General features: G+C 39.1%; 1 protein-coding gene and 1 long non-coding RNA gene across 6 annotated transcripts; one reads left to right on the forward strand and one right to left on the reverse strand.

Annotated features, from left to right (window-relative positions):
- Nucleotides 1-7732: 7732 nt before the first annotated feature.
- On the reverse strand, nucleotides 7733-115009 carry NDST4 (N-deacetylase and N-sulfotransferase 4). 5 transcript variants are annotated; one of them, XM_084517928.1, is made up of 15 exons: nucleotides 114870-115009; nucleotides 96938-98181; nucleotides 68664-68751; nucleotides 63440-63594; nucleotides 53676-53861; nucleotides 51784-51912; nucleotides 27064-27246; nucleotides 25144-25240; nucleotides 23644-23767; nucleotides 21837-22011; nucleotides 20516-20686; nucleotides 18213-18322; nucleotides 13864-13966; nucleotides 13084-13594; nucleotides 7733-8223 (listed from the first exon to the last, which is right to left on the reverse strand). In XM_084517928.1, exons 2-14 carry the CDS (start codon nucleotides 97916-97918, stop codon nucleotides 13475-13477), a joined length of 2622 nt encoding a protein of 873 aa, XP_084374054.1. In that variant the 5' UTR covers nucleotides 97919-98181; nucleotides 114870-115009; the 3' UTR covers nucleotides 7733-8223; nucleotides 13084-13474. The 5 variants fall into 5 exon arrangements, with proteins under 5 accessions (XP_084374054.1, XP_084374056.1, XP_084374055.1 ...); XM_084517930.1 differs by having other exon boundaries at nucleotides 7733-8211; nucleotides 13069-13594; XM_084517929.1 differs by having other exon boundaries at nucleotides 96938-98111; nucleotides 114870-115005.
- On the forward strand, nucleotides 29132-61944 carry LOC311436113. Its single transcript, XR_014692605.1, has 3 exons — nucleotides 29132-29188; nucleotides 60118-60277; nucleotides 61273-61944. It is a non-coding gene; the product is annotated as an uncharacterized lncRNA (long non-coding RNA).
- Nucleotides 115010-144179: the final 29170 nt, after the last annotated feature.

Below are 144179 nucleotides of genomic sequence, written 5' to 3' on the forward strand. Positions count from 1 at the left end.
CATGGTGTTAAATGAAGATGAGGTTGGTAAAGATACCTCATTTGCATGTCTCATAAATGCACTGTTCACAGTGGTTTTGTCCACCTGATATTCAATGTGTGTGAACACATGAGAGAGAGCATGCAGATTTAAGAGAGGTTGTATGCATTTATATCACAAACCCATACTAAAATGTTTAGAATGCTATCTTGAGAAAAATGGCAGCTAATACAGCATAGTAAGTAGTTCAGGTCAAGTATTTTCAAGCAATTGTTGTCAGAGCTATATGCTATAGCATTCTAGGATGCTAATTTCACAATTAAAGTGTGGTTTGTGCATTGTGCACCAATGAGAAATGTTGCAAGGAAACAAAGCAAAGAAATGTACTTTTTGGCATTGTATATATCTTTGCATTTTGTGTTTGCAGCTGCATTAGGACACAATGCTCTCTGAGATCTGTGTTACTCATTTCTAACTTACTATCCAATAACTTTGAGCTCATGCTGTTGAGAAACTTGGTTTTCCAAGTACATGCAGTTATTTTCAGTTCTAATCACCTTATTTTCAGTTTTATTCTATTCAGCTCTATTCAGCTGAATGGATTTTTCTACATGGCCTGTGACTCAAGACCCGTGAGTCATTCCAGCTTCTTGGAATCAGCCAGCAGATTTTAGAGCATTACACTCCTTATTCCTGAACATGGTGAATTGGTATTTTGTGATTACCACAGCTTTTTCCTTTGATCCCTGTTTTCTTCTTCCATTCTCCAAATGCGGATCTGACCATGGTCCTCTTCCACCCCAGCTATACCCACAGCTGTATCCAGCAGGCTCCTCCAAGGCATTTCTAACCAGGTCTGACCACTGCATGACAGGGATCTGATCATTACACCAGCCATAATGTTTTTTCTGGCGGCTAAAGAGAGAGTTTAAGCTCTGCCACTCTAATAGGATTATGCTTTTATACCCAGAATGATTCCGGCTTCAGAGAAACATTTCTGAAATCAGGTTTGGATTCCCACAGGCTTTGCTTATTTTTGGAAGCTGGTGAGTGATGGTGCGATTCATTGAGCTAATTGCAGAGTGGCATACATAGTGCAGGTTTCACGCTAGAAAGGATGAAGCTTGCTGGAGAAAGCTTTGTCTTTCCCAGTGAATCTCCAAAATCAACTGCTGTGAGCTGTTAGTTGGGTCAACACCCCCAGGACTGTTCTGGCTGCTGTTCCCTCCTTGTGGGGCATTGTATGCTGGTGGTCCCCAGCAGCTCCCGCAGCAAGGGAGATCCTGGGTGAAATTGGGCACACCTGGTTTTGCTTCTAGCAGGCTGTCTTGTGTCTGAAATTAGTTCCCCTTTTAAGAACCGCTATTGAATAATAGCGAGTATTTAAAATGGCAATTGCTTCTCTGATCTAGTCCCTGCAAGAGTCCCTCTTAAGGTAGGACATCTAATTTGACTGCCACTAAATTCCCTTTAAAGGCTGGTGCTTCCCACTGTCACAAATTGTCTCCTGCTCTCACCTGCTGAAATAATATCTTGCCTCTGCTTTTGTTGAATGAGACACACTCTTAACCCTCTAATGAAGTTCACAAAGGATAGACTTGCTGTGAGGGTGGACTTGAATATGATTTTGATTTTTTTTTATTTATTAATTTAGGAAACACCATATATAACAGGTCTGTAAGTGGGCTTTTACATAGCAATTGTGGGGATTCACTTTAGTGAGAGATTTTTCTGGGACTCAAGACTTTTTTCTTTACCATAGACTAAATGTTCTCTACATAAGGGCTTTCTGTTCCAGGGTATGTTAGTCATTTCCTTCTCATTATGTTTTTCAAATAGTTCTTACTATCATTACAGTCTCTTTGTTAACACACCTTAAACTATGATGATTATCATTAGCAATGCGGCAGAGGAAGCGACTAGTTCAAACTGAATCCCCTAGCTTTCTTACTCGGGTGTGAGAAGGTGTTCTGCAGTGCTTGGCCTCTGCAGGTAGGACTGTCTGGTAGGAATTTGGCCACTGTGGGAGAGATTTCTGTAACCCAGACATGCTAAACAGTAGCATTTCCTTGTGCTGTTTATTACACAGAGACAGGATTGGCGTCTGCCCCCAAATTCAACTTGTCTTTTATTGGTAAAACAAGAAAGCTATAAAGGAATAATTAAGATAACAACAGGTGGCAAACGTAGGAGGCAGCCAAAATGAAATGGAATTATCCGGGGACAAATGAATAATTTTAATTTGGCTCTAAGTTTCGTAATCAAAAGTGCAAGAGTGCAAAACTGATCACTGGGAGAAAACCAGAAAATGGATGTACTCAGGGTTGAGCATTTATGAAAGTGGTTTTATTGCACACTACAGAATTTTATGTCTTCATTGTGTCACTGTTAAGTGTCCAGAATTATTCTTCTTTAATGAGTAAAATAAAAATGTGCATAATGTGCCAGTGTTATAGGTCGATTGGAAAGACAAGTCTGCAAAGGATATTTCTACTTTAGTACTCACTATTTGGTCAATGTCTTATGGAAGACATGGAAATACAGAGTAAAGAGTGGGCTTTGGCTAAATGCTTCATTCTCCTTAGAGCTTTATTCCAAAGCGTGGTATTTCTGAAGGGGACAAAAATCATTTTTTCATCTACAAAGGAAGAGTAATGACTGCATGGAAATGGCATGCACAGGTCCACATGCGAGGGGGTCTTTGTGGTGTCTAAGACAAATGAAGACCCTTGTGATATGACCATCCATGACTGGAGCTGATGTCCGTCTTAAATGGATTACAAATCCTGAGTGCGTTTAGGTGTATCGGCAATGTGACTGCAGAGAGAAGGGTGAGAAATTTCACAGCATGTAGTTTTCTGACAATTTCTAATTGCTATAGTTTTCAGACAAGTCAGAAGTGTAATGCCAGTGAGATGTTCGTACAGGTTTTATAAACATAGCCACAGATTCTGAGAGGACACACATTTCTCTTCCTTGAGGATTTCCCCTTAGAAAATGCTTTTTTTCTTTTTCACAAATAACCAAATATTTTTCAGATGATTTTTCTGATTTACACTTCTGTTCTAGACACACTTCTTGACTCAACGTTATTTCAACAGTGACATTGTAGTGGGAGACCAGCTGAAATAACTTTTGAACCTCTCTGTGTTGGGAGGTCCCAGGGGATCCCTGTTGCCATCTGAGCCAGTCTGAGGTCTAAAGCTGTTTGTTTTGGGGTTCACAGGGTGTAGCATGAGGGCGAACTCTGTCGCCATCCTCTTCTTCCTGTGGGATGGTGCTGGGCTGCTGCCTACACTTCTCCCATGGGCTCAGCCTGGATGCAGTGACTGAGGCTGCGGCCTTGCCTTCATGGTCAGGCAGAGGCAGTGGTGGCTGTGTTCCTTGTGCCGAGGGCAGCCCTGTGGTGAAATCTCCAAGGATAGAATGCTTCACAAAAGTAGGATTTTGCATCTGTTATTGGGGAGGTTCGTTCATTTTGGATGATTTCTCCTGTTGGACAAGTCACCTTGTTGCCTGATTAGTAGTTGGCTCCATTAAGTGGATGTGCAGAGACTTAAGAACAGTACTTGGGGTTTATGAAAAATATAGAGCCATGCTGGAAAAAAAATAAAATAAAAAAGTCTGCAGCACTACAGAAATGGTGATTTAGGATCTGTGCTAAAACCTACAGCTCCTAGCAGGCTCCCCTGGTCATAAAAATTCTCCGTTATACAGATGTTCTCCTTGCCAAAGCAAAAGCGCTGATGCAAGATGTCACCACAGTAAAACATGTCTGTCAGAATTTTCCATCTCAGCTTGTCCCATGTGTGCATGGGGAAAAAATGCTTCCTGCAAAATGGGCTTTAGAAAGACCACTACAACATGGTCTGTGGTATAGCACTTTCAGTATAGCTTCTGACAGCAGTCTAGGCAAGCCCTGAAATATCTCTTCTTCAGCCAGATCTTCTAACACCAAGGGAAAGAAAAGAGGTGGCTTTTGCCATGCACCTAACCTTTGGAAATATAAGTTTAAGTGTTATGCAAAGATGTTGTCCATTTTGTCCAGCTGCTTCGGATTGCCTCCTTGTACCTCCCTAAGCCAGCAATGTTTTTATCTTGAGGTGTTGGATCCTATCTTTTAAGAAGATTGAAGGGAATTAAATCTCTAGGCTCAACTCTTTCCTCCAAGCAGCTGACGAGTTTTAGTGTGTTCAGTGTGGCAGTTACTGGAAATAAGTGAAGTCTGCAGAGGATGAACATAAAAATGTTCTTCATGCTTAAGATGACAATTTAAAATTTAACTACATCTCCCAACTTAATGAGGGCAGATTTACACATGGTGCCATCCAACTCTGTCTTGCTTTATAACTAGGTGGCTTCCCTGAATTAGGGCTGGGCACCTGAGAAATAGCAAAAGTGTGGAAAGCCTCATCATGCTCCTGATGTGTGGTATTTTAGTTAACTAGGATATTTAAAAGTAATTAAAGTGTACATAGTTTATGAAATGAAAGAGGTTGCCTACTTGTGATCTTTTTCCTCTATGAAGGCCAAGAGCATTAATAATAAGACATTAATAAGACATTAGCACAGAAAGGCACTCAGTTGCTATTGGAATTTACTGGTCAAATAGTAGATACTGGTGGTGAGAGGCAGCCCTGCAGAGAGTGGGTAGAGAAGAAAACTGGAGTGGAAGCAGGCTGCAGTACAGCAGGGAAGGCGTACTTTTAGGAGGAGAGAGAACAGCAAATAGCTATGACAGAAAACTTTATCCTGAAATATGATATTCATGAGGCCTGTGTACCCACACAGTAAACAAATATAAGCAGATTCTTTCAACACAAATTTTTATTTTTCCGTATAAAAAGCCCTTGCTTCAGTTCATGCCAAGTTTTACTGCCAGGTGCAGTATAGAAATCTCTCATTTCTGTCGATATTGTAACTTTGGAGGCTTTCAACCTCCTTCTTAGTCCTGTGGAGCAGATCAGAGGTCCCAGTGCCTCTTGGGAGGAAATCCAGGTTCAGTCCATGGATTTAGATGAGTGGCAAGCAACTGCTCTGGTGACTTTTCATCTGGGTACTGTGAGGGGGATAACAGACATAGACTGCTGAATATATCCAGAGCAGTAACTGTAGGACCTCTAACCCCTGAGTCTGTGGTGTGTGGTTTGAGATATGCCTTCGGCAACTGGAAGGCGTGGGTGCCCTACCTAGCAATGAGCAGTAGTGAGTTTGGCTCTGGATCTCGAACTCAATTTCTCTCCGGCTATGTATTGCAGGGGGAATTTCATATCAATAAAAGCATGAGGTTGCTCCAGCCCTTAGTCAAGATGGGGTAACTGAAAGGTGATTTTTGCTTTTTATTTAAACAGGATTGCTTATGAAATTTTAAGCACTTCACGTTGCAGAACAATTTTTCTTTGCTTACTTGGTGTGATTACACAAAGCTCTGCAGGAAGATGTGCTATAGCTACGGTGTCATTAAACAACATTTTCTGTTGGTGGGTTTGTTCTCTCCTTCGTGAGAATATCAAGTTGTCATTGATGTTACTGGGAACTGTGCGTCTTTGGATGGCACGCAGATTAATACTGAGATGATTCCCTGGCCTAGGCAAACACAGTGAAACAAAAATATTAAAGAAAATATCTATAAATAAATATCTGTCTCACAGTAAGTTCTGTAAGAACTCATTTTCTCAGATATCTAGCTCTTGTAATTCAGATCATACTATGAAGGGAAGTTAAATTACCCAACAGGGTATGTGGCTTACAGATAAGTTCTGCAAGACAGCAGAGCGTATGTCAGAGTTAGAAAAGTAGTAAGTACAAAGTCAATTGAACGGCGTGCAATTATCTCCCAAAGTATAGGGTGTGTTTTTGAACCCCCATAGATTTTTTTATGGAATTGCAAGTTAGACGGATTAAAGAATCCCACTCCACCCACTGCTGACCTTCCTCTGGCTGAAAATAACCTCTGAATAAGCCCACAAGGATAATTCTAACTACCAGCTCATAAAGTTAGTTGACCTTCTGTGGTGAAAACAGATTTGTATATTAACATGTCACAGTCCTCTTACAGAAGAAATAGGAGTACTATAAAACTAGCCCATGTTTGATTAGACTTAGCTGTATCAGGAAAAATGGCTTTGTAAACGAAAAGTGGAAGTTACAGGTTTATTTAGATATTTTAAATGTGTTTCTTTTTTCTCCCCACTGAACAGCTGCAGCTGACTGAAATGCAAATATCAATCTGGTTTCTCTTAGAAATAGTTAATTCTTCATGAATGGGAACTTGAGTATAAATTACATGTATAATTCATTTCTGTATTCATTTCTGTAATTCTATAAATCATTTTCTAACTGGAATTTGGATATTTACATACATGAAAAAGTGGTCTTCCTCTCTTCTCACGACCTGCATACAGAAAGGGTCCCTTCTACAAATGGATGATATCAGAACTTTATTTAGTGCTTCCAGGCTTCTGTTTGTCTGGGAGGGAATAATCTGATTCCACAAGCTAGAAGAAAAATGCAAGGCATAATGAATGTAATAGAAATGGTAAATTCTTATGAAGAACTCCTCTATATAGTAATGTTTTTTTGTTTTTTTTTTGGTTGGTTGGTTGTTTTTCGGGGGGAGGCTGGGTATGGGGAGAACTCTACTATCCTTATACTAAATAAGGTTTCTCTTTTAGGTGAAAATTTAAGTGTTTGTTGGTGGGTTTCATTGGTTATTTCCAGATGGCTTCCTTTTCCAAGGTGGGAATACAGAGGAAAATTGAAACATGGTCAGGAAAGGACAGGGATTTATGAGTGACAGGAAAAACTGGCTACATTTGTTCAGTAATCTCTTCATTTAGATGTATAAAGGCATTTGGAATCTAAAGAAGCAGACAGGCAAAATGTCTGTGAGAGCTTTTAAAAGAGCCTACCTGTCTGACTCAATTGATAACAAATAATTATGATAGAAAGCCAATCACTTCTTGGTTTCTGAGGGCCTAAAAGTCATTTTTGAAAAGCAGACTTGAAGCCTGAAAATATTTTGAAAATTTTGTCTACCATGTCTCCCTTGTCTGAAAGCATCAAGCAGATCCGGAAAGAAGCCAAAACTGGTATTAAGATGTCTGTAATGTCATTTCTAATTTGCTTAACGGTAAAAGCTCTAGCGAGGCGTAATTTGCTATTCTGTAAGGTTTGCACTAAGAATTCTTGCCTGTGATATGATTTAACCTCATTCTGACATGGATCTGTAAAACAAATGAATATTTTATAATAAAAAGTAGAAGCATTATGATATTTTAGGGGAAAAAAACCTTCAGTATCTTGTAATTCTGAGTGCACAGTTGGAGACACCTTGGAGGCAATTTGCATCAGCTGAAATCAGGCCCTTTTAAGACTCCTCAAACAGAGCAGTAAAGAAGCTTGGTGTGATAATTAGAAGAAGAGCTTCCATGGGGTTGTTTTACCTACACAGCTGAATAACCACATCTCTCACGAAGGTCAGACCCATAGATGTGAGCTCTGCAGTGTAACAAACGTGTGCGCAGCTGGCTTGCTTGGATTAACGTTGCCTGCCTGGGAGCTGGGGGACAGGGATGGAGGCAAAGGATGGGGCTGATGGCACTGTATGTCCCAAAGGATCTGCCATGCAGAGGACTTGCTGAGGTAGGGGATGCTGAGTCAGTGTGCAATGTGAAATATGCTGCAGAGGTTACCAAAGAGCAGATTTTGGCGCAGAAAATGGGAGACAGGATGTAAGGAAAGAAACGCTCTCTTTGTAATACACCATCAGAAGTGTTTATTCTGCAGAGGTGAGAAGAACCAATAATAAGGTGTATGCACATCAATTATTTAAAACAATTCCAGCAAATACAGACTTTGACCTCCCTCACCACCCCCCAACTAAAAATACTTTGAGTAATCAAAATGTATTTTGATTTTTCTTCGACACCAAGAATTTGTTCAACTGGATTTGCTGTCGTCAGATAAGAGAGGGGAAAAAAAAAAGGAAAAAAAAAAACAGCTTGGGCAAGACAGTGAAGTTTTTCCTCAGCTCTATCAAGAAGATGTCTTTTGTGTTGAAATACTACAGAAGTGATACTAAATCTTACAAAAGTTATCCAGTCATTGGAACACTGAACACTTCAGAATCTGTGTCTTTTGCAAATCCTTGTTTATTTTTGGTAGTTTTTCTAGATAGGACAGTGATGGAGGAGTCAAATCCATAGACAGGTCCACACCTGTGCAGTCACACTAAAGGATGAACTGGAAGAAAAAAAAAGAGAAAACAAGGGCAATATAAGAAAAGGTTTTGTGCAGGAAAATTCCTATCTTTAAAACAAACAAACAAAAACCCTTCAAGCAACAGTTCCTGGCATAGTTATGGAGAGATGTACTAATATAATGGTGGACAGGCTAACTTTTAAAGCTAATTTTCTTGATCTGATACTGATGGGGACAAGTATAGCAAGGTGATGCTACAGGTATAGCATGAGATTTTAGCTCTTTCAGAAAGAAAATACTGGTGAGAAAGAGAGCTTCATCATTTTAGCTCTTGGATTATAGTTCTAAATTGCGTGTGCAAACAGACCTTCTCCTGACAACAGTGGTGAACTTAATCTTACTTAAATACAATAAAATTGGACACAATCTCTGCTGATTTATATACTCATGTTGTACCTGTTTTGCATGGCTGTCACATGCTTACACACCTATTATGAACGTAAATTTTAAACCCATTATAAACATAATTTGCTACTGATGGAAACTAAATGACTAGTTGGGAGTTGATGTGTAAGGTGGCCAAGCTCAGCACCCCTGAAAGGAGCACCCCATGCCCCATTTATTCTTGGCGGATGGTTTGGGAGATGAATGATATTCCACCACCTAACAGGATCTGCCTGTCACATACTTTTCAGATGCGCTGTGCTGGCTCAAAATTTAACATAAATGAGAAGAAAGAGGAGGAGGGGGAAGGAGGAAGGAAAATATTCAGCCTTTGCCTTTGTATTCAGGACATGTCCCTGTTGCCTTATTATCACATCAGAGAGCCTGGACCCATCAGTGCTTTCATTACACCACGTTTTCCTCCCCCAAGAATTTATAATGCCACCATCTTAATTTGTTTGGGGGACGCTTGGCAGTCTGATCCCATATCAGAAAGAAAATTTGTTTTATTAAAAAACATCTATAAGCAGTTAATCTGGCAACTTTCTTTCTTTTTTTCCTCTTGACCTTGAGAGGTCAGTACATAAAGAGAACCTCGATTACACAGGCTTGTTTTGTTTTGAGGGCCGAAGTCCTGTTTTAACCATCAAGCCTGCTGCTTTATGTAGACTCTGACACCTGTGTCAGCTTGTGCAATTTCCTATTTCTTGGGGCCAGAGATGCAGGAGACCAGGGCAGGTGGAGACCCCTGCAGTATGATGAGATTGAAGACAGTGCAGCCCCACGCAGTGCTGGAGGTGGGGGTGAAGCACAGCTGATGGCTGCCGACCGGCACATGTGGCAGTAGGCCCAAGAGCCCCAGCCACGGTGCAGCACCGACCGAGATGGCAAGGTGGGAAGAAATTGCCAATCAATAATAGAAATAAAGCTATTGATGGATTTCCAGCAGCGATAGCGCTAGGTGAAACTTGAACCACACGGACTGTGCTTTACAAGACCAGGCCACAGAGTCAGCAAGGGCCTGCTGGAGTTAACAGGAAGACTCCCCATGGTCTCACAGGGCAGGAGGAGTCTTCAGTGTTGCAGCACTACCTCAAATCTACACAGGAATCAGTATTTGCAGGGGAAGGGGAGGTAACTGCAGCTGTAGGCCTTTAGTAGGTAAAACCCCCTCTTGATTTACAGCCTGCACCACGTGGAAGTATTGTGGAGATGAATCCTGTAGCTTATGAATAGGAAAGAAGGCCCGTCATTATCTTTCACAGCTACAGCCCCCTTGCCGTGAATAAATGTTTCATTTTTATTGCATTTGTTTTGCTGGTCTTTAAGAATCCCAACAATTACGTGGTCAGCGATATCAAAAGCATAAAAGAAATCGAGATCATTTATAGCTAGCTCACAAAGGCTTTTCTATAATACGCTGATCTGGAGAAATTTTGTGTTGATGGGTCCTATTACGAGTGGAAGGAATGAAACTTTGAAATACTGTTATTTCATCTTTATGTGACACATAATGAAGTCACTTCAAATGTCAGTTTTCAATGGAACATGAGATCTCTGGGTAATGCGATGCCCATTCAAACTTGAAAAATAACAATGAGGTATAAAAATGTCCAGTGTGTTTTAAGGACATGATGCTATTACAGTGCTGAGTGTTGGGAAGACTTATTTTTTTTTTTTTCCAAATGAAAAGCTAAAAACAAGAAAGATTTTTTTTTTTCCAGATTTTATGGTATTTGCCTCATTTCCTTAAAAAAATCCTGAAACAGTTTTAGCTTTTAAAAAGTAGTTTTGAACTCATCATTTAATTAAGGAAAAGCCACTTTTAAAGCATTTTAACAGCTAAAATTTTATCAAAGAGTTGATTTAGTTATTTTTCTATAACTTATTCAAAGCTCTCATCAGACTAGTTGTCTTTGGCATTATCAGCGCTAAAAGTTAAAAGAGCATGAATTTGTATCAGAGTATGTAACTGACTTTATTAAAAAAAAAAAAAAAAAAAAAAGATACATGTAAGGTTCCTTTTATTTGGCATTTACATTACCCTAGCTCATTTTTAAGAGTTCTCCCTACAAAATATAACATACAAAAAATGTATTTTTTCTTAAAAAAAAAAAAAAAAAGCACAACACTTTAACAAGACAAAATCATATCCTTTTCTCAAACCTCCCAGTCTCTTGCTCTAACGTCCAGCAGCTGTAGCTGCGAGATAAAATGCCACCTCCTTTTCAGGTGGGCCCTACCTCAGAACAAGTTGTCTCCTGACCTTTATTAATCAGTAAAGAAGAACAGCCAATAATAATCTCATTCATTTAAGAAATCTAGTTTGAGATGAGATGAATTAGGTCCTAGAAGTGCTATTTCCCTCCATCACCTATAAAATAAAGTAGGTGACTCATTTATATGAGATAAATCTAATTTCAGTGTTTAAAAGAAAATATGAGATTGGGTAGCATTTGTCTTTCAGGCTTTCCTGTAGATTGATATGTGTCCCTGTGCACACAGGCACTGGACTGGTGGCACTGGATGTGTCATGCTCCTGCAGCAGCAGGAGATACCTGACACTGCACCATTCCCACCGCTGCTGTGAGTCCTGCTGCAGAAAGAGTGAGGGCAGGAGCAAAACGGGCTGTACCGGAACTCAGTGCTGGTTGCACCTCAGCCTCTTCTCTATGCAACACCATGGGCTGCGTGTGCGAGACCATGGATGGCAGTGCTAGCTGAGAAGAGGGCTGAAAAGGCATGGGAGGAAGAGGGAGCCAGGTGTGTACTGATGGACAGTGGTGGAGGAAAGTTGTGAACGCCAGGTGAGAAGAAACACTGTGGTGACATGTGGTGCCAGAGGACACTTGTGGGGAAGTGCCACCACTGTCCAGAGCAGGACGGGTCCAGGATAACTCTGGGAAGCATTGGAGTTGTCAATCCAAAATGAGCTAGTGTCATAACCTTGGTGGACAGTCTCATGACTTAGGAGTTTGACAGTGCTAAGAAGGACATCTACATATATTAACTGGTTTTAAGCCTAAATTTATTTAAATGCCCTTTAATACCATTGTCCATGATGTGCATTAATTTGTGCTGCCCCGAGGGGTAGCTCTGACTCTGAATTAATGGTGCAGCCTCGATGTCCTGTTCTGTTTCCAGAGCTAAGACATAAGTATCAAATTTGTGGAGAGAAACTCAAAGCCTCTGCAGCATCTGAAATGGCCTGCACCTAGGAACTGAGGCAGGGATGTCTGAAAACTGAAACTTACTCCATTTTGTGGTGCATAAATAACACGTAACACAGCTTTTGTTTTCTGGAGAAAAAGTGTTACAGAGCTAAAACGCCTAAATAATATTTGTTCACCCAGCTTAAATTTCATGGTGAATTTCTGCCCAGCCTTGTCAACCCTGCCAGTACGGATTTGAGAAGAAAATACAGTTCATAATATAATATTTTTGGTAACCAACCCTTTCATTTATCTATGGGCACAAAAACTGGATACTTAAAACTAAGTGTGTATTTGATCTCGATGCACAATGTGTAGATACACGGGCATAAAAACATATTCATAATATACACGTATAAGACACGCAGTGGATATGCTTGCTTGTGCATTCAACTCTCCGTTAAAGTCTATAGAAAGAGTCTGTTCTTCAGAAGGCTTTGTAGTTTTTTGTTTTTTTTTTTTTTTTTTTTTTTTTTTTTTTTTCCAAAGCGTTAATAAATAGCTTTGGTCATTAAAACTTTTTTTTTTTTTTTTTTTTTTTTTTTTTTCCTGTAATAGCTTTCAGACCCTAAATGACTAACCCATTCTCTTCTTTTGAAGGCTTCAGAGCAAAAACATTGCTTTTCAGTTAGAAACAAAATTGTCAACATTAGGTTATTGTCAGTATGCTGCTCTAATGGCCTGTTCAGCTTTTAAAAGGTTTTGATAGTATTTTAAGGAGTCCCATGGCGTTTTGAAAAGAAAATGTGTACTATGACTTCACATCTCAGAGCTGTCACAGCTGCTATAGGAGCTGAGCAGGTATGATGAAAAACGCAACTAGGTGGCAAAGTAGCCCTGCCAAGATGAAAGTGAATGGATTTCATTGAGATCTAGGAGTAGAGCCACCTCACCATGTTGCACCTCAACCACCCACACAACTTCAGTAAATTGGGATATATCTTGTTGTGAAGGGGAAAAAAAGCAACAAAAGAAAGACCATGGATGATTGGCAGTTATTACAGGAATCCCAGGGGAGTAGTTTAGGAAAGAACTTAGCCCACCTCATTCTGTGGTGAAAACAATGATAGTAGTTTGATAGTGCATATATTATAACCATTAGGGACCCTGACTGCAAAGTGCTGAATTTTCCTATAAAATGATAGGACACCTTACATGACTGGGGAAAACAAAACAAAACAAAACAGGAAAAACCAACACACACACAGAGAAATAAACAGGAGAAAAACACCAAGAGATGACCAACCTCACAGTCCAACGAGATGTTCCCATCCTTTGCTCGTGTCCTGACAGACTGCAATTTGTCATATACACTGAAGTCAATCTGTCCTACATACAGTTTCTGGTACTTTCTGGTGAACAGAGGAACTAGACTATGCACGAATCCGGGTCTGGATAAAGAGTAATGCCACGTAGCTCCGTATTATTTCCTGGAAGCTGACAAAAGGGGTCGATGCTAGTAACTGTCAGCGCGTGCATATAAACAGTTGTTGGGATTTTTTTATTCATTTGTTTTTGTTTTTAATAGAAAGAGCGTTATTCATGAGGTCCTCTACTGACGATCACAGGTGAGTCGGAGAAGCAAGGGGTTTCACGGTGAAGGAAATTGTCCTTGGCTGGTCCCCTGCCCTCGTGTGCTATCTGACTTTCTGCAGCTCCTGTCTTAGCCAGGAGGGCAGGGGTTGTCCCAGCCTGTGCAGCAGCTTGGACAGTTCCACGTTGTGGTCTCGGTAGTAGCTCGACAGGAAAGCCCGGGACTGGGAGGGGTGAAAACAACACAAACAGTCAAACAAGGAAGCCCATCCCACCCCACCCCAGGTTTTGCTGCCTGTCAGCTGTGCTCTGCTCCAAGGCAGAGGCTCTTCTAGGGGGCAGAGAGTCTCCTCTCATTCAAAGCGCATTAAAAGCTTCTGGTTTTTAAATATAGCAAGCCAGTGAAATAATAAAAAATATTTATATTTTAGGAGTCAAACACAGTGTGCATATTAAAAAAGAATCTTAACTGAAATCTCTGCAGAGCCTTTACCTCTTGGTCCATGGGTGGGTATTTTCGACCTTTGCTTTTTCCCAGGCACTTTGTTTTCCCTCCTTCCAATAACTGGCACCAAAAGCCCTTCTGAGGGTCAAACCTATAAAGGATTATATTGCGTGAAATATTTTACTACAGAGGAATCTCCCAGCTACAAAACCATCAGAGTTAGTCAACAACTATGGCTGGCCACATCTCTAGATGATGGAAATACTGAGAACAGGGTGGGAAGCTGCTTTCCTCTTTTGGGAAAGCTCTGGGAATTTAATATTGTCCACAAATTCATCTTAGGAGCAGCTCAAGGAAACAAGTTTTTCACACTGGACTATGCTATTTTTTATTCTACTAACCCACCATATAGGGTACATGTTTCAAGTGTTGCTCTATAGGACGCCAGTCACAGTCCTGAACCACAGCCTCAAGGACCTTACACAGTTCCTTTCCAGACTGTCACTCACATTTTGTCACCTGGTTTTGATTAGAGATTTTATCCATGTCAGACTGCTCTGTGTGTCTAAGCAAGATGCTTAGGTTTTGATCAATTGACACTTGAACAAAGAACCTTTTGTTGGAAAATTACTGGCCAGGCCTTTTCCTGGAAGTATGAGCGCTGTATTCTCATGAACATTATCACTGTGCTCAAGGAGAGCTCTCCACATGGCCAGCAGAAGCTGATTACATTATAGGTTAGTACTGTTAATGGGAAAGAGGTTAAAAGGGGCAATCTGATCTGTTTGCTGGCTGTGACAGACACAGACTCAATCTTTAAGTATATTTATATAGAAAATAGAGTGTGATTGTTGCGGGACTAAGACACGATGAGAAATATAATATTGAAATGCTTTATGTTGATTTCTGAGTGAAATAAGCAGCGCTTACGTCTTCTGAAAGAACTGCTGGTTGTTTATTGATAGCTTAACAGCACCTGAGAATCTGTTTGCGCCATATCATTAAATCTAGATATCATTTTCATTCTAAAGAAGACATTAAAACATAAACTCTGTCTTAGCAATCTTATCTGAAATATGCAATTTGATTTTGATGTCTAAAATTCAAAGATATAGGAATTTTAGATTAAGGCATTAAAACACATACTCACTAAGGAATGAACAACATGCAATGTTAAGTTTTGAATTTATTGCTGTGGGACTTGCAGCACGCATAAAACATTGAGAAGGTCTGTGTTTCTGCTACTCAGCAGATGTTTGAAAAGGATGAAGTATAATTGGCTGGAACATGCAGTTAATTAGTTACAGACTACCTTTCTGCCCTGGGTCTGTCTGTATGACATGGGTGCACCTGTGATGTGCTGCTCTACAGAATTGAACTGATTTCTGGAGAGGGGTAAACCTTCTTCACATTGCTTTTTTTTTTTTTTTTTTTTTTTTTTCCTTGCCCAGCCTATTATTGTAGGCCTGACCCTTGTTTCCTAAATTGTTTCAGGAGCTGTATCAATTAAAAATAAATAAATCATTGATTAAATGGATATATTGATGATAGTCTCACTTCTACGTTGGCCTTTTCCATCTGCTCATTGCATACTGAAGTAGTTTAGCTGGCTTCCACTGATTTCCCAAGAGGAGAAGTAATGTAGTGTGCCGTGTAAAAGGAAAACTGCTAAACTATGCCCCAAACAATATTTCTGCCTCGGAATGAGCATATTGAACATTATTAAAAGGTGCAAATTTGGAGAGCAGGAGAGAAGGCTTTTCAGGATAAAGGAAAAAACATCCCAGGCTGAATTCAACCCATTGTGTTCAGGTATTTCAAGGTCTCGGGACTCCTGTGAACATAATTGGGCAGAATAGAAGAACGTGAATGCTGCTTGCTTGTTTCCCTCTCCTAGCACTTTGTCTGGGTATCCCAGTGTATTCATATCGATGCTGTTATATGTAAAAGCCTTTCAATATCAGCTGATTTTCCTCCTTGTTTTTTATTATTCGAACAAGAAGTGCAGGTCCTGCTTAGCAGTGTGTGGAAGTCATCTAATTGCTCGTCTCTGCTGCCCCTCTTGCTAACCTGGCATGACGTGCACTTCCCACCTCTGCTCTTTCCATGGCTTGACAAGTGGCTGGTGCTCTGGTCAGCCCCTTCCTTGTGCCTGCATTAATGTTACTCTCCTGTAAGACATTCACCTAATTACTCGGGGTGATGAACTTGTTGCTCACTAGTGTTTGCAGGACTAGGTCCTTAGGCTGCTTTGTGATGACTTCAAAAATCTGTGGTATGCGGTTATTAGCCAGTAATGATGAAGAATGATCCTACGCAGTCCTTTTTATTTTGACAGTCCTAGGATAAGCCACTACATTGTTTAATGCATTTTTCTGTTCCATCCTAAATCCATACAGATATGGAGGCTTCCACAACACATTTGCATTCTCGATGTCTCTAAATGGTGATTGCATAATTTTATAGATCTGTTTACAATACATTTTTTTTCTGTCCAAACACATACAGGAAGCCAAGTTTTTCCTGTTATGTGGCTCCACTGACTTTAATTTAGTTAAAGAAAGGAAGATATATGGATGTGGGTGTGTATTTTTAAAAGCATAGCAGAAGGCACTGCAGATGTGCAGCAGCAGTTGTTCAAACACCAGTAGCTCAGCTGTGTATTCCTCCTGTATTTCCTCCACTTCAGAAACCAATGACTTAAAAAATAATACTCTGAAATCCAAAATTTCTCCTCTAGAAAAAGACTTTGGCACAGCAACATTCTTCAGACTCAGACAATAGCGAGCACTCAACTATCAGTTTATACCTGCTATGTGAGTTAGTATAACCCTCCCAGTGGAGGAGATATTGAAGATGTAGATGGAGAGGAGGCAATGTGGGGTAGGAGGAGGCTCAGTGGCCTCATTTTCCAGCAGTTTTCCAGACATCAGCCTGCAGGAAGGTGAGGCACAGCCTTTCCTATGCACCACCCCCTGCCACAGCCGTGGGGCTCTGCCGTGGGCTGGAGGCTGGGCTGGTGCTCTGTGCTTGTGCACCGGTTGGGAGCAGCCTCCACTGTGGCACGAGGCTCCTCATCCCACTGAGTCCCAGGGCCCCCCCAGCACAGCTCCTCACAGCTCTGCCCATGATGACAAGATGCTCCTTATACGAAGAGAGTCAGTGTAAAAGCTTCTTACAATTCTCTGCCGGACTAGGAGGGGAGAGATAAATTCAGCCCACTCCTGACTCGGCAGAGGCTCTGTCTTCCTGCAGGGAATTGAAATACGTCAAAAAGAGTGCCACACAGACCATTAATCCTCTTTCATGGGGAAAGCCTTATCCTCCTGGTGGCAAGGATGAGAAATATGATCCAGGCTCATCACAGCTGCCTTTGCTAGATCCGAAGCAGAGGCCATGGGAAGTCAATCAAAAGGCTTTCACTGTGTGCTGAGGACCTTGATTCGGGCTCCTGCAGAGCACTGCAGTCTCAGCACTGGCACCCCAGCCCATGAACAGTCAGGCTGCTTGCTTGGTCTGAGGGTTTCCAGCTTCACAGTTAGATCTGAGCTTCGCCCCATACCCCAGGAGCTTTGCTTGTGCCTGGCACTTCCAGGCACTTCCAGTGCTGGCTTGTAATTGCACCAAACCGTAAACATACAGACTGAACTTGTCCGTGCCACCTGCCCGGCTGCTACCAGGTAGGAGGGCAGCAAAACTGGCTCAACCACTTGTGAAAATAGGATTAGGGAATGGTACATTTGGTCTCCCTTAAGAGCAAACAAACAGAGAAACCTTGCAAGCAAATGAACCCTATCGTACTGAATACTTCTCTCTTAATCTCTGTCATTAGGCTTCTCCATAAATGTGATAAAAATGTTAAAACTAATCTTTTAACAGCTGACGCTAGGTGGTCTTCTGCTTCTGGAGACTGTCATAAGGTTCAACAGGGAGATTTGCAAATGCATGCTGAGCTCTTACATGCACAGTTCATGTTGGCTGAACCCACATTTAACCAGTGCAGCTAGGAGAGCAGAACAAGGTTCCCATAGAAAACATGTCTTGGGCATCTCTGGTTGAACACTCAAACTTAGCAGATATGATTTTACATGAACATGGGCCTTATTCTGTGTCTAATACAAAATATTGAGCAGTCATTTGCTATGTATGTTGTATGATGTGGAATTTGCATGTGGAAATGCATGCAGTCATGCAATTACGTTCTGTAGTGTATTATATGCATGCGAGTTAAGGGGAGACTGGATGTGTATTAAACACAACTGTAAACAAAACCTAGGCTTTGGAAAATTGTTCTTCTTTTGTCTTTTGTTTTGTTTGTAATTAATGATCAGCTGATCTTGGTAGGAGGGGATGTACACTGTGTTTCCATAGGGCAGATGTTAAAGGAACAGACTCACGTTAGAGCTTCAGAGTAATTGTAATGAGGAGAGACTCCAAGAAACTTCTGCACTTCATCCATCACAGTAGCTGGGTCACTTCTTAGCTGCTGTCCATCAATAATTAGCAACTGTAGGAAAAAATATGCAGGCTATTTAGAAACAGGACTAAGGTTAACTAAATAATGACGTTATTTCCCTTTTGTGACCTTACTTGTGACATTAACATGTGATTTCACACAGCATTAATAACAATCGTATGGGTGAACATTTTTAAAATTTGCTTTTGTACTTTATTCTGTTCAATGTGTATAGGTGGGCACCCTCTAACTCTGTGTGTGCTGTTGTTCAGATGAAAGAGTTAAATCTCACAAGCTGAACCTGATTCCCAGAGAATTCTGAGTAAAAGAGATAAGGAAGGAATGTAAAAACATTGCAAAGATTTACAGTGTGTCCATGGAAAATCTGGTATGGAATACAAAAATGATAAAAAGCCCATGTATGTCTTCGAATTAAATGCTCAGAAGCTATACAATTAAACATTCAAAAGTGATATTGTGGCAATTTAATTCAGAATTACCACCAGCCTATGAACTGTACAGACTTACAAAATTGTTGGCAAAAGGCTTTTTTTTTTTTTTTTTTAATTAAAGATTGATGTGATGTAAAGGTACATTGACCTCCACAAGCAAATGTTAAGAGTATGTATCAAAAGTCTCCTGGAGTACCAGGCGGCATTGCTAATAACTATTCTGGACGGATGTGTTTTATATTTATCGTGAAGGCTTATTATGAATTATTAAGTTTCTGAGTGCACAGGCCGAGTGAATGCACATTACTGAGTGCCCATTAGTAAGCACCGTGAGTGCACTCTCTGCGCACCTTATTAAGAATGAGTGCATTTTGTTGTGTATCTTGTAAAATTAATCACTACAACTATGAAACATGAGTGGTTACTGGTTTTACAAGAAATATGTCAATGTGCCCTTGCATGTTTAATAAGAGGAATGCATTTGCTCTTCGCTGCTGCAGCGGACTGAGAGAAATCTTTGTGAGAGGTTGCAGCAGCCCAGGATGAGGGTGGATAAGGAGCACAGGTAATGGGGCACAGGATGCTCGTCACCCTTTGCATGCTCTGAGTTTCCCAGGACAGCCTGTTCTCCTCGGAGCAATAAGCTGGGACGTAGAGAGGAGGTGGAGGAGATGTGCCCTGTTAACTCCTGGGGACAGCCTTGCTGCAAGCTCTGCTGCTTTGGGCAGTACTCCTTTCCCATTGAGGAAGGAGAAGAATGGCCAGCGATGAAAGAAGAAACTAAATGAGTGAGACTTTCTCCTTGTTACTGGAAATGGGATTGACCTGCTTCTCCTTTTTGTAGTACAGCTGAGACTGCATAAAAGGAAAATTGAGGATTACAAAAAGACAGAGCTTGTATTTTTTTTTTTTTCCTTTTTATTTATTTATTTATTTATTTATTTATTTATTTATTTATTTTTTTTCCTCAGTCCCTGAAAAAATAAGCAATGCTCAGTTTTACCTCCATACAGCAAAATCTTGTCCCACATAAAGCAAGCTTTGGGGATACCTGTGCATTAGGCTTATTCACTAAAAACCCTTTTACAATGTTTCTAACAATAGACAGACATATAATCAGTGGGCTATACACACAGGTAAAGAGTGTCCCTGCATATGTTTTGTAGTACTAAAGCATTTGTTTTAAGGTTTATATCTGGAAACTTTTTTTTTTTATTATTTTATTAGTAATAGCAATATTGTTTAGGCCTGTGTCTTTACTCAAAATTTTAATGGAAAACATTATAAAACACAATTTGATAAAAATCTGAAGGAAGATGGGGCAAGAGAAAGAATTCCTGCTCTAACACTGAGAAGGGCTAATCCCCTATCAGAATCAAACAAATGTGAAATTTTCTATGAAAGGGAGTGAGTGGGAGAGGGAATGAAATTTCTGTTTAGAAAAAGCCTTGGCATTTTCTAATGAATTTGTCAAACCTTCCCACATCATCTCATGCTGCATCTGTTTGTTTCTTGAGACCCAGAAGCCTTGAAAATCCTGGAAGGAAAGTCTCAAGCCCCCCAGCAAGCCCATGTGGCCACAGGTCATAGTCTTCCTGTTGCATTTTATCCGTCAGAAGACAGAAAAAATCAACACGTTTCTGGTAAATGTTCTGATCTTGACAAATCTGAACTTCCTGATGGCTAAGAGTTCCAGTGGGAAGTATCCTGTCACCTCTAATGATGAGGCCGTACTCATTTTGGGACTCTCTGAGGGCTGATGAGTTTGTTGAAATAACAGGATGGAAATTACCTGTGAAGCTGGGTAGTGAGTTAGCCACCGTTCGATGTGGACAGCATACCATCCAGGTGTCAGGCACCTCTTCTGGAGAGTCCTTATCTCTGAGGGTGCCCAGTGGCCTGACGTTATGACTTCATAAAAATTGAATTTCAGGGCAGCAGGGTCCTCGTGGGATCGCTGATGCTAATGGGAGATATTTAGGCACATGTCACAGTGACCCTGAAGATTAAGCCGTGATCAAAGAGAAAAAGAGGAACAAATCGCTCTGGTACTTCTAACTCACACGAAGATGGAAAACATGTCTCCTAATGGCCTCCTTTCCAATACACCCTGTAACTCTCCTCTCAAGTGGCCATGACCAGCCTGCCCTTAGCCCAGAATTTGCAATGTGCTGAGGGATGAAGGCTGTGGCTGCCCCACTCTGCACCTCTGTCTGCCTCATGCTGGAGCCCCGGGCACAAGGAGAGCTGGGGAGGCAAGCTCTGCCAAAGCAGACGCAATGTTTTACTACTCTGCATCTCGCTTTGGCATTCGTAAAGGTGCAAATGAGATATTTAAAAGGGAGCAAGTTGCAGCTCTAAGCCATGTTTTATTTCTTGTAGAACTCTTGATAACAGTATCAGAAACGGTGTACTTTATGCTTATGGTAAGATTATTCATTTGTGTCCTTTTAAACATGGCATTTAGTATTTCTGTCATTTGTATAACTACATGCTTAAGTGACTCTTTAAAAAACAGCATACAGACTTGCTTATGGAGAGGTGTGGACTCAGTAAAAGGCATGAAAGAGCCTCCTAGAGTTTCCTAGGAAAACTGACAGACTTTCTTTTGTTTCCAAGGAGAGAAAAACATAAACAAAAACAAAACAATAACAAACCCTACTCCACAGACACAGCTCATTTTAACTCCTTGGAAACTTTAGAAGGCATTGCATACATTTGTACACTACCGCATGTTGCTCGGCCTGGAAACTGGAGGGCTGGATGAGGTGCCAGATTCTCAGCATAAAAAGCTCTGATTTTCTAGCTAGGCCATGCTTATTTTCCCCAGTGCATCTCCCTGGGTAAGGAGCATCGCTTTTCCTCCATGCAGTGTCAACTGTAATTGAGATTAAACTGTTTGTTTACAGCTAGTGGCAGCTCTGTGCTGAGAAGTTTCATCATTTATGACACTGGTGTCACAGGTGCCAACTGCAAAAGATGGCATTCAGCATCCTTCCACTTCTACACAGTGCAAACACTTTGCAATAAATCCCATTCTTTCTCAAGGACACAAATTCCATCATCCCCTGCTGTTGATTTCACTGTCCGTTTCTTGAAGGCAAGGTCCATACCTGGTACCAGGAGTATGCCCGATCGGATGGGTCAATGAGGATGGTGATGATCTTGGCTTTGGGGATGAGGGAAGCAGCTCGTTTAGGCGCTTCCTCAGAATGGAAATAGTTGGCACTTTTCTCAAAGAGGAGGTTAGTCGTGATGTTGGAAGGAGTGGGGAAGAAATCCATGTACCTGGGAGGCAAAGAAACTAATTAGAACAAGCAGTGTCATAAATGATATGTCTGCATCCCATTTCATTGTAGGTGAAAAGGTGGATTTTCAGCCATAACTCACAACAAGCAAAATTAAATTTCTCAGCTCACTCCAGGAATGGAATAGGGGGAAGAGAACTTGGCTCTCAGTACTGGTAATAGCTAAAGCCTCCATGAAGTCAGGTAATTAGGTTTTTCCTTTGATGGATGGGATTTTTGCTAATAAGTTCAGTGTCAGAGGGAGATCTCACCAGTTTGGAGTGAGTTCAGTTTTAACTGCAGAAAAAAAATGGGCAAAGCTTCAAAATGTCAACTATTTAATTTTAACATTGTTGGAATATTTCATCTTGGAATTGACAAGTCTTTTCTCTTAGACATTTTCAGGAAGCAAGATTTTAATTTTGTCTTTGAATGGTCTTTTCCATTCAAAATTGATTGGAAGTAAAAATGTATAATATAGGAAGTTCAATCAAAAGTGTGAAGAATTCAGATGAAGCGAAAAGTAAAATTGTTTTGGAGGCATTTTTTGGTCCCTTTAGTTTGGCTGAGCACTCTGTGAGCTTCCAGTTTTGGTGTGGCTAGCTATTTTTGTGTACTTTCTGTGGAAGTAAAGTATGTGGGACCTCACCCTGTGCACACAACCCTACTAACCTCTGAGCCTACAGGCCAGTCTCAGTGAAATGTGGCAGAAGGGGTCTCGGCAAAGCCAGCCTCTTCCTCTATGTTGTGTGCACAGGGCTGCAGAGGAGAACCCCCATCACCACCATGGAAGAGAGAAGTACCTTGATGGAAGCTTGCACTCTCACAGCGTTTTTGTGGAAGAAAGGCTGGTTCATGAGGCTCCCTGCTGCCCCAGCCACTGCCACACTGGTGGGACAAGCCCTGCTCTCCCAGCCCTGCTCCTCCTGCGCCTTCTCCTCCTTGTGTAGTACACCATATACTCCATGGTTGCTATCTGCAAGCTCTTTCTTTACGCAGTATGAAAAATAAATGAGAAGCATTTCTTTCTCCTCCTTTTTCATGACACCTTGAAAAAGATTAATCTGTTTCTACATAGTGTGATGTTTGTCTTGTATTTCAGTTTTCATACAAAGATGAAGAGTGCCGTTCCCTGGGGAAACAAAAGCCCTACAAAATGTTTTTCTTAAGCAAAAATAGTTAAAGCAATGTTTAAAATTGTAATAGGAGTATCAGATGAAATTCTTTATGGAGGGCTTTTTTTTTTCTCATGAGAAGCCGACCCTTATTTCATGAAAAGCACCGTTTGAAGAAAAGGAGTGTAATTCAGCCCCTTCAAAATTGATACAGCTATGAAAAGACAGAGATGCTATTCATTATTAAGACAGACATTGTAACTGAGCTTGCTATTGTATTCATTTCTGGAAAAAAAAAAAAAAAAGAATTTGTGACTGTAATATCTAAACAAAATTAAGGACTTGATTAAATGTCCCATCATTACAAATTAGTTTCTTATTCTCTCTGATAATGCCAAGCATAACAAATTCATCAGTAATTATGTAGATGTCATACATGCTTCTGTAATTGTTTCATTGTGTTTTAAAGTGTATTAATAATGGACACTTTTTTTTTTTTTTTTTCTTATTCTTCTTACCAGTCAATACCCTTGTGATAGTTGTTTCCATTGAAGAACTGAACTTCTTCAAAAGTTTTTGGACTAGGGAGATTACTGATAATGGAAGGATGCATCAGAAGAAATAAATAAAGTGCTGTTGTTCCTACAACACAAAAAATAGCATTAAGGAACAGAAAAAAACATCATTGACTTTTTTTTTTTTTTTTTTTTTCATTTAAGAAAGTACTTCTAAATCAATTCACACTGAAATATACAGGAAAATTAGAAAGATTACCTTTTTATAAGAAAATTTCCTATTGATGGAAAGCACAAGGTGTTTTTAGAGGGAGTGAAGAGTATGTGCAGATTTCTTCTGTGCTCATTAAATTTTTCCCATTTCCAGACTCTGAATTCTACTCTCTGGGGCAAGCATGATACTGCTGGTGCTGACTTTGCTTGCATGCTTACCTATTTATTTATCCAGTGATAGAATTTGGGCTGGTTTGCTTTTAAATTATTTACATGCACAAATATTTCAAAAGTACTAATCGTGGAATTATATTTCTGTTGCTCCCAGAACCACACTTCTGTCCTCTGTGTATTTTTCCTGGGTTTCCTGGTGTTGTTGAGGAATAAAAACTTGTTCAAGTCTTCCAAGTGACATTGTGTATTTTGTCTATATTGTCTATCTGCCAACAAACCTGTATGTAATAAGTGTGCTTTAAAATTCCAGTAACAATAACTTTTTGTTGTTATTTGTTTGTTAAAAAATAACTGAAAATGTTATATGTTGTTAAATGAAATTTCAGGAAAATGTGTCTTTCAAACTGCTTTTCAATGATTTTATGCTACACAAGCTATCATTGGACTATGAATCAAGACCTGCTGTCTCTTTGTCACTGTCACAGAATTTCTATATAATCTTGGATTAGTCATTTATTTCCCTGCCTCAACATCCACTTTCTGCAATACGTCAACAACAGTGATAGCTACCTTGGGAGTGGGAATATGTGGCTTAATTTAAATAATGCCCTGAGACCCCCAGAGGCCTGAAAGGTGGTAAATGTGTTGACTGTCAATTAGGGTCTCAAACGGTGGGGACGTAATTTGTCAAATAACTTAATAACAAACTTAACTTAGGGCACCCTGACAGCATGTTTCTTTATGGTGGAAGTTCGCATTGCTTTCTCCTGTGTTGTCCTGCGGTGGGCTGAATCCAGAATAGCTGTATACAGCTATCACGTTTCCAGCTTTCACTCCCCACGGCTTGTGTCAGCTGGCTTTGAAAGTGCAAAAGTACTTTGAAGCCACCAACCACATGGTGCAATTCTGTGTGTTATTCTTATCTACGGCTGCCCTTCAGCAGTTGGCGTGCAAGGCAGGTGTATGCACAGGCTGCTCATTGCTGGGACAGGGCTGCCAGAATTGCTACGTCCTCAGGGGTTCCAGGATTTCAGCACCTTCACTGACAGCAAGAACCAGCCCTGGAAAGCATCGGAGCACCAAGCCAGCACAGTCTCAGCTTTCATTACTTCTTACCTGTTTTCTGGGGTCCAATCACAAGAAATTTGGGTAGGTGGTCACATGTTTTGTCCCTGGACCAAATATCCCTGTGTCGTTTATCATCACATGGATTCTGAAGGTGAAAAAAGACATCTGTGTACATCATGACGGGGATGTCCTAAATGTTTTGTATGCATGTGAGACTTTGTAGGATCTATACCTTATGCACTAACACCAGTGCATTACACAAAATAGTAAAATTCCATATTTCCACATAAGAGTTTATTCCTGCCAAATATTGAGGTCACTGGTAGAGATCCATAGAAGCCCTCCCATTGTGGCAGGTACTTGAGCATTCAGGTACACCAAGCCCCTTAATATCTTCCAGGACTGATCCTTACAGGGGTCCCAAAGAAGTCAGTAAAGCTAAACAGCTTTGCAAATACTGGAAGGGAAGGATCCATGTCAAAATCCACACCCGCTGTGACTACTGCATTTCCTTCTCTCTGTTAGTCCAGCCATTTTCATGAACTTGTAGTCTATAGGCATGTAGGTATGCAGGCATGTGGTCCCTTTGACTAAAATTGAATGTATATATAATGGTTTTGCATGACTGAGGATTAAGTTCAGTCATTAGTAGGGAAAAAAAAAAAAAAAAAAAAGATTAACACATTGATTTAATCAAGTTTTCATTTGACGTTAGAATGGAAACCTCTGTTTGAATACCTTAAAGGCATTACTTTCAAAAGTGACAAAATGGTTTCAGATACATAGTACTTTTAGTGCCAATTTTAATTTACATAAAAACCCAAAAGGAAGGACGAAATAGAAATGTGGGATATTACTGATCTCCTTATCTTTCTACTACCTGTGAATGCAAAATAAAAATGTGTGAACAAAAGACCCCACAGGAAAGGTTAGGAATGACAGTTCTTTAAAGCAGTTAGTGTATGGATCCTGCTTTTGTATGGTATTGGCTGGTAATAGAAGATACAGTTTGCTAGTGAATAAAGTTAGCAAAATATAATGGAGAAAATCATTAAATGATGTGAATTGCTGCAGCTCCACTAAACTCAATGGGAATATTATCGATTTATACTTCTTTTGCATCTGGGCCAACAATAATAGGGAAATTTTTTGCTCCTTTGTACCAGTGTAAGCCTGAAATAACTGCATGGATCTCCATGGTGTCACTCTGGATTCAAGCCTGCATAGCTAAAAGCACAGTGTGGCACATCATATTCTGAATAAGAGAAGAGCCAGACATGTACAACAATGATTAGGAAATTACAGTGCCGAGATTACAAGCAGCACTATCGTGCATTTACAGCAGAGATAGAAAATAGCCACTGGTGGGCTGTGCAGAAACCCTTCTCCTTTCTTAAAATAGCAGCTATTCTGCAGCGCTGACTGCTCTGCCATCCCTTCTCCTTGCTGCTTTAGTGAAGGGGGTCCGGGTGGTGTGAAATCCTTGCAGCTGCAGTGATGCAACACTGGTGACTCCCCATCAATGGACGCAAGAGTTCTGCGTTGTTTGCCCTGGGGTAGCACTTGCTACGGGCTGCCTGTGTTCATCTTGCTGGTAGCGTGCCATGATTAGTTAACACAGTGTGATGCATCAGAAAAGCTACAGAAGGAAGGGGAGTCAAGAAGAGAGGAGGGGAGGAAAGCTTTCTCTCAAGTGTAAGGCAGTTAGTTGCTTTTAAATGTGCCTGATTTGGAGCAAGAGTAAGCTAACCCATTTCTATTTGAAAGAAGTGGTCTTTCAAGAGAATTTAAATAACCTAAAAAGGCATACTGGAAGAAATAACACATTTTAATGTGAAGCAGGCTTCTTAATTTAAGTGTTGTTTTTTTTTTTTTTTTGGTTTGTTTGTTTGTTTGTTTGTTTTTTCCAGGAAGATCCTTATTCCAACAAACAGTGCAATCGGAGGTAGGAAGAGGCTATGACACTACCTGCCAAAGAGGGTCCGTCTGCTCAGGGAAGAGCTCAAAGTACTTGTGTGCCAGCTGGAGGGGGGGCAGTGTCTGCAGTTTCAGGTTTGTCGAGCTCTTCACAAAGCTGGCTAGGTTCGCAAAGGTGTATAGCCCCAGGCGGTCGTTCCCATAATTAGACAAATGGGTCATGAAGATGCTGATCTGGGAGAGAAGAGAAACCTTTCAGTCACAGGACATCAGGGGACAGCAGCATCTGCCTGGAAGGGCAGTCATGGGGCTCTCAGGATCTTGGCCATTCCCTATTTCCCCCACTCAAAAACAATAAAAGAAGAGGAGAGGGTTGAACTGGTCCTATTTGCTAATCTGTCTGCCAGCTTCAAGCCTAGACTTTGCCATATGTGCACCATGCCTTTAAATTCCCCCTTCTCATCTCAGGGGGTGGTATTCACTCATGGGCTCTCCACAGACGGGCATTCAGGAGATGCATTAGGAGATTCTTTATTCTTCTGGTTTTATTTCTTTTGACAAACCACACAGAAATAGTTTCTTGCATGGCCCTGTTTGCTTCCTTATCCCTGCACTATGGGGTATGAGTTTATGCCACATGCTCGGATTTGTGGGGGGCAGCACTGTGTTGCTTCCCAGAGCACCAGCCTTGCTCCTCAGATGGGCAGGCAAGGATTAATTCCAGAGCTGCTATTTACAGGATTAATACAAAAATCTGACTATTATGCTGTCTCCTCCAAATTCAGGGTTGACCAGTTTGTTTAAAATGGAAGATAAAAAAAATCTGAAATATAAAACTTTCAAGCCTTTATGGAGGATGATATCTCAGCTGAATATCAGTGTCATTGATTTCTCCTCAAAGGCAATAAAACTTCTGTCTTTTTACCAGTCTTATTATGGTTCTTCTTTACATGAAGAACTTTATGTCTGCTGCTTTGTAGATCTCATCATATCTTTCTGAGGGATAAAGAGAAGAATTTGTAAGAATAACGTGCAGAATATATTTCCCACTATTTTCTTTAGACGAGGTGATCAAACTCAGTTTCAGCATTGCAAAGGTCTGTTTTACCTGTAGGTTGTCAGTATTTAGCTTTCTGCAGATGCTGTAAAACAGGCTGTTGTTATTTGTCTGTTTTGCTCAGTGCATTGGCCTCAGATAGGATGCATAGTGAAAGTGGAATTTAGTTATACTGTTATGGAGATATCACATCACAGCGATAACTGAAGTATATATATATATGTACCTATATTTCCAGCAACAGCTCTGAAGCTGACAATCAATAATGTCCAGAAAGTAAGTACTAATTAATGTGACTACAGCAATTAAAAAAAGGCACGTCAGGCAGTGAGCTTCTTAACAACGCCATGCTTCAAGGAGTCTTTAATGTGAAGTAAAAAACTAGAATTTTAATGACAAGTACAGCAAGCTCCAGAATACAGTGGTGAGGCATTTAGGATTTTGCCATTGTACCTTAATGCAGGAATTTTGGGAAAAGTGAAATAAAGCCTTGTGCATTCAGTGATCACTCTTGGTAATGCATCCAGAGTCCGTAAGAGTTTTGCTTTTCCCATAGTGTTGTGCAGCTGCTGCAGCTGCGAATTTCATAGGGCAGATGAAGAATTTATACAAGCACAACGTCGTCACTGTCCTTACACGTGAAGTCCTCCTTCACATGAAGTTTAAACTATCTTCATATAGTTTATATATTTATGGATGACTTTTATGGAAATGCCCTTTCATAGAACTCCTGAAGCCTGAGAACAAAACGTGGCCTGAGCCAGGTATAACCTAGCATAACCTAGCATAACCTGCATAACCTAGCCAGGATGTAAGTCTGCAGACAGGGATGGGTGGTTGCATCTTTTGGAATTTTTTAGGTTCTGAAGCACCTGAATATGAAGAGGTTAGTCATCAGCAGTGCAGACTCCTGTTTCACAAGTAAAGTGCTTGCTTTACAGCTGGATATCTATGGCCAGGTGAGTCTCCTCTTGCATGATCAGGAAGGGGAACTGACAGCACAGCTGAGGGCTGTTGGCAGCGGGTGTGAGCTTATAAAGTGCAGGAGAGAAGGCTCCAGCCAGTTTCCAGGGTGGCAGTGGGGGGTTTTGGTTATCAGCAGACTCAGTGTGCGCTCAGGTCAGTGGACTTTTTGTCTCTGGAGTGAAGCTGGGAGTAGTTTGAGTAGTGTCTTGCACATGACTTAGGCAGGGTCAAGGGTTTTTAGGCTGTGTTTTTTCTTTTGAGGTCTGAAGCACAAACTAGGCATGCTGGAGATGCCAAAGTGTATGGGCTGTATTGGCACCCAGGTCTCTGAGTTTGTCCTGGATTTGTGTGTCTCAGCGGGGTGGTGGCTGGGCACCCCAGCAGCTGAACTGCTGGGAGGTGGTAGGCCTCAAAACTAGGGTTGTCCTGCTTAAACTGGCTGCTAAGTGCCCAGGTGCCTCTCAGGAGGGCTGTTACCAGTAATCCATTTGGATGGTCCACCTGATTGCTAAGAGCTTTCTGAAACAAACCACTGGTACCACCTGAAGATTAAGCTCACCCTTCAGTATGTGGCTGCTTGGCAGTTGTGGGCTTGAGTGCTGTGGACAAAAATACTGTGTCTGTAGTGCACCATGCTGTTCTGCTTTTCAGAATAACCACATAACAAAAAGCCACAAGCTTTCCACTCTCACCATCTTGTTCTGCCACCCTGGTGGTACTTTAAGTGTCAGCTCACAATGTTTAAAAACATGTCCATTAGTTTGTTAGATTATTTATGAGGCTTTTAGTACTTCTATAAGGTGAAAATGGATGGAGCTTAGGAGAAATTGTCCCTTATGGCCCATCTGCAGTGTGTTTGCACTGTGCCTATTTTATTCCACACAAGGTAATTTATTCTTCACTTTTATTCTGTTCTGAGCCTCCTTTGAGCAAAGATTGGCAACTATACAAGATTTTTTTTTTTATCTGACTTACTTGGTGGATTTCAATGCCTATGTATTTTATGAGTGAAAAAGTTTAACAAAAATTAATATTAAAATTGTTTTAGACTTTATGCATGTCCATATGTTGTACCCAAGAACCTTATAAATAAGGTAACTTTCTTATTTTCTTCGGGTTTCCAGTCTACTGGCCTTTTTTGAATATGTCTCCCCTCCAAGAATTCATGCAAACCCTTTCAGATTTAGAGTTCAGCTCCTAAAAATGTGTTAAGTGCTTCCTATGAACTATTTAGAAATGATGAGAAGGAAAACACTTGTAGGAAATCTTGATAGAGAAGATCATCTTGTCTCTAAGTGTTTTCCATTCTTTGTTAAGTATCAAAGCACCTGTCAATGACAACATTATCGTAGCAATTTAATATTATTGCAGCAAATAACATAGGCACATAAATCTACTTGCTCTTTTTGCTTATTTACACTTGAATTTGGACATGACTTTTTATGTAAAAATGTACTTACTGGGGATAGATATTAGATATTTCAAGAGTTTCATTAGGCTTCACTCCAGTCCAAAAGAGCCAGTTGATCGCTCTTTATAGACTCAAAGGATCTTAGCTCTCAAATTATTTGCTCCTTTGATCTTGTTTAAAGTGAAGAAAGCAAATGTGATGTTTTATACACCGATAAAACTGTCTAATTCTTTGCCATCTGCTTCCAAATCTTTTGAGAGAAAAGATTTGATGGGTTTTAACTGTTCATGTTTAGAGCATGGATGGAGACGAGTCTGTTTTCCTGCTGATGCTTCAATATATAGCCTAGAAATGTGCTGAGCAAGCATAATGTTGCTGCATGCCTTGGGGCTGGCACTATGATGCACAACACGGCTGCACTGCTTTGCTGTGCTGTTTTGATCAACACAGAAGGGAATCAGCCTCATGGGCAGGAATGAGGAAACCACTGAAAACCAATGAACGTCCCTTCCTGTAGTGCTGCAAGCAAAATTGGGGAATAAAGGAGAGAAGACCATGTTTCTATACTTCCTGAGACAAAATGCAAGATACAACACAGCCTGACAATAACTAGCAGCCAGCACTTTGTCAAGGTGGGGTAATGCTTTTAGGAGGTAGGCAGGATGCTGCTTGTGCAGCAGTACAGTACAAAGGCAATCAATGGCTTCAGATTCCTGAGGCTACAGAAAGGGCCCTGTGTGAACTGCATTTCTCTTAGGGTTAAGCTGGTATAAGCAATGTGTGTTAATAAATGTGCAGAGAGATGCTGAACACAATCCCCTACTATTAGTATACAGTCTATAGTCAAAGAGATATGCGAAACAGGGTTGGTTGTGAGTCACTTTGCTGGTGATTTTGCCTTGCCAAGGAGCTAGAACACAGACACTTTGTAGGAGAACAGTGTTCAGACAATGCTGCAGTTCATATGGATGCAGTATCTCATTAGCTTTGGCAATTCCCCTCTCCCTCTGTAACTGATCAGTAATATTTAGAGGGCTAAAAGGGAGAGAATGCTGAAGGTAGGCAGGAAAATTTTTGCTTTTTTCTTTCTGCCATTCACCCTCTGATCCTGATCTCACTTGCTGTTCTCTCTCATACTCCATAATACATTTTTTCTCAAAATCACTTTGCCTCCTCTTTAGTCAGGCGCTTTTGTTACAGAAACATTCATTTTATTTTTTTTTAATCCCCCGTTTTATTGTATGCAGATAAGAAACATCTACACCTTTTTAGCTGAAAGCTATGACTTTCAAAGACTTGTATAGAAATTGGGAATTTGGAGACTTACATTTTGGTGGTGACAAAACTGAGGCATGAAGGGATGGTATCATTTGCAGAGAATTAATCAGTATGCTAATGGAAGATTAGGAAAAGGAAACCAGATAACCTTTGATTCACCTCCATACCTGCTGGACAGAAAGACAAGCATTGTCGCTTCTGAAGAAGAGAATTGATGTTAAGTTCAATTTGAATGGGTAGATTTCTCTGTATAAAGGAATTTTACCCATCTAGTGACAAATACCTGGAGTCAGCGTTATAAAGTCAATGGGATTTCTCTTCTTAAGCCTGTTCCTCATTTAGGGAGATGAGTTAACATGAAGTCCTTTCCCTGTAGAGCAACAGATCTTTAAGGGCTGAAGTCATTGGCACGTACTGCCCTATGTATTTTTATGTAAATATGTTTATGCAAAATATTCAATCTTTAATCCTGCTTTTTGTTGCTCAGCACTGCAACTGTTCAAATCAGTGCAGGTGGCCCCATCAGAGTGGCTGGAGCTGGCACAGTATGTGTTGCCTCAGTGGCCATGGGATACTGCAGTGGGGCTGGTACCCTGTGTGGGGTGAGACATTCAGCACTTCCAGGAGTATCTTATTTATACCTATATTACATGGGAATGAAGGGAGAGATGTAGCCCACCACCTGGAAGTTCCAATTTTACTATTGTAACAGGCTTTTTTTTCCTCCTTGTTTCTTTTGCCTACTCTGTTAACATTTCAAATAGGTGCACAATTGTCTGTAACTTTTATCTTCTCTACAAGAAAGAGGTGAGAGGACAACAGCGGTCCTAAATTTCTCAGATCAGTTGTGCAGTTAATGTCATTCTGGTAGGTAAATCATATTTTTTTCCATTAGTTTGGATGGACAGAGGCGGAAGGATTTTTTACATCTCTATCTGACAGGATCCAACAGAAGTTACATCCTACATCTGTATATTTACCAGCCTCTCTGCTTGTAAGTCATAATATTTGGTTAGCGTGTTATTAACAAACCTGAACTGTTGTGACCCAAGACAGCTGAGTATGCAAACAGCTCCTCCGGAGCAGAGAAGCTGTCAGCAGCTCCCCAAGCAGCAGGGCTGGGGCGGCTGCTCCGGCAGGGAACAGGCAGCTCCTGCTGTATTTCAAAGCATGGTCAGATGATGACCCATTTTTCTTCCCTTTGAGAGCTTGCCAGGCTAATTAAAAAGACAACACCCCCCAAGCAGAGGGTAATTAATGCAGGGTGCAAACTTCTGGGGCTAGTGAGATGGAAGTGAAAGGGGGCTGGGGGCTTCATGTACAGCTGGATTTGGCAGGCGAGGCTTTCCATAGTGACTCATCCAACACTGGCCACTGGTGTGCGATGCCCAGCATCCTTCCCTGCAGCAGGCTTCTCTGGGCCTTCTCCTGCTGCACTAGGGCACTCTGGCAGGGTCAGGTCTAGAAATGTGTAGTGGATAATCCTGGGGCCCCTTGGTGTCTGGCTGATGGGAGGTGCTGGCATGGTATGTTAAAGAAATAAGGATAAGCAAGCAGCATGGGAAGGGGCTCCTGCTACCTGTAAAAATCTGGCTCTTCCTTATGTATCTATGTAAATGTAAAATAATATCTGGGTTTGCTAGTATGGTAAAAGGTTTGTTTCCAAAATTATTGGAATATCAACCTTTGCTTTAGCTACTTGTAGTAGAAACTGCATTCTCTGCTCGGTTAACTCCATTTCTCCAGAAGCACAGCCCCATGTACCTATTCAAGAATAATATGGATGTTTATTTCCTTCAGTAAGTGCAAAACTCAGCATAGCCTTAACTAAAAGGACTCACAACTATGTTATAACATACCTGATTAACATGCATAGACTGTTTTTTTGTTAATTTTAGCTGTTGCTTTGTTTAGTAATATGGAGAATGAGAATGAGAACAGTTGTCAAAGAACCCAATAGAAACATTTTGTAAGGCTAATGAAGTCTTACCAATATGCATGCTCACAGTAATATTGTGTTATGTATTCGAATTGCTGGGTAAAATCTTCCAGATTATACCACAGGGTATAATGATGATTAGATCTAGAAATTGTACCTTTTAGCTCTCCATTACAATGTGCCTTTGCTAAGCAATGTGTGGCTAAGCGCTGTCTCCTAAAACATCAGAGGAAGGTCTGTTTACTATAGTGTACTTGGACATGGGAATTGGTGTTTCTACAACTGTAGATATGACCTCAGGTATACTGGTAACTGTGCGGCTTTGACTACACAATTCTGCCACCTCAGCTTGTGTTCAGACTTGTCTCCAAGCTCCTTGGTTGTGACTCTGTGTTATTGCAATGCCAGAAAAAATTCAGTATCTCATCGGGGAAACTACTGCAGAGCTCACATCTTTGTCCTGCTTTCCTGCCAGCAGGTTTTTGGGCAAAGGTTGGCTGCCTATCTCTAGAGGGCACTAGTCTACTCTAAAACAGCAATATTTATTTCCTTTTTTGGGGGGGTAGGATCATTCCAGAGAACTGCAGACCACTGTAGAACCTGCGGCGTGGACATGGTTTTAAAGAGAAGTTGGCAAAAAACAAGCTGAACTCTAGTGGGATTTTTAGCCTGTCTGGGTGATCCAGATCATGCTACCAGCAGTCAGGTAGCTGTGAAAATCCCATTAGCTACATTTTCAGGGGCTTCAATTCCTTTGCATGTGACGTCAGGAACACAAATATACTGAATATTAGAGAGTGAACTGACTTCCTAAAACAGAGCCCTATTGCTTTTGAGTTCCATCCTCTGTGTGCTTGCATTTGTTTACTACAGGATTTTGTTCACATGCAACTTTGAGTGCAGGAATGTCTGGTGCTTCACTTCAAAGCTGTATCTTTAGTAGACTGAGGGTAAATCCCACCCTCAGCTAGTGTAAATCCAGCATGACTGAAATGTGCAGCTATGTTATTTGTATAGGAAATGATATTCAATAAAGTTGCTTCCTGTGTGTATCCCAGAAGCTTTGTGTTCCATAGCTGACAATGTCATTGCTATCTTAGCTAATTAAAAATTATGAAATTATCACAAAGCTTCTGGATTCTGCTTGCAAATAACATGCCCGCGTACAAGAACAGAAATTCCTGGGAAAAGAGCTGTTAGTGCTTCAGTGTCCAGCTGAAGTGTACCCCACCAACCTCCCTGGTATAGCATAGCGGGAATCAAATACTGGCTGATACCTTCACATTGATATTTTAAACTGTGCCTAGCTGACAATCTCCTGTTGGCAGGGAAAGTCGATGACAAAAGTTATTTATAAATAATGTGCTCTACCTCATCCTATCTCACCCAAAAAAAAAAAAAAAAAAAGCAGAAGCAATCTTACATGTAGTCCCTTCCTCCAGGTCATCCCCCTGCACTGCCCCTTTGCTAGCAAGCCCAGGCGCAGAGGCAGGTCTCACACAAGTATCCTCCCTCCTCTAAGAGGAAATTGTTTTGCTCTTAGTTTAACAGCCTTTTCTCTTGCTTCTGCACCTCTTAAATGAAATTTAGTGAGAAGGAAGGAGTGAATTCATGCAAAATAAGTGAGGGTTATAGTTCAGCGTTGCACATGTTGGGAAATGTATGGTGCAAGCATCCCATTATTGTAGAAAGTTGGTAGCATATTTACTGCTCTTCTGTTCCTCTTGCATGAATATTTCCCAGAAAAAAATGAATTTTGCTATTCTTTTTCCATTGCGCTTGGAAAATGCTATACAGTTGCTCTAAGAACAAACTCTCATAATTGGATCTAGATGGCAGCATGTTGTATTTCTGAATGTGTAAATGGCATGTCATGGCTGAGAAATGCAAAACTGTCAAGTGTCCATTTACTGATACCAAGTAGCTCTATGCTAGGCTGACCACAGAAATACCTCTTTCAATTTCAAGTGTTCAATGTATTTCACATCCTGACAGCCTCCTATTACAAATTGCAGACTTTTCTTGTACCTTATGAGCCAGAGCCCCATTCACTGATAATGAATCCCAGAATGCTTGGGCCCTTAATGCAGCTGTTTGTACAATAGCACAAAAAGGAAGCTAGAGCTGAGATTTTTATGTTGACAAAGCACTAATTTTAATAATGACAAATTGTTTCACTAGAATTCAGCACTATTCATATTCATGACCCTCCTGCTACTAAGTGAAGTCATCTATATGCCTGAAAATCGCCTTTTTTACTTTTACTCTTCCCACTCCGCACATCTTTTTATATTCTAGCATTTTTGACAGGATAATCAAATATTTTCCAAATATGATATCTCTGAAGAAAGCAGCAAAAGCAGTGTTTGGAAAAAAACATCTTTGACTTTGATTGAAGGGGAAACAAAAATGTTGAATGGCATTATTTCCTGTGTATAGATACTTTACAGTGGTTGTACTCCACCCAAAGTGCTCCCAGTGCTGGGAGGGGAAGCCATTGTTGTTCACCAGTGTTACAGAGCTTTGAGAGAATGATACCAATGCTGTAGCATCTCTTATTCTAATGTCCTTTACACAAAAAGCAAAATTGTCTTTTACCTGGGAAAGCTTTCTACTTTTCTATTATTTAGTGGGCATGATTATACATAAATTCTTTATTATTGACAGAAAACTCCTGTGTGTTGTTCCTTTCCCTGTGTGAATAAAGTTGCTATTATTCTTTCTTATTTTTTTTCTAGTATCTATCCAAGTGTCACTTCTTAAAGGTTAATCATGACCACATTTCAATATAGCAAGTTTCCCTTGTTATATACATCTTTGATATGCCTGATGCCTCTGGCCCTAGATGAAGAAAACTAGGTGGTTCCACTCCATTAATTAGATTATTATTTTTTTTTTTAAATCTTGTAATTATCTTTTTACTACTTTTAAGGGTGTACACTCAGCCTGGAGGAAAAAAAAAAAAGGCTGCTTTTGACTTTATGCTATCAGTGTAAAGCTGCATTAAGGTGGAAAACTTAAATGGATTTTTTATGTCTGTTCATTCAGCACACTTGGATAAGTGGTCAGTAGCACATCTAATTGTGGGCAAAGCTCAATGGATTCTGCACAAACACCATGCTGCAAGTTGCACCTGTGGGTCCTTTGAAGTCTTTGCAAAATCTAGAACAATTCAATCCTGTTATTAAAAAAAAAAAGAAAAAAAAAAAAAAGAAAAATAATTGTTATGTGAAAGTCATGATATAGGGATTTGTTTTGTTGGTATTTGTGTTCTCATTGAAAATATTTAAACTTTCCCTCAGAAGAAAAAGAAAATCTATTCAGTTTAGGCTCAAGAATGAACATAACTTCAAATGACAAAAACAGACCAGATGAAAAAGGATTTGTGTACTATTGTCTCAAGTCAGATCTGTACACAAACTTTCTGAAAGAAAATGAAAGTATCATTAAAGAAGTGGCTCTGAGAAGTCTCACATTGTTTTAGTCTTCAGATTTCAACGATGATCAAAGAGTTTGTATAAGGAGGTAGCTCTCAGTAACACATTTCCTTGACTGTGTACAGTGTGTGCTCTTTGTTAACTTGTATCAAGCAACTGCATAATGCTGGTTGAGGTTGTCAACCTTCTTAGCTATAATCCTCTGCATATCAAAATCAGTACAACCTCAATTATTTTGTGCCAATTAATTTGAATATTCTTTGGCATCAGTTTAGGCTGCCAAGCTATATTCTGCTCTGACTAGCTTTATCTACAGCAACTTGCGAAGTTCTCTCTATTACTGCACTGAAGTAATAATAGCTCTTCCTTACTGTTATTAAAGCTACATATACTGTCCTGATGTTACCACTATCCCAACAGAAGGTCTGGTTTGATTCAGCAGGTGAATGACCACACTGGGCTAGTCCAAGGTCCTCCGCAATACCTACGTAAGGCTTGTAAGAGCACTGTATTTATTGCAACATGGTTAAAAATGCAGAATAACTGTAATTAGTTATAAGGAAGGGGGAAGAGGCCATGGGTCAATACTGTTTTTTGTGAAGCAGAGTAGGCTGACATGGGCTGTGGATGGAGGAAAGCCCCACATGTGAGGGTTGACTCTTTTGGCTGATGAAACTGATTGCTCTCAACTGTTAGTACCTTGATTAACCTTCAGAAGCCTCAGCAAAGAGCTGGTTAGGCAGATGATGGGGGCAGCCCTACCTAACCCTGTGGAATTGGGAGGTAGGTCGAGCAGTTCCTCATCCTGAACTATGGTCTCCATGTGTACCTGAAGTCTGTGCTTTTGCTTCCTAACTTGCATAGCCTAGGTAAAAGGACTGCGCATAGCCTGATGTCATAAAATCTGCTCTGCAACATGGAGCAGAGCTATAGAGTACAAGGGACACCCAGGCAAGTTCTATTGAGAGTGATTAAAAGCCACATAAAGTGGTGAGTTTGATATGGATGCATATACTTGGATCAACTTTGAACACTTGTGTATAGTGTGACCCATATATATATGGATAATAGTGCAGTGCTCAGACTGAAGCCATGAGTATCACCTAGCCCCAGGACCAGCTGTTAGGCTTTTTCTTCTAACCTTACCATATTTCCCACTGCTTAGCCTTATTTCTAGAAAAGGGTCAGCTTTGCCCTCTTATTTGCATATGGTTGTTCTTAAATGTCTGATACCTAATTAAATAATGACATGTTTTAGTAGCTTGTGGATATTACAATCCAAGAGGGAACACATTTTAGTGCAGATTTAATATCTTTGCAACAAAACTAATTATTTTTCTAGAATTTCCAAAATATCCTAGGGGGGCTCTTACTTCTTCTGCAAGTGGAAAATAGAAAATTTATTCCTGTTTGACTTTTTAATGGAAATAAACGTCTCTTTCATTACTTCGAGGAAATCTAAATGCAACGCTTATGTTTTAAGCAATGTGAAACCTCAGTTATATAGATCCCAAAGGATATGGTATATAATTGAGCGTATTTGCTCTACCCATGCAACACCTGCGTGGTTATGATTCCTGGATAAAAAGAGGAGGCTCTGCCACTCAGGAATTTGTGTAAATAACTGGATGCCATTCAGCGAGGGAAGCCAGCAGTGTCCAGGCTGCCAAATAACTAATAACAGTGGTAATAAATATTTATGAACATTGCATTTGAGCCAAGCGGTGTGCACAGGCCAATGCACGTGTTTGACTCTGATCTCTCCACATATGCACTATGTGTCATCTGGGCGTGCTCCTTCAAATTTATCTCATCCGCAATGACCTGGGGTTAAATTTTGTCATCCTGTGCCCTGGAGATGTCCCCTGACTACTCTGACGGTTTCTACGGGTGGATGTTTCTAGGTAGTTTCTAGATGAAACTACTTTTTGAGTAACTGTGGATATTTTTAAGGTTAGCAGATGGACTGCCTTCAGGGGGAAAAAAAAAAAAAAAAAAAAAAGCATGTGCATGGGCACTGCAGGTGCGTAATGTTTGGCACATGGCAGTTTTAGCACCTGAGGAAGGAAGCTCACAGTTTCCCAGATCACAATTCAATACAGTGGCAAAGATGCATTTAGCCCTATTAGATACAGCAGGACTTCAGTAAGTTCAGTGGCTTGACCTAGTGACAGTACTTTTTTTTTTTTTTTTTTTTTTTAACTGGATTTTCAGATGTTTTTCACTGTTTACCTTTCCAACCAATGAGTTAAAACATAATCCTCTGAGCCACCTGAACTTTGGGAGGAATATGCTTGTGTATATGCTAATGGCAAATAACAGCCAAAGTGATCACTAGTTTGATTAAATGTCTATAACTATGACCGTTTCTCTGACAGTTCTTTTAGTAGATGTTTAAATAAGATTTTCTCCAAGTCGTGTTTTGAATGAAGGAATTACTCTCTTATCATTAATGAGGCACATCATAGTCTCCAGGTAGAGGAAAGCAAAAATCTCTGAGCAAAGAAAATTACTGCCCAGGACTCTGTGTAGTGCATGGTTGTGGAGCAACTATAAATCATCCCATTTAAACTGAGGCCTCTTATAAACACTGAGTAAGTGTTTTCACCAGGATACTTTCTTTCAAACAGCAAAGAGAGAAATGCCAGGTGAATTGATAAAGATTGGAGATGCAGGAAATTTATCATTTGTTTTTATAACTCTTCTGCTGTCATGTTGCTATTCTTGCAGTTTTATGAAGAGCTGACTTCTGTGTGTTACAGAGTATTCATAAATGATGATTAATTAATCCATTTTGGTGGCCTACCCTGAGCAAACAAACCTCAGAGTTAATTTAATTCTCCACTCTTAGTTTCAGAGGAAAAAAATACAGCATTTTCAGTTCACTAGAGGATATAATATTCTCAAGTCAGCCACTTTCCAATTAATTTTGAATGGCAAACACAGCAAGGAAATTTTGTTCTTGTCCATTTACTTCTATTAAGGATTCATTTTCAATAATCAGAGAATTCTGAGTCAGCTCATTCTTACCTTAAAGGTTTGCTCCTGACACTTTAATAAATTATCATACGGTGCGCACTTGAAGGCAACAGATTCTTTTTCTTTTTGCCCAATAACCCTCTTGTTGATGCACAGTCATTTATTACTATTTCTGCCATCACCTAGCTTGCTGGTAAGTAATTCTGATAAAGTACCAAAATGTATGATGTGGAGTATCAACTTCCATAGAGAAGGAAAATGTCATGAAATAAAGAAGAAAAAGAAAGATCATGTGTTATCCTAGAAACATTTTCTTCATGAATTTTAAGCTAATTAGTTTCTAAATATGCTGCCGAAGGCTTGAGTTTCCATGGGATAATATTTTCCTACACCAGCTCTTTGCAGCTGGTGTGGCAGTGTGGGATGAAGGAAGAAAGAAACACTTATAAAGGGGAAAAAAGATTTAAAAGCCTGAGCAAGATTGAAGTGGATGTAATCATACACCAGGAGCTGGATGATAAAAGTGGCTTAAACTTTTATGTTTGTTTATTATATTTCTATCATGTTATTAGTGCCTACTGGGCTACTAGTTAGAGAAGAAAATGCCTTTTGGAGAAGGGGTGACTGTAGGGTAGATACAGGCATTTTTCTAGCCCGCTCTCTTTCAATACAAATGTATGTTGGTTGTATCGAACCTCAATACAAGCTGTGGCAGGAGGAAAACAGGATGTGTTTATGATGCTGAATGGACATAGGAAACAAGCGTTTTTTTTGAATAAAGAAGAGATACTGACCACTTACTCAGGCAAAAGCTGCTGCCTGTACAGACAGCTCCAGCTGAGATGCCGAAAGGACAGGAACCTTGTGGTTCTCTGTACAAGGACAAGTGTCTGGTCACTCTTGTGCTTCGCTCTATCGACCACATACATGTGGTAAAATGGTTCCTTACATTGTCCAAGCAGGACAATGGGCCAAGACAAATAAGGACCTATTTAATCTGGTTTGATATAATTGTGACCATTAAAAGAAATTCTGGCATAGCTGGTTAATAGTAAAGCTCCCTTTTGCTCTGGTAGAATTCACATAACTCTTTTTATGTTGGAGAGGGACACACCTGTACCTATATGCAGTAGCCTGCTAATAATGACTCAGTAAGTATTGACCTTTCTGTGGTGGTGGGGATTTTCTTTCTCCTGTTCCTGAAACATGCTGAGGTCCTCTATTCACAGGCCCTTATTAGAACTGCATTATGAATTACTTTTGGATTGCAGCACATTTCCTACAAAGCCCAAGGTTATTTTATTTTACTCTTTCTGAAGCTATGCTCAAAGAAACAAAGCAAATAAAAATAAAAAAAAAATATTAACACTCAAGATTAAAAATATTACGAAACTCAAGATGTTTCATAATAACGTTCCCAGATCTCTTGTGGAAGGTATGAATGAACCCCTCTCTGCATTTACTTTTAATATTCTGAAACAATAACATGTGATTCTCATCTGTTTTGTGATGAGAGAAGGAAACGAGAACAATATGTTCTAAGTATGGCACATGTGGGACATGGAGAATCTAGATCTAACAGACTGGAAATGAACAATAACCCTTTAGTTATGATGAGTTTAAAAATGTAAATGCATTTAAGTGGCCTTCAAAATTAAAAGCCTCCCATGCCACTTACAAAGAATTTGAACAAAACAAGATCACACTGCAAAAAGGCAAAGTTAGAATAATAATATTCCTTATCTAGGGTGCGTCTGCAGCTTCTCCTGAGTTGAGTTTAAAGTTACCTTTCAATCACAGGTCTGATTTCACTCTTGACAACTAAATTTCCACAGAAGAAGCTAATCTTCTTGAATGACTACATTTCATCTCAGGATGAAGCTTCTTAGGGATTTTTGATTGAGATAGGAAGAGAATCTTAAGTGTTAAAACTTTCATGTTTTCCTTTTTCTACTACTTTTATTTTTTTAACCTTAAAGTGGCTTAGTCTGTCAGTTGCAGATATGTCTTATTTTGATTTTTTTTAGGACAAAAGCATTTTGTGCAGGGTATGCTTGTGTCTCTGGGTACTCTGTGGTGATAGATAAATCTAGAGTTAAGTGTGTGTGTACATACATATGTAAAATGTTTATACGTATATATAAATAAGGAATGCAGGAATGGCCTATGCAAATTTTTTTTGGTGGCACAATGGAAAGGAGATGATGAAAGACTGAATTAAAATACCTTGCAATAACAAGCAAAAAGAAGAGTTATTCCAGACAAGTTCACCTCTGTAATAGGGGAAAAAAAGTGAGGAAAATTAGAAAAAGAGAAATATCTTGTGGAGTAAGGCACCGGATATTCCTTGGTGCAGATTTAACTTTGATTTAACTACCTCTCTAAGGGATATCTGGCATTCCCAGTTCAGGCTACAGAAAATCTTATTTCATTGCATTCAGCCATGACTGGGCAAAGATAGGAAAGCCTTGAGATGGCGGGGTCCCATTTTATGTTTCATTTTCTGCAAGCTTTTCTGTTTCTTGAATGTAGCCATATGTGCAGACGTTGAGTCATACTTTTTGAGAAGCTTTGTCCTTGCATACAAGAAGATCTGCAACTATTTCTTCTGTTTCAGAGTTAACTTTGCAGTGCCTCTCAGAAGGAGATAGTGGCTTTGGACCTGAAATGGGGATATAACTAAGCAGAAATTAGGAAGGATGCTGCAGTAAAGGGAGTGGCAGTATTAGGGGTTATCAGTCTGCTTTTTGAGTTCAACAAATAATGAGAACCAGACTGGCAAGTAAATCCAATTAACTGACCACTCAATTGAGCAAGTGGGTCTTGCTGGGTCTTCTCAAAGCCTGACACACTTATTCTTGCTATGGTGTTTGACTGAGGTGCCTTTTGTGCTGCTTCTTGCTGGCTTAATAAAAAGCTCTCTGGTTTAAAGATACTTTTTAGGAGAAATGACTTGCTCTTGTTTGTAATGGTGATAATATTTAGGGCTGTATTTATTAGCTTATCTTGGCTGTTAAATGTTTATGACTGTTCTTTGTTGTCTGTGAAGCAGGGGAGTAAAGGAGATGAACTAGAAAACAGATACTGGAAGACCTTGTGGATACTGCAGTTGTGATATATAGAACAGTTTGTAAGAGCGTGCTTTAAATATGTCAGAGCATTTCTCAGGAGACTGAATGAAGGGCAATGGTCAGAGAACACAGACTGAACCCACTTAGTTTTGAGGCTGACATTTGGATGTGGAAAAACCTGCTTAAATTTAAACTCCAATGGAATTCCTTAAATTGTTTTGTGAGAAACCTGCTTTTTGGGGCTGAAAGTATTCTGGTTTGGAAAGTGGATGTTATGAAGTTTTTTAATTACATATTTTTGTGGTTTACATTTTGGAGCAGAGCAGGTTTGCGCTTTACATGTCATTTGCTTGTTGCATCTCACGCTCTGTGTTTGTTCGCGTTAGCAGATGATAGAAATGACTGTAAATGTGCCTTAGAAATGTATCGCTTCAACTAGCGCATCACAGCTTTCACAGTAAAGCTCTCTTTCCAAACAAGGTACCCTTATGCAGGTTGAATTTAACACCAGTTAACTTGTCTTCTCTCTGTACCAAGGATGTCAAAGAGAGAAGTGCACACACAGTTAACATTTGAAGGGGAGTGATTTAAAAAAAGACAGAAAAGCAGTGTGGTGCAGTGCTGGTAACAAAGGAGGGGGGGGGGGATTTTACGATTAAATACTGGGAAGGGAGAAACTTATTCTAAGGGGGAATTAAACAGTAAATAATGAGTAGAATAAAAAGAAATACTGGCTGAAAATGACTGAAATGTTGAACACTCAGAAATAAAATCTCCCTTACATTTTCATTTTCATTTATAATTACATAAAGCAATGAAGCATACATTTAAAAAAAAAAAAAACACTTTGAAAACACCTCAAAGCACCGCAAGATGGTTCTAAGGAACTGGCAAGATTTAGGAAGAGAGAAAAGGAAATGTCACAGTTTGTTCAAAATGGTTTTAAAAATGTCTCCCCCCCCCCCCCCCCCCCCCCCAAAAAAAAAAAATCACACAAAAAACAACCACTACCACCAAAAAATAAAAAATACACCACAGAACCAATTAACTTTTTTTTTTTTTTTTCTGTTGAAGTGGAATGCTGTACACCAGCAGTAAACTCATTTTTTTTTCACAAGGGATCAGGTTGCTTCAATGCTGCTCAGAACGTGAGACCAGATAATTTTCTGTCATATTTAAGTAGTTGGTTAGTGTTAGATTCAGATGTTAAAGCCATGGTATTCCTCTCATCTGGTGCTTTAAAGAAAACCCAGAATTAGTGGGCTGAAACAAACACTTCCTAATGGTTCCGATGCTCTTTGACTTGGGATGCTGTGCTTGCTTTTTGCCCTTTAATGCTGGATGCAAATCCTCTGTGTGTCATGCACCCTCCTGAGGCCTTTCGTTCTCACTGGAAAAGTTTGCAAGAGACAAGGGGGAAAGAGACCAGAAATGAGCTGCCAGAGCTTTCATTTCTGGGAAGAAAACTGCCAGTCTGTGCCGGAATGGGCTGGGGTGGGTAACACGTTTGTGACTGGCATTTAAAGATGTCCTGAGTAGTAGCAGTATACTTCTTTGTTTCATGATTTATCTGTATATAATACAGACATATGTGCTATCACAGCACAGTGACAAGTATTTTAATTCTTTAATTCTTAGAGATGATTTAATTTTGCTATCAAAATGAGATTAGGTACAAACGCAGTTTTGTAAAATTTGTTTTTGACCAATTGATGTTTTAATTGCCTCTTTCTTTTTCTTCTCATTGCTTATTTCTATTGATCGAGGTGGTTTTGCTGTTTTTTCACTACTGGCATGAAAATGCTTATGCTGCACTCCTGTCCTAATTAAAATTTTGTGAACAACTGATTTTTGATGTTGCTGTCAAACCACAAAGTAAGTAACATTGGAAATAATAATGCAACAGTGATTGAACTGCTAGTTTTGGCTGGCAAGGGAGAAAAAAATATTCTATTTGAATATTTCATTGCTTTTTTTGGATGAAATGGTAAAGGGAAACTCCAACAGCCACAGTAATGTCTCATTTTCCATCCCAAACTGTATGTACATTTCTTATTTGTAAATATATTTGAAGCTCCTTGTTATTGTTCTGAGCCTCCAAATGAACGAAACTGTTCAGAGAAGAGCAAGATGGAAACCTTTTGAAAGAGTAGCCCTATTTAGGTTTATTTCAAACCCAGTCTGTTCACTTAGACTTTTTCCACTAACTTTAATGAGCTTTGCTTTGAAGTGTTTATGCAAAGAATAAGTACCCCAAACTATAGACTCGAGCAGCCTTCCGCATTAGCTGGGTCCTGGAAAGGTCTGGCTGGGATTCGTGTAACCCTCATTAAAACTCAAAGGAAAGTTGGTTTGATTTCTGTCTGTGTTGGTAGAATTTATCCCTCCTCTGCATACCACTAAATCATCTCTGCCAGACGTGACTCATCTCTAGGATTCATAAATTAGAGAATGAAAATATATCTCTGAGCCACAGAGTGTTCAGTAGAAGCCATTTAAAAAAATCCATCAGAAGATCCCGTTGACAATCTCTCAACAAACTATCCTAATGCAATGTCACTTGGGCATTTTCTAATTTAACCATCTATGTAACATTTCTTTATAAAGTGCAAACATTTTCGGTATATGAGCTTAATATACATTTGTTATACATTTGCTGAAATTGCTAACTCCATCTGGAATAATGGATACGGTTTCTGTAATTCCCATGCTTGCCAAACTTCAGGAGTGAAATAAAGAGAATGTGCAGTAACCTTTGTTGGTGGTGCTTTAATGTTGGAAAAGGGAAGCAGATATAAAGTTCTTTCTTGCCCATTTCAAGATTTATCTGCGGGTTCTTTAGCTCATACAAAAACTTAATTATCTCCCACCATCCCTCTGCCAAAGCCACTTTGTGACATCTCCTATGAAATATATGGAACATACAGTCAAAGAAATCATGCTGCAATCTACATAGGCTATTGCTCACTATTATAATCAAAGGAGTAGCAATCTAACCCCAATTTAGTTATAAATAAAATCTTCCCATCTCATGCATCATTCCTATTTAGTTAATTTGCTGCCCTGCATTTAATTATTTTTGAAATGTGCTCCAGTGTTCAAAATAATTGAAAAAGTATTTAATCAAAACTTGATTATTTAAGTAGTGTTTTTACTTGCGCTTGTTAGGGGGAATAAGATTATAAGTGGATGCTATAATAGCCTAAGGAAAGAGATTTCCCTGTGTTATCCTGTCTGTATGGATGTCAATACAAAGAAGACTTTAGGCTAATGGTCCAGCAGCTGAAAAGCAGACAGTCCTGGCAGCTGGTGCTGATGTTGACTTGGTTCTGTTGTGCCTGGGCTACTATTCATGCTAAACTTCATTCATCCCCTTATCGTGCATCTGTCTCTCTTCAGAATGGCTTATACCACTACTTGTTCACACATGTTCAGGTTTCTGTTTCTTTGCCCCTGACGCGGTAAGCTAGGAGGCCAGAAATTGTTGACTTTGTTTGTTTTTAGACAGCTAAATAGCTGTAATCCACTGCAAAAGGTAGTGGTATGCTCATTTTAATCAAGGCATTGCAATTATTTCTGAAATTTGAAACAGTCTGAAAAAGACTATCTCAAAGCGAGTGGGGAAAACCTGTAATAATTCTGTTAACTGGAGAGCGAAGTATGGCTTTTCACTTCTGGTAGCCTTGCCTCAGAATGACTGTGGGCATGAAATGAAGTGTTTTCAGCTGTGCTCTTACTCTCAGGTAATATATGTGGTACTGCTTGGTGCAGAGGGGCAGCTGTTGGGTTAGTAAGATGGAGCAGGGAAGGTGATGAATTGGTGCTGTGAAGGGAAAGAGGGGTCAAACCATACTGCAGCCATTTGCTCTTATTTATTGGTGTTATTAGTCTGCTTACAAGCAACAGTTTAACCTGTTAGACAGCTCTGTCTAACGAGGCAAAATCAAAGAGGTTTCATGGCTCTCCAAAAGAGAAGCCAGGGGCAAGGAGGCCTCGTGCGACACCAGGACTCAAGAGCGAACTTGATAGCAAGGTTATCTGAAATCACTGAAGCAGTCATTAGGGTTCCAGGATTTTTAATCCTGTTGCCTCTTTGTTATAATTTGCTGTTAATCCGTACAGCCCTCCTCTATGCTTCAGTGCATGCTTGATACTTTATATTCAAAGATGGGTCATCCAAAAAGAAGCTAGGCCTTAAATAGGAGCTCTCAAAAATTCTGGAAAAAGTAGCAGATATCTGAGCTTTGACCATGAAGAGAAGTGTGCTCTGTCACTTCCGGCCCCTGCATATCTGCTTTGGGAAAATGTCATTGAACTGCACTGGTCAAGTTTAACTTTGTTTAAAAAGTATATCAGCAGTTTTTTATAAGCAGGATTTGTTTGTTTTTATGAGGAAAACTCCTGGAAATTTTGCCCAACTATTGTGTTAGGCTCATCTACAAGAAATAATAATGTAAAAACTGCTGAAGGGAACAAAAGCCAGACGAAAATGCAACAACCACAAGCAAACTTGCTAAGAAGCCCTTTCGTAACTTCTAGCCTACTTGATCAAGAAGACATCTCATAAAATAATAAAGGGATTGTCTGCTGAAACTGTAGAAAGGATTCTGTGAAACCAGATATTTTTTTTTTCCCCTCCTGTCCTTTTCAAACTGGGCCACAGAGGTGGACACCTCCACGTGGAACTGGGCAGATAACTAGCTGCATTAAGACTTTTTTAACCCAGGGCCATTCTTGGATTCAAATATGATTTTATGGTGATAACGCTTATAGCTGGTATGTAGCTTTAGTTGTCACGGTAGCCTGGCAATGCTATGAGAGTGCACATGCATACATTCACTTCAGAAAGCAGAAAAGGAGTTTTATCCCATCCTCATTCTGCTGAAAAGTGCATTCTTCATGAGGAGGGATTCCCCTCTCCCCTTTTTTGCCCATAATTCTCAACACTGCCAGTAGCAGTCATGCATACGCAGTCGAGACCAGGCCCCAGCAAGCAGGAGACTTGTGGAACCAAGAGGCAGTAGAATTACAGCAGTTACACCATTTCTGCAAATCTCTTCCACACCAGATCTGGGCTATTGTTTTAAGGGTAAAAGAAAATTGTAACCAACATCACTAGTGCAAAAATAAACAATGGTACAGACAATTCCTTTCCTTGCAAAACCTGAAGGGTAACTACAGCAACACGTAAAGCAGCTTACATGGTAGGCGGTAGTGTGTTCTGGTTAGAATTTTATTTTATGGAATGGTTTCTACTCATGACTAGATTAGGCACATCATTAAATAAAGAAAAAAAATAATTGATAAAGCCTTTGCATTTCAAACAGTTGTTTTTTCTATAACCCATTTGGATAGCACATGTTGGTTTACAACATACTGCTCTTGGTAAACCCCACAAATGCATAGTTTGATATCCAAATGTTAAGAAAGCTTATTAATGAGCATAGGCATATGAAAAGCTTCTAGGCTATACACTGGGAAGTCTCTCGCTGCTCCAATACATACATGTACTATCAGTGGTCTGGAGAACACATCATGTTCAAAGTGTATTTTTTATTCAATTGAGTTTGGAATAGACACTCTTGATCCTTTTCAGGAGGTACTATAGATTTTATGATACTGATCTGTATTCTTTCTCTCTTACTTTGAATAAAAGCCAGGCCTCCCTATTTGTTCATTTGTGTGCTGTCCAGATTTGGTATTTAAAAAAAGATGGATGCATGAACATAGGTGATTTTTTTTCCTACTCACGTGAGTAGCTTTCTGAGATGGGGCTAGATTATTTATTTATTTATTTATTTATTTATTTACTGTTGTCAACACATATTTCATAGGGTAGTGTACCAACCTGACTTGAATGATAGTGGGGTTCTGTGGTATATCTTACTTCAGCTCACACATGATTAAATTATATTTCTTCCTGTCTGAATAAGCATTATATTGGAGCAGATTCATGCTTACCTTAGAGTTGGGGAACTGCATGTCAGTATTTCACTTGTGTGGCTCAGCTCAGTAAAATATCAGTTTTGATGAGGTAAAGATAGAATATCATAAAAGTATAGGGGGGAAAAATCAAACATTAACAGTATAGATATAAAGCTGTTCTTTTCAAATGCCACCCAATAATATATATTGCACTCTCAAGTTATTGGAACATAGCTTGGTCAAAACAAGCTCATGTACTGAAGAAAATCGAAGAAAACCTTTTTCCCCACCTTTTCTTTAGAAGATAGTCTGTTTAAATCTGTTGTGAACATCACTGATGCATGATTAAATCTGAAATGCTTTGCCTGCCATTGCATACCGCCTTCCTAGAAAAAATCTCTTCTCTGCTGCATCACCTCTGAAACTTCACTACCTGTAATAGGCAGAGGGTAGAACTGCTTTTCTCAAGTTTTCTGTGTTTTATGTGCAGTGTAACAAGTGGGGAACTGTGTGTGCCCATGTATCTTGAGGAACCCCTCTAGGGATAGGTTTGGTCCTTTCTGGGTGAAGACCAGCTGGGGGAAACCTGACAGTATGAAGGAAATGCTCCAGCACCTGTCAGGTTGGTCCTGCTCTGGGAGACCCCAGAATAACAACTTGAGGAGAGCATGATAAAATGGTGGGACAGGCCTATCTGTTTCATCCAGTTCAATAATACTTCATGAAGGCTAAACTGTAGGAAAAATGAGGGGTAGGGTAAATATTTAGTAAAATTCTTAGACTAATTGAACAGCTACTCTTCTCCACAGCCTCAATCAGTTTCTTGAAAGAACATTTAGAAACAATTGCTTTGAAAGATCCAGTGGCTGAAATTTGTAATGAGCACCCGTGAGCTTGTAGCTCCTTGCTTATTTGTTGTCAGCAAAAAAGAAATACCTGAAATTAAGGAAGATGTGATTTTGTAGAAGTCAGGGTGGCCTGAGCGTACTCAAAAACTTGGATGTGGAATGGGCGATTGACTGAAGAAATGGGGATACTCTGAGCATCCCTGTTCTTGGAGAGAGAAAACACTTTGCTGCTGAGGGCTCAACTGCCTAAATCTGAGGAAATCTTAAGATAAATGAAAGATGCGCAGATGATGATCAAAGTATGATAAAGCTCAGGATAAATCCCAGCAGCCTCTCAAGACAGTGATCAGTCAAATTACACTTTAGGAAACTATGGGGAGAAAAGCCAGTCAGAGGTAAATGGAGAGAGAACAAAGAACAGTGTTTTATTCTCCAATTAGCTGTCACATGCATGGTGTAGAAAAAATACTGATATAAATGTCCCGTTTCTTTATGACCACTGAATTGCCTTGACTCAGACTCCAACTTAGCTTCCCAGCCAAAATTTTCACACACAAGCATCTAATTATAGAATACCAAAATCTATATTTAGGTCTCTAAATAAGCGACCTGGATTTGAGAGTTAGTTTCAGCAGAAGTTTCTTTAACTCTGCAGTACTCATTGACTTCTTTGTAATTTGAAACCACTGAAAATTAGGCCACCTACCAAGACACAAGACATTTATCTTGTGAGTAGTATACCTTGAGTGGAACAGGAGGAAAAAAGGACAATAACAAAAAATAATTGGTATGGTTTTTGTTCTTGTCCTTCCTCTTCTCACCTCTAGGCTACTGTCTCAAATGGCACCAGCTGTTGTTTATAGGCAAGGAAACTGAGACATTTCAAAATACAGCATTTGCAGTCATGCAGCTTTCCTCCTTGATCCTTGGTTAGATCACGGTCACACCTGTGTACCTACCTGCATTGTGTTGTTTTACCTGCGTTATATATGTGTATATTTGTGTGGTACAGTTCAGACTGTTTTATTGAGAGAAAAATTGAGCAATAACTATGCAAATCATCCTTAAGAAAGCCTGTGGCACTCTTGATCAAACCATATGTGTGTGTATATGTATACTTATATAGACTGTTTGTGCACATATACATTTACATCCATATGTATTAGGTTATGGTTCATGTATTCTTGACAGAGAAAAAGAAATGCAGCACTGAACAAAACAAATGTTATTGGGTAACACTGCTCTTGGTGCTGTTCTGCAAGTCTTTTTTGTGACGTTCTTACTTCTTACCTGTATGCACTTGCCTCATTAGTAACGTTCAACCCATTTCATCTTTTTTTCTGTAACTGTTAGGTGATGAATAGGCATTAGAAGGCTATGTACTGCCTGGAGGTGTTATTTGGCTACACAAGACCTATTTTTAAGAGTTGGTGGTAAGGGAATGATATTAGCCCTGAGCCCTGGGTTTTTCATCAAGCTCTATTAGGAGCGTGCAGAGCCACAGTTGGGGGAGCAGGGAGGAAGAAAGCAGGATAAGGTGACACAACCTTCTCTACCGTCACTGTTTTCTTTCAGTCTCAGTTAGACATGTCAGTGCTCTTTCCTCTCACAATGACTCAGCTTCAGGAAGGGAAACAGTTTGAAAATGAAACAAATACATTTTCCAGCAACTTGTTGCATGCAGTCAGAAATTTGCAAAAGGCAGTTTTTGCTTACTTCTTAAACTGCTTGTTACTTCTGAGTAAATGGTCTTGTTTTTTTTTTTTTTATTTCCCAAACAAGGTCAAAGAAAACTAGTGTCCTTCCCTTCCTCCCCATTATTACCCAATGCATCCAAAAACTGCAAAAGAAGTTACCTACCGGATTCAGGAGAATGGTGAGAAAGAGTTCACCTCCTCGGATACTTTTGTCCAGCTCCTGAGGACCCCCAGGATATTCCTTGTAAAATATAGTATGAGTGAAAAGGCCACAGGTCTGTCGAGGGAGCACCTGAAAACAAAACAACAGCACCATTGTGATATTAATGTATTTCTGCAAATTTACCCCAGCACATTCACTGTCATCCCTCCAGCAACTCGAACAAAGCTGCAGCCTTTCCCACTCTGTAACCTGGCGTTTTTATGGCCTCTTGTGCACCTTCTACACTCTCACTGTAAGCTAAGGCAGTCCTGCAGATGTGATTTCTAGATCACAGCTGCAGAGCTGCATCACATGTTCTGAGCTTTCATGCAAACTGCTTTAGCCAGCTCATCCAGTAATAATTAAGGGCTTGTTTCCTGGCATTTGGAAGAGGAAGAAAGAGCTAAACCTCTCTTCTTCCCTTAGCAAGGTTAGTTTATTAAAGGATAAATAGTGCTTCCTGGCCATCTTCACTATTGCAGACAATTAATCTTAATGTTCTTGACACATTGAACTGATTTTTTTCAAGGCTATGAACCCCAAATGAGCTGTGGCTTTACGTTTTCCTCAGTCCAACATTACACGTTATACTACATATTGTGTGAAAATGAGTGAAGCCCTGATTCCTGCTTGTGAAATGTGTCCAGGACTGGTGGAGCGCTTGTATGAGACTGGCCTGAGGTCAGGTCTCCATCCTATCATCAATTACAGGACTGTGTGTCAGAAACCTGCAAGCTAGCAGATGTGGGGAAATAAACAGATCTTGGAAAACTAGATGTTTTAGTTATGTTATTAGCCAGTTACAATTGAAAGGCTCTGGTGCAGCAAGTAGACAACAAATGTTAAGGCTTACAGATACTGCCTAATATATGCAGAGACACAATTCACCTGGGTTAGGCCTTTTGTTTCCCTGCAGTCACTGTTTTTGATTTTCTTTTCTATTTGGTTAAAGCAACAAACAAAGCCTGCATTCAGCAAACCATTTTAATAAGTGTAAATGCCTTGCTGAATTTGAGTCTATTTCAATTGTAATTGGACTCTGTGTAAACTTGTTTTTTTTGATTAAGACATGTTTCTTTTGTCAAAATGTTTATCCCCTAAATGAGACTTTGTATGCACAGGCAATATTTGCATCAGCTGGGGCTTTTGTTTGGTCCCAGAACCTGGCTTTCAAGTATTTCTTGCTTTGTTTATGCATATACATGTATAATTTTTGCAGTTTCCTTTCACCTATTTCAGTCACATGATCAGGTCCATCATAACATTTTTCCTCCAAGCTGATGGCTGGTAGGATGGGTTAAATAATTCTGCACATTTTCCTGCCCTTTGAGCAGCTGAAGTATGCAGGTAAAGCATGCTCTTCTCACCCCAATGCATGGCATGGAAGAGCCAGGCACATGTGTGGTCACTGGTTCTTGGGAGCTTTAGGAGTGCAGCTCCTAAAAGAAACCTTGGCCCCAGAGGAGTGCCATGCTTGCTGGAGGAGATTACTTACACCTGTTCATCTTCCCAGGTGGGAGGTTTCTAATCCTTTCATGCATAAAGATGAACCAGACCTTGAAACATAGGTCTTAAGCAGTTTAATGAATTTCAAAATATGTGTTTATACTTTGGTTGATAGTTGATTGGGCTACAAATATACTTAGTTTCTGAGGATTACATTTGCAGTTGCCTCAGTTCGTGTGACTTTTTTAAACTGGCTGCCTAACAAATGCACTCTTTTGGCATCTTTACAAGTCCTCGATCACAGAGAATTTTAATGATTGCTGTAAAACTTGAAGCATTTGGTAAAAATAGCATACTTTTGAGTCACTTAAAGTAATATTGCTATGAAGCATGGAAATGTAGTGTACCATGATGCCATTGTGGATGAAGCCCCGTCTGTACCGTGCAGGCTTCAGGTGTGGATATTCTTCTGTGCTGGTCACTCGGATGTGCCAGACCTTCTTCCAGGCCTCATATAGCTGGATGTGAACTGGGTATACCCCGGAGTGATGTGGAGCCACTGCGTACCCCATGTCAGTCGGTATGCCATGCTCCTGCAAAACAGCAGAGGGAGGGATATATTTAGGAGCAGAAAAAGAACACACAATTATTCAAAGTTCTTTTTTCCCCTGCAGGTCTCAGCATCAGAGAAGCTGTTGTCCTTGGACAGCCTTGTATCTATTTGTATGTAGCACACGATAAAAACAGGGGAGAGATGGAGGGAACTGGAATTACAGTTTGATAACTGCAGAGTGATAAATAATCCTCTTGGATTACATTGTGTTACTGTTATATGGAATAGGTTTGCCTATCTGTTGATTACATATTGTGTGCATTTTAAGATGTCCTATTATTTTGGTTCTTTTTAAAGGTAAACTAGGAAGCTGATGCTAGTTATTTAGTAAGTGATCAAATGGCATTAGAGCAGTGAGCAGAAAAACCTGTTGCTGTGGCATTTATTTTTTGTTTCCTATTACCAGAGTAAGAGAAAGTTGCCTTGCTGATTCAAAACCAACTAACCAACCAAACAAAAACCATATATCCCCTATAGCTTCTGAATCTGCTTATATTTTCCCATGGCATTAGGGTAGTGGCAAAAATGCTAGACTGATAGACTTTTTTTTTTTTTTTAATAAATATTTATTTGGTTCAGTTTCTATGAGGAAATATGTGCATTTTCATGGATATAATCTATAGGCTATCTTGAAAGTATATTCTGATGAAACAGTGAGGAGGTTATATGCAGGCAGAATTAATTAAGAAAGTCACTTGAATGTGAGTGTACTGGTATGCTGGGCATGTGCCTTCACTCACAAATATCTCCTGCCTTGTTCTGCTCCTAATCTCTCCCATTCACACGGGCTGTCTGAAAACCCCATCTGATGGGGTTATCTGATGGGGCCAGTTAACCACCTTTAAAGACTGTGATGTTTTTAAGAGATCAAATTATTTGATCAGGTCGTTAATTTTGTTGGTCTGAGTGATGTTCAGAATTGTACACAGCATTTCGTCACCAGCTACAGCCAGGAAAAAAAGCTATTTTCTGCCACTTCTCCATCGCCCCTTCAGACCCCTCAACTTCCAAGCCATTTTCAGCTCTACCATGGGATCTCCAGATCTGTAAGCTGTCACACTGCTGTGGCTCTTGCAGGATCACTTTCTGTGCTCTGGGTGTTTACTGCATCTGTTTTATTCCCAGTACCACACGGTGTGGGACAATGTCTGTGGCATCAGCTCTCAATGTTGCAAAACTTCCTCTCTTTTGCTATCCTATGGCTTACTAAAATCACTCCCTTCTCCTTCCAGGAGAACAGCTACATCAGCCATTTGCTCATATATAACTAATACAGCTGAAAATGGTTAAAATGTGAGATAATGTGTTTGTCCTTTCTCTTGCCCATGTTATCTAATAACTTTATCTAATTACTTCAACTCTGGGAGTGGCAGATTCTGCTGGGCATCTTCAAGTGCTTTGCAAAGAAAGGCTTTTGGGTCATTGACAAAATTAAACTAACCCTATGAGGAACACTTGCTCATACACGACGTAATGCAACCACTTAAAATTATCCATTGCTTATTAGTAATTATCTTAGGTTACCAGATGATGGGGAAAGGAGGGATGTGTAAAAAGAAACCAAAACTCATTCTTTTGTAATTTACTGAGAGAAAAGTATAATTTCTGCTTATTAATGTTACATACCTGAAACGCATTAGTCAGTTTAAGGGTGAGCTGTACAGTAAGTGTCAACTCCTTCTTTTTTTCTCTTTTCTTTAAACATATATAAAGAAGTAAGTTATATCTAAGGGGTTTTGAAAAGTCTGGCTATTTATTAACAGGATGCCTGAGTGTATGATGCTCACAGTTGGATGGATATACTGTATTGACGTGAATTCTGCAAACCTTCACCAAAACTTGTTAGGGAGTATACACAAATGTAAAGCAAGACTGTCTTGAGATATAGGTAATGACTACTGCTGTGAATATGTCCGAAAGTAGGTATCTGGATGAATACATGTAAAATCCTATTTATCTACTTACTATTTGCAGCTGTTATTGCCATAGAAACAGCATGGTGAAATGGTAATTTACCATTCACAAATAAAATAAGGCAGCATATTGTAAGTTCTCAATATAAAAAGCTAATTAGCCTCTGAATAAACCTGGGCACTACTTAGTTCATCACATAAATACACGTCAGTCACTCAGACACCCAATACAACTTTAAGAAGGAAAAACTAAGGCATAATCAGATTTTCTTTGACCAGTTCCATGTTCGATTTACTTGGGTAAATTAAATATATATCCTCTTTTAGTGATTTCTGTTGCTCTGTTTTCTTTTTCTTATTTTGTTATTGAATTTAGTTTAGGATTGAGAACTAATGTGTTAAAGGGGGAACATACATTTGAGTCCAAGAAGGACTTGATCCAAACTGTCACACAAAATGGGAGATGCCATTTTGTCTATTCTAAGGAACAATTTCCTACAAAATTTCATCAGGTTATTTTTATATTCAAGACCTTGTGCATTTATTTGCATAGTTTGGGAAAACTTCTGTACCTTTCTGGCACTGAGAAGAACAGTATCACATTCCTGAGCATGCTTTATCTGGGACCACAGCCATTGTTTTTGTACAGGTTAAATTTGCTTTGCTATTTCTCTTGTGCATTGAGTTCCAACTGTAATTTAAGTGACAGCATAAGCTGAAGCTGCGGTGATGCCTGGATGAGTTCAACATTAAAGGAGAATCACTGTTACAATCTGGGGGTTAGGGGCAAATATTATTAAAATAGTTGCTGCAATTTTAGCAAAAATACCCTTGGTCATCTCTACTTTTTTCCCATGTCTTGGTTTGCATCATGGAGTGCTCTGAGAGCACATGACCTGCCTTGTTTTAAGGTCTAGACCTGACCAGAAGATGCCCTCCAGGAGCACACCTCATGTCCTGTGGACAACAGTGAGGATGTGGTGTAGAGATTAATTCCAGCCCAACTCTTCCGCTGATGCCTGCATGTGGCCAGCCCATCCGCATCAGCAGCTGCTTCATGTGGCAGAGCCCAGAGAGCCATTGTCTCATACTCATGCTGATGCACCCAAGCCAGAGCACTGGGAATTGGAAATTCACAGTCCTGCCAGTGCAGCCTGGCTTGTCTGCACACGCTTCAAAGCTTTCTTACCCAGAGCCCATTGGCAAGACAGGTACTTCCACAGGTGATCTGAAAGGCTGAAGCAATTTGCCAGGGCTGCTTATCTCTCTCAATTATCATCTCTGTTCAAGCAAGTGAAGACTTTTGACCTTCCTATTTGTACAGAAATAAGCTGTATTCGCCATGTCAGCATGTGCTGTGTGTACTCGTTCTGCATTTGCAAAAAAAGTTTCTGATAAAGAATGGATGACAGGTGATGCAGATTAGCACTGCTTTCCAGAGGTAGATGTTTCAAAATGTATGTTTGAGTTCCTATAGCCTTTTTTCTGTGAGCAGATGTTGGAAATTTTAATTAAAGAAAAAAAAAAAAAAAAACCACACACACACACACGCAAAAAAAAAAAAAAAAAAACAAACAGTGCCAGGAAAATTGGCTATTTATATTAGCAAGATTTTTTTTTTTTTTTTTCTGAGAAAGAGACAGTTTTTGATTCTGCCAAATGTTACTTTTCCTTGTTAAAGCACAGTAAGAACTAAAACAGAACAAAAAACATGCTATAAGACTACTGACATTCATTTTTTTAAAGACCACCATTGATTTATTTTACAGAAACATCTGGTACTGGACATTACTGGGGAGAGAATAGAAAAGCCCCCCACACTAACCTCTTAATTCAGCATATTTTATGTCTACTGTAGATCTTTTCATACAGTAAGTGGAACTGCAGGATTCACTTTGAAGTAAAGAATTCTTAGGTGAAAAAGTTAAAATAACCTCAGGCAACTTTGCTAAAATTTTTGACTTAGTTCAACAGTAGATGATAGAATAAAGGTAGAACTTCATAAGATGCTATCTTCCCAAGTTAAGATTTGCATAAGCTTTGCACATTCCTAGCACTGGGATATATTTCTAATATTGCCACAGATTAGTGAGATTTCCTAGAAGAGATTATATGTTACTATGTAGGTTTAAAATACTTAGTTTCTTTTATTTGATAAATGATTTCACTATGTGCTTGTCAGCAATCATAAAAATGTGTGGTATTCTAACCTTCACGGACATATGATTTTTGTTCTTGTTGTTTATGTTTCTAGATTTTTTTTATTGAATAAACGTTTCATCTTTTAATTTCAGTTCAATTCTAAACTCTTAAAATCTTATTTAAAAGCTCTCTAGCTAGACAAAATGATTCACCAAACAAAAGGTGATTATTATCAAGAGACAGGGTTTGAAGTTGTGAAAAGCTAAAATATTTTTCTTAGTTTTATGGAAGGGTATGTCAGGTTTGAGTGACTATAACTATTACAAAACTGTCTGGGGTCAATGGCCTGCAGGTGCACTAGCTGTGAGAGCACAGAGCTTGTTTTTATTTTACATGGTAGAGGAGCATGCTGTGGACAAACATTTTGCCATGGATGACTGTCACAGGATTAGGTCAGTTCAGAATTGTGGATTTATCAAACTGAATCCTGGCTCCTAGTTCTATCCCCGTATTTTTTCCATAAAGTGTGACAAACCTCTTACTAGTTCTGTATGTTAGTATTCGTTTTGCATCTCTGTTGTGTGCTCACTTGGCAAGTGGCTGTAGGGTGCCCATCCGGTCTAAGCAAAGCAGGATCTCTGCTGTAGCTGTCAGATACAGAACTGGCAACCACGTGGGAAGGGACAGCACAGCAGACTGCCAGGTACCACCACAACTCCTATTCCAAGTCTGCTCCTTCTCTGTGTGTGATACTAACAAAAGCTGAGAAAGGAGAGGAGCTCTAGTGATTTGCTTCCAAAGCACGTTCCTGATATGGACAAAAACGCTAATGAAGATCGACAATTCAGGAAGAACCTTAAAGTCAGGCAGAATAAATCTCATCCTGTTTGTACAGGGAAACATTATCCTATATATGCAGAACACTTTTAGAATATTTTTAGAGGCAATCTCTAGTGAGCATCTCTAATTCCTAGCGTTAACTACAGATATTAATAATGGGACAAATTAGACTCTTTCATCACACGTAGGAGCTTTGCATTTCATATGTGGTCGCGGGTGTTTTTATTCTTGTTATTTAATTGGTATATTAAAAGCCCATGGTTTCTTTGTGGTTTGGGCAGTTCAAGAGTTTTAGGCTGAGGATGTGCTAATGTGAATCTGGTTGGTTTAGAAACAGGAAATTGAATCCAAGGAGTGATACTAGAGAGGGTCTAAATGGATTTGTTTTGTATATGTATCTCTCTGAATTGATTTGTTTGTGTATGTGTATCTCACTTGTTCATATCAGATCATAGCTCCGTTTTTACAGTTGATGATAATTTTTGCTGTATCTCTACCATGCTTTGGGTGTATGTGCTCACAAATGAGCACAGAAGATAATTACTGAACAAATAAATCAAGGGACAAAATAAAGAGCTTCAGGCTTTGGTTTAAAAATATTCTACCTTTTCTAAGATAAAGATGCACAAGAGGGGGAGGAAGAATATCTTGTGATTAAAGGATGGCAGTGAAAATCAGAACTTGATTTGTTTTATTTTCTGAATGTGCTACAAGAGATTTCTGCTTGCACAATTGTTTACCTCTGTATCAATTACATAGCCTATAAAAATGCAAGAATAATAGTACTTGAGATGCTATCAGTTTGTGAAGCTTAATCCAGGGCTTAATCCATTAGTATCTGTAAAGGATTTGGGGTTCCTCTAATAGAAGAAGAAACAACAACAACAAAACAACAACAAGAATTATGTCAAAACAAACTTATAATCAAAATAAATGTAATTTTCCTTTAGCTGGGTTTTGAAATATACCATCCACATTTACAGAAGTATTAAGACATTAAGACATTAACAAAGTTCTGGGTAGTTTGTAAATTACCAGAGTTAAAGTCTATGGCTCTTTTGTTTTGAAGTGTCTAATGGTTTAAGCTTTCTGGTGTAAATCTACACTGATGGGTAACAGAGATTAAGGCAGAAATCTACAAAAATGGACTTTACTCTTTGTCTACAAGAAGTGAGAGAAGCATGAAGTTATGAACATACTGAATTAACAGGGGAGCATGAAGGCTTCAGGCTGCCTTCCTCCCCACACAAGTGAAATGTCCTCTGAAATAGCAGCACACTGAGAGGTTGCCTGAAAGCCTACCAGGCGTTTGTTTCCTGTCATTATTCCCTGTTCTCATAGCATGTTCTGCTGCTGTTGCATGCTCCTCCAAGGCTGAGGATATTGCGAGTGCTTAAGATGAGATGTGGAAGCAAGGGCAGTGGAGGTGGGTGGTGGCAGCTGCAGGACCACTGCTCAGACACGCATGGACGAGGATTTTTTTACAAGGACACTGTTCCAGGTAAGTAAAACTTCCCATGTTTCCTGTCGGGTGAAGAACAGTGGGGCAATAGCATTTATGAAAGATCTCAGAAAATGTCTTCCTCTCACCAGCTAGGTGTGGAACAGCAGGAATGGCGAATGTCTCTGTGACACATAACATTCTGAGTGCTTTTATTAGAGGTGGTCTCCTTTAATTCACAAGCAGCTCACAAGTAAGGGATTCCTTTAAAGACTGTTGATTTTATTAAGCCTGAGCTCCACAGAGGTATAATTGAAATCAAGGCAAATCAAGGGAATTGGATACCTAATTGGCAACTAGTTGGATGTATACAAAACTGTTTAGATATCTGACTTTCTACATGTATTTTGTGATGTACCTGTTTGAGGCAGGCTTCAGTTACAACCCCCCAGTTTATAGAGCATCACTTTGAGGAATAGACATAGCAGTGTAAAATGGAAAAGTGTTTTATCCAGTTGCCAGCTCTAACACCTGCATTTCTTGCCTGTACTCAGCAGGCTGTATGTATACTCAAGCTTCTGCAAACTGAAGATTATGCCTAGTATAAATGCAAGAGCCAGTAAAAATTGTGCTTATGTACATTTGTAGCTCCATATGATATCCATAAAATACTGTGTTTCAGATAAACTGGCTTGTGTTTGTTAAGCTTACTTTAATCCCCAGCACTCATAGATGAACATTCCTTTTATGAAATGTTTTCTCCCAGTGAACAACATCTCTCCCGAGCCTCATACTCTCTTGCATGAAGAAACTGCTGACTGTGATGAGATTTGGATCTTAAAGTCCAGGTTTCCAGTCAGTGTGATGTGTTTCTTCTAAAATGAAAACACCAGGAGGAGCTGACAGGTCTTAATGAGCAAATGTTGTTGTTGTTGTTCTGTGTGTGTGTTGTTTTTTTTTTTTTTTTTTTTTTTTTAAATGTATATACTATTATTATATTTATTATTATTATTATTATTTTAAATGCTAAATCAACCTTGACTGTTCTTTTTCAGGTATAATGACTTGTTCTCCCATCTTGAAGACCCCATTACCTTCTTACTGTATTTAAAAAATGAACAAAGAAATAAATTAGGTGAAAAATGAATGTGATCATACTTCCAAGCAATTATTGCAACTTTCCTTGCACAAACTGACGAAGTGTTTTCTCTACTTGCAGTTAAAACAGGAGGTGGGGAGATACAGTCAATAAATAGGAAATGCGAGAGAAAATGGTATCAACATCAAGCTGTGTTCCCTTGAGTATAATGCTAAATAAAGATAATAGAGCATAAATAAGATGTATAACACCAAGCAGACTATCTGTGTACTGTTCTGAACCCATAATTTAAATTTGGATCTATGCTGTGAAGTAAAAGAATAATAAGAAGGAGCTTGCACTAATTTTGGAAGACTTATAGAAGTGCAGCTTTAGAAAAGGGAACTCCTTTCCCAAATACGACATAAGGATGAGAAAGAAGGGGAAAATGCAAAACTGTTCCAGAGTAATGGCTGGGACCTCTGTTATCAGGAAGACAAATTTCTCCCACCGAGTGGACTTCAAAGGAAGCCTTTTGAAAAGAAATGTTCTCATAAGTAAATTGCACAGCTCGTATTGATTCAAGGTTGAGAGGTTGGTACAACCCCTGTCCAAATGTAAGCAGGAAATAAAGCTGTAATAATGGCAACTGTTCTCTGACATCAGCCCCTTATTTATAGGCACCCTAAAGAGACTCTACCCTTCAGTGATGATAGGGAGATGGGCTTTATCTTTCTGTAGCTGAAATTGCAAACACTGTCTTACAAGCCCTCTTTTCTGACTACACTATAGATTTTACTCCTAAAGGTGGTTTGACCTAAAAGGCATCGGGTTGCCTGAAAATAGCAGAATTTCCCTGTAGGTTTAATGATGAATGGACGATGTGTATTTGAGATACAGATTATTTAAAAATTACTCTTGCATTTAAAATCTCAGCTGTATTTAGTTCCCTTAGGACTCTTTGCAGCAGCTTGCCCTGGTCACACAAAATGAATGAACAGGCCATGCCAGGAATAAAAACTGACAGTAACACAGACCTGTGGAAAGGAAAAGTCATCCAAAATACCTCTGTGCTAATACCCTAGGAGATGGGAAGGGGGGAAGTCTTGAGAGAAGAGTAAACAGTTAAGCCATTTTTAATGAATGTGCTTTAAAGATTGTTAGGAAAATATTTTCATAAACAAGGGAATAAATTTCTTCCAACTGCTTGTTTAGGCATCTGCCTTTGCTTGGTTTCCTGATCCATCTTGGCTTATGTCGGATGGGGATAAGGGGCAGCTGCTGGCTGGCCTTTCTGAGCGGCAAAGGGCTGAGATCTCTGTTCCCTAAGCAGTAGAGAAAACAACACCATGTTGATCTGCTCTTTTGGGTAGCACTAGTTACTTGGCATTCCTGTGCCTTGTCAAAGACCACAGTGTCTTTTCCAAAGAGAGCATTTACAGAGTTTAGCTTTCTTTGTCATGCTGCATAACCCAGTAGAATTATCCTGAATGGACTCTGAATGGTTTCCACATGACCTCTGAGTACAAGCACTCTGAGCTCTGGGCAGTGCTAGAAGGATGGCTCTTGTAAGTTAACAACACAAACAAGCAAAAATGAAACATCATTATCTATAAACATTAGTAACAGGTTAGCTATGTAAAAAGCATATTTTCAAACAGGTCATCTAAAAAAAGCACTCTGAAATCCAGCAGCTTCACTTATTTACCTCATTAGCTTCAAGATTTCTCACAAACCATATATAACATTTCACATAGTTCACTGGAACTTTCTCCCTCACCTCTGAAGATGTTTGCACCAGACTTCAGGAAGCTGATAACCTGTGTATAATCCCCTTCCTAAAGCTCAAAAGGCCAACTGACATCTGCTGAGATTTCACTGCTTCTGTTCCCTATGGTCTTGCAAGGCTGCTTCCTCTCCAGAAAGCCTGTGCCAGAGAAAAAGGCTATGGCAAAATTCAGCCCAAGTTTGAGTCATGGAAGGTTTTTTGGGGCTGGCTTTCCAATCTTGCAGTCTTATTTCTATACCTATGTAAGCATACATATAATATATGCTTAATAAACATTAATATATGCTAAATAAACATTATAACTATGCTTTCCAAGTTATATATAAAGGTGAAACTTCTGGTAACTTTTACTTACTAGTGCAAATTCTTTGTTGAGGATCATCTGCTCCACCAGTGATGACTCATTGTGGAAAAGATGAGGCTGCATGTGACTCCACATATGGGGAAACCACCAAAACTCATCCACAGATCTCAACAGCAGGTCATCGCCTGCATCTTCCTCTTCAGTCCCTGCAAAAGAAAAAAAAGAATAGAAAAGTAACAGCAGAAAATGCCCATACTATTATCAATATTATTTGTTTTTCCCCTCAAGACAGAAGCTGCTATAGAACCTGATGACTTTGGCTCTGATTTCTCACCATGCTACGGACAAGCTCTAGCATATCACAGGAGGAATAAGACATACTATGTGTGCTAGCTGACTCTATTCCTGATGCTCTGATAATTGATAGTAATTCTAACAGGAACTGAATTTTTAGGGTGGATTGTTGGTCTATGTAATATGCAAGTTTTTAGTTCAGGCTCCCCATGAAGACGGAGGATTGGATGGACTTGTACCCACCTGCCTTGGTCTCAGTGCGTACTGCACAGCTGTAGCTGGCCAGGATGGCATTGCAGAGTGCTATGTACCAGAGTCCTGCTAAAACCCAAATTCACTTATACATGTGGCTACCCTGTAAACCTCAGCAAACAGAAATCGGATCGTTTCTGGTAAAATGTGAAAGAAGTTTGCAATAGTTTCAAATATGAATAGGTAAAAACCATGTAACTAATTGCAAAAGAGTTCCTGTGTTTCCTATGGTTGAGTGTTCCATTATTGCCACATTTAATCTCTAAGTAAAAAGAATAAAAATTCCTGTGTTAGTGAAGAGTATCTGCTTCAGGCAGAAGCAAGCATGTGTGGTTATAACAAAGCAAACCTTCCATTTGAGAAATTATACAGTGCTACTTCCACCGTCTGCAGCACACATCTCTTTTTCAAACTGGGGAGGCAAAGTTACATTTCACTAAATTCACCCTCAGATTTCTGAACAATATTGAGTTTATTGCAGCCTCCTGTCTTGCTCCTTTATCAGTTTAATTTAAATACTTTTATTTAGCTCCAAAGAAATAATTGTCGATATCAGTCTACTGAGGCAAACATAGCTTTCTTTTTACAAGCCTCTCAATGTTTGCAAAATGCATTGGAAGAAAATATTCCATAGATGTTACTGTTTAATTCTGTGGTATGAAACAGGAACACATAGAGATGTGCACGAACTTCAGCTCTTTTTTTTTTTCACATCTGCAAATGTATTTTGAAGAACGGTGCTGCACAAGGAGAGCATTACTTTGAAACTTTCTCCCAGTGTCAATGAATTTACTCCCCCCCATAGCACTCTGCAAGTTCTAAGAATGCATAAAGTTGCTCCCATGGATGGGAGTGCTTCTGGAAAAGAGAAAACAACCTTGTTTGCTAGGTTGCATCTGTTGAATGACTGCTGTCTTGTTTCTTGGGGTATGTGGTTCACTTGCACCCACCTGAGGAAAGGTGATCAGAGGGCAGAAACTTAATGTAGGGTTTCAAAACAGGGAGAAAAGGATAAGAGTCTGTGTAGCCATTGAAGAGCACTTTGGTAACCCAAAGCTAGAAAACTGAAGGTATGAAAAAAAAAAAAAGTGCATATTTCAAGTATATAAAGAACTATGATCATTTGACATAGGATTTAGGTCAATGGATAATTTAATATCTTATCATCATTTAAAGTAGAGTTTGGTTCTTGAAATAAATTATTCCAATATCACATTTTTTCCATACTAATTTATTTGTGAATTTAGATACAATTCATCAAATTTTGCAATTTATGTTTTTCTTCATTATTATAAAATTATTATAGCAAAGATAAAACAAAGTAAAGCATAACACTTTCAAGTTTATAGAAACAAAAGCGCCCTGTAATGTCAGAACTAGAACAGGAAGGTTTGAAGTTTAACACTTGGTAGAGATTTCACTTTTTGGAGGATAATTTTCTTCACAAGCCTTTAAAAAAATGTTGTTTAATTTTTATAAATTCTTAAGTGGATGTATTTAAAAAAATCAAGGGTTTAATGGAACATTTATTAAGTGCTTATATTGTTTGAATATTTTTTCCCAATCCTTTATTCAAAGTATTGAAAGCAAAACAAGGAATTGTGAAGTTTTAATTTCTTGTATAATCAGTATTCTCTGTGTTACTTCCTATCTTAATTTTTATATGAAATCTGAAAATTGCAACAGGTCTACAATCAAGGAGGTGAACATATATCTACTTTGAGAGACAGTATGCACTTTGCAGAGGTAGGTAATAATTCAAAGTTTGATTGCACATAATAAATAATACTACATTTTAAAGTTACAGCTGTAGCTTAGGGGTCTCTTGAGCTCAAAACTGAAACTAAGTTTGAAGTTGCTATCAATAATCTTAGAAATCTTAAATGCAAATAATGCAAATCCTGAGAACATCATAATTTCTATTGCTACAGCATAAACAAGAGGAAGATATTTGGTAAAACTGCATAACCAAGAGGTTTTTTTTTTTTTTTTTTTTTGTTTGTTTGTTTGTTTGTCATGTATACAGTGCTTAGTTTACCTGTGCTACAGAAGAAAACATTGGTGGCATTAAGATGCAGAGCAGTGAGGCTGATTTGTCAGTTGTACTGGTATGAAGGCATACCAACTAGGATTGGTATTTGTAGTACAGATGTCAGCAACATCTTTCGATGAAAATGTATAACTGTATAATCTGCCAGCACAGTCCCATGCTCATCTCCCTCCTGTAGTTTTAAAATGATCCAAGTTTTTCGAAAGGAGAGCAAAATTACACATTAAGGAAGTCAATAAGGCACAGCAATCTCAGTGCGCTAATAAAGCATGTTGAATACCTGATACTAAAAGCCTCTCTGGGTAAACAAACTACATTTACAGTAATTAAAGAATACCTTTACATGTTTTATTTATAATGAGTCAATAAAGTATATATTGCATAGAGAATACTTTGGAATCGTTCCGCTAAGCTGATATGACAAAATGCTGCCACTGACTTGTAAATGAAGTGCTCACTTAAAATCTCAGATGCTTCACTGAGTACAGAGAGAAGCGTGTCCCTTAATGGAGGCAATGGCATGCTTCAACTCATTAAGTAGTTTTGTGCTATTTTGGTAAGCCTTGAGATCCTTCGGAGCACATACACACTTGCACGTTTGCCTATTTTCTCTACAGCAGCAGTAAATCTGAAATTGGTCAGTGTTATATCAGCTGGGCAAGCAAACCTGTGGACTGGTATGAACAGGCTTCACTAAGAAACAGTAATGGCATATGGAGGCCATTGGGACTGACAAAGAAAAAATCTATGGGAAGGTCAGGGGGTTGATTTGGTAGGAAGGCTGCGTATTTTGTGCCAGCCACTGCTCAGGATGTTGTAATATTTGTAATAAATTATCTCCTTTCCCACCTCCTCCCTTTCTTGAATTATCTTTCTCTGTGGTGGCCACTGAAAAGACTGATGCCAGCTTTACTCTGTAGATGGCCACAATATAGCAGCATCCTGCTTTCCTGCTTTAGAGTGGCTCAGAGCCTTGGGCTATTTTTGTTTATTTTGCTGTATTACGTGTATGTCCAATTAATCTCCAGAAGGAATAACTATACGGGCAGGTCAAGATGAAGTGAGCAGAATACTGAAGGTCTGTCTCCGAAGTTGCTCTCTAATCACAGGTCTGCCACTGGCTTGTTATATGACTCCGGGCAAGTAATTCCATCTCTCTCTACCTCTCATTTTTCTCAGACCCTGCAACCTACATCTTTAGTCTGTAAGGTTTCCTGGGCAGCAGTTGCCTAGCATTATGTGTCTGCATGAGGGGAAAACATCCTGGACTTTCAGTGGTGCCTGAGAACAACAGTGATACAAATAAATAATTTTGGTTTCCTTCTCTCTACTTATCCTTCAAAAGGCTAATCATGTCCCCCTCTCCCAGGGTCTTTTGTACTCTTCTAACTCGTAGTGAAATGGAGACATAAGAGGTGGATGAGCTCACCTGCATTGCATTCAAATACTGGTGAAAAAGGGAGTATTGCTGCACCTATGCTGCAGTGGGGGACATTCAGCTGGCTGCCCTGATCTGCAGCTACTTTGTGGCCTGTTAGAGCTTGGACTGCATCATTCTTAGCTTTTAAACTTTTTTCATCTTCTTGCTGCTCCAGTGCCTCCACCTCTCCTCTAAATAAGCTTCTTGGCCTCCCTAGCATCATTCAGGCAAGAAATGTCATTAGATGTGGCTGAATGTGTTGACAGCTGAGAATTTTGGAGTTGGTCTTCAAAGGTGAGAAGAGTACAGTATAAGGCTTGGAAAGGAGAAGGACAGTAGATGTTTCCATCATTTCAGTGAGTCACTAAATGTGTGTCTTTTTTTTTTTTTTTTTTTTTTTTTTGCCTTGGCAGCACTAGGGAGCAATATGGCTCAGCAACAGCAGAAGGAAGCCTGAGTGGAGCAGCACCAAATTGCTAAGGAGCAGGTGAAGGGACAGAGGAGAAAAAAAAACAAAGGGGGGACATTACACTATGGATAAATGGACCAACAGAGAGAAAGGAGTCATAAACAGGAGATGTAAAAGCACCTAATCTCCACAGAGACGTGGTGCTTGTGTGCAACATTTTATTGCATGCAGTACAAAGGAAGCAGGGTTTCAATATCCATTTAATACAAATTTCTTTTCATCCTGTTTTCCTTTTTCTTGCAATAAGAATGAATTTCTGAATTGAATGATTCTACCTTTGTCATCCCTCCCAATTGCAGACCACTGAGCTAGATTACCTTTAGTCTTAGCAAAATCAAATTTATCCTGTTAAAATACTTCTGCCTCTTTAGGGGTTATGAGACCTTTTTTTTTTCCAGTGTTTTATATTTCATCATACCTGCCATAGTGGTAAAACCCTAGTATGTCTTCTCTGCTGTTCTGCATTGTACAGAATTATGGAGATCTTAGCAGTTCCTTTGCTTTCTTTATAACCCTAAGGTTTACTACCACACATCTTTCAGAAAAGCACCAATGACATCTACGTATTCCTAAGAACCTCATCCATAGCCTACCTAAGAACCTCATCCATTGCCTACCATTTTTCCAGTGGGCAGTGAATGAGACCCTGGATGTTAAAATATTGGAGCACATATTGGAGACTGCTCCGCTGAGTTATTGTTTTATTTTAAAAGGGCATGTTTAAAGCTAGGTTTAAAATCCTGTCACCTATTTATCTGTAGCTACCTGAGAGCATGAAGTTCCTTCTTACCTGTGTGGTAAAATTTTCCTGAAAATCCAAGGTTGAAGGTAAAATTTGCAACCTGAGTGCGCAGTAAATTTTGAGTCTCTAGTAAAGCCTGAAATAAATAAGAAATTAACATGCATTTAGAAAAATGAATATTATTTTTTTGTATGCCTCATTTTAAAAATTGTGTCCAGCTGAGAAGATACAACAAAGAAGATCTTATTAAATGTTTCACATTTTATTTTAGGGTCATTCTTATTTTTTCCCTCCTTTCCTTCCTTCCTTCCTTCCTTCCTTCCTTCCTTCCTTCCTTCCTTCCTTCCTTCCTTCCTTCCTTCCTTCCTTCCTTCCTTCCTTCCTTCCTTCCTTCCTTCCTTCCTTCCTTCCTTCCTTCCTTCCTTCCTTCCTTTGTTTAAGACTATTACAGTTAGCCTAATTTTCTGCATCAGAGTTTGATGATCTAGCAATTCTAGTAGTAGCATCTAAGTACTGAAGTACATGATGGTTTTATAACATGGACAAAGATACTACGTATTATTTGCAATGATCTATGGCAGGACTTGAATCCAGTCAATTGAGAGTCTGCAATATACTAAATCTCTAAGTCACACTTATTTCGGGTTATTAATAAAATGATAAAATGTGCTTAATCTACAGAGTAAAATCAGGAATACTGCCTGCCATCCAGATGTGGAGGCATTAGGATTTACTTACCTGCAGAAACTGTTTTGATTTTGTTTTGATTTTGTTTCATTGTTTGATTGTTTCTTAAGACCTAATTCAGGATTAAGTGTGAAACTCCAATTTTAACTTATGGTAGAAGTAACGTCCATTTTTCTCATGTCTGAAATTAAATCCCTGTTTATTTTTATTCTCTTCATGAAAAAGATAAGACTAGTTTAAACAAAACAGAGGAAAAGGTCTTCATCACCTACCCAGTTTTTCATGGACATATTTCCAACCAACAGAGAAGAAGATAGTGGTTCAGCCTGCATGAGCTATCCACCTCTATTGTTAGGTTGTCAGCTCTGAACTGCTTCTAAAGATAGTCCTTGCTGCTCAGATGTCTGCTTTGAATCACCAGCCCACATAATCTGGACGTGCTACATATGCAAGATGGATAGTGCATTTGTCTCCCTATTGGTTTTGCCAATGTTGAATGGGTTATAAGCTCTATTTTCATCAATTTTCCATGTCTCCATTATGTGGCTCTTGAGAACTTTTCCCATTATCTATTAATAACATTTCTATTGATTGAATGTTCATGTTCTTGCACAGTTCAAATACAAAGTGAACGAAGTGGCTTACACACAGTCCAAGTCCACCTAATATTTTCTTTCATTTGAAAAGATTACATTTCATATGTTCATTAGGAATTTCACTTAACAGTACAGGAAAATAGCACCATTTTTTTTTGCTCAACCTACTGGTATACGGCAAGAAAGAAAGGAAGAAATAAAAGAAAAAATTTAAAAAAAGGGAAAAGAAAAGAAAAAGCAAAAGACGGAAAGGGAGGAAAGAACAAATGAGTGACTTGTAACCAAAAGCATAGTCAGTCATATAGTTAGTCCACTGTAAATGGTGAATCAGTGGGTTAAGAGGCTGATCTGCAGATAGGTGGCCTATGCAATGTTAATCCGGACTAGAGCTAAACAAAACAGGTCTGTGGTGGCACAATGTCTCATATTTCCTTTTCACTGCAGCTACTGTCAGCATTTGTTGTAGGCCATTAATTTCCTAAATGTACTGACTACATGCTAATTACAATGTACACTTAAACACCATGCATGTTGGAATATTGGAATACAAGTCTCCTCAAAAGCTTCAGCTAAGAGTTCCCTTCTGTAATGGCATCATTTGGGTGCCAGGCAGCTCAGGAGTGTAATAAAAAAGATAGCCAGAAAGTGGCCTTCCTTGTTTGTTTGTTTGTTTGTTTAAATAGAAACATTTATTGGGTGTTAAGGAAGATGTAAAACAGTGTTTATCAGTGATAGCTGCATACCTTGCTAAAAGAAAGGATAAAGCAATCTAATAGCGGTAAGCTGTATGCTTGAGCATTGCATATTAAGATAGTGGTATGGTTTCCAGCTTGTATTGCCAGGTATTTAATAAATTGATTATTTCACTCCTGTGACAATTTCACATGTCACTCTATCTGCATGCTACATAACAACTAAATAGTCACCAAAACATAAAACCTTGGACATTTACAACACCGCTAGTTAAAACATTGAGGAAAATCCCCAGCTGATAAAAACTGGCAATAAACTGACAACATTAAGGTCATAAGCATAGAATCTGAGTCATTATATTTTCGAACATAATTTTCCAAGCTACAAAGAGCATTTTATATATGTTGAGAAAGACTGATGGGCTGAGCAAAATCAATTCAATTTTCCTTTGAAGAAAGATCACCTTGAGAAATTATTATCGCTTAACATATAGTACAAGAAAGTATGTGAAACAAACATCATATCACTTTATTTTTTCTCTCCGATTTCCCTCACACTCATGTCTCAATAAGATCACAAAACTGGAAGACAGGCAGAAGCCTTCCATCCCAGTGAGGTCTCATTAAAAACACAGAGTTAGGATTAAGATGTAAATCCTGTAACCTGCAGTGTGTCAAGCATTTTTGTCTGTCTAAAGGGCAAACCTGTCATTCAGACTGGATTTGGCTTGCTCCTGAAGTCTTGGTTTTATTGCAATTTCCATATACGCATATCAATTTAGATGATATGTGGCTAAACTTCATTTTCATGACCTCACCCCTGTTTAATTCTAAGAAGATATTGTCAGCTGAGTCCAAACATTTTGTCACTGCTTGCCTGTCTGTATAGAAGGGGAGATTTCTTCCATATCCTTAATATCAAAACCAGTACCCATTTAGGTAATTAGGGTCTATCATGCCTATTTTAATTAATATATATTTTCAAGCAATATTGCTAATTACTCACACACTACTCTCACTGGTAATTCTAGAGTAAATAATGAGAACTTTGTCTCCTGCAGGTACAGACCTTAACAGCACACAGCATAGAAAAGTACTGTGGCTGGAAAAGAGCAGACAAGTTTCTTTCATCAGCCTTCTTGCACATTCATAGGTCGTTTGTTTGTCTGCTTGTTTGCCTGTTTGTTTGTAATGCTGAAGCAAGGATAGCTGTTGCGTGGGCAGGAACAGCGTCTCTGGGGTTCCTGGATGGTGCCGCCTGGAGGATCTGTGTGTCCCTGCCATCCGGTGCTAGAAACCTTTCCGGGACTCGAGATGCAGAGGGTATTTATTGTATTCTAAATGCATTACAGAAGGGTTTTGCAGGATGAAGAAGGATTATTGAATTTTAACAGCTGGAAATCACACTGAAGACCAGGTGTGAATACAGCTATTCACACTGTCTTGCCACCCCGGCTCCCCTTGGCAGCCCTCCTTCCCCAGAGGCTCACCCATCCCCATCCCTGTCCCCTCATGTGGTGATCCTGGGACTCAGACAATTTTTTGGGGGGGGAGAAGAGAGGAAAGTGGGAGAAAAAGCATGACAAATCTTGTAGAGAAGATTTTGCCTGGATATTTCCACTTCCCACAGCATTTAATTCTTATCTGCCAATATACATTTTTTCCTCAGAGTCAGTGGGATTATTCCCTCTGCTCCAAGTACTGCGGTTTAAGAGTTGTAAGTAGAGGATGGCTATTCGCTTGTGAAAATGCAATTAGCATTTTGCCATTGAATGCATAGAGTTGCATTAAATCAATAGCTGTAACTCAACATTGCTGTTTTGTTGAACAGTTAAATTAACCATGGTAAATAATTACCATTTCCCAAGAAAAGAACCACGGAGCACGTTTGCACATGGACAAGGTGGCATGTCTCAGTCCCAGGTTAAGCAAATAGTCTTTTTTGTTTGTTTGTTTGTTTGTTTGTTTTTGTTTTGTTTTTCTTAAGTATTCCAAGTTATTCTTTCAAATACAAAAACTTCATTGCCAGGAATCTCTCCAAACTTGTGGCTTCATTTTATTAATTGATTCTTTGTTTTGTCAATAAGGCTTCTCTCTGTGACATCTACAAGATACAGTTTCTTCTTTATATTGCATTTACATTCAGCAGTATCTTGCATTAATCCATATAATTACCTTTTGTAGTTTTGAAGTTGTCGTGTCTTTATTCTTCATAATTGGTGCATCTATTAAGCAGAAGTGATATTTTCCTGCTATGTCCTTGTTAATTATAACTCTATCCTTCATTTACATAATAAACTTTTTGGGGCGATTTCTGCAGTAACATTTCATGGCTAATAGGAAGCAATTTGCTTTCCTTTATTAAGTACATTAAAACTTCATGCCCCAGACATCATTGACTGTAAACATTTGATTCTGCTCAAATTTAATGCACCAAGGCATTTTGCTCTGCCATATTAGGTTTATTTATGTGCTATGTTCTGGATTGTTAGCTGCTAATGAGACTTCAGTTCTTATTGCTCTAAGGCCTGAACACTAACCTCATTTTAATGAGTTCATTATTTGCTGCCTTCTGAATGGAAGACAACAAATTTTCCTTTTAATTAAAGGTCAAAACACCTCTGGCTAAGGAAAGTGAAGAGGTTATCAAATCCTTAGAGAAGGCAAAAGAATGACTTTTTCTGATTTTGATGCCAAGCATGGGCAGGCCAGGCTGAGGTAGAAGGTGTTTCTCGGGGGACCAAAACTCCAAATCTAACTAAGCATGGTAGCAAGTGTTCCCAAGACATGGTTAAAAAAAAAAAAAAAAGTCATCCAAAGTAATTACAGAGGCTTTACTCAACCCAAAGATCTGTGGATCAATACTACTGCGAGAACATGAGCCCTTGTTGCATGTGTGATGATTTATAGGGTGCAGAGGACAGATGCCATATTAATTGAGCCAACAAAATCTAATCTCATACATCTTATTGGGGAAAAGTGATGCAAATGTGGTCAGTGCTGGGGGCTGTTTATAGTGAGGCAGATACATGCAACTCTGCATATGTGTGTGCATATGCAGGTAAAGGGATAGGTAAACCCCTTCTTGGAAAATACAGGGTGGGAATTTTAGTGAAAACAAATAATGGATTAATTAAAGGAATTAAGATGCAGCCCTTAACCTTTGTCTAGCATTTTATACCCAGTCACAGGTGCATCTCTTGTTTGTGAGGTTGCTCACCCCACAGCTAGTGGTGTTAGGGATATGAAGAGCATTTGTTAAGGAAGGAACTACTGTCTGTGTGAACAGCTGGTGAAAACCTAAAATTTGTTTTTGGAGGAAAAGCCTAACATTTTGTGAAACAGACATTGTTTAGGATGAAACCTAAAATAATCAAAATGTCCTTATATCAACTCTAAACATATTTTCCACAAAAATGAACCAAATTTCCTTACTTTTGGAGATGTTTCAGGGTCCCTCCCAGAAATTGCTGAAGGAATCTGAGAACGTCAGGAGACGTGGAGGATGGGTCCAAGATTTGCATTACCCCACTGGGTAATAGGAAGCCCAACATATCATTCAGGGTCCTGGGCATGCAAGTGGCCTTCCAGAGACAGTATAATGAATGTGATTTTTTTAAACGAGCGAAACTCAAGATCTTAGAAACTGGAGTTCCCACTTCTATGGCAGAGATCTCTGTGGTCAGGGTCCCCATCCTGTGGGGTGCTCCACTAACTTGAGCTGTGGGGGAGTCTAATCCCAAATTACTACAAAGCCTTTCCACAGTGGATGAAAAAGGATGTAGTACTTCCCACAGTTTGGAGGGAGATCAAGTGAAGGAGGGGGAGTTAGGTGTTTCTGCTTTTCAATGTATCTATAATTTGCTGTCATCCTAAATTTTTTCTTTTCCCCAGAACCATTCTGGGAAGCACTTCTGATGCAGAAGGATGTGCTGGTGGCAGGCATCCCAGGACTACACGGCCAAGGTTGCTCTGCCCCATCGCCATATGAAGGATATGACTGAGAATCTTGTCAAAAACGGGCTAACTTTCCATTACTCAAAGTCATTATTCATTTGGGAATGGAATCTAGTGCTGGGTAGTAGTGCCACTGCTGCAGCTTTTTCTCTCTTTTGTGTGTGTGGGCATAAACTATATATATGCTGCCTATATATACATTATTATTTATTTGTATATACTGCAGATACAAAATATATGCAAATATGTAAGTGTAGATATGTTAGAGTAAATCTTCCTACGTATGCTGTTTATATACACTGCTTAGTAATAGTGTTTTTGTCTGGGACAGATTGCCCAGAGAGGCTGGGAAATTTCTGTACTTTGAGATACAAAAATCAGGCATGGACAAGACCCTGCATGGACTGATCTATCTTTCAAGTTACCTCTGCTTTGAGCAGGAGTTTAGAATAAATCACCTCCATAAATTGCTTCCGTCCCAAATTATTTTAAGATTCAATGAAGCTTTCCCCTGTATTTTTCACTTCAAGACAGTTTTCTAAAGGTTCTTTGGTAGCTACTTGTTATTAATACCAAGAAGTCTTTTAATGCATTTATACATTTTTGTTCCTAACATCTGTCTTTAATGTTTTTGCAGTTATACAGCTCTGAGGTTCATTCCCAAGCTGTTCTGTGCAGCAATTTGCTGGTGGTCTGTGGAAAGTTGAAGGACTACAAAGTAGTAGTTTTGCTTTCCAGCTGTAGATGTGTAGGAAAAAAAAAAAAAAAAAAAAAAAAAAGAAAGAAAGAATGAAAGAAAGCAAGGCAGTATTTCTTTCCACTGGAAGCAGATGTTCTCAGGATGGATGTTTGATTGCCTCTTCCTGCTCATTTCCTCCCTGAAATCTATGCTAAGAAAACATCTGACAGTGCCTGAGGTAGTCTTGGCAATCTTCAAAGTCAATACAATCTTCATAGCACTACTATGAAATTGTAAATCCCAGTAACCATCATAAGGCTAGTGGAAGTAGCTAGTCACTATTTTTCTGATATAAAAACTGAATTTAAAAGAGGTGATGAGCAGCCTAACTTCACTGACTAACTAACTGCACTGTCAGTGCAAGAGCAGGATTCTGGGTTCTCCAGTTTTATCTTTTTGGTTTGGAGCACAAATTTCTGCTGTAAAGGGGACAATCTAATCAGCTGTACATGTATCTGCGCTTATTAAAACACAACACAGTGATGAATTTATAATCTCAGTAAAGTGTTCATTGATTTCTGTTTGCTGCGGATTTCAGCCCACTTCACAAGTTTTTAACAGAATTTTAATAGAAAATTCATTAATGCTATAGTGTAGAGATTATAAAGAATTTACATTATTGACTTGTCAGATCTTAAAAGGAGTATACGGGTTAAACTTAGTCAAATCCTTAATGGGATTTTAAAATCACTCGTACTATTTACCCCGTGCCAAAACTGATTTGAACAGATGTTAACCAGGCCTGGATCAATGGGCAACTCTTAACCCTCACAGACTTTCTTTCCTTTCCTTTTTCCTCACAGACTTACTTTTCTGACATTTTTTATATAATGTGACATACAAATGATGTAATTCCAAGTGCCTGCTGAAGACCCTCACCACTCCTAACAAGGTGACCCAAGCTTCAGCCATTGCCCTGTGTTAGTGAGATGGGACTTCTTCTTTTTCATATTTATTTCTGTGAAGTACTATGCTAATCTATAGTGCTATATAAATAATTAATAGGAAGGGCTCTGATGATGCTGAACACAGCCGGCTCTATCTGCAGATCTATTTTTTATTACAGAGCTATTACTTGCGTCTGTTCAGCATTTCCCTTGAATAGCTGTCTTAGTGTGAGGTCCAGGAGGGTATGTGGGTTTATCTGAAGCAAGAAAAAAAGTCATGTTTTGCACTTATATGTAATATGTTTATTGCAAACAAAAGAATTTATTTTTTCTTTTTGAGTGCAATGTCCAATTTGTCTGATCTGCTTCTGCTACTATTTAATTACTCTGTCCCAAAGTCAAAAAACAATCAGGAGTCTAATTGCATTTCATTCAGCACAGAGGACTGCATCTGTTCCAGTAAAGGTTCAGCTAGTTTCAGCTGAATGAGATGAATGGGGTGATATTGCACCAAATTTACCAGCTACTTATGGCTATCTGCCTAATAACATTGCTTGAGAATTCAGAAAGCAGCTTTTTGTTAGGTGCTCTAGGAGCAATGATGCCATGGAAGTGTGAATTCAAAATGAAGAGCATTAGTGAAAAGTAGGGTTTATTTTAACCAGGACCATATTGGTGAGTTAATGTAGTTCCTTCCAGCTCTCCAGCAGGACCTGGGTGAGGAAGATCGAAGGGATTAGGCATGGAGACCAGATGCAGGTGCTGTAGCAGCATGGCTGCAGTCATTACCTATAGGACAGTGATTACTGTCCTATATCAGTGTTATCTGCAGAAAAGATTTACAGACTATTTGGGAAATCACTGAGGGTCTCTAATATAAGTCATTACTGATGCTGAAGGATTTTTTAGCAATACTAACCAGGTCTGCTGACAAATCTTAGAAGGAGAAAATCCAGCCTGTGCCCAAATCAAGAGTGGGTATTCCCTGTGGTTATAGGGATGGGGCAGCCTCCTGGCACTAGCCCTGCTGCAGACAAAGATCCCTCCTTGCAGGTTGCATGCAATAGCCTGTGGCACTTCCAGCTGTGCAGCAGAAGGCTTGACAGTTTATTTCTTATCAGTTCTACTTTTTCAAAAGCTTAAGCATTTTCAGCAAAATAAATCTCTTGGAGGAAGGCTGTTCAGTCTTGGAATCAGGAGAAGGTAATCTGCCAGCTATAGATGAAGGAGTTTTGACGCAGTTTCTAAAACAAACAGCACGATAGGAATGCTTACTTTAATTTGTAACTCTCCTGTCCTCTCCCAGGCCACCTGCCCATTAAAAGGAAAACTGTGGTAGGTATTTCTGAACAGCCAGGTACAATTGTCTTGCTAGGGAATGGTCCTTCTGCTGTGTTTGTAATGTGACAGCAATATCAACACTAGCAACATTGCAACTGCTTGTTTATCATTTGAACGAGAATTTAATGGCTGTAGCAATAGTTTTTTGTTTGTTTGTTTTTCTGGAAAAAAATGGTGAATCTGTGTGACATCCATCAACATTTCCTCTTCCTGTTGATGCAGGCCACACCATAAAATACACCTAAATGACAGCTTTCACTATTATAATTCTTTTTTTAATCTGTTCAGCTGCAATAGTGTGGTTGTCCCCAAGCAAAGTCAGTAAAGGCAGCCCTTTGATGAGATGCAGTAGTCAGAAGAAAAGGCTGAGCGTGCGGCTTTCTTTGCTGGTTCCATTTCCCTCGGACATAAGGGTCTGCATGTCTTGTGGATGGATCTATCATATAGCTTTGATTGATCACCAAAAAAAAAAAATTAAATATTGAACGGGAAACCATCTCAAAGCTTTAAGGGGACAACGTCAAAATTAAAATAGTATGTTGATAAAATATTCATGTTCAGTGATCTGTACTGCAGCAAACTGTATTGGTGTCAGTCATTGTGCTGCACGTCACTAACAGTAAAACACGGAGACTGTTATTTACAATTTCATCTCAAGTAACGCTTAGGCCATGCCAAAAAAAGCCAAACAAAACAAAACAGCAACAACAAAAAATAAAGTCTCCCCATCTTTGTCACAGTACAAATGCATAATTATGGCTAAGTAACATTAACAGCTACATTTACTTTTAATGGTATGTGTTAGCTTTAACTTGTTTCTTGGTTGTTCAGAATTGCTTATTTATTTAAAAAATAAAAATAAAAAAAGCGAAACACACACACACAAAAAAAAAAAAAACACAACAAAAACCACCACAAATAACAACAACTTGTTGGTGGGCACTTGGTTTTAAAATATTTAAGAGCTGGAATAATGGAGGCCACCTTATTTATCTTCTTTAATTTATGGATTTGGATGTACTGAGGTTTAATCAGAGTGGTTTTTTGCTCCTTTACTGCCATTGGAAATCATTTTCTGGGGTAACCTTGTCACAAAAATAAAAATTCCTTCAAATTCTCATCACAGACATTTATCTCTAAATTCTGAACTCCCACTCCTATCTCAAATTTATACTTTAAATTTACTGCTTAAAACCAAAGTGATGTAGATGCTTTGTGGTGGAATTATTATTATTTTTTTAACACACATTCCATCATAAAAGAGATTGGAACAGAGGTGATATATTCAAAATTTAGGTCTGTCCTTCAGTTTTCAGAATGGGTGTGTTTGTGTTATGATGGATATAATCAGTGGCTTCCAAGTGGGTGCCTCCATATGTTTAAATCAAGGCTTCTGAAACTTTCTGTCTGGGGCGGGTAACAAGGAAACTACAGCAGCTACTAAATTTTTCTGTTCCTGTTCCTGCTGTCAGTGGTAAAAAATGGCAATGTCCAAAATATCCAAATGTAGAAGGACAGAGCAGAATCATGGCTCTCTTGGGCACCTTTTGTCTGTGACAAGATATTTATAAAATCATATTCTCAGCATACAGAACTTTTCGATTTCATTGCTTTTCTCATCATTTGTTGCTGTTTTTCCTATAACCTCTTCTGAAATAGGTAACTGGAATCTTAAATTGTCCACTTGCTCCTGCTGTCCTTTCACATTGCTTCTAGCAACTATACACCAGCTGTGTCTCTCATTTCCTATATTTTCCCCTTTACAAGCCTTTCCATTGCCACCCCACTCTGTAAAAATCAGAAACCAGGAAGTCTAAATCAATAGGATACTGATGAGCACCAACTTCAGCACAGAGTGGCTGCCGGGCAGGCACAGCACTTTTGCCAGCAGCTACAAACGCCCAAGTCCCTGTGGACTCCATAAACACAGAGCTGGTCCCAGAAGCTTTGCAGATAGGTGGGAGCAAGACTGTAGATGGCAGTCATTGTCCCTTCCCAATCTAGCCTTGCCCATCTGTTTCACTGTGCTGTTCTTGGGGAGAGGAAGATGGAACCTGAACAGGTAGAAGTCATACTTGCTTGTACTGTAAGTAAGACCATATCTTTCTGCAAAGTGATAATATTGTTTTCTTGTATTCCTTTTGGGCAAAGTAAATAATGCCTTAAAATTGGGGAAGTGGTATCTAAACATTTTGCAATATTTCTTGACAGAGATACAAGTGAAATCCTTGTACCACACAGCCGCCTTTGCATTTTCTTCCAACGATCTAGTAAAGCTTCTATTTTAAGGAAACCCCATATTAGAGTTAATCAACATGATAGTTTTATAGGTCCCCTTTTATCTTCATTTGTTTGGAATTAAACATCTGGATGCAGTATGTAGAAAGTGTAACTGTGCTAGAACTGGATTCCCTGCAATGGAGTAGGCTCACATAAATCTGGGTCAATGCCACATTTTCTTTGTTCTCTAACAAAAAGAAGGCTCACTAGGAAATTTCTCTCAACCAGCCTTCCTTGGCAGGGCTGTGGAGACTTCTGTGCTTTCATTGGTCATTCTGAAAAGTGCAGTTCACAAAATCTTGACAGGCAAGGATGTGCTTTAATAATCACAAGGATTAAGTGTTGCTTCTTAATACTTCTGAGATGTTTCCTACTTCTCTAGCAGAGCTTAACTTTTTTGACCCTTCTGCCTTCTTCATGATGCTATCTTGCATTATCAAGGGAGCTCACTTCAGTGTTTGATTGTGTTTCTTAACAGGAACTGAAAGTTTCTGTAAAATGGAAAGGGAATTGCATGGCAAATGTTTTTGCTTTAAACCACACTCATTTGTTTAACCAGAGGTCAGACTGTTGCTGCCCCCTGCATGTCCTACAGGTTTCAAACTTAGAGTAGAGGGAAATGAAGCCTGTTTTGTCTTTGAAGATGGCTTCAAAACCCCTCCAATCCATAAAATCCTCCAGCTTAACATTGCTTTATTATCTTTCCCAGCACTTGAAGGCAGCGCAGTAGGTTGTCCAGCGAAGGAAGCTGAAAGATTCAATGCAAAATGGCAATGCCCATGGTAAGTTTGCTAATCTTCTTTTTTTCCTCTCACATTCTGGTAATGTTGTTATTATACTCACTTCTCTCAAATGGTTACATCAAAGGGCAACATGTTCTCCAATAAAATCAAGCCAGATCATCAAGTGAGGCTGACAAATTTGAAATGAGCCATTTCAGAGGTTCCAGTAGGTTACTTCATCGTAAAAGCAAGTAATTTTAGGTAAAATGGAGAACAAATCTCTATAAACTAATAGCCAGAGGAAATGCATCAGGTCATAGATGTACAGTTAAAGAGTATTATCATGCCATTTCAAAAAGGAGAAGAATCGTACCCAGAGCAAAAACTCAAGTACTGCCCTTTTTCAGATCAGACTTGATTGGAGATTTGGAAAAAAGCCTTCTTTTATTGAGAAATTCAAGTGGTATCAGGTAATTGTCTCAGAGTACGAAGAATTTTCCTAGCACTTCTAGTGACCCCTGAGGAAGAAATCTTCTGCTAACAGCAAGCCTTTCCTTCTGGCTGCAAAGCCAAAGGCAGATCCAGGGCCGGCAGACAGGTCCAGGTTTCCGGTGTTTTTTGCAGATGAAGTTGGATACCCAAACTCGTTGGTGAGATCCTATGCCCTGTGATATTTAGGATGTCACACCAAATTATCCCAGCAGCCCTCCTGGCCTTCCCAGTTTAACCTCATGTAGGTGCTCGTGGCAAGCTGGCCCATCCCAAGCCTCCTGACCTAGGGAGAGATCCCATCTGGCTTATGGGGCCCTGGAGGTGACCCTAAGCAAAGGCAGTGGCTGTTGGTGGGAGGTCTGGCAGGGAATTTCAGCCACCTGAGAGCAGAGGAAGATTTGGATGAATTTCCTTGTGTCTGATGGAGCTCATCCCTTTCTAGGTACTGCTAAATCATTCTTGACAGGGATGACTTATCCCCAGGGCTCCTAAATCTGCTTCTGACAAGCAACCTTTTTTGCTGTTGGAATGCATTGGATTTCCCCAAGCATTGTGCATCTTTGAAATATTTCCTGTTAGAAAGGTATGCTTGTTCTCTGTTTGAGCTCTTCAGTCCTTGCTTTGCTAAATTACACAGGAAGAATAGTGTGCTATGCTGTAAGTACACAAAGTGAATTATTTGGAAGGAAGAGCAAACATTTCTAGCAAGCATGTTTTAATCAGAGGTTGTTTATTGATGTCTTTTACTATATGTTTTCTTGGCTGTGGGAAGAGGTCTATATTTGAATTGGAAAACAATTTTGAAATTTCTTATTGTTTTCCCCAACTTTTAATTTATGAGGGAACTTATTCCCATGTTATATATATCCTTCCACAGGTCATAATTTTTGGTGAAAGATTTAGACCTTACACTAGAAGGAGAGTATGTCTTTCAAGCATAGTAATGTCTGATGACAATAATATAGGGAACATGTCTGTTGCCAGAGTTTGTTATCCTTTCATAAGTCTCACTATATATATATATATATATATATTTTTTTTTTTTTTTATATGTATATATATATATATATATTTCCACATAAGTGAGAACATCAGCTGTCAGTCTTCATGGTGAATAAGTTTCTAACACTTAGGAACAGTGAAGAAAGCTCACCAGAATATTAAATACTTGCATAGTAAGTATTATTTCAGAAAACAAAAAATACACAGAAAGGACAGGGTTTTTGTTTGTTTGTTTGTCTTTTGTTTAAAAATATTCCTATTTCAAAGCCATTCTCAAGCACTTAGGTGGTAGGATGAAAGTGGCATTACTGAGCCAGTTACCTTTTAAATCTTGTTGCTTTTAATCTTAGTTATTATAGGTAGCACTTTTCTCTCTAAATATTCCCATTGAAAACCGTGTAGCTACTTGCAGCGTAAAATATGAATCCATGCAACTTAGGTTCATTAAACTGAGAAAAATATGTTCAGTAAAGTATATACCTTTTAATTATAGGTGTTAACACTAAATTTCCACTCATTTCTGGAGAGGTTCTATTACTCTCCCAGCTGTGGGGGAGTGCCATAATTTTATTTTATATGGGAATAGCTGCTTAAAAATCATAAATACTGGATTGTTCTGATAGGTTTCATTTGGCTAATGCTCTGCTACCCAAATGGGATTGTTTGACAAAGTGTACTTTCAACTACTGAAACAATTTACAACTGTGAGATGACAAATAGCTAAAAGATAGGTGGTATTTTTCCATTATGTAATATCTTCCTTATTCTAAGCTCTTCTATGGGCTCTACACTCCCTCTTCTTTGCCCCCTTTCTCCTCTCCTGGTGCTTAACATGACAAAGCTTTTTGAGGCCATAGGTCCAGCAAACAGTCAGTGAAATCAGTAAAACCAGAATATATCTATGTAAGGAGTATTGGCTGTGTTGTCATCAGCTTAATGGCAGAAAAGTATTAGAAGATTGGTTTTAATTTAATTAGAAGGCTGACACTTTTCTAGCCTTTTTGTGTGCATTTGTGTCCTTATATATCATGGTGAACTGTAGCTTTTTCACTTTTACAAGCTTGACACTGGCATTGCACAGAATATTGTCCAATACAACAGTAGAGGAAAGAAAGGACAAGTAGTTATGAAAGTACATGATTCAGCCAAAATTTTCCCCCAACACATTTATCCACTTAAATGGTTTCAAGTGATTTTACTCCAGCCTGCTGACCACTAAAAGGGTGTTCAACCAGCACTGCACTGTCCTCTTGTACCCTTATGTCAACAGATTGATTTTTTATTGACTTTAAAGAATGCCCTCTGCAACATACAGGGGGTTGTTGGCTGTGCCCACTCCCCGCAACATAAACCATAACAGTAACAGTAAAACAGTAATAAACTCCCCTTTCTAAAGACAGTTTCTTTTTTCCCTATGGCTTACTGTGCTATAATATCAACTACCAACACACAAGGGAGCAGAAGGGAATTTCCTCTTAGCCTTTAAGAAATCTCGGAAGAAGAGAAAAAGGGTAGCTTGCATGTAGGTAATTTTACAACCTCGTCTCAACCAAGATCTCTGGAAATTTCTAAACTTCCCTCCAGCATCTTATTACATTTGTGAAGTCAATGTGTGTATCGTTGACTCAAAATGCTGCCTTATATTAGGTAAACAAATCACAACGTGTCACTAGTCCAAGGCTTTGCCTCTTATTGCTCAGCTTAGAAATGGACCTGCTGCCTGAAGGTGGGGAGTAAAGCCCCTCCAGTCTTTAACAGACTGGCTCAGTAACAGCCTACCTCATGATATTTACAACAGTGATGGGTAGCTTTTATTTCCTGATAATGTACTGGCACCATGTTCCTAGTTAGAAGAGAAATAATAGTGAAAGCATATGGGAAACCTTATTCCCTTTCCTAATAACAAATACAGTGGAATTGCACTTTATAATACCACAGCCATATTTGTTTATGATACACATAAATCTTGGGCTATGTTACTAGGAAGACACATGCAGAGCTTTTATATTAAAGAATTCATATTCTGAGGGTAAACCCATTTTTTGAAAAAAGAAATCTGCTTTTATTATTAACCATGTAGAGTATAGCTTCAGCACCACATATGTCCGGAACTTCATTAAACTTCCTAAATTAATAATTGTATAGAGTATTTAATCTATATTAATTATAGATAAATATAGATTAGTTCTTATTGATTCATGCATAGTCCATTCATTTCCAAATATTTGTGATAGTTTGTTGACAAATCTACAGTAAAGATTATTACAAAGGAGATCTTCAGTCTCCCTTAGGGATTCTGTGCTACAGGAAGCCCTGATCCAGGGTCTGCTTTGATCCTCATCCCTTGAGCCTCTTTCCCATGTTCTTCTTTTCTTTACCAGGCTGCTTTTCCCATGGTAAAACCTGCTCCCGTTACAATACTACAGCCCCTTTTTCATCTGTGATTCCTGTATTTCTCTCATCCTTGTACATTCACAACAATAAACCAGGCAGAGGCAGTAGGTCTGGCTTGTCTTCTGGATGTAGAGCTATCTGATGCTTGCTTACAGCTAGCGGAGAGGGGGTGACTGGAGCACTTGGACACCCCTGGGGTGGCCAGCTGGGACCCCCCATTCCCTCCATGCCCTGGGATCGTGGCCAGACCTGCTTCTGCACAGAAGAGGTTTGAGGCCAAACTCTCTTGATATTGGAATCAATATCAAAAATTCTGTTAACTAAAATGATCCCAAGCTTAGCTTTATGTCTACACTATTAATGAGCAGGCAAATGTTCAGACCTACAGACTTCTGAGGAGTTAAGAAACCCAGGGAATGGAAAATTATACTGAGATTTACTCTTCTAAAACAATTGGACCTCAACCAAAAAAGCACTTGTGCTTTCAAGAATCACTGACAGTTTTAAGAGCCAATATTTCAAGAGTTTCAGGGAAGGCAAGCAAATACTGTATGCTGTCAAAAATGTGAATTCAAACATTCTTTATATAGCCCATACTTGAAGGTCTGATGATTTGGGGTCGAAAACATAAGTCCTTGAAGCCTATGACTTTGATTCAATCTGATTCAATCAGTGCAATTCAACTATAATATTGAGACAACTTTTTAAAATTGCCTAAATGTTGACATTTTGGATTTAATAAGTTATGTAAAAGTTAGAGTAATAATTCTGGCTTTTACATAAAATGAAGAGGCAGTACAAAACTGAAATATCCATCTTCTGGGATATTCTCATATTAAAAAAAAATATCTCAACAGGGTGTGAATTATTTTCATTTTTTAATTTCTGGAAGAACAGCAATTCCAAAGCTACATTTAATTATGATCTTTTGGATTTATTTATTTATTTTTTTAGAATATTCTTCAAACTGTCCACTTTCCCTTCAGCCTGCCAGAGCAGATGAGTTGGCAGAATACTGTTTTGTTTAAATCACATTCCTGTGGAACATTCTGCATTTAATAATCAATATTTTGCCATGGGAAGCCATTTCACTGGTGAAGTTCAAACAGATCAAGTAACAAGAATAAATGCTTTGCCACTGTACGGTTTCAGAAGGATTTTTCACCCATTTAGTCTGAGAATAAATGGGTAATCAAGTTGGAAAGAAGGAAAACTGAAATTCTGATCTTTAAACCTAAAATGAGCCAGAGGTGTGTTAATGCCCTTATCACTTGAATTTGGCGACCACAGCAATGCACAGAATATTCTAACCTTTGCTAGCTTGTGGTAAATCTTACTGCTAATTAAACCAAAAGAAGATTTTTATATTTTTAAAGGACTTCTGGATTTAGAAGACCCTGTCTCACAAAAATCACATCAACAAAAATACTAAAAGTTCCTCTCAACTTCAAGCATTTCAGTTTCTTGATACTGCTTTCCTTCCCAAACTGAACTGGCCAAACACATCCACAGAACAACTCTTGGGTGCTCCTTGGACTTGAGCAGCAGACCTGGGTAAGAAAAACTCCAGCCTCTAAAGAAGCAACATCACTTTGTTAAAGAAGCTCTCAGGTGGGAAGGACACCACGTTGCCTTGGTTGTTTTTCTGTGCCAACCTTAACTGGAAGGGAAAGAACCCTTTATTGTATGCCATAATAATCAATGATAAACACTAGAGTGTTATAACAGAAAACGTTAATCCATGCAGTGTGTTGCAATAAATCAAGTCCTAGTGAACAAAATAACTGTTCAGAAAAATCTGGAGTGTTTTTACTGATATATTGGTTTTGAGAAAATTGTTTCATTTTCTTGTTAATTTTGAAAATGAAGTTCAATTAAAGTTAAAGAAAAAAAAAAGTTTAAAATATTTTGTTTTCTTTTCATCCTGGCATTTCTTGAGAGAAAATCTTAACCTTTATAAAATATTCTGTATAAAACATTGTAACTATTTAAATTATCACTTGTCATATTTAATATATCCATTACAAGTCTAGACTTTTTGTCCACATGAAATGGCACCTTATAACACAATAATGTAAGGCTATTTAGTGATTTAATAAATCCCCCATGAGACCAATAAAATTGTTTGTTGTGTTTTGTTTTGTTTTGTTGGTTTTTTTTTTGAATATTAATAGCAATGAAATAGCAATAGCTATTAATAGTAATGAAAAATCATTTCTATCTAAATGTTGTAGAACTAGTGAGGTTCTTTTACAATGTCATATTCAATAGAAAAAATAAGAAAGTGAAAGAAATATGATTTTAATATCTGACAAGGCATTTATACTGTAAGATCATATGCTGATAAATCTCATAAACACTTAGAAACCTTTATTTTAGGACTGCTGTGTATTCTGGCACAGCAAGAAGACTAAATGTATGAAGAACTATTAGTTCATTATGACAATGTTTCCAGAAGAAAAGGCTGCCACCCCTCTTTGGATGCTGCTGCTGTATGGATAGTAGTCCTCAAATACCTTTTACTTTTAACTTTACTTTTTTATTTTTAAATTTTACTTCTTATATATACACAAATCTCTGGAAAAGTATTGCTTCATGCATTTGGGCCAGGAGTTTTATTCATCTCACCTTCTGTATTGATGCAGTAATAGTGTTTGCTGCCTGCAGAAAATGATTACAGTTGGATACAGAGCTATGCTACATGCATGTGCATCACTTCAGAAGGGTACCACTGTGCATTTGGAGCGTGTGCTGTAAAAGAGGCATATAGATAGCAGCACTAATAAATGTATGGATAAGACTTAAAGGCCAGAAAATGAAGGGTAAGTTAAAACTGGTATTGGCATCCCACTCCTGAACTGAGAATAGGCTGGCAATAAAGAAGCAGGGGGATTTGATGGAGAACCTTGTTGCTTCTAGCATGTGTGCAGCAGTAAATAAAAACAGGAGCTCTCCAGACCTGGTGAATGAGTAATCTGCACTGGCAGCAAAACCACATGAAAGAAATGAGAATTTCTCTCTGATGGGGTTCAAAGTAGCCATGCAACAAACAGTGATCTCTACAAAGGGAGTCAGAGGTGCCCTGTACATCAAAGTGGGGGTTTGCTTCTGAGACATGTTAACATCCAGCCCCCAGCATGTCCTTCCAGGCATGCATGCATCACACAGCAAAGAAACAAAATGATTGTACAAAATTCCTAAGCATGGAGGCGATAAGGGCTGTGGAAAGGGAAGATTTTTCAGGAACTTCCCAGCACTACAGTGCATTTTCACCAGGTTATGACTTCTTGTGTGCGTGGACAAAGTTTCATGAGTACTGCAAATCTGTAGCCCCAAATAACATCAGCACTGGCCTGAATCTTGGTAGGAATATTCCCAATCGAAATATGAAAGCAAATGAGGCACATGAAAAAGAGCTTTATGTTAGGGCTGTGAGCACTGGTCTGCACTCTTAGTACAGTTTCTGGCAGTGCCAGGTACCTGTGGAACTGGCCATGGTGATGGAGAATAAGGCAATCTTCTACCTATTTCTGGTACATCCTGCTGTATATCTTGGTAATGGGGAAAAAAAAAAAAAAAGAAAAAAATAGATTCAGCTGAAACCATACTGTGCACTGTGCACCTGGACAAATGGATCACCATTCAGTACTGCCGATGTGGTGCAGACAGGCATTAGCCTTATTCAGGAGATGCGCAGCTGAAGATTGGCAGATTCTTATCATCATCCTTTGAAAACCCTAGTGATACTGCATTGCCCCAGGTTCTGATACAAAGAGAGAGACTGAGAGACAAAAGTTGATGCCTGAGAATTGCCACACCAATTCTTATGGATCAAAAACTGACACTCAGGTCAAGCTAATCTGCAGCTGATGGAAAATCACAACACATCACATAGTGTTTTATCATAGCTTATGCTTAAGACTTTCTCTTCTTTAGCTTGGCCAAACCACATGGACACAGAATATTTGGTGACATAAACATAAAATGCAGGATGATTTTTTCATCACATTTGAGTATGTGTGTATGTTATATATGTGCATGTGTGTATGCTTATGATCATTGCAAAAAACAAACAACCAGAAAAAGCAATAACTGTCTGTTGCACAGAAATCCCCTTCAGCAGTGAAACAGCTATACCAAATTGTCACTATTTCAAATGTTCAGTGAAATTGCTCATTTTTTGTTTATTTCTAAATTGCTCATTTTTTGTTTATTTCTAAAGTAGCTACACACGGACCTCATGAAATTTCCTAACTAAAATGGTTTCTTGCAAAGTGAATTTTTCCAGACAAATCGATGTATTTGTATGCAAAGCACTATTCTCCAACAAACTCTGCTGAAAGCAATATATGATTCACTCTAACGATTCCAAGCTATGCATGACTCATGTTGAACAATGGAGCCAGAAGGTCATTTGTTCTCATGTCTCTGTAAAATTATTTGGACTCTGCATATGTCCAGAGGAAAAGGAAACCCTTATGAAAAGTGTCCAGCCCTTTGGAGAAAGCCTCAGCCTTCCCATAGATGCAGCTCACTGAAAGCAGTGCTCGTATCCTAAATGTTGACCACTGGCATTTATTTTTTTTTTCTGAAAGGAAGATGAAGATTTAGTTTGAAGGTTATCCTATTATCTGCTATCAGAATCTGCTTATGACTTATCATTTTTGAAGTTCCACATGCTGACATGTGATCTATATCTTCAGGAGTTATAATTAAGTGTCCACTTACTAGAATTTAATTTTGGACTTAGAGGTGCAGCTCTTGCTGGTCTCTTATTCTGCCTTTTGTAATTTGGTATCTTTTATCTAAAAGCACTTACACTCTTCTGTCTGATAAGAGGACAGGTGGAGACTTACAGCATTAGAAGTAAAAGTATTAATTTAAGGGGTCTATGACCACATTCATAGACCAGAAAAAGATCAGAAATTTAATTTGTGTGGGTGTATACATATGTGCGTACATACATATTTACCTAGGAATTTGAAACCAGGCATAGATGAATTGTTTTCATGCCATGTTATGATACAGAGGTGGTCAGAAATTGACCAGTTAGTTTTTGCTAAATATTTTAGTTTCAAAGTTCTCATTTTCTCTTTGAGATTTTCTCTATTCTCTCACCTGTTTGTCCATCCTTCCATCCCATCCCTTCACTCTTTTACTGAACATTTTTGTTTTCAAATTATTTGTATAATGCTAATGATACTAAACTGAGTTTTGCTCTAAATGTCATTTCTTCTGCTCCCATTTGGATGACAAAAGCACATTTAAAGTTTAAGTAACACTGCCACTAAAGTAACTGCAATATATATATGGCATTCATGGTAACGTGCTTTTTGCTGCATCAGATGCTTTTAAGGCAATAATTATGACTGCTCTTTAAGTCTGCGTTGGCTAGCCTTTCTTGAAAGGTATTCCAACATTTCTTATAGTGTTATTTTGCTATACAGGAAACAATTGTTAGTGCACCTTTTAAAGTAATATGCATTGTTTTAAAACACAGGTTAATATAGGTGACTTAAGAGGTTGATATAAAGCAGCCATGCTTTTTGGCTCCTACAAATTCCCTAAATGAAAGGGAGTTAAATGAAATTAAATGAAGCTAAATAAAATATAGATAACCACATACATTTCAAAAATATATTCCAGTACAACACATCTTATGACTTCAGAATTATTTTGGTGGAGGTATTCAGGAAATCAACGTAAATCCAGAAAATCAGCAGAAGTGTAGACAAAAAGAGCATGTCACAAGGCAATGATGCTAGACACAGGCTGTAAGCATTAGATATTGCACTAGACCAACAACTCAAAAAACCTCTGCGCTTTCTGTATTTTAAAAGGTATTATTTTGTGTTGGTTGGTTTGCTTGTTGTCTTAAATTCAGAATTGTTTATCTTTTTGAAGAGTAAGGTCTATCTAGGTCTTAGAGTTGATTAAAAAGCTGGAAAAATGAAGGATTATTTTTCTCTAGGTTTTTAATTTGTTTTCCTGCTTTATGAAATATTAAATTTTTACTTGAAAAAAAAAGCAAACAAACCAACACCCAGATTTTTGATAATTCTGTGGTTCTTCCACAAACAATATTAAATTGCACTGCATAAAAGCCAGTCTGTTCACTGGGAGAGGAGAACACAAAGTGAGTTTTTTGAAATGTTTATGAAAATATTTCTTAGACTGTATGATAAAGTTAATGTGTGGGACACATGGAAAGAATGTAATTTTCTAAACTAACGAACAAACTAGAAAATTAGTCTCCAGAATTTGTCTTCTGGCAAGACTGTATCAAGCACTCAAGGCTTATTATATCATCAGTAGGAAACCTGTAAGACGAGAGAATCCCAAGTCTATTATAATTCAGGTAAGGTGCTCAGACAGACAGACAGTCCTCCAGGCTGCCAAGGAGAAAAATAAATGTTTTGCTGACGGCAAAGGAATCATGTTTTTTTCACTACATCAGTGCTGAAATTGTGAATGAAAGAGCAGGCTTTACTGAAACAAAAAAAAAAAAAAAAAATACAAGAGTTGAAGTCTAAAACGCTTTGTATGATGTATCTAGACAAGGCACTTCAGCAGTATTCAACACTCAAATTATTGCAGAAAGAACAGGATGATTCAAGAGACATGAACAAGGAAAATATTGAATGATCCGTCATCTCTCCTGAAGCCGAATAGAGTAGACACTCCCATTTTGAAAAAAGATTGTCTGATTATTACATTTTTCTTATAATGCATTCTCAGCTGCATTTTAAATTCATTTTTAAAGTCTTTAAAATCATCCCAAACCGGAAACTCCTGAATTTCTGTTCATTGTGTTCTTCGCTGCCATTTTCAAAAGTGCTTTAAAGAGTGACATGATGGTAACACTTAGACTATAATGACTAATGCTTGGCTGTCTGCTCTAACTTCCAATGCTCGTACATGCTCTCTTTTTAGTTTCCCCCTGTATTGCCCATTGATGTGGTTACTTTATTGGCAGGAGTTTACTTTTATAAAAAGGCTGCAGGATGACTATTGTATCTCAGTATCAGAAAGGAAGTGATGCTTCGACTTCTGCTGAAGGAAAAAGCAGCAGATAAATTAACAATAATAAAAATATAAGCAATTTGTTTCCAGCTCCTATTGACAACATCAGTTTCAAGTTTTGCTGAAGCACTGGGGACTGATAGCGAGTACATCTGGAATGAAATGGAGGGAGGTTAGATGTTGAGCTGCTCTAACTTCCATCATCATCTCTCCACTGTTGTATGTGAGTACCAGATAGGTGCAGCAGAGGAGGATATCCAGAGAAACTCTTTAGAAACTTGAGTTAGAAATCCTCCCTGTCTTTTTTGTCTGGTCTTAACCACTGCTGGAGAATTTCTATGAAAATTTGGGCATTCTGCAACATTAGGTGCCATATTCTGCAAAGGGACACAGAACTGTGCTATTGCCCTTTGTTAAGCAGAGCTTCCTTATCCACATGCCTGGACTGGGGCTTTGCTATCAACCCCAAACGGCATGAGAGGTAAGGGATCCCAGCAGAACTGAAGCAGAAACCAAGCACTGGTCCACAACGGTTTATTAAATTCCTTCCTTCAAAGAGTGTTGAGAAATTGCACAGATGTGCTGCACAGTTTTACCCATCCTATGCCCACCTGTGTCTCTGTACTGAATATCGTTCTGCCATGCCTGGTGGTGTGGCCCAGATATTTCTAATTATTCTACCTGAAAGCAATTCGCCTTGCAGAAAGATCAGAAAAAGCATATACTGGAGAGATTCAGTTACCAAGTGCAGGCTCCTGCTGAGCCAGTACTCTTTAATTTGGAAATATCAGAAAAGATGTGACTCCAACATGAATTCGTGTCTTTAAAATACTAAAATGGGCAAGAAATCACCCTTTAAGTGTTCAAGGCTTTTTAATGATGATGAAGGTCGAAGATAAACTGCAGACTTGTGGAAGTGAGGAGGTGTCAGAGACTAATGCAATTCTTTTTTCAACTGCAGTGAGTGGACTGAAGGTTAGAGCAGGAGAATGGGGGAGAATGCAGACGGGCTATCCGATACTGCAAGGAATAGGAGAGCCCGCAGTCAGTAGTAACACACCACACATTCCCAAGCATTGCTTTGTCGTTTTATCAGATCCCAGATAGCACAAGAATGATCCTAGTACAGCAATTAGAGGGAATGCAAAAAAGGGAAAGGTGGCTTTAGAAAAAGGGACTTTGTGACGCGATGGTGCTAGGACGAACAACTTCTCTTTGATTACCAGCTCCAGCTGGGAGAGTGGGAGAAAAGCGGGAAGCAGGTGGCTCCTGAGAGGGTCCACCTGGAAGAAGGCTATAGAAGGGCAGCTGTTCTGCATTGCAGGTCCTGGTGTAAAGAGAGGACAGAAAGTAAAAGGTTGAGGATGGTTATTTTTTTTTGTTGTTTGTTTGTTTTGTTTTTAAATGTAGGGATGATTGCTTGCTTTTGTTTGTTTGTTTGTTTTGAGCTAATAATTGCTCCCAGAAAAGAAAGTGTAGTTGTGGAGGGTACTGGAAAAGTCCTGGTCACTGCACTGGGCTCTTCTTGTGTGAGTAAATATTGCGCTAGCTCATACTAGAAAAACAACAAAGGAAATACCTTAGCAAGTTCTTACTGCCTGTTTGTGCCCAGCTAGAGAACTTTAAGGATAAAAGTTCTATATTCTCTCTGTTTGGAACAACCCAGACCCCAGACACAACAAAAATGGGTATTTCTAGTTGTTTTTGCTAAATCGGTGATGTCAATGGGCTTGGGCTTGCGTGGCCAGGAACCAGCGTAATTTGCATGTACGTGAACTCAGTAATACTGCATGGTAACTGAGGAGTTCTTGATATTTTATTTTATTTTTTGCCTTCTAAAATCAAGCAGAGAGATAATATATTGGCAGGAGGGAAAGGGAGGAATTCATTTGCAGGGGCTCGCTAGTCTCAAGATAGATCTTTGCAAAGCTTGGGAAAATAGCTTTCTGTGGCTCTGCTGAGTTCCTGTTTAATTACTTAGCTAGATATGACCTTGCACAACTTCTATAATACAAGGGACTAGGAGATCTTTTGTGGTAAACAGAGCCCATAATAACTCTGTTCTCTAATCTCTGTTTCTCTAGTGATGCCACCCTTTATAAAACTATATATATCCTTGAAGCACCTAATTGAGGAAAGGCTTTGTGAGGGGATAAAAACATTTGAGTTGCAGGAAGTAATTACACCGGAACAGTGTTACTTGTCTTTTTATTGCTATGTACGAGTACTGTTATCGGAAAACTCATATCTAGTCATGTGTTCTTTGGGCTGGCAGTTATTATACAGCTGGCCACTGGCAGGAAATGCCAAAGAGCTTGAACAGAGAGATGTTATTTAGTTGTAATTTTAACACAGTTTGGGAAGTGCACTGCTGTTTGCAGTTTTCTTGCATACACCTGGGAATGTGGAATGTATAAAAGCATTCCCAAAGCAACACAGGTGTGTGTGGCACCTCAGAAGAGCCTATGAGAGTCCCATATGACTGCACAAGGTGAATCTATGATAGTTGTAGTGACAAATCCTAAGTAAAAAAGGAACTGGAGAAGTAGTGATATGGCATAATTCAGTGAATTGTACTGTGCTGAGAAGTTGTTTCATTGCAAGCATTGTTTCATATGTTTTTTTTTTCTCAATGCTGTTCTCAGCATTGTATAAATACCATTCTGTGTTGGAGATGCAGTTTAAACATGCATTACAGGAGCTGGGATGAAATGAGTTTTGATGCGCATGATGTTAATGTCGGCTATGATTTTTGCGATAAATCTACCTGTAATATGCAGCTCAGAGGAAAAAAAGAGGAAATGGTTCAAATTTTGCTATGTTCTTGTTGAACAACATACTGAGTCTATACTAATCCTTTAGCTATCAGAGCTGTTCATGCCTTTGCCCCTGTGATACACATACAGGAGAAGCACAACCTGCCCCTATATCCCTTGATGCCTCCATATGTCACCTCTCATGCGTTTCGTGGCAGCCTCTCACCTGCTGTGAAAACACAACCCCCTTTGAGCAGCTGGTCACAGCAGCTGCTTCACAATGCAGGGCAATACTTCGACATCACTTAAAATATCAGCCTCCTAAACGTTGTCTCCCTCTGCTATTTTGCCTTTCAACCAAGGAGGCTGCTCTGCCTTGAGGGGAGAAGCCAGGCCCTCTGGTTCTTAATTGCCTCCTTTCCCAAGTGACTTGAGTGATTGTTCTCTAACTCACTGTAATTATCTTTTACTGTAAACTAACCAAAGTACACTCTATTTTTTTTGGTGTTACATTCATTAGCAAGCATCCTGCTTTGAATGTTAATGTATTCTGGGAATGTCCAGTCTGTAAGTACAGACTGAAATGCGTAGCAAGTACTTGTGCAATACCCTGAGAAACAAATCCTGATAACTGACTGGAACTGAAAACCATAGTTTTATGTGCAGAGTGGACCAATGGATGGTCAAGCCGCAGGATGGCTTTACATGGGAACATTATTTATGACAAATAGACAATCCCCCATCCTGCTTCCCAAAAAGACTGCCTGATGGGAAAGTTGGCTCTGAGTGTGTGCTTGTATAGTTCTCACCATGGGTGGTGTGTGTTGCATGATTTCTTCTTTGTGATGAAGAGGCGGGGTCTCACCATACTGCTTTATTATTATTATTATTTTCTTCAGGAAAAGTCTGAAGCTTAGCAGATGATTTTGCATGTTAATGTATTCAGTGCTGTGAACTGCCCATTTTTCAGATGGGTAAATCTGTGCAGCATGCAAAATTGATGCCTAATGCTTTTAGCAGTCAGGGTTCTGATGTCCAGATCCTACTTGAGCTCCTGGATATTTTCTGTTGTATCTCCTATGGAGCACAGCTCCTCTGCCAAGCACAGGTGGAGAGGTTTGTCTAATGTTGTTGATTGCTGGATAATGAAGGAAATGTCTTGGGGCTTGGAGATTATTCCAGTCAAAGTTATGATTTGAATTTTCAAGTGCCTCTGTGTGGATGCTTTTATTCTAGTAATAGAGACTCTTTAACCAACGTAGAATAATAGACTTTCGTAGTGGGCAAACCAGATCAGAAAAAGGCTCTCAAAAATGTGTGTGCAGAAAGCTCTTGCTGAAAAACTTGTTCCACTATTGCCTTTTCCGTTAATTTCCTCTTTTAGACAGGGCCTTTGTCAGAGTGTTTTATCATATATAGTGCTGAGAGGGTACTTGATCTCGGAGCTTGTGCATAGTGCTCAGATCTCAAGACACCAGAAATATCTAATGCAGACACTTGGAGTGTCTGGGTGCTAGAAACAACCCTGGTGAGCTCTCATACACCTGGTTTGGCTAACAGAATTACCTGAACTTTTCTGATGTGTAAAAACATCTTATCTGTATGAGACTACTTCTTTTGTTGGACATCTCAATATCTCTAAGTGATTCAGATGAATAGGCAAACAAATATAAAACTCACTCCAATGGAAATAATAATTAGGAAACAAAATAGAAATTTGGGTTTAAAACTAAAAGGCTTACTTACTGCTCATGAAAGCATTAAGGTATTTACAGGAAAACCCTAGAATAAAAGGTAGAGAATGTAATATTGCATATTTAGGAGCCTCAATTAATCTCAATGTGATTATTATCAATATCTCAATATGATATTTCCCCCACCTGGAAAACTGAAGGAAAGTAACTTTCATGCTGTTGACTTCTGTCTGTTTACCGCTTTAAGTCTGTGTCTTTCTACGGTGCACATGCTTTTCAGAATTACTCTGAACATATATAATGGAGTCCCTGGATACTGCAGACTATGAAAAGGAAGTTTAAAAGCACCTCCAAACAATAGTCTGTGAGCAATCCACCTTATGAGATATTTAGGTCATTTGCTGAGGTGCAGGCCATACTTTCATACTGTCACCAGTAACTTGAAATATTTATCTACTAAAGAAAACTTCCCTGCTAAAGATTGTAAGCCAAACTGTGGCCAACTTTTCCATTCGTTTTTAAATTCTATTTAACATAGTTACAGGAGAGTTCAAAAAATGAACAGATTTCTATTCTTCTGTTTAATTTCTAGAAATAATTACTTATTTATAGGCAATTAAATGCCTATAAATTGAAGTATATGCCATATGTACAGATACACGCATATGTCTGTATGTTCAAAGGGAAAAAATAAAAACGTGGTGTTAAATGTGGAATTATCTAACAATTCAGAGTTCCCAGCAGCAAATTTGCTCCAGAAACAGAGATTCTTTTTATTTTGGTTCAGGAAAAAAAAAAATCTGTTAAGTATTGGAAGGTTCAACACACTCAAATCCTCTGTATGATGGATTCATACACAGAATCCATCTCTGTATGCATGTGGGTAACCAGACCTTTAAAGTAACCTCAGGTTATGGTTTCTGTTTCTGCTGGCTACATTTGTAGACTTTCAGCTTTGAAAAGAAAATGGGACTCCCATGTTTGTCGCTCTTTGTTTCTTTTTGAATGCCCCATTGAACATACTTGCATCTGGTATAGTATCCCCCAGCTTTTGCCTTACCTTCACATCATTTATGTTCATCCTTGTTCCCTCCTTCCCAACGAAGATGTCATCTATGTCAACCAGAATGTACCTATCCAAGGACAGCGTGAGCTTCTTCCCTGACAGGAAAGAGATGGCATCAATAAAGATCAGCTTGTGTAACCAGAAGGTCAGGTTGTTTCCAAAAAGAACTCTTTGAATCCCATCATGAAGCCCCAAGTCCTGGATGACGGTTGCATACAGAGGAGCCTTTGGCAATGCCATGGGAGGTGGTCGGGAGGTCTGCAGTTCAGTTAAAAGCACAGGTTGGTAGGTGGAATGGTTGAACTGGAAAACTGTCCAGTCTTCGCCAGGCAGTGGGCCTTTCTCAACCCTTGGTGCTTTGGTAATGCGCAGAAGGGGAGACTGAGGGTTTACAACACAGTCTTTGAGGGCTATGTTATTGTAAAGATGTAACGGCAAGCCTTTCAGTTTTGTACTTGGGGAGCTGTTTTCATTGGCTTTATGAAAACCAATTATGCTAACACTGTATTCCACACAGTATTTTTCCAGAAGCTCTCTATTCCATGAGTCCATGGATACATACTTTAAAATATTCTCATATATAACAATTGTGTATTTTCCTCTTCCGTTGTCTGTGAGAGGGGGAATATCCCCCTTGGCAGGCGCGATGACCATGTGGTATTGAAATCTGCTGGACTCAAGGATGGCTATGATATCTTGTCCCAGCTGGGAGTATTGGCTTTCCACAAACAGCAGGACAGTGGGATCAGTTTTAGATGGATCAATTGGCTTAGCTGTTTTCAGCTCAATGGATCTGTATGGTAGGAGCTTGAGATCTTCACAGTCTGCTTCTCCAGTGGTTTCTGCAAGGGCCATCTCCTGCTTGTAGCTGGTGTACAAGTAATAGGCAGAAATGACGATACTTGCTAAGCAGAAAGTAGCCAGAAGAATAACAAGTGTTCTGAAACTTCTGTGGAGCCTCACTATTAGATTCATCTTTTGTGGGACTTTCAACTTCTGTTGGACTTGTTGCTTTTTGGTTTTCTCTTCCTAAAGTGCCATAATAATGAGGAGACACAGAGGTGCTGATTCCCCTCCTGAGATGTTCATGTGACCATTGCAGTACATTTATGAAGCTGTTGGGTAGGTGATGAAGCTGTTGGAGTGGGAAGTCAAAGGATCTGTAAAGCTAAATTGAAAGAGGCTTTCTCAGAATACAGCAGTTGCCAATAATCAATGAGGATGACTCTCAACATTATCTGTAACAAGTTAAAAAAAAAAAAAAAAGTAAATAAAATCCATAAAGCAATTAAAAATGAATGTTAATAAACAGTGATGTCAGTAATATGAGTTGAGAGGGAGATTTATGAACACTTCAAGTGTTGTGTGCTTTCTTAATGTGTTTTATCTTAATACATCAGAGATCTCCCATTTTCTTAGGACATAAAATTAATCTAAACTTTTTGAGGACAATGGTATTTTTATTTATGGCCATTTCTTGGCTACAATGCGTTATTGCTATTGTAAGTGGGGTTGACTAATGATTGTAGGACAAAAAGAGGACAAAAAATGTTGGTTAAATATTGGTCCAAGTTCTATGTCAAACTCATAATTTTATGGCTAAGTATTTGCAAAGGACTATCAAATTCTGTTTTTGAATGAAACTAATCAAGACAAAGAAAAAGGCACGAGATATCTTTTCCCCTGTTTCTATTCTGTAACTGGAGTGGCCGGTACTTTACTGCCCATTTAAAGACTGTCAATGAAAAAAAAAAAAAAAATTTAAAATTAAAATTGCACATGGATTTTCCAAGTAAATTAGTAGGTTACTAAAACTGCAGGGTGCAGCAGTGCATGTTTCATTTTCTGTTCTCCCAGGGATGAATGGAGGATTGTATGGGGCATGAGTAGTGTTGGAGTTGCTGAGCCATGAGGTATTTGTTCTGTGATTGCTGGGTGGGCACATAAAAGTGTGTACTGAATTAAGACAACTCTCACTAAAGGATGGGGGCTTTGGGCTGTCCCTGCTGTACTGTGTGGCTCCAACTGGACTGCCTGGCCATCTCAGAAGCACTTGTGTGCTTCTTGGTAGCCCTACCTAAATTCACAAAGAATTCCCAATGCTAACAATGAACCATGCAACTCAGAGGCAATTAAAACTAACAAAACAAATAGCCCATGCTGCTCTATGGATTTTAAAAAGAATTAACATCTGTCTGAATTATTTATATTGTTTACCTATTGGAAGAATGTGAGACTGTAAACAATGGATGATTTTTGAACTGCTAGGTGGAAGAACCTTTTTCACAGCATACGCTTGTCAGTTGACATCTCCTTGTCTATTAATTTGAATTATTATTTTGAATTTTTATTCCGAAAACTACTCAATCTTTACATGAAAAACTATAAAAAGCTTGCAAGAAAGGTATTGAGGAAACTTGTCTACCAGATATATTTTATGACTCTGGCATAGAGTTCTAAGGAAACTCTTGGTTGTTTCAGTTCAGGATTTAAAAAATACAAGAAAAAGCTTTACTGGTGCTCTAAGTGTGTGTGTGTGTGTGTGTGTGTGTATATATATACACACACACATATTGCTTTCCAAGTATTCGAACTATACTGCTTTGGAGAGTTGATCAAGCAGTTGAGCTGAAGTAACTGTGAATTAAGAACTCTGTGAGAGACTTGCTCTTTCTCTGGCTGTTTAAGAAAAAGGAGTTTTTGCTGAGACCAGTTGCAATTTTGCCAGAAATTAGTTTTTATCTGCTTTACCTTTGTCAGTCAAAAGCTTGCTAGGAGATTCATATCTCTGTACTGTGGGCTACTCTGTCTGTCACACTGCTGTGTCATGTGGCAATTAGCGAAAAAGGTGAGCAAGGTGGATAGCTTATATGTGGAGAGAAATAAGAAGTGAGCAGAAGCAAGAAAAGTGCCCTGCATTTAGTAATACCTTGTGTGAAGGGAAAAACATAAAAGAAATGCAGCAATGACTAAGAAATTAAAACCATTCTGATAATTGTAAGAGAATTGCCGTATTGCCCCTCCAACCCCAATTCTTTTAGTGCTTCCCTCATCCTGCCGTTCTGTGTATACTTGTCAGGATCTCACTTCTTATTAAACCTCCAATTAAGATTTTATAAAAAGATAAAACCTGATCAAGTGAAGTGTTCTCTGTGAGGCTATGCTTCAGTTTCAGTGACGTTGATGAGTCACTCAGCCTGACTCTGAAGGTTTATCGGATCAGGAGAACTGCTCTCTCTGCGAAGGACAGCCTTGCTGGGCGTGTAATCTCCCCACAAAACAGCTAATTGCAGCAAGCTTTGGTTTTCTTAGCATGAGAGATGTGGGTATTTTGAAACAATAATTAACCCCTCCCTGTCCCCGGACTTTGCATCTTCTCCTTTCATCACTAGAGGGCAATATCTTCTTGGTTTTTGCCTGACAGCACCTGCTCTCACCTCAACTCAAAGAGCAAATAGCCCTGTGCTCGTACCCTTTCCAGAAGGGTCTCAGAAATCATCGAGGCACATAAAACACTTTTATTAAACATAAGAATATAAGTGTCTTAATATAGTAAAAATAAACAGGTTTTTTGTTCTAAGAAATCTGCTGCTAAATTGCATTGAATACTTACCAAATGTCTCAGTCAACAGCTGTAGCACAAGAGGAATTGCATGTGAGGAGACCTAAAATTGCACGTTTATCCTCACTGTTCTGTCCTACTGGATCTCTTGTGTGCTAGCATTTCAAGCTGTCACTTGAACCAGTTCTTCACTATTACTATTGCTTTTATTGCTAAAATATGAAAAGCCCCTGACTTTATACTAGACAAATGTTTATCCTACATTAGTTAATACAAATAATGCTAAAAATATCTCCTACTTATCTTGAATAGTTTATAGTACCTAGTTATATAGATGAGTACATCTGTTCAGTGTGGATGTTATAGCAAGAACAAGTATTCACAATTATCTAGGTGTGTAATATTAAGATTGATAAGAAATTTGAACTTGCACATGGGAACATGGAATTGGAGCAGATCCCCTTTTAAATTGTGCATTGTGTTTGAACTGCTCAGTTGAAGTGATTATGTTGTTCAGTAAAAAAAAAAAGTGTGAAATAATTAAAGTTTATGAAAATAAATCAGCTATATTAGCCATTAGTGGGACATTTTCCAAGGCATAACTGGAAGTTAAGTGCTGTTTGTGCCTTTGAAACTCTCCCCCATAAAGTTCAACAGCTTTATATTCACTCAAATTCAAACTTTAGAGTATTTTTGTGCTATATTAATTTGAAAACATGAAAATAGGCCATCTTTTGTAATTATCATTGCTAATGTAGTTTCATTCTAGAAACTAGTGTTTGAGGTCACTGGTCAGAACTCAATGACACTTTAGGGGCAAAGTCTACAGCTGGATACACTTGGTCAAGGAATTCAGGTTACAATCATTCAGACTTGGTCCTGTAGTGGATTTCTGGCTTGTGTTTAGCAGACATCCTAGACATTTCTGTTGTACAGAAATGGTACGATTCTGTTGTGATGTCTTAGACATCTGCAGGAAGTGTAATTTTTTTTTTAAAATTAAAGCAGCCAAAGGAAAACAGAAGTTTTTTTTTGTTTGTTTGTTTTAAATATCTGCCTCTTTTCTAAATAATACTTGCTGCTTCCTCATACAAATGCATCTGATTAAAGCGTATTGATACCAAAGATGATTGGGAGATCAGGGCTCAACAGCTGAAAAATGGTAGCACTGTAGTGAAAAGAAACAACCTCTTATTAACACCATATGCTAGCACTGTATCAGGAATTAAAGCTGACTCTCTCATGGCCCAGTTTCTGAATATGGACCTTCTCAAAGTGCACTGATTTTTAATAAGCATTTTGACCAAACTGGGTGCAACTAGTTGATAGGGAAACACAGACATTGTGGAATGCAGCTACATACTGCAAAGGCAGTTAGCTATTAATTGCTAATGACGGATCACTGTAATAATGAAATTATTGCTTGGATGAATAAAAACAATTTGATTAAGAATGAGAGTTGCTGCTTTGCATTATCAGGAGAAATATGTGATACGTGAGTGGCCTGGTGCAGGCATGAGGACAGCAGCAGGTGTCTGATGCTCGGGCTGCCAGCCTGGGCAAAGGGCAGGGAGAGCACTGCCTCACAGGGCTATCAGCTTGTATCCTGTCCTTGTAGCTAGGCTAAGGATCTAGTTGGCTTATGAAAAGTGGAAATCTTGGTTAACACCAAATAAATGGATGTTTTTATCCATGTTGTTGATTGACTGAATAGGCTTCACATCTGTAACAGGTTAAAAGTGTGTTCCTGACTACAGGCCTATGTAGAAGAGCAGTGCAATCACTGCAATATGGTAATTTCTGGCTGCCACTCTGTGCCAGTGCAATGCTGCATGCAATGCTCTGTGGGTAACTCATCTGGAAACAGGCTGGGATCTCCTCTCATCGTATTCCAGTATAAATCAGAAGTCATTATGTCTTTATTTTCTATATATAAAACTTCCCTTTAGGCTAAAAAATTAATGTAAACTTTCTTCCTTTCCTTCCTTTCCAAGCTTATACGACTCTTGCCATTTGTTAGCAGTCTAATGACCCATGGTACTGACTTACTACTCCTTACTGCTCATTCAACACAGAAACAAGAAAACAGATTTGAATGAAAAATGACTCCTGTTGACCATTAGCAAAATGTAAGGTTTCTGTTCACTGTGGAGAGAGAATAGACTTTTTTCTTGGATTTCCAAGAGACTTCTTGCTAAGTTCATGAAACTTTGGTTCTTGAAAGATATTTTTTCAAGCTTAATCAAGTTACAACATGTTTTGTGTGACCTCTTAGCTCCCATATGCATTGATGCTGGCTGCTCTTGGCTTGTCATATGTCTTTATAAAATGTTTTCACCTGAGGTAGGGATAGCTCAGCTGGAAAAAGGTGCTGCAGTTCTGACTTTGTTCTAACTTTGATAACCTCAGAATGGAGAGCTCTCCCTACCTAGCACCTTCATTTGTTTTGTTTGGTTTCAATTCAAAATAATCTGTAAGTTGCTTTTGTTTGTTTGTTTTTGTTTGTTTTCTCCAGTATTTTCAGAAGTATTTGATCAGTCTATTAAGTCTCTCAAGGTCTTGGGCACCGCAGGATATTTCTGGGCCCAGGCTCCCTCAGGCTGCATGTGCTGTGTGTGTAGACCTCTGGTGGCTGGTCTGCTGAGAGAGCCATGCAGGGGCTGGGCAGAGCCAGCTAAAACGGCAGAAGGGGCATGGGAGAAGGCCTTAGGTAGGGTTTGGTGGTTGGCACATGAGAAGGGACATGTGCTCCACCAGTCGGCTGGCTGAAGTCTGATCTGCTTGCCTGCAGGCTTGGTCTGCGGCCTTGGATTGTGGGGTGTGCCTGGTGGTAGTCCCTGAGATGGTGGTCTGCCTCGGGAAGAGGTGGAGGGACTGTGAAGCATCTGGGAGTCCGAGAGTGTAATACATCAGTGGTGCTCTGCCCTTGATGGTATACACAAGCTGGCCTGGCATGGACATGATTAAGGCAGGTCTGGTGTCTGATCTGCATCCAGATACAGGCAGCATCTGGAGGGGTACCGAGGAGTGGAAGGAAACTAGTACTACACAGAGCTGTAAAAGGAGCCCGTTTGTTCTCTCAGCTTCCATTACAGAACAGATATGAGGCTCTGGGTGTGGTAGATGAGGGGTGTGAAGAGGTGTAAGAAGGGGTATCCATGCAAGTTCTCCTACCAACGCCCAAATCAACAGGCCCCCTCCTCATAGCAAGTAAAGCAACAAGACCAGCACTGTGAAGAAACAGCAGCAAATTACATTCTCAGGTGACTCCCTCCTGAAGGGAATGGAGGCTCCCTTCTGCAGACCGGGCCCTCTTCACAGAGAACTTTGCTACCTCCCCAGGGCTCGGATTGGAGAAGTCAACAAGTATGATTTTGAGCTTAGTACAGCCTTCAGATTATTACCTACTCTTGATCTTTTATGTGGGAACCAATGATGTCATGACAAGAAGTCTGAGGTTAGTCAAAGATTTCAAGACACTGGGAAGATGGCTAAAGGATTCACTAGCACAGGTAGTGTTTTTCTCCATTTTCACTAATGGGAAGAGATGGAAAGAAACAGGTGAACCCAGGTCATTACTTCCTGGCTCCAAGACTTTTGCGTCTGCCAGAATTTTGGGTTTTATAATAATTTTAAGAGGATCAGTTGCCTTCATCCTGTTGGGAGACTTCAACTTCCAAGATGTTGAATGTCATATTTCATGATATTCCCAGTTTACAAGTGTAAATGCCAAGTTCTGCACCTGGGAGAAAGTAATTCTGGACACAGGTGAAGACTGGGAGATGAGTGGCTGGAGAGCAGCTGTGTGGAGAGCTGCTCTCCTTGCAGGTGGTAGTTGACAGTAGGCTCTATGAATTAGCAGTGTGCCCTAGAAACCAAGAGGGCAAATCACAGTTTGGGGGTGCATTAAACACAGCACAGCCAGATGGTCAAAAGAGGTCGTTTTTCCACTCTATTTAGCTTTGGAGTGGCTTCACCTTGAGTATTTTGTGCAGTTCTGGTCTTCGTGACATAAAACAGATGTTAAGATATTTGAAAGTAAAAAAGGATGCTAAGATATTTGAAAGTGTCCAGAGAAAGGCAACAAAGCTGGGTTAAAAAAAAAAAAAAAGTTGGAAGGGATGTCCTGTGAGGAGAGGCTGAGGGCAGCTGGGTTGTCTAGTCTGGAAAAAAGGAGGCTGAGAGGCAACCTCACTGCTCTCTGCAACTTCCTGAGGATAGGACGTGGAAACAGAGGTGCTGATCTCTTCTTGGTAACTGATGGTAGAAGGCATGGGAATGGCACAAAGCTGCACCAGAACCAGCTGTTAGGAAAAGTGTCTTTACCCTGAGGGTGGCCAAACACTGGAACAGGCTTCCTTAATAGTATACTTTAAGTTTTGGGTAGCCCTGAAGTGGTCAGCCAATTGGACTTGATGATCTTCATAGGTCCCTTCCAATTGAACTATTCTAACTACAGCGCACCTATAATATTGTGCGATTCCAGAAAGCAAAATGATGGCCCGAGGTTGAAGTGGGTAATCAGTGAATGAAAAGCAAAGATCTTGAAATACCTCAGCATATGCACTGAATGAAACTTAGCATGACCTTATGCATGAAAGAATACTTGGAAACCAGCTATTTGACCCTTTTGACTTCCAAGGTTCTTTGGCTTTAAACTTTATTAGGTGAATTCAGAACTTGAAGCTTTGAAGAAAAAAATGCTCCCTGGCTGAAGGGCAGCTGTAAGCCTATTTGAAGATATTTTTACGCATACATATTCTCATGTATGTGCACATGTGCAAACACCTCTTACCAAATATACATGGTAGCTGGGAAATGTGGTATAAAGAAATGCTTAGGGAGTCTCTAAACTCTTGTCTTGATAAAGTAGATAATGTGACAGATGCAAACTAATTCATGCAAAGCTAGCATTTAGTCTCACTGTAGGACTACCAAAGTTGGTTTATTTTTATCATGCTTAGTGTTGTTGAGTGTGATTTGAAGCATATTAATTGAGAGATTTTGTTTATTTTGGTGCTTTACTTGTCTTTTTACTAAGTAGGGGAATTGTGATTAGAGAGCCTGGTAATAATCATCTCTACTCCTTCCTTTTATGCTTTTGAAGATGTGCAGATAGCCACTGCTGATTCACCCCAAGTTCCGCCTTCTTTAACATATATGGTAGCTGTACTGTCATAACATAAAAGCAGACATATTTTGATCTCAATGTATGATCTGAAGTTGCTGACTTGCCAAGTATTTTTTCTTAAAGCTACTGGTCTAAAAATTATCAATAATCTCTGCTAATGAGACCCCCCACAGAGATATTCTATGTGAACCAGTGGGACACTTTTACAAATGTGCACTAGCGAGACTATAAGGATGGTAGGATGGATTGTTCTTTTGGCAAATCTTCCCTCATAGAATTTTTGTCTCCTTTGATTCTCCAGCCCATATGTAACACTTCATGTTGCTTAACTCCTGCTAGGAATTTCTATTCTAAGACTTACCTCAACCTCACTTCTGTCAAATGTTGCCCTGTGTTCAGCCTTGGCCCTGACTCATTAACTGCCAGCAGTCTAACAGTTTGGACCACCCAGAAATGCACATGAATATCCTTTATGTGATGTTTCAGTGACATGTTTTAGAACATACGTGGTTGCAATGTTTCTTTAAACTCTATTTTTTCATGAGTGTCTGGTATGAAAGCTCCTAGAAATCAGTGATATAATTATGGTCTTTGCAGAACCATAGGGTATGAAGGGGGGGGAACCTTTGTTTCCTGTTTTTTGACAGAGTAGCGCTGATCACCATTGCAATATGTATGTCTTAATGACCAGGTACACATTTTGTTCAGTTCTAAAAATGTCACATCGATATAATAATATATTACTACATCATAATATACATATAAAATATACATAGTATTTTGGTGTAATCGATCTGAAAACCTTAGATATGTGATAAGACCTCATTTAAAAAAAAAAAAAAAAATAACCTCCTTGCCTTCTCTGACATCTATTGGTCTTGATTGATTAGTGGTAATAGTGTGTATCCCTTCTCACCTGTAATTTACCAAAATTCAAAAACAAATATAGCATTATTCTTGGGTATAGGCCTGACTTATCCAAGGTCATTTGGCAGACCCATGGCTGAGCTGGAAACAATAGCCACTTGCTCTTGCAAAATGCCCTCTTTCAACTGATAGTTTGTCTTTAACAACCCATGTGAGATCTGTAGAAAAGTAACTGTACTGCCAAGGGTGAAAACAAAGATTTTGAGATACAGACTGAATGTCAGAAGCTTACTGCTTAAGCCACAATGGTAGAGCCAAAATGTCATGGCAGAAAGTTGTGGTTGAAAATAGAGCTGATATTTCTATGCTCCAAAATTGTGTATGACCTACAGGATCAAGCCCTGGGAGTTAATCCCACTGGAAGGCAAAGAATCAATAGAGAATACAGGTGTAATGAACATCCTATGATTGTGCTGGACCTTCTGAATGAAGCTGATGAATAACAGCAGGCTTTAAGTGTTTCCCTAAGACAGCCTGCAAAACACTTCTCCTGACCTGATGCAGCAAATCTGATCTCACTTGGTTAACAGCTCTTCATCACTTTTTCAATTCATAGTTTAATGCCTCGATGAAAGCCAATTTGAATTCATTTAAGTGTTCATATAAAACTTTTGTGAGATATTGTATCAGATGTTTTATTACGGTCCATCTATTCTGTTACTATTGTCTACTTTTATAAGGCTGTCAATTAGCAATGCAGTTTCAACAGAATGATTTGTGCTTTGAATTCAGCTGAGATAATATTTGTGCAATATAATGGCTTTCTAACTAGAACTCCTTGAAGTCAATCAATGCAATAATCAAACTCTGCACAGTTTTTGATAGGATATGAAAGTTAAGACACAAACAATATTTTAAAAAATATTTTTCTAAAATTCTATAATATTCTAAATAACTGCAGATCTGTATTTTGAAAATTTGCTGATTGTAAATTTGATTATTATAATAATATTTATAATAAGATTATAAATTTGCTGGTTAGCTATTGAAACTTTACTTTTTGGAGGCTTCCTCCACAAAATAGATCAGAATTTCCCTTCTTAACAAAGAAAGAGTCACTTAGTCTACTTGGTATAGTCATAGGCTCTAGCTTACTTGAATATAAAGTTTTTAGCCTTTGTATATTTTTTTCATACTTAATGCTTTCCCTCATTTTCTGTTTTCTTATTGCTGTAATGGGACCTAGAAACATTGTCTTTCATATAGACAATTGAAATGTCTTGACCCTCATATCAATGACAAGATTTCACTAAACATTTTGTGGTGCCTGTATGCTGTCACAGGCACTAGTTTTGAGAAAGTCTGATGTGGTCACACCTGTGCTAGGTACGGGGAGGCCACTAACTTACTTTGGGAAGACTATTGCTGTCATATAGTAATGATCTGTTACTCACTGCAAAGGAAGTCTATTTAAACCCAGATAACAAAGACTTCATACTTAAATCCTTAGAGCAGCACATTTACCATGTGAAATTTAAACAGTGGTTTATTCTAAGTTTATTCAAGCCAGGTTCCAGACAGGCAGAGGTAGTTCTCAATCTCCAGTTACATTAATAACAGCTTGCCTATATTTATTCTTTATGTAAATTCTATTGGAGTTCCCTCTCCCCATCTTTCTCCTTGCTTTCTGAAGGGTTTTATTATTGAGAGGATTTTGTAGAAAATAGGTAGCATGGTCAGTGAGCTAGAGCAAAAGCAAATCTTTCCTGGAAGATCACTGAAGTAGTAGAGCAAGGATATGTGTAGCCAGGGACTCTCCTTGCACCTCCCAGATGGCTGGGAGTCTGGATCTTGTCCCAGCAGCCTCTGAGAGCAAATGTGTGGATGGGAGCATCATCTAAGCCATCGGCACTGGCCAGAGGTGTACAGGCTAATGTGGGTAAGCAAGAGTCAGAAGATTTTGGTTCTTTTAAACTTTTTAAATTCTTTTAAAGTGGAGAGATCAACTTTTTTTTTTTTTTTTTTTTTTTTTTTTTGGAGTGGGGGGGAACCAATTATGGCTGGACTTTTTACTGTCGTCAGTAAAACTAATCGAGGTAGAGAAACTTCACATACTAAAAGTATTACAATGCCCAACAGACTATTTTTTGCTTTAATGTATTTAAGTAATTCAGACACTGGCAAGCAGACAAGATAGTCCAAGAAAACCTTATGGAAGATGTTAATACAAGTTCAACTTCAAAAACAATCTTGAAATGATTGCATAGGTGCTGTTTGCATATGCAGAAAGAAAATGTGGTGAGAAGACAAGACTCTGAAGTGTTGAATTCTGTCTTTGCCACCGGTATCACGTATTGCCCTCTGGGGCTTTTTCAGTATTACAGCTTTCCCACCTATTAGCTTGCAAAATTTTCTAAGACAATTCATGTCTGTTTCAAGTGTATATAGTGTGATTATTACAGACAGTTCATTTAGGAAACTCAGGGCAGAATTTGTAGTTTCATGTGTACATGCCAATGTATTACAGTGCTTGCTTCCTTTACCTTATTATTATTTGTACCCTGACTTAATTTCCCGGTTTCTTTCATTGTTTGGTGGTACTTCTGAGAGAAGCCACTTTCAGTCAACTAGAAGAGTTCTTCTGAGATTACCGATGTCATCTGTAACCTATAGATACTGATTTTCTTCTGGTTCCAAACAGAAACAAATACCTTCTTTCAAACAAGTTATTCTTTGTTTTGTCTAGATAAAGCTGAATTTAGAAATGGCAACGGTAGGATAAGGGTCCTACTTGGGAATTCAAAGGACTTTTTTTTGTTGAGTCACACTAAGCTCACAGACTGGAACTAGAACTAATACCATTAGAGTTATTTGATAGAATACAGAGGCTTTGACTAACCTGGTTTTTGAAAAATCTCTACCTATCAAACTACTGAGTCATTAACTTATTTTTGGAGGAGGAAAAAAACAATTCAACAACGGCAGAAAATCTAATCAGTAATGTAAATCTTTCTACCTGAATATACTGCCACTGCACCAGGCTAGGATTACGGTTTTGTTTCTTCATCTATTTTCTTTTATGGATTGGGCTTTTCAGTATGTATCTCCAGGATGCATCTTGAAAGAGGAAATCCAGCCTGGCACTTTGAAAGGGACTTCCCTTATGAAAGGTACTTTTAAGCCAACAAAATCATGTCCTGAATGTAAGTTTTGCATGAAGGAAAATATTTTCCATGAAGGAGAAAGTGCTTTCTGAGCTGCTTTTAGTTAAAAATCTGAATATGTGGAAGGACTGCTGCTGACTCATGCTGGCATGTAGATGTCCTTATCTCCAGACCTGATAAGGAGTTAGTCTTGTTAGTGTCTGACTTTAAGCTGGGGCCTGGACACAGTATTTTGATGTACACAATGCTTGCTTCGCAGATAGCACATACCATGGAGATACCCTGATCTTTAATTGTGATTTTTTTCTGGTACAAATTGAACTACATAATGAACTAATTGAATTACCTGTAGGGGTCTACAGGTAATTTAGAAACAGTGAGATATGGGGACACAAGACTCATCAGTAGATGTTCTGGAATCACCGCTTTAGTCAGCAACAAGTTAGACCTTAGGATGGAGGAAAGGTTGCTTTATCAACTCAAAACGCACCTGGACCCTTAGCTGCTGATGGTATTTATTGGCTTTTACAGTGCCTTGTGCACTAAGGGATTGCAAACTGTGCACACCTATGGTCCCACTATTGACAATGCAATCGCATTGGGTAGAACAGTGAAACCATTTGAAATGTCACAACAAACTAATAATGAATTAAAATGCCCTAGCTCGTTATACCAGTGATTTAGGTAAGCAGAATGTAGGTAGCATGGCACAAATGTCAGGGTACATGGTCCTATGTCTTTATTAAAAAATAAAAAAATAACACAAAACAAAATTTGAGGGCTTTCAAATCAAAAGTGACCAGTAAGTTTAATTCCTGTATCTTACCCAGGAGCCCAGACACTACTATATTTTCCTATTATGTCTAAAAAATTCTATGAAACACTGACCACCTGCCTTCCCCTTTGTGGTTTAGGGGGTGATAAATGTCCGAATGAGGAAAAATAAATTAATTCAAAGAATACCCTGAAGCTCTGGAGCTTGAGCTCTCTCTTTTTCACAAAATATGGGTCCCATGATACAGGGAAAGGATGGTGGATAAAGCATCCCCTAAACTAGAACATAGGTGGGTGCGTATTTCATGACAGACTGTTTTAACTTTCTAAACAGTAGCCTATTTTATGACCAGCAGTTGCTATTAATTATTTAGCAGAACACTTATTTATACACTAAGAGCTAAATGCAGTCCTTTCAGTGGCAGCCTGGTGGAGCATGGGTTGAAATCCAGAGCTGTGGATAGTCCTTCAGGAGGATATGTCTCATGCAGTTTCACTCAGGGAAGAATCCCTTTGCCGTCTGCTGTGTGTCTCTGATGATATATAAGCATGGGAGATTAAAACCTAGCCATTAGTAAAACTCTATAGCTGCAGGTGCAGCTGGGTGTCTGATGCTCATCTCAGCTTGTGACCACTTAGGGCCAAAGTTGCACAATTGTCCTGCCTGAAATTCTCTAACACTAACCTTGCTGGTGGCCCAGCTGGGGTTTGGCTATACTGTGGTCTGTAACAAATGCTTCAGCAGCTATATGTAAATGTTTTTAAATTGCTGTCTACATTACACCGACGGTATTGGGGCTGCTCTTCAGACTTCAGAATACCTTGCTGTAGCAGGTTTTGAGGGAGGGAAGAAACTTGTATGACAAACACTGTGTGATGTGAAGGAGGTAAGAGGAATACTTGGGTCACAAGAAACAAACCGGAAATTCAGCAGGCTTTCTCCTAGTCAAGCAAGTAAATTGAATACGGCTTTTATTTCATCTCCCAAGTAAGAAGAGGGAACCCCTTTCTTCTTGCTATTTTTCATAAAAGAAGCCCAACCTGCGCTGACTTCTCTATTTGCTCTAGTTCCACAAAAGACATCCCTGCAGCATTGGAGGGAGGATTAATTTCCTCTGATTGCCTGTACTTGAGGAAAGCAGCTGTGACCCTTCCTGTAGCCAGGGAGAAGGAAATGGTTTTAATACTTCTCTGCTCCTTGCAGATCAAGTTTAAAACATCTCATCACAATATATTACTTCTGGTGCCAATGTGTTTTCTTCATTCAATACTGACACGGTTTCTACACTGTTGTGCTGTTGCCATGTGATTCTGGTAGCATTACTGTTTAGGTAAAATATTATTCATTTTCTATAGCAACTGCTAATTTCAGAAGAATCTGTGATTTCATTGTAATTATTATTACTGACAATAGTTGTAATAAATGTTTTGGATTGACGTGCGTAGCTTACATTTTCTTCCAGCAGCTGATTTCTTTTATAATTCAAACAATTTTTCAAATTTAAATGTTGACATAGATAAAATAAATTCCTTATTTTTTTATTTTGCATTCTTCTGCTTGGCTTCCACTCCATGTGGGGCATAACTTTAACATCTCAACAGGGAGAAAAGAGCCTCGTTGCTGTGATATGACTATTCCTTTGCCTTTCTTGAAATGTGAGACAAGACACTTTAATGCTCCAAGCAAACTCTAGCACAGAGACTGCCCTCCTCCTTCTCATGTAGTACTGCCCCTGGGTGCTGGCTCCTTGCTCTGCTCCATCTGCTCTGGTCCTCAACTTCCTCCCAGACCTGAGAAGAAGGAATCTGTTCAGCCACCACCTTACACTCTACTCCTCAATCCTTGCAGGCTGTTTCACAACAGGGCTCCCCTCACCTTGGAAAGTGTGGAGAGCCCTCAGCTCATCTTTAGCTCTGTGCTCTGTTTCTGATATGACTCCACAGGCTAGGGAAATCACATCTTTCTGCACAATGCAGTTACCTTTTCTTTCGGTCATCCAGACCCCAGCCTGATGTGCTTTGCTGCTCATAGTCTAGTGTTTGTTTTGCTCAGAAAGGTCCCTTTGCAGGTATGGAGAGTAGTTTCTTGGATGTGCCTAAAATGCTGAAGCATTATTAAAGCTTTGCAAAGCAAACATCTGTGTGTACATGCAGCTGAAGCTCAGCCAGCACTATAGACATAAGGGCTTGCAAATCAAAACTGTTTGTGGGCTAAATCAGATTTGGAACATTTATTTATTTATTTTTGTTAAAATATTTCCTCCTTTATTGCTTGTAGAAAAATCAAATGAGAAACATTTATTTCTGGTGGATAAGGTTAAATGTCATACTTTTTTTTCTGTTTATCTGAAAACAGTCATGACTTTGTGGTAACTCATCAGCATTTTCTTTGATCAATATTGCCCGGAGTTTGCAATATGTGGCCATGTTTTCCTTAAGCTATCTTATTATACCCCTAAGAATTCCTGTACAGTAAGGCTTCAAAAAATAATCTTTACTATTAGCATATTTCCTGTCCCCCCACTCATACTGAATGATAGTTGAACTCCAGAGCTCGTGATTCTCTGCATGCTGCCAAAACAGCTAAGTGTGATCAGTGCCATTACAAAGAGCAATGTAACAGCTATCACAGCCTCTAGACATCCATAAAGTTCTGGAAGTCATATTAAAACTTTATAGTGTGAGTTAACAAGGTGTTCAGGCAGAAGTGTCTATATACTTGTATGCACATGCAGGTGGCCAGTGACTGGAGCATAATACTCTGTTCTTAAAGCTAATACTTCTCATTAGATCTCTTCCAATAAAGAGGAAGATAGAGCATCATCCCTGTAACCTCACAGAAAACAGTGGTGTCAACAAGAAATCAAGCTACTCTTGCTTTCATTTCTGAGGCTTTCAGATACAAGGCATTTATTATGAATCAAAAATGGCCCTGCTCTGAGGAAATGGCACAAAAAAACTAATACAGTCTTAAACTTCTGCATGGAGCAATGCCATTAGGAACATCTAATCTAATTGAGCTCGTCATATTATTTGGATTGATAAGGTTCAGAAGAAAACTGAAAGCCAAGAATTTCCTTAGTTAAATGTGACTTGGCATTTTCCCCCATGCTCTTCTTTAGAACAGCATTTCAGAAAGCAAATCAGACAGTGCAGCTTGGCTGATGGTAAAATGTGCATGATGAAAGTATGCAGACATGATTGGGCAAGACAGGGAAGCACCTGGCAGTACTGCCAACTGTGTAAACTTTATGAGCAAGGAGACTCTGATATTCTTCCCCAAGCTGAACATCTTTTAGCAGAACGATCATCATTTAAACAATACTGAAGAAACTGGATGAAAATTACTGGATGCTATTTTTCTTTGGCTCTGATAACCTTCAGAGTACTGAGGTAGAAAAGGCAGAATAAGCTGTTACACAGGATAGGCCAAATTCTGAAACATGTATAAACAGTGAGGGGGAGTCTGATCAATGGGATTAGGAGCTGCAAAAGTTTTTTTTTTTTTTTTTTTTTTTTAAAAAAAAAGGTAAATTCCCCAGGGAAAAGAGAATTAAGAATCATGGCTTCTGTATGTATGTATGGTTACACCACAGTAGTACTTGTAGAAAGAGATTTACTTAGCCATCTCTAAACAATTCTCCTTTGAATGTTTATTCCCAGCAGCAATGACTTGGAGTCAGTGTGTCAGCCGTAAGATAAAAGCGCTGTGTTGCCTCTGTGGTCTGACTGTAGTAATCTGAGGAATAAATGCTGATTTCTTTGCTTTACCTCTTTCTACTTGACGTGTTCCCTGCTTCCATGCCACAAATGATCATGCCATTTTAAAAACGTTGCTGATGGATGTTGTTTGGAAACTAAACTGCTGGAACAGAGCAGACCCGCATGTCTTGGCTTCCTCACACTACAGTTACTCTTACTTTAAACAGTGTATGTTTACTATGTACCCATAGTAAGCATTAAAATGACAATGTGAAAGCACTTGTTTTGCTTAACTTTGACTGCTAGATGGTAGCAAACAAAAACAAACTGTATGGAGCAGACTAAAGAACTACAACCTTATTTTTCTTTTTCCCTGTCACCTAACTTCCAGTACTCTAACTTCGGTGCTCTTTCACATATTTTGGCAGACAACTGCCTCAGCGTACATCCATCTATTTACATCCAGGGCACTTGCATACAAACAGGGCAAAGATTGCAAACTTTGAAAAAAATCCTTTGAATGCCAGGCTGTAGGCAGCTTTCTGAAGTACTTGCTGTACACAGATAGGTTCTAGGCAGACTATTTTACGCTCCGTAGGTATCATACCTGTTCAAGAGCTGTTCTCTTGTATCCAAGTACATGTACTGTCTGTACAGTAGCACCAACATGCACCCAGAAGTACAGGCTAACGTAGCAATACATGCAGAAGCTGAAGAATAGCTTACCTAGAGAAGAATTTCTCTTCCTAGTGTGCAGGAGAGAGACATCTGCTATTCGGATCTTCTCCCATGGCTCCAGGTAAACTAGAGAGAGTTTGAAATTGATAGCAGCTGTCTGAGCGGCATCCCGGGAAGGCTCCTCTTGCTCCAGCCCCAGAAACTGAACTCTGCCGGTACAGTCACATCTCATTTATACACAGGCTGTCCTTTTCCAAACAAGCAGCCAGCTGGAATGATTCAAACCTCTGCTCAGCGCACTGTTAAAATGCAGCTTCCTTCTCGGGCATGGGGATTACACCAGGGAGCAGCCGGAGTACAGCAAAAAGGCTGCGGGAACTCTTTAATCACGCGAATACCAGCTGCTCCTGTTACTACTGCCGCTGCCGCCGCCGCGCCTCCTGTTTGCTGTAGTCAGCCTCCCTCTCCCTCATCTGCACGAGTATCGAGGCGGCTTCGCAGGGCGGTGATTGGCAGAAGCAGCCAATTCCTCCCGCTGATCAACCCCGAGACTTCCAAGGACTCGGAGCTGCTCTGATGCCACGCCGGCGGCGGGAGGCTTCACGCAAGGCCGCCGCGACGGAGGCTCATTCGGAGATGAGCCGCGTCCCCCTCGCAGCGCCGTGATTGATGAGGCGCTCCCCGAGGATTCGCATAATCTGTCATTGTGTAGTTGGACCACCTCTCCTCCCGCCCAAAATGCGGGAGGAAAATGCTGCTCGCTTGCCGCTTCCGATTTCACAGCCGGAGCTTGCAGCTGACAGCCTGGGAAAAAGGAAAAGTTGAAAGAGTCGTTTTGCTGGAGGGACAGAGAGTGCTCCAGGCAAGTGTGTGAAGGGAACCCCCAGATCCCCATCCCCAAATGCTAAAGGAGGCTCCAGAAAATCACGTTACCACAAGGTGTCTTGGTTTATACTCTTGCTGGGTCACTGATAAGATCACCTGGCAAAACAAAGGTGGTTTTTCATGCAACAGTGCAGCATGACCAAAATTAAGCAAAGGTCACCTAGCAAGCTGGTTACAAATGATCTTGCTGATACCACCTTTGGGTGGATTCCAGCAAACTAGTGGCACTTGAAACTGCAAAGCATTTTTTTTTCTGATGTATGCAACGCAAATTCCACCTATTTGTTGCATAATTTCTTGTTAAAATACTTTCTCTTCCAGCTAAAGCTGAAACCTACACCCCCAGCCAAGACACAGGATTGTTATGCAACTTTCTAGGGTGAAATTATATTATAGAGGAAAACCTGAACACTTCCTATGTTAAAAAAAAAAATAAATAAATTAGATTTGATAGCAATCTAATTTTCAGTTTTTGCCAGCTTGACACCTTTCACTCCCAAACTGTTCTTTGTACGGTACACCTCAGAATTGAAATTCAGCCAATTCTGTGCGACAAATGTGAGGAGAAAATAGTTTTGTTCAAGGAGACTGGAACAAACCCATTCTGAGATGATGAATGATGCTGTAAACTCAGATTTGAATCATAGGAGGGTCAGCTCAACCTTTCATGTTTCCAAAATAGTGTAAATAAATGGTGTTCCATGAATTTTACCATTTACATCCTTCAGCTGGGGCCTTCTGCATGAAGAGCTATTTACTCCATGTGAATATCCAAGATTCAAAGATGGTAGATACTCCTGACTGGGGACTAATTTATTCCTTCTGGCTAAACTAGAAGCTCAGATAAAATTAAAATTCAAAGTATGTCTGAGTCATTTCCTGCAATTTCTAATTACAAAAAGCACTCACTGGGGTCTTTTTAATATTCCTCACACCTATGTCTGATTCTGGATTTGGGATTTATTTTCCAAATTATTGTTGGGAAGGTCAGGAGTTGGGTTCTTATTCGACCTGGCTGGTGAGCAGGTGCCTCCTTGTATCCTGTGTGAACACTGAAACTTCAGCCAGGCAATAAACCACGATCTCTGGTTCAAGTTAGGGATTCTTTTGCCAGCATTAAGAGTTGTGGTGCAATGGGGTGAAACCCACAGGAAAGTGGGAAATTCCTATTAGTAATCTTGCTGCCACGGTTGCATGAGAAGAAAGCCTGGTGATGTTTATTCCTCTTGCTACCTGTCTGCTGGGCTCTCAGCTATGCTCAGAGCATCAGAGGCATCTCTGTGAGCAGCCAGGCTTTGCTGCAGGCACGGATGCATGGCAGGATGGCTGCCAGCTGCTGCCAGATGTGGCAGGAGCAGCGGTCTGCCCCTTTGAAGCTGCAGCGTGCCAGCGGGGCTGCTGCTGCAGATGCTCCCAGGGCAGGCCAACAGCCAAGTGATTATGCATCTCATTGGCAGTGTATTTTAATTCAGATGCTAAAGTCGCTCTTTGATCTTAAAGCCTTGGCTTAATGGGGTGCACCACTAGATGAATTCAACATGAAGAAGTGTGGCTGTTGATTTGCACTGCCTCAGTATCCGCTTGCTTTGCTGGAGATTCGTTTTATAGCGGAGCATCAGGTGACTTACTGCAGTTTCTTGCCAGGGTTTGCCCTTATTAGCAATGTACAGAAATCAGCTGGCAGAATTGCTCCCATTCTTTGTGCAACCAGAAAAGCGCACTAACTCGGGAAAAAGGCAGTGTACCACTTGCGTTTTCACTTCTCTCTCCTTGGGGTAGTACTGAGAGGGAACATGTCTTGCTCAGATACAAATGTGCTCTGGTGTTGTTCCCTAGGATGTCCTTCCAATCATGATATCATTTTCAAGTTCTGCTTTAGGGAAAAATATCCCCCCACCCCCCCCCCCAAAAAAAAAAAAAAAAAATAGGCCAGCAAGAAACAGAAATGAAATATGGGTGGAGAGAGAGAGTAAAATGAGGTAAATTTTAATAATGAAGTACCATATCAATGAGATACCATATTTATGATGAAATCCTTGCCACAGGATGTGCACTTCCCTGTATCTTACCTGCAGCACAGATTCTGCATTAGCTGATGGAAATTCTGTATTAGTTAATTCTTGTGTGATTTACTTCCCCCATGTATAGGTAGTTAATTTAATTGCCTAGCCCTCCTATCTCAGTAGTTCAAAAGTTGTAGATGAAACCTATTAGAATTTTGCCCCAAACCAGTATTACCTTCAGAAACATGCCTTTTTGCTTTTAGAAATGTGGTGTTTTGTGTATGTGTGTGCACGCATGCATTTTTTTTTTTTAAATTTCAGCCCCTAGTGGAAATGTGGCTTTGTTCTGTCCAAAATTTTTGGACCTTGCACACATTACAAAACAAACAAATGTTTTACTTTTTTAAGCCTAGTGATTTCACATCGATTCTCTGCATAGTTTAGTGGATGTTAAGAAGACTTTGAATCTTTTTTTTTTTTTTTTTTTTTTTTTTTAAGGGGCATCTGCATTTACAGTAAGGGCAACTGCTGAAAATTCAGCATCCTTCTCCTATTTAGGTGCCTAAATCCAGACTGGTGTTCATAGCTGTCTGAAGTACTGTACTATCACTATAATGGCTGTGTACCTATTTTTAAGGTAGTTACATTCATAGTGCATTATAAGGAAGAAAATACAATTCTTTCGCTTCTGTGCTTAGAAATGTGATACAGAGCATGCAAATATTTTCTGAATTAGTATATACTATATGATATCTTTCTTGTTCACCTTTCTGGGCTAATATAAAGTGTTCACAGAAATATTTGGGCTGGTGTTGTGTTGTTATGCAGAACTTCTGTTTTCTCCGATTGCCCTCAGTTTTATCACCTGTTATTACCGTGCTCTGGTGGCACTTTAATAGGTATTCCCTACTTCTCTCCAAAACTGCCTTGCAGCACAAAGGTCTCACTTCAGAATGAAGTTGGCTGCGATACATATGAATGTCTCTTTCAGCTAAAGGCATCCGTATAGTCTTTATTGAAAGAAAGATGGCTTTTGACACTTGAGTTCATAATGAGTTTAAAGAAACAAAAATTGACTATGGCTCAAAGGACCGGCTTTTCCTTGAGCTGTGGAGACTTCTTAAACTTTCCTATAATTGAACAACAGTGTGGCTTTTATTAAAAACACAGAGCAGTTCCTCAGCTGGTGTGAACTGTCAGAAAATCCATTGATTTCAGAAGAACTATGACAACTTATGAGAGTTACAGATTAATCTCTAATTCTCCAGCAGTTTCTCAAGATATGCAGAACTTAATTACACTCACATCAAAAGTGCAAGAAACATAAAGGCATAGCTTAATGCTTTTTTTTTTTTTTTTTTTTTTTTTTTTTTTAATATTCAAGAATACATTTCAGAAAAAACTGTCATTTTTTTGTTTGGTTGGTTTTGATGTGTAAGTTTTTGCTTTTAAAAAATCTGAATATTGTGGCTCAGACCCAAAAGGTGTTAGAGGTTTTATACACTCAGCGATGTAGGGATGAAATATAGATACACTTGGAGCTGAGTTCCATGCATCACAACTCAGCTAAGGCATTCCTGTCTTCTCCTGGAAGTGCCTGCCTCGTTGTGGGTTATTCTTATTTCCCACATGGCAGTGGAGATCATGCTGCCAGTAAGCATGAAGCACTGATTTGAAACAACATCTACAGCAAAAGTACTGCTAAGTCTTACAAGCAAAATAAAGCAGATACGCAAAAATACAAACTGGGTTCCCTGACTGCCGGCTTTCTCCAGCAGTACAGCTTCTATTATCCTCCCCTGTTGATGTTTGGACACATTTCTTCTGCAAATGATAAAGGTACCACTTTTGTAATGACCTTTATTTTAACCTTTCATATCTTTGTGAAATAATGTCAATATCCTAGTGTGGTTTAGTTCCTGTAAGGTTTTGGATGTATTAGTTTCAGAGTGTGTGTTGATATAAACTAATATTGAAATATCTGTTAAACTAACATACATTCATTAGCATGTAGCATTAGAGCTGCTCTGCATCTCCCTAATTACATTACTGTTTTATGCCGTAAATGCTTACTCAACTACAAAAATATAAACTCTGCTCTTTTAAGTACTGTCATCAAGATACTATCAAAGCAAAAAATGAATTTGTTCTGCTCTGCCTGAAGCCTGATCTGCATTACCACTCTCTGAGTTATCAGCTTACTTTGACATTGAGAGAATCGCTCGCATCGTGTGACAGAGAAGCATGTCTTTGCACATCCTTAAAACCTTTTGGGCTCTTTCCCACTGCCTTCTGTACAGGGTCTTTCCTAGGTTCAGGTTGGGCCTCAGGTTGGTAGAAAGCTCCAGTGAAGTGAATGGGGTAGGCCTGGAAGTCAGAAAGAAAGGAGGCCACGTGTTCATGCAGTGGCAGAGACTGGAGGGCTAGAGAGGGTTTCTGTTCTGCTCGGCCCCCTTGTGATTTGTGTTTGCACCTGTAACACCGCGGCCTAACAGCACTGCGGCCTACCACCTGAGTCTAACAGTAGAAGTCCATACACAAAGGGTTACCTCTTTTATGGACAAACCACAAAGATTTTCACTAATTTAGGATTTCTGTAAAAGAGAAACAAGCCACCTTGACTTGCAGAGCAAATGCCACAGATGAGGAAGAGGTAAAAAATGCACAATTTGACTGTGTCCAGGGATGGAAGAAACCAAGCCAAGAGACTGGGCAATGCTGTTGGTGTGGAAGGACTCTTCCATGCTAGACCACTCTTTTGCTAAGGTCCTTTAAGGTCTTCTGCTTTATCCCAGTCCAAACTCAGCAGAGCTATTTTTGAAAATAATGAAATTAAGTGAAGGAACCATGATGTGCTTGAAGGAAAGGTCTGTGGCTCAGCCACTGGGGAGTAATGTGGATCCTTCATTTTAAGGAGCAATTATATAAGAAATTACAGAAATATTTTGGGAAAGAAAGAAGTAATTCATTCTTGCTGCACTGTTGCAACCCTTGAGACCATGAGAACAGTTATCCCTGTATACTATCATCATTTGGTTGTCATATGCCAGCTGCATATCTGAGCCTTGCTAGATTTCTAAGTAGAGAGAGAGGGGAAAGGGGTTGTATCACTGAAGTACATTATTTTCTGTTGGATAAATCAGCAAGTCAATACTTGAAATAAATCCTTTGAAGATCCAATGGCTAACAGCTCACGCAAGAGAACAAACAGTACAGTGAAGTTGCAGTAGGGCTGGTGAGCTGCCTAGAGGCACGTGGTTTCTAATAAAGAGAAATGCAAAATAGCTATCGTCAAAGCCACTATCATGTAGAAGAACATCATCCAGAAAACGAAATGACAACATATAAATCCTGAAACTAAGCATTTCTTTCATGATTATTAAGAATTAAGAAGCTTGAACTCTTGGCTTAAGGTATTAAGTGATTTTTTTTGGAGTTATTTAAACTGTGGAAGGGTTCATGAAGTAGCTTAATTAGACCATAGCTCCAATGGGAGTCCCCTTTAACATGTCTGTAGAGGCTCTTTAAATACTCTAATCCACTTCTGAATAAAAGGTGAAACTTGGAATGATACTTTCAAAGGAAAAACTACAAAGAACATTTATCTTTCTCTTTTCACTTTTCTGTCTTTGTGATCTAGATATCGAGCTTCCATTACATTCTAAGGATGACTTTTTCCTAGGTTACCTCTCACAAGCATAGTTTTTTTTTTTTATATATACCCTAATTTATAAGTAATAATAAAAAAAAAAAAAAATCAAAGTGAAAAAATCTTTTACTAAACCACTTTAGAACTGGTATTCTGGCATTACTGTAATAAATGGATCCTATTGTACAGAGTATTTTGTTTCACCTCTTAGGAAACTCCTTTTATTTTAGAAATCCCATGATCATTTGTTTCCTGCTTCATCTAGTCCTATAGGAGGAGCCTTATGCTTATGAGCTACATGCCCCAGCTGGCATGGGATATTGACCAGAGCCTTTGTAAATCAGTTTCGGTTCTCTTCTGTGCCTTTCTCTGCAAATCATTACCACTCTGAGGCAAGTCCCTGGTATTCCAGGGGTCTTGGTCTTCCCTCTCTTAAGTAAATTGATTTATTTCTGGTGATTATTGGGTGCATGGATGTTCTGTACTAGAAAGGTCTCCAGAATGCATTGTGCAGCTTTATATTTTAAAGCTGGCAAAAAATATGAGGAAATTGTGCTTGTCTTGAAGTGTTCAAACATATTTGCCTCCCTTAGATGAGTACTGCTGTTAACTTTGTTGGTATTACTTGAGTAAGGAAAATAAGTACTCTGGGTCCAGTGTATTTGTGTCACAGGAATTGCTGCTAGCTCTGCATTACAGGAAGGTTTCAGTATCTTAACTTTAAAAACTGTACAGGGATCTTGGCGCCAATGATCATGCCAGACTCATGCCCTTATTAAACAGGAGCTCCATAGCACCTCCAGTCTGGCAGGAGGTCTAGCTTATGCCAGTACACTGGGAGTGCTCTCTTCATTTCCCTCGAGGGCCACAACATGATATACTGAACTGCATTAGATCACAGAAGCCACCCCAAACCGTGAAACTGTGCTAAAACAGGAAGATGGAAGTATTTCCTCTACGGTCTGTTTTTAGACTGGTGCAACTGTGCTGTGCCTTAATGTTTAAGAAAACATACAAAGCTGGCCTCTACAAAAGGAAAGCTAACATGCATCAAGAAATTTTAATCTGACAAAAGAAATCAAGATCATGATTTTATATTTATATTTCACAGACTTCCTTTAGAAATGAGAAATCTCTACAATGTCTGTAAGGAGAACAGAGTTAATAAGTTAAAAAAATTTTTTTTTAATGTCTAATGGCTATAGATTCATTATCCTTGAGGTAGGAATTATTTATAGACTTTCAGCACTGCTCTCTTAAATCAGGAGTGCAGCAGAAGGGATGTTTTTTTTGAGAAGATGAAGTGTTGTGTGGTGAGAACAGTGCACAATGATCATTGTTCTTTAAACAATTGTTTTTCAATTCAGATTCCTTTTAAAAATATTTCTGTTTTCATAGGAAGAAAATAAAGGTGACTTAATTAAAATGATCAAAGGAAAACACGGATGGAGTAATCAAAACTGAGAGCACTCCAAGTGAATAAGCTCTTGATACTTGACTTAACCATTATACTTCTTTCTCACGCCTCATTCCTTCTCTTATTGTACTACTCATGCTCAATGGGTTACATTTGAACTTATCTGTTTTTCTCTGTAATGATGTTCTGGAGTTACATCTTTGCTTTCTGCAAACTTCTGGGCGCTTTAGAAATAATATCCAAAATGTTGTTTGCCTGTTTATGCAACTGATGCAAATACTTCATTATGTGGATTCTGGTGTTTTGTTTGTTTGTTTTTGTTTTTAATAGCAGAAAGGCATATACACTTCAGTTCAGTGAGACTGAACTGAAATTACCATATATAAGAAACAAACAAAAGAAACTAATGGATATATTTATTACCATACGGTATGTAGGCTTGAATGAAATAGGTTAACGATAAGAGGGTAATAGAATGATTTTCCTGATAGATAAAGCTTTTATGGTAAAAAGAAAAGCATTTAAAGAAAGTAGATATTATACTAAAAATGTAAAAAGACAAGAATAGCAGCATGCTTCCTTCAAATCTGTTACATATTATACTCCCATAGAGGGCAATATTGCATAAAAGATAGGTTTAAGCCATGTATTAGGGATCTGCCAATTCATCTGTGTTAATATACTTTAAGGAAAATGCTATTAAAATAAATTTGATGCTGCATTTCCCTTCAGTCAGGCTGTGACTAATACCCACAATAATGCACACAAAACCACATAACAGAACCTCATTAAAGGTGAAGGAAATTAATTTTTTAGATTACCTAATTGTAGGTTGGAAAGTATAAACCATCACATTTTGGCTTATAATTTTCTTTTCAGTAACTGAATCGTAGTAATACTCTCTTCAAGCTGGTTGAGCAAACCCATAAGAAAATGCACACGACTTTGTGTTGTCAGTCCTGGGAACAGGATTTTTAAATAGATGTGACTTGAGTACAGTGAAATTGTCTGCATTTCTGTTGTATCTGGTACATTTTTCATGTGAATGCATCATCATGTTTTCATTTTCTCTTGTGCTTTTCTGGTTTTGATGTGTTGTCAGTACGAGGCCCTGGTTTGCAGTCTTTCTCAGCTTCCTCAAAAGTTGAAGCATGGAAAGATCCATGCCTCCTTAAAATAACTGCATGTATTAACTTGCTTTCCTACCCTTATTTACCTGAGTTTGAGTGTGACTGAGAAGCTGCCTGTAAGTTGTTCACATTGTGCTGGGTGTGAGTTCATGGATAATGATTGGGGAGAGGTGAGTACCCCTTTCAGGGCAGCAGGAGCCTTGCAGCTACATCTCTACAGTTGGAAAGAACTGGGTCCCCGGTGTTTTGGGTAACGCACTAAAATTTATCTGGGGAAAAATCCTTTACAAATGTCCTTAAAAGATTCAAGTCAGATTAGAGATGACAGTGATTAAATCTCAAGAAGCATGATTTTGACTGACATTAGTACCGGCAAAAGCCCCCTGACTTAAACACTAATAATTATTTTTCTGAATAGTACGCTGTTTACTTTCAAACCTCATTAAAAATGAAGCTTGCTTAATGAAAAATATTTGCTTAAGACTTAGGAGTCTGTTCTTGAAAGTCATTGCACCTGGCTGGTCTTAGGCAGAGAATGAGCCGTCTTCTTTGAAATGTGTTTAGGTCACTTAGGGCCAGGTTTCTGTATTTTTCTGAATATTACCATGCAGTTCCTTCTAGGAGCAGTGCCACTGGCTGAGTCGAATACCTGAGGTGAGTATACCTCACCTGGAGGTCCTTTGATCATCCAGATGGAACAGCCTCTTAGAGTTTGCTGCCTTGCTTCCTCACCCCTGCTCATGAGCTGCTTCCAGCTAAGCTCAGGGTGTGTGCTGTGGAAGGTGGACTCTTGGGTCTTGACTCTGCATGAGTGTGCCATGCAGCTGAGCTGCTGCAGGGGAAACACACCCTGCGGTCCTAGCACAGATATGCCCTCAAAAAGGACTTCAAGGGTGTAAGCAGAGATATCAGAATTTGGGGCTACTTCAAATTGCTCTAGAGAAAAAATGTGTGTTTTTCCCCAGATTATCTCACCTAACTTGTTCAAATTTAGTTGTTATTTCTTTTACTTTACTTTTTTTTTTTTTTTTTTTTTTTTTTAAATCTATCTATTCCAGTAGTGGTACTAACAACAATCACTGTAAATGTTCTCAAACCATAGTTCACTCAGTGAGGTTTCAGCTGGTAGCACTGTTTGTTTCAGCAACTGCTTGCCATCCTAAGTGGTCCAGGGAGGCTTACAGCAGCGTTTCTCACTGTTGCCATCTCAGAAACCTTCAAGGAGTAGGAAAGGAAAGCAACCAGCAGGGACAGATACGAAAGTAGTTCTTCGGCCCATTGCATATGTTTCAGTGCTCCTACAGGGATGTGAAAAGCTCTTTCCATCTGCCAAAGAACCACAGCAAAACAAGAGAAAACATAAAGTGTATTTTAGGTATATCTGCTATGATCTCATTGGATACAATAGCTCATTACAGCTATGAAAACAGCTATTTGCTACTTTTCTCCAGAATTATCTGACTTTGTCAGCAAAGTGAAGCATCTGACCTTCTTTGTGAGAGCATAGGAAAGAAAAAGTCATGAATCCTGATGCCTGTCATGAGTTGCACTGACCCCTGATGGCCATGTACTGGGCTGTGAGGAGAGAAAGTGAATGGAGGTGCAGACTGAATGCAAATTATAGCATGAGAATTGACTGTACAGAGGCAGAGCTGGGCATGGTGTGGGCTCATGCCAAGTGATATCGGGATACAGAGGCACTGCCAGGTGCAGGAGCAGTCTACTGTCAAATGCAGGGAAGGCAGGAGCTCTGAGGTAACTTCCACCAGAGTAAGTGACGAAATCTCATAACTAGTTCAAGGAAAAGTTATAAGGGAGGCTCTGTTCAGTAAATACTAATGGTATTTAGTGCTAGCAATACATAATAAAACAGCTTGCAAAATGTCTACTGCAGAAATCTATAAATAATGAAAGGGTAACATATTATTTTTTTCTTATTTCTATTTTCTTATTCTTTGTCTTCATATAACAGCTCTAAATTCCAAATAATCCTTTTATTCTCTAATGTTAAATGTGAAGATTAATCCTGTTCCCAATAGTTGGCATGGAGACACCCCAGAGGTGCTATCAGGGGTGACAAAAACTGTTTATCTAGAACTTGAATCTAAGTTATCAAATATTTTGGCATATGAATACAAGAATCTTTTTTCCTGTATGTTAACTTCTCCATCTACATCTCTGTCCGGGGGTCAAGATGCAGCTATAGGGGCTTCCTGTCTGCTGCCATGGGATCCTGTGCCAGCAGCCAGCACCTGCACGGGGCCATGTGGCTCATTTTCTCTCCTCCACTGCTTTAGGAATCTGGAAAGAGTTGGAAGGAGCAGGCTGTAGCTCTCTGTAGTAGTCAGGCTCTGAGAGCAGGTACATTCAACAAAGGAGAAGAGTTACAGGAAACTTGTGGTTAATAGAAGGTTCCATGTTCTCTAAATTACAGTTTTCAGCTCTTAGCTAATTCTTAGACAGCATTTCCCTGGACTTCTGTGCAACTCCTGTCTCATTAATTTGCATGTTCAATGCTTATTTAAAAGTGACTTAATGACACCTGGTGGCATTTGTGTCCATACATCTATGTTATCCTTGCTTAATGTAGTATAGCAGTGAAATATTTCTGTATGTTCCCTCTCTACTCTGCCCTCATAAGGCCCCACCTGGACCAGGTTTGGGGCCTCCAGCACAAGAACGACATAGAGTGAGTCCAAAGGAGGGCCATGAGGATGACTGGAGGGCTAGAGCAACTTTCCTATGAGGAAAGGCTGAGAGAGCTGGGAATGTTCAGTCTTAAGAAGAGAAAGCTCCAGGGAGACCTCGTTGTAGCCTTTCAGTACTTAAAGGGGTCTTATAAAAAAGATGGAGAAGGACTCTTTACTGAGATGGTTAATGACAGGAAAAGGGGGAATGGCCTTAAACTAAAAGAGAATAGATTTAGACTAGACATTAGGAGGAAATTCTTCACTGTAAGGGTAGTGAGGCACTAGCACAGGTTGCCCAGAGAAGCTGTGGATGCCCCATCCCTGGAAGTGTTCAAGGCCAGGTTGGATGGGGTCTTGGCCAGCCTGGCCTAGGGGGTGGCATCCCTGCCTATGGCAGGGGGATTGGAGTTAAATGATCTTTACGGTCCCTTTCAACCTGAGCCATTCTATGATTCTATGAATGTTGCATCACATCTTGGAGATGAATATTTTATATGTCCCTGGCAGAGCTATTGTCAATCTCTGTTTAAATAACATTTTTGTTTTCAACTCTTATAGATGCAATAGCAAAAATTAGTATTTCCGATTAGTATTTCTCTCTCTATTGGGAAACACAAGGATACTTTAGATTAAAAATTACAATTCAGAAATGTACTCCAGTAAGTATAGTTGATGCTTTCTAGAATGATGTGAGTCTGTGGTCACATAGACTACTGAAAGGGGGGTATGAAAAAAAAAGGAAGCTTAATATTTGTTTTGCAAGTATAATTTCTATTCTATTTAGGGCTAAATTCAGGCCTGTCATTTCAAAAACAGTCACAATAATGGAACTGCATCCAATTGCAATGGATTTGGACATGGCATTGACAGAAATACACCTTACCATGAAGCAACAGGTAGCTCACATTCCGTCATGAGGGAGAAAAAGAACAACTTCTTTACATACAAAATTTCTCGATTTCCATTTCCTTTCTTTCTTTACTCCTAGCTGGCTAAACATGAAATGGATCAAAAAGGGTCAGCTGTTTTTTGGTTTCAGATTCTGCTTTAATGGAGTCAATTCAGTCTTTCCCTTCCTGCTTTGGGTTGTGCTGTAGTCACTTTATGACCCTCTTTCCTTTTTCTCTCTTCTAAGAGTTACCTAGAAAATGTGATGATCTGAGAAAATCCCAAAGGCTAAATAAATATATGAAATTGTTCTCTTTCTGACAGAAGTTGGATTTTACTAAATTCCAGATAAACAAAGCATACATTCTTTCCAAGATGGATTTAATTTGAAAAATAAATAAAAAACAAATCTTACATTAGGAAACTCCAGCTTAAACTATAGAACTGCCTCTAATACACTTTTGAAAAAAAAAAAAGCATTAACACTTCACTATTTAACAGCACATTATTCAATAATCAATAATTCTTCAACAATGCTTGTTTTAATTGTCATTATTTTACTGCAAATAAGTCATAGTAAAGATAATCCATTACAAAGTCTTTATGGAAAATAAAGACGTGTCAATAACATGTTTTGAAATACTGTATAAGTCAAAGAAGAGCATAATTATGGCAATGGGTCTGTCTTCCATTAGGCATGAGTGAGGCATGGAGCAAGGATAGTAGTATTTTCTTCAGAGCTCTGCTCTGCTTAACTACAACCAATCTGTGTAACTTCTGGGCTATGGATATCCCCACCATAACATGGGCATAAGAATTTTAGGTCCATTATACAGCTCCGTAATCTTAAAGGCTTTGCACGGCTTGGTGTGAGGTATTACAGCACTACTTCCACAACAACTGAAATGCTGCCAACAGAATTAGAGTTGGAAGATGCAAAAAGAAAGAGAGATTGAGTTAGAAATGGAAAGATATATAGCAAAATGTGTCCTAGAATCTTAGTCATGCAAAAGATTAATTTAAGTTTTAAGGTGTTTCTCCCTCTCCCCTTCTTGTTTTCCCTTGCTGTTCATGGAAAATCAGGGCTGGAAAAAAAAAACAGAGGGAAAGCCTAATATTTGTATTTATGGTGTAAGAATAGACAATTATTTTTATTCCATGTGAGTCTGAGGTCAGAAGCTCACTTTGGGCCATTCCAAAAGTTCTTTGTCCTGCAAGAGGATGAAAGCCATTCGTTCCCCACAGCTTTTGCCAGACCGGTAAGCTGGGCTGTACAGAGGCAGCAGTGGAATATTAGAAATATTAGTGGAATATTAGGGTGCAACGGCCCCAGAGAAACTCTGGGCACCCCTCACCCCAAATGGGGCCCAACGGGTGGTGGGGAAATCGCACAGGGTCAAGCACAGCAAGCTGGCAGCTGTTCAGCCACTCATCCAAAATGCTGATGGTTGGAAGCCATCCAGATCATAGACACAGGAAGCCATCATGTTAATGATTGGGAGGGCTATCCAGTCATTTCCTTCCTTTTTATCCTAATCTTTGTCTTTTATGGGCACTGCAATATGTCTGACAGAGATCCAGCTTCCATGAACAAGTCCCTTCAGCCTTTAACATTCCCTCATTAACAAGGACCATAGAGGAGGCCAAAAATCACATAATTTGAGAACGGAAACATCAAGATACTTTAAATGTATTGGAAAAAAGCCAACACAATTGTAAAATCTGCAGAGGCATATTTGAAACTATTTTTTTCCAGTATATGTTTAGGGGCCTTCTAGAGTATGTTTGGGAGGCTCACAGCTTGGAAGGCATTTTGGGTGAAAAGATCACTTGTCATTAACTGGAGTGGGCATAGTGAGATTCCACTTTGGTAGCAATTGTTTAGTTTCAGGGTAAAACAATCAGAGGGTGCACCTGGTGTGGTATACTCTACGATTCAAAGGTTTTGCATGACTTACAGTTAACATATCTGAGGGAAAGCTTACCCTAATTAAAAATGTAATAGAGAATGCAAAAGTATTTAAGGTTTACTAAACTAAGATTCAAAAAAAGAAAATGGTAAAAAGTCGTCTTCATTTACTTGTTCTACACTGCTTTTCTTGTTATGTGGCCGTGTAGGCTTGCACAGAGTAGATAGTATTAGAAGGGAATGCCATTAAAGTCAGCATTTCACATCCACTTCTCCAGACACCAAGAACTTGTAAAACAAAGATGCAAATCCAAGGTGAGTCACAGCTTTGCACTCAGTTTGGGTAAACGGGCAAAGCCAGCAGTATGCCTAAACACTGAACTCTCAGTACCTCAGCTGTCAACAGAGTTCACTTTCTTGTGCAGACAGGACAAACAGCCTAACAAAGGATTTAAAAGATCACAGGGATTATTGCTTGGATTTTTTTAATGTGATCACTAAAATTTTCCCAAGTCAGCAGCCAAAAATGAGCTTATTACTGTGCCCATCACAGAAATCAATTCTGTGTCATATCGAAAAACACTTCTATTTCAAGGAAATGCTAATATCATTTAAAAGCAAAATGACTTCCTCATCATTCAAAATTCTGCCTACCGTTCGCGGATGACCAAAGAATATCCCCAGAAAACAGGTGTACTTAATTGTAATTCAGAACTGCCACACAGTTTCCTGTGCTGAAAGAATGAAGCAAACAGCCAGCTGAAATAAAAACAGGTGTTTCAAACCCAGCAAGAAGATATGAACATGAAAGCCCTGCTATTAGAAAGCAACAAGCTCATTTTCTCAGTGTTTAAACTTACTTTTTTGTGGTTGCTATGCTACTGTCTCTGCACCTACTTTATGGCACTTTGAACTGTAGCAAAAAACAAAAAACAAATAAACCTTTTTTGAAAAACTAAACCAAAAACAAAAACCAGACATGAATTGAAAACAAATGTGAGACCATCCTGTAAAGTTTTTATAGCATGTAAAACCTGAGATTCAGCAATACTTACATTAGTCAGTTTGAGGAATCATCTCGCCATTTGCTTGTCAGCCCACTGGACCATTTCTATTTTTCCAATGCTTTTTAAGTATTATTATTATTATTATATTTTTACTAAGCGTATACCACCAGTATTAGCATTACTTGTTTTAGGATATAAGCAACTTGCAGCTACTGATAACAATAATAGCTGTCATGCACTTTAATATACATGAAAACAGATTTAACTCTCAGTAAAAATGAAATTTGCATAATAGGAAAAAATAGCCTGCATTCAGATGATATATCACAAGAGCGCTAGGCATTCAGAAAGCAGGAAGGCAATGCTAGGCAAATGGTCTAAAGATATTCAAAAGCTTTAATAAGCATATTGGTGAGATAAGAAATACAGGAAAGAAAAGAGCACCCCTTGGAAAACCAGGAAATAGAGTCAGCTATGAGCATGAAATTGTAATGATAGATTCCTTTCAAGGACACATTTCCGATAATCCATTTAGGGAAAATAAAAGGAATATTAAAACAGAAGGAGGGGGAATTGCTTATGAGATGATGAATTGCAGATGTGGTGGCGAGGATAGCAATAGGCTGAGGTGCTGGGGCTGGCAAAGACTTAGAGTGCCGGGGACAAAGATCATATCCAGCCCTGGCGCATCACTGTGCCCAGCTCAGCCAGGTCATGAAGTGCAGTGCAGCTCCGGTGCTGGTGGACCTCTGATGGCTCATGTCCACCTGCTTTCAGAGCACGCCAGGACATAACCAAGGGCTCAGGCCCTAACACAGGGGAGCAGAGGAAACCTTAATGTTTAATGCTTGTGCAGCTAAATATGGGAAACATGAAGCATTGCGATGCAATGCCAAATGGCAAAGAGGTAGTCCTCATATGCCTTATTTCATCCCCAGATTGATTGTTTTTGTGAAGAGGAAATAAAGCAAATTGTATACTGATATATCTTTCTTCTCTCAAACCACCTTTAAAGAACCATTCCTCAGGGGGGAATTGTCATGCTGAAAATCCTTTCTCTTTTTTTCTGCCTTTTTTACACACCTGTGTGCATACCCCCCATACTGGCACTTGGGATCACTAATTCCTCTTTGTGCCTTTGCAAGTTGTCTCCAACATGACTCCTTGTTTTATCAAGTGAATTTACTGTTTATCATAGGGCTGTCAATTCCATACCCCCTTATTGAAGCAATAAGGAAAGGTTGTATTTGTCTATAAATATGTAACTCTACTAATGATAAAGATAGCGAGGAATTATTGAGTACTTAAAAGGTGTAATGGACTGTAACTAGAAAAAATACACATCTTACGCATTAGGAGAAAAAGTTAAGGTCAGTCCTACAATGGAATAATTTATCTAGAGAAAGTTTTTGTGGAACCATAACTGCAGAGGTGGTCACGTGAATATTAGATACGTTACGTGACAAAGTAGAAAGGTATAGAAAAAGAAAGCTGTAGTCAATATTCTGTAGAAAACAATAATGCACTGATGAGCAGCCAGAGGGGAGAGCCCAGTATTTCTTTTCCATAGTTGCCATTTAAAATTCTGCTCCTGTGACACCAGCAGTTTTTAATAGCGACAGGAAGGGAGGCAGAACAAGATGATCTAGGAGGCCCTTTCAGCTTTAACATCTACAGGATTCATTCAGCTCCCTCTTGGCACAGGAGTGAGCTCACCCTGCTCTGATTTATATAACCAAAGTTTTTATTTTCATACTCTTGCATGGAGGGAAAAAATATTACGGTCTGACAAGAACTTTCAAAAGTTACTTGCCACTTGAAGAAGTGCATTCTTGCTGTTGTCACTAGGTATTGCTTATTTTCTGCCCACTGGCCATGAGCACATTAAACACTCTGTAATGGTAGCACCAGTAATAAATAATTATTGTAAGCTGCAATATATGCTGTGCACAGACTTTTAGCAATCATAAAGATTACTTTCTGTACTGTCAGATTTCTGTACTGTAGAATTACAAGGATTTATTGTACTGAAGAGAAAAAGCTGTCTGCTGATAAGATCACATATCAGAAATATGCAAAAAAGTTCCTGTTGCATTTGGCTAAGGCAGAGGCTGCATTCATCTTCTGCATGCTAATATGGAGATCCAAAAAGTGTAGCCTCACCAATCTGCTTTTCTTGCCTTCAGTCACATAGGACCATCACCTACTTATTCCATTCATACAGTGCAAGGAGGAGAGGAGTAATTCTATGTAGGATCAGTGTGCTTTGAACTAAGACTGGTGTGCAGTCTTGGGTATTTGCTCATCTCTGAAAAACCTTGAAAAAGTCAGGCAGAAATAAAAGCTGGCCTCTCTCTGTTACTCCCAATAAGTGAGCCAAATGAGGAAGGGAGTGGGAGGTGGAAAAAAAGGCAGTGCGTCCCTCAGCCTTTCCTTGCACAGTTTTGTGGAGTACACACAGTTCCCAAGGGTGAATCAAGATGTTCACAGAAACCATTTTTCCTGGGGGGTAAAAAGCATATGTTCTAATCCAGACTTCAGCAAAATAAGTGGAATGGACAGATTTCAGCAATATAAATGGAATGGACGAGTTTCCTCCTCTTTTACTTCTAAGAGTGCTGTATCTGGAAAAAAGTAGAGGTTTGGTTACTAGGGGAGACGTACCATCAGGTGATCTAAGTGGCCACTGCTTCATTGACCCTCCTTTATGAAAAGGGAGGGTATGCCCCAGGGATTTTGATCACCCCACATTTTCCAGACTTTCTCTGAGAACACTGAACAGCAATTATGTGTCCAGTGCAGATAGACACATCCAAGATGTTCAATTTCCTTCAACTGCAAGGCAGCAGGTGTGGATAAATGTTGTTATTTTCTGTTTATTTCTTGATTTCAGCCTTTATTTTTCCCAGAAGAACTTTCTTTTGTGCTTTGTCTTCCTCAATGATACACAGCATTTTGTAAGCTTTATCTGCACAGCACATACCAGACACACTGCTCCACTTTGTAACACCAAAAGATTTCTCTCCCCTCTTTAAAGCATAGATAGTCAAGAATGCATACACTACAAAATTTGTGGGTAGTGACATTTACATCTTCTCTCTTCCACTTCTCTCTACTCATTAAACTCTGTGCTGGTTTATTATTCTGTTATACATTCCTTTCAAGTTTATGCATCATTCTCAGATTTCTTCCCAAGCATCCCATAGAAAAACCCAGACAAATACATCTTAAACTTAATTTCTTCCATAACTAACTAAACACCCATGCTTGGAACTCCTTTTTCACGTTTGCTGTTTCCCCTGTTTTCAACCCCAGGTTGTACGGTTGCTGTTTTCCAGGTGACCCAACTGTCTTCTAACCTCTCCATTCCCACATCCTCCCTCTCTCCCAACCTTTAGTGTTAATGAATGTGGGCAGGTGATCTCATGGCAACCTCTCTTTATAATTATACCTTGAGGTTTCTCTGGAAACAAGACTACTACTTGTGTGCTGCTCTTGAAGAAAATGTCTTCCTGCCTAGAGCAATGTATAGGTAATGAATTAGCAGCAAAATGCTGCCACAGGGAGGGATGCTGGTGTGCTGGCCTGAGGAAGCTACATACAATTCCTTCTCCCTGGAAGCCAGACTCCTCTCCTTTGGAGATGCTGGTGCCTAAGATTTAAGAAATTGAAGAACTGGTCAATTGTGCAACAAAGGAATACAAACGAGGGACAAACAGAGCAGCTGCCAAGTCTGCATTGCAACAGGATGCATAAGCAGAGACCTTGTCAAGCCTTTTTGGGGAGATGAACATTTAAAGTCATGGCAGATTCAGTAAATTGCCTTCGTAATCTCTAATTTTATAAGGTTTTAAAAGTCTTATTTTCTGAACTAGTAAAATTTCAAATGGAGTATCATCTCTCCCATTTCACTGCTTTTCCTTTGAATTTGTTTTGAGGCCGTAAGCTTTTCTCTCGTCATTGACTATTGTTAGGTACTTTGCTAAAGCTATCAACACGGCATCTCTGTGACAGAACAACCATGCCACCGGCTAAAACATTACCACAGTTAGCTGCATTATATATGATGCTACCACGCTACATAAAGTGGCAGCTGCCACTCAAAACCCATTGCTGTGCAGAGCCCGAGGACTGGGCTGCAGTCTGCTGCTCTGCCCGCTGGCCTCGGCTTCCAGAGCGCTCTTCCCTGGGCTGAAAGCCTGGCTGGGATTCTAGCGCATACGACAGCTGAACGCAGCCTACTCATTCAGGCTCGGTGCAGGTCAGAAAACTTGCCAAAATGTCCACAGTGACATGACAAGGGAGTTGAAGGGGGCAGATATGACAGCTTACATGTGCGTGTTCCTTGACTACAGTCTCTGCAAGTAGGTGTAAATTGCCTACATTTTAAGAACACTTTCTTGTTTTCATTGATGTGCCAGTGAATTTCTGGCAGTTTTCTCAAACATGAGAATTCTATAAAAAAAAAAAAAAAAAAAAGGCCCTTCAAGGGAACTCACACATCAAATGCAGCCTAATGCAGTGTTTAAAAATCCATTTGGCCTTTATCATCCTTTTTGTTCTGTGCCATGGTGCGTGTCCTGAGAGCAATGGCCATATTTATGGAGCAGCAGTCCTAACAAATGTAACTAATGCCTGATTTAATCATGTTGCACATTATATTGTCCCCCCCACCCTTAATTCTCTATTGCATCCCTCTAGGCTGGAGCACAGCATCTTGTTTGCTGGCTCTGACTCAGTGCTGAAATGAGCTTACAGTCCTTACAGGTTTTTCTTTCACTGCTCCTCAGATCTCTTCCTCTGTCAACCTGCCTTCAACAGTAACACAGATGGCAAGGGTTTCAAGGGTTTGAGTTTTTGTTTCTAGGCCTATTTTACATTACTCCACACCACAGGAAATGTGCCCAGGCCAGGCCCATCAAGTTATGAAAATCCTTCTGAATCTCATGGTGTTGTTCCTATTTTTCTTTGCAACAACTCGGTCTAATTTTGAATGAAGTCAAAATCTTGTCTTCACTACAATCATCTCAGCAAGGAGCAGCAAATAAGGAATGAACAAGTCTCCAGGACTGTGAGGCATCCTGTACAACCTGAAACCCAAGCATCTAACCTTTTATAAAAACAGAGTGAGTGTGAAGTACTAATGATACATTGGGCACAGAAAACAGACACCAGCAGGGGAATTTTTTACCTGCAACAGGGCTTTTGAAAATAATTATGCCTTTTTTTTTCTACCATTTCAATAGGCCCCCACGCCTACTGTATTATAGCTGTGTAATTCCATGTATGAAATTGCTAATTAAAACATATTCACAGCAAGGTTATTTATTGAAATAGAATAGCTGGGGTGGACACAGACCACTCTCGAGGCTAAATTAGCCTTTCACCTATCAGTAAAGCACAAAGGAGGGAGAGGAGAAAAAGAAAAAGAAAAGATCAGGATTCCAAATTATTCTACTCTACTTACATAGTTGAAGAATTATGGGTGAGAGAATATTGTTTTATTGCCATACCACAACACTATTTGATGGGATATTTTGCCTTTCTGTCAGCTACCCGCAACCTCATGCATCCTGAAAGTTTCAAAATGGAAGGAAAGGTAGAAAGAAAAAATAGAAACAACATTGAAAAACATTAATCTGGGAAGCTGCTGCTGTCCCAGATGTCAGAGGAAGCAGTTGCACTGAAAGCTGCCAGAGGACACATCAATTTGGTGTGTTCCTTCCTCTGAGCACAGCATGTGCTCACAAGTGGGAAACCAGTGTGAAAGGGAAAGGAGAGGATTACATTTACAAGTGAATTGCCTCTCTGGGATGAACCTGTCCTTGCAGTTGTCAGATGTGATTTCCTGTGCCAGCCCTGGTGAATGTGACCCTTGAACTTTACCTGTATAAACCTGTCTTCTAAATTGATGGAGGATATTTCATCTTCCTCACCCTCCATCACCGAGCTGTTTCATATTTGGGCCAAATGAGTTAGTTCATCCTGTGGGAGTACAAGCTAGGCAATGAACATTAGTCAAAACAGAAACATTTTAAGAAACAATTGCAGAACTGTTACAGCAATTAAATTTGGGATTGTGAACGTGAGCATCGGCATTCTGATTTTCTGCATACAATCAGGAAGCAACCCATATTGAGAGCACCAAATGTTCAATCAAAATGTTCTTCATGTTGAGTATTGGTTGCTTATGAATAACCTGAAATCCAAAGAATTATACATTTTGTACACAAATAATGCTGAATACCAATTATCTAACTTCAAATAGAGATCCCCACTATCTTCTGCAAAGAGTCTGGAAATACTAAGATCCATAATGTGTTTTATCAGTTGTGTACCTTGCTGCTGTGTTTGGTACAGCTCACATATGAAGTAAGACAAGTTTGTTTGTTAGTTTTGCTAGTTTTTGTGTGTCATATGCTCCCCACGGGCAGGCTGAGCATATTAAAAAAAAAAAAAAAATTACTCCCAATATATCTGTGAAAAAAGGTACTTGTTAGTTAAGATTGCAAAACCTTCATCTTTGGCATTCTCCACTTGAAATTAAATAACATAGAGGTGCCTCAAGTTTCAAGACAATTATGGTTTTGATTCCTCAACTTAAAGCTCTTTCAAAATAACAGGTTTTGTAGAAGCAGACACTCAGCATTTTGAAAGGCATCTACAACATTTCACAAATTAGGAATCACAACTTCTGGAACTCAGAAACATCACTTGCTGAGAACTGTCTCAGATTCTGTAAAATGAATGTGGACGTATCCTTGCAGTGAGGCTAACACTGAGTGTCACTGAGAAAGGTTATGTTTTCATTATAGGGGTCTCTTCTGCTATGTTTGGCCTTCCTTGGGAAGCTCATTACTGGACTGTTTATTTAGAGTAGTACACATTAAGATCTATTACCCCACTCAATCTATAGATATCATTGCCCTAGAGGGAATTAACTCATTTATTTTTTTTCTAGCAGATAATGGGAGCAAAATAAAACTGCTTCTATATAAGCACAACTCTAGCTTTAATTCCAGCCAGGGACACAGCTGCAACTCTTCTGATTTTGTAATTTAAGCTGCACTGGTATTTTTGAGCAACCTTATACTTAGGGAATGAGGTGGAAGGGTTCCCTGATAGCTCACAGCTCCAGCATTTAGTTAAACTGTTAATCCAAACCTTCAGTGCTTTCTCAGGGCACATTTTAACAGCTTTTACAGCATAGTCTCCTTTGCATGTGTTTTCAGCTTCCATAATTACTCTCTTATATAAAGGTCGCTAAAAATGGATAAAAATTACTCTGGTCATATTGATTATCTCCTCTGGCCTTAAATACCATCCACTAAATATTGGCAGTCCGTTTCATCTTTTTATGGCAAATAAATTTGTGACAGTCACTACAAAATTGTTTTGGAGACTTCAAACACATTTAACATAAGAGTAACATTTTTACAGTGCCTGACACTTGCCTTGGTTGAATTCTAACAAGAAGTCACTTTTCTACATTATATATAATAGTTTCTTTTATGTATTTTCCCAGGCACTTAGAATATAACAATTTATTATTTTTATTTTTTTCTACCTTTGAATTTCAAGTGATACAAAGATTGAACTGAAATCCTCTGGATTACATGCATGGCTAAAATACGGTATGTTGTACTTTTGAACAGGCTAAGAAAAGACTTGAAATCAAATATCAAATATGTTTGTTTTTTATTTTCTGATAAGTGGATAGCACATTTCTTCATCATAATTTTATATTTTGTTTTACCAAACATTAATAAACACCTGTTCCAGCAGTCTGATCCCATGTTAAAAAATCAATGCACCTGAATACAAAGATCTGTGAACATGAATAAAATCAAAATCACCTAAAATGATACCTGAAAAGCTGTTCCTGGAGGATTTGTATCTACACTTAGGACTGTGCACATCCATTTAGCAGGTAAACAGGCATTTTCAGGGATACTTTAATACCCTATTATTCTGCAAAAACTGATGCTGCAGCACTCTTATGGATGAAGTGCAGAGTACTTGTTAATTTTTTTCCTATATGCTTATATAAAATTTTCAAAATGTCAAGGAATATATATATAATATTCAATAACGTGATATAAAAGTTGGTGCAATGCTTACAGGAAAGACTATAGGTATACATCTGAGAGTGTCATTTTCCACTCAACTTTATTTATTGGCACATAGCAAACAATTTTTTCCTCTCCATTTCCTTTTCTCCCTCTTTTTCATTATTATTTTTAATGGGTATTAATTTGCTGTCTTGTGCCTGAACACATTTGGTCTGTCTACCCATCCACTATTCTTGCTGTGAATATGTTCTTAACTAGTGTTCAAAACTGTAGATTTACAATTATGATGTAGTAGGTGTAGAGGACTGAAGAAAAACCGTACTAAAGGGGCATAATTATATGCAAAGGAAACTAAAGAAAAAAAGAAACTTCAAATGTTCTTGCTTCCCATTAGGTTTTACCATTGATTTCTGCATTAGCTCATTCACAGTATTTCTGAGTTTAAATTATGCTGTCCGTTATAACTAGGGAGCTTTAGACCTCAATTCAGCAAAACAAGTCTGCTTAAATGTTTAAAGTTAAGCATGTGCTTAATTTTGCCCTTCAGCTAGAATTTTAATACTGTTGTAGAGCTTTATGAGAACAGAATATATGCCTTAGTTTCAATTCTGTCATTGCTTTGCCTGGACTGAATGAAATAATTCTGATAGTGTCATCTCTAAAAAAAATAATAAAAGAAAAGAAAAGAAAAATACAACAACAGGAAATAAACAAACCATATGTAGCAATATTTTGCTTTGGGAGTTGCTTTGGGAGTTTTCACATAACTGTGGTTAATAGTTGTGGTTGTATCAGATAAAGGAGATAACTTTGCTCACGCTGAAGAATGAATGGCATCTGTAATGAATTAGAAATCTTGAATACAGATGAATAAAAATTAGTGATAGCTTATTGCAAAATGTAAAAAGTAGACCTCGGAAAGCTGTGTTGGTATATATGGTACCTGGAGTTATTTTACTGAAGCTGAAACATACAACTTGGCAGATCAGTAATTTATGTTGAAAGGTATGCTACTTTTGTTAGCGTACCTTGAGTATAACTTCTGTAACTCATCATCAGAAGAGAACTGAGGGTAAGAAAGAATGTCACTGGAATCCTGGAATCTTACAGAAATCTAAAAAAAAAAAAGAAAGATCAGGAAAACTTAATCCTGCCATAATGTTTTATCCACAGTCATCAGCATTTATGTGCTGGTGGTAGATCTCCAGTAGCAACACTGTTGCCTGACCTTGGCCAGCAAACTGAGCAAAGCTAACACTGACATCCTTGGGTCATGGCTAATTGCAAACTAATTGCAGTGCAAGAAAGCCACTCACTTCAATTGTTGTCAGCACAAGATTTTAAAAGTCTGTAAATTAATATGATAATACTGGCTTAAATTTTCTGACATCAAGAATTTCTCCAAGCACTTAAATGAAAAAGAGCTAGTAGTCTGAATTTCTAAAGGAGAAAACTGAAAGAGAGTGAATGGGGACATCTTTCTTTAGTCTACCACTCCTGTCTTGATTTTTATGGTGTGGCCCAAGCAAATTCTAGAGACTTCTACTATGTTAACACCAGTTGCCTCACACAAATGCAGATAACCAAAACATGAATTGAATAGACAATGAATTTCCTTTCATCATGACATTTTCTTCATAAAGCCCCCAAAGCAAAGCCCAAGTGTAACTAGTTACCCATAGAAAAAGAAGAAATCTGATCCCACCATGTTCTTCAATGAAAGACACAAAGCCATAACAAGAACTGTGACTGGAATCTCTGGCTTGCAAAATTCAAATGCAAAGTATCGAATAGACTTGTAAGATTCCAAACAATCATTCTTTTGACTCGCTCACAGATGGATAAAGTAACTTCCCCACTGCTTAATGTCTGATTCAGATGATATTTGCAAGGGTGCACTTTACAGAAGCTATTGATCTCAGTGCCAAATTAATATGTTATACAGGAGTTAATACAATTTTGTCATAATGGTTCCTGTTGCTTGAAGATCCGTAGACCCATGACTGCACTCTAAAGGAAGATATGGAGTATTTTTCAAAGTGATTAAGTGACACAGCTGCAATGTCATTCTGTTTCAGCAGAAACCATGTTGTAGAAGAACTGCATTATTTGCCAGATGAAAAAATAGTACCCTCCCCAAAATGCTGCTTGAGTTAGTTTTGTGATGTTTATGTTCTAGTTGTAGTAATGAAAAGTATGAAAAATAAGAACAGTCAGACCTTCTGAGTAAAATTAGAAATGAGACTCATTCTGAAGCGTATGAATAATTTACAATGAAAAAAAATCTATATTGCTGGAAGTGTGATTACTGACATCACTCATATCTAGAAGAAAAAGGATGTGTCACTGGTAAATGGATTCCCCCTTCAATTTCCTCCCCAGGGAAGGAATGAACAAGGCAGTACCGAAAATTTCTTGTTAAGGAAGGTTCTTGTCTAGATTTCTGGAGAAGGAAGCCCACTTATTATCTTAGGCAGATCTAAATTTTTGAACACCTTTCTGCACAGACCATAGGGCTGTATCTAAATCTGGTCTGGCAGCTGAAGTTTAGTTTCAGGTTTTTAGAGCTTGCTGTATCCAGGTATATCTACAAAGCATTGAGGGGCAGAGTTCAAGCATGAACCAGAGTCTCTTCCCTGAGGTCCACTGCCCAGAAAGCCACTTCATTTGTCCCTGGAATGAGGCCATAAGCCTGAACAGGAGCTGTATGGACACCTGGTGATTTAACCCTCAGCCAGAACTCTAGTCCCAGGTTCTACAGACAGTAGACATGCAGATCCTATTCTGACCCTGTTGAAATTCATGTATCCATTTCTAAGTATTGCAGAACATTGAAAATAGTGCAGGAGACTGCAGTAGCATTAGGGCATTGTAACCACGTAAAACAAGTGGAAGTAAACTCAGCTTAAAGCAATACCAAAAGACCATGGCCTATACTGAATTCTAATTTGGAGTAGGGGAATGTGCTCTAACACTACAAAAAAGTAGAAAGGTAGAAGCAAAAGGGGAAAATGTCTGTGGTTTACTGGCTGTTCTGCCTAAATATATATTTTGGTTAATTTTTAATTTGATATTTGGAGAAGAAATGTTCTGAGCATTTAACTAGGTAAACCCTACACAAATCCAGGTGGTAGCTGGATTTCAATCTGGATGTGATGAAAGATGTATATTTAGTTTTCCAGAGTAGGCTGGAATGTGATTTCTTCCATAAAGAAACATATTTAATGTGGGTGCTGACAGAAACATTAGTACAATTGATGCTGCCAACGTACCACCCAACAAAAGCAGAAAGTTACCCACACGGAACAAGCCTGCTGCTTTGACTCATTTGAGAAAAATGAATCTTTTTATTACCCAGATACTAAGGCTAACAGAAAAAAATAACAAATGTGTTTTGTTTTGATTTTATCTGTCTGGGTCTAAAGCTGTTGTTTAAACAACATAACCTTCCACACAGTATGTCTGAGAAATGAAAATTTGGTTATTTAGTCACTGGTGTAGAAGCATGCACAATGTAGAAAGTTTCCCTGTGCTTAGATGCAGTGTTGAGTTACATTCACTTCAGAAGCACAGATCAGCCCTGGCTTAGACATCATAAACAAGGCATAATAATAGAGTTACATTGAGATGGAAAGAATTATCATGTAACATTTTTCATAAAGATTTGTCTACACTATATGTGCAGCTAACAGCTTTGGTAATTTATAGATTTGTAACATTGAAGGCTATTGACTCAGCCTTTCTGTTGGTTGGTGTTTCTATTGCTGACTTGCCCTCAGAGGTGAAAGTTCTGCCAAGTTTACATAGAAATGACTTGCTATATTGTTTAATTTGCAAATATTATCTAATTTGCAAAGGTAATGCCAAGGCTTTTTTTTGTTAGGATGGAGAAATGTCAAGTATTTTCTCTTAGAGGTTTAACGCTGGTTTAGTTTATCTGTGAAAATACTTTGGTATTCTTAGGTGAGCTCAAAAGCAGTTGAAATACCTTCTAAATAACCCAATGGTCTTTTTGATTCCTGTAACAACCAGAACCTTACTGTCTGGACCCACTGCCCCATCAGCCTGACTTCCGGGAGCTCTATTTTGCTTACCCCAAGGTAGATATTTTAGCTTAAAATTCAGCTGCTCAGTTTAAAATTTTTATTTGTGGAAGATTCTTCCTTGGTTATCTCTATATTCGAATCAGAATTGTGCTTCATTTGTGTAATAAATGAATATTTCAGAAAAACGTAAACCCATAAAAATTACAGGAAAACTTTATAAAACCTCAGACTACACAGCTTACTCTACTCAGTTGGATGTCTTTTGGAAGGATACGTTTCTGTCAGGATGCTTGTCCATTTGCTGAATTTATTGCTCAAAACTCAAAGTTTTCCCTGGGGATTAGAATGTTTTTCTCCTGCCTATTTCTGAATCGGAGCTTGGGCACCTCCCTCCATGCTCAGGGCCAGCTCTGTGCTGTGGGTAGTGTGGTCAACAGGGTGAGGAGTGAGCAAGCTTGTAACCTTCATTGCCTTGCAGTGTCTTGTCATTGCCAGGTGGAAGTCCTGGACTGACCAATATAGGCCATTTAAGCTGAAAACATTGGTCTTTTTAGCTTTTGAACATTTTAGAACAGCACTATCTTTGTTCATGAAGAGATGGAGCAATACGATACAATTCTCTGGTGATTTTCTTTTCAGTCATAGAAATGAATCACAGACACAAAAATAGATCATATAGATCAGGACATTGACTGTGAAAGTTGAAAGCAGCTGCAAGTGAAACATATTATATCAAATTCTATAGTTAACAGATTCTTCATGAAAGTAAATTTAAACACAAAAGAGAACTAAGATAAAGGAACATCTAGTCAAATCTGTGGATTTTGACTTCTCAGAAAGATTCAAAACTCTTCTTCGTATGCATGTACATGCTGACAGTGCTGTGTGGATGTGATGCAAGGTAGTTCTGATTTTAAGTGTCTAAAATTGCATTGTTTGGAGAATGCCAGACTTTTTTCCTCAACATTTCATTTTCCATTTATTGACCAGAAAAACAGATCTTGTGGAAAAAATCCTGTTGCTAGAAGGTCCTGAAGTGCGCTAAAGTAACTCCACCTGCCTGCAAATCTTTACCAATTATAAGTTATGTTTAAACAAATTTGATATTTCTGAACATTTCAAAGGCACAATTAAGGTTTAATTGCAGGAATACAAGCAGAGAAATTAGAGTATAGGTTTACATTGTTTTAGGTACTGCCTGTATAAACACTCTTGCTCAGTGGCAAATAGGAAATTGTGCATATCATTTTGGAGAATCTTATTGCTTGAGAGATCAAAACATAGAAGTTTTGATAGAAGAAATACACACTTTCTTATATCAAGCAAAATCATAGAATAAATACAAAACTTTTGTTAAAAAACGAACTTTAAACACAATATTTCCAAGCGTCACGATTATCATTAATGCGAGTTCATGAGGAAAGGGTCAAGAATAGTCTCTGCTTATCCATGCATGTTATGTAAAACTTGGATCTTTCCTAATGCCAAACTGGAAGATCTTGTAGGATATTTAGAAGTATCGCTTTACAGGAGAATCTGCAGTGACCTCTCTACTGCAGTGGAATCATACCCACAGACTAACAAAAAGCTGCCACCACTACATAACAGCTTCACACTCTGTGCAGAAATTGTGTCCTTAATGCTAAAAGGAAACACAAGGAA

The sequence above is a fragment of the Aythya ferina genome, assembly GCF_964211825.1.
Source record: "Aythya ferina genome assembly, chromosome: 4".
In the NCBI taxonomy this organism is placed as follows: Eukaryota; Metazoa; Chordata; class Aves; order Anseriformes; family Anatidae; genus Aythya; species Aythya ferina.

Bases quoted from the DNA above. Each gene is read 5' to 3' on its own strand.
- NDST4 (XM_084517928.1), bottom strand. From the start codon at position 97,918: ATGAATCTAATAGTGAGGCTCCACAGAAGTTTCAGAACACTTGTTATT. The intron at 22,012-23,643 runs GTAAGAAGAATA...TTTGCCTCCCAG, and splicing joins TATCACAAGGGTATTGACTG to GTACATGGATTTCTTCCCCA. The intron at 13,967-18,212 runs GTGAGTCTGTTC...AATCCTTTATAG, and splicing joins AATTACTCTGAAGCTCTAAC to GTTTGACCCTCAGAAGGGCT.